General features: G+C 43.5%; 12 protein-coding genes across 20 annotated transcripts; 6 read left to right on the forward strand and 6 right to left on the reverse strand.

Moving 5' to 3' along the window:
• The first annotated feature begins 488 nt into the window (after positions 1-488).
• Positions 489-2,598, forward strand: LOC6555189 (DNA-binding protein Ets97D). The gene is made up of 5 exons (XM_001981589.3): positions 489-678; positions 756-870; positions 932-1,001; positions 1,057-1,771; positions 1,831-2,598. The coding sequence occupies exons 1-5, from the start codon at positions 615-617 to the stop codon at positions 2,259-2,261; spliced, it is 1,395 nt and encodes a 464-aa protein (XP_001981625.3). The 5' UTR covers positions 489-614; the 3' UTR covers positions 2,262-2,598.
• On the reverse strand, positions 2,386-32,646 carry LOC6555190. Its single transcript, XM_001981590.3, has 3 exons — positions 32,277-32,646; positions 30,128-30,719; positions 2,386-3,901 (listed from the first exon to the last, which is right to left on the reverse strand). Exons 2-3 carry the CDS (start codon positions 30,390-30,392, stop codon positions 2,910-2,912), a joined length of 1,257 nt encoding a protein of 418 aa, XP_001981626.1. The 5' UTR covers positions 30,393-30,719; positions 32,277-32,646; the 3' UTR covers positions 2,386-2,909.
• Positions 32,647-33,159: 513 nt separating this feature from the next.
• Positions 33,160-37,635, forward strand: LOC6555192 (homeobox protein rough). The gene is made up of 3 exons (XM_001981592.3): positions 33,160-33,766; positions 36,637-36,871; positions 37,239-37,635. The coding sequence occupies exons 1-3, from the start codon at positions 33,229-33,231 to the stop codon at positions 37,516-37,518; spliced, it is 1,053 nt and encodes a 350-aa protein (XP_001981628.1). The 5' UTR covers positions 33,160-33,228; the 3' UTR covers positions 37,519-37,635.
• LOC6555248 (oxidoreductase-like domain-containing protein 1) lies at positions 33,913-37,812 on the reverse strand. Its single transcript, XM_001981593.3, has 3 exons — positions 37,655-37,812; positions 34,579-34,930; positions 33,913-34,295 (listed from the first exon to the last, which is right to left on the reverse strand). Exons 2-3 carry the CDS (start codon positions 34,813-34,815, stop codon positions 34,038-34,040), a joined length of 495 nt encoding a protein of 164 aa, XP_001981629.1. The 5' UTR covers positions 34,816-34,930; positions 37,655-37,812; the 3' UTR covers positions 33,913-34,037.
• A 34-nt stretch (positions 37,813-37,846) lies between these two features.
• Positions 37,847-38,700, reverse strand: LOC6555249. The gene has a single exon (XM_001981594.3). It carries the CDS (start codon positions 38,465-38,467, stop codon positions 37,913-37,915), a length of 555 nt encoding a protein of 184 aa, XP_001981630.1. The 5' UTR covers positions 38,468-38,700; the 3' UTR covers positions 37,847-37,912.
• Positions 38,701-38,718: 18 nt separating this feature from the next.
• Positions 38,719-42,326, forward strand: LOC6555250 (ribonucleoprotein RB97D). Of its 4 annotated transcripts, XM_001981595.3 has the most exons (6): positions 38,719-38,911; positions 39,073-39,302; positions 39,372-39,616; positions 39,682-40,404; positions 40,459-40,615; positions 40,796-42,326. In XM_001981595.3, the coding sequence occupies exons 1-5, from the start codon at positions 38,843-38,845 to the stop codon at positions 40,608-40,610; spliced, it is 1,419 nt and encodes a 472-aa protein (XP_001981631.1). In that variant the 5' UTR covers positions 38,719-38,842; the 3' UTR covers positions 40,611-40,615; positions 40,796-42,326. The 4 variants fall into 4 exon arrangements, with proteins under 4 accessions (XP_001981631.1, XP_026831559.1, XP_026831560.1 ...); XM_026975758.1 differs by having other exon boundaries at positions 40,459-42,326; XM_026975759.1 differs by lacking the exon at positions 40,796-42,326 and having other exon boundaries at positions 40,470-40,601.
• A 69-nt stretch (positions 42,327-42,395) lies between these two features.
• Positions 42,396-45,234, forward strand: LOC6555251 (SPARC). The gene is made up of 3 exons (XM_001981596.3): positions 42,396-42,513; positions 44,116-44,295; positions 44,350-45,234. Exons 2-3 carry the CDS (start codon positions 44,128-44,130, stop codon positions 45,100-45,102), a joined length of 921 nt encoding a protein of 306 aa, XP_001981632.2. The 5' UTR covers positions 42,396-42,513; positions 44,116-44,127; the 3' UTR covers positions 45,103-45,234.
• Positions 45,235-45,490: 256 nt separating this feature from the next.
• Positions 45,491-47,609, reverse strand: LOC6555252 (histone H2A.v). Its single transcript, XM_001981597.3, has 4 exons — positions 47,389-47,609; positions 47,015-47,092; positions 46,720-46,833; positions 45,491-46,072 (listed from the first exon to the last, which is right to left on the reverse strand). Exons 1-4 carry the CDS (start codon positions 47,389-47,391, stop codon positions 45,842-45,844), a joined length of 426 nt encoding a protein of 141 aa, XP_001981633.1. The 5' UTR covers positions 47,392-47,609; the 3' UTR covers positions 45,491-45,841.
• A 34-nt stretch (positions 47,610-47,643) lies between these two features.
• LOC6555253 (nucleosomal histone kinase 1) lies at positions 47,644-49,921 on the forward strand. Its single transcript, XM_001981598.3, has 2 exons — positions 47,644-48,191; positions 48,248-49,921. The coding sequence occupies exons 1-2, from the start codon at positions 47,958-47,960 to the stop codon at positions 49,859-49,861; spliced, it is 1,848 nt and encodes a 615-aa protein (XP_001981634.1). The 5' UTR covers positions 47,644-47,957; the 3' UTR covers positions 49,862-49,921.
• Positions 49,922-49,987: 66 nt separating this feature from the next.
• LOC6555254 (integrator complex subunit 12) lies at positions 49,988-51,214 on the reverse strand. Its single transcript, XM_001981599.3, has one exon. It carries the CDS (start codon positions 51,085-51,087, stop codon positions 50,089-50,091), a length of 999 nt encoding a protein of 332 aa, XP_001981635.1. The 5' UTR covers positions 51,088-51,214; the 3' UTR covers positions 49,988-50,088.
• A 252-nt stretch (positions 51,215-51,466) lies between these two features.
• On the forward strand, positions 51,467-73,039 carry LOC6555255 (cation-independent mannose-6-phosphate receptor). 6 transcript variants are annotated; one of them, XM_026983805.1, is made up of 18 exons: positions 51,467-51,552; positions 51,937-52,012; positions 52,083-52,169; positions 52,489-52,705; positions 52,763-52,926; positions 53,002-53,285; positions 53,346-53,493; positions 53,551-53,672; positions 53,738-53,850; positions 59,111-59,565; positions 59,723-59,836; positions 65,858-66,004; positions 66,352-66,531; positions 66,592-66,718; positions 68,380-68,447; positions 71,526-71,811; positions 71,887-72,017; positions 72,242-73,039. In XM_026983805.1, the coding sequence occupies exons 2-18, from the start codon at positions 51,956-51,958 to the stop codon at positions 72,320-72,322; spliced, it is 2,781 nt and encodes a 926-aa protein (XP_026839606.1). In that variant the 5' UTR covers positions 51,467-51,552; positions 51,937-51,955; the 3' UTR covers positions 72,323-73,039. The 6 variants fall into 6 exon arrangements, with proteins under 6 accessions (XP_026839606.1, XP_026839609.1, XP_026839608.1 ...); XM_026983808.1 differs by having other exon boundaries at positions 71,526-71,718; XM_026983807.1 differs by having other exon boundaries at positions 52,086-52,169.
• A 430-nt stretch (positions 73,040-73,469) lies between these two features.
• On the reverse strand, positions 73,470-117,953 carry LOC6555256 (protein toll). Its single transcript, XM_001981601.3, has 4 exons — positions 117,503-117,953; positions 90,453-90,575; positions 78,280-79,517; positions 73,470-76,409 (listed from the first exon to the last, which is right to left on the reverse strand). The coding sequence occupies exons 3-4, from the start codon at positions 79,497-79,499 to the stop codon at positions 74,336-74,338; spliced, it is 3,294 nt and encodes a 1,097-aa protein (XP_001981637.3). The 5' UTR covers positions 79,500-79,517; positions 90,453-90,575; positions 117,503-117,953; the 3' UTR covers positions 73,470-74,335.
• Positions 117,954-118,994: the final 1,041 nt, after the last annotated feature.

Genomic DNA, 118,994 nt, shown 5'->3' on the forward strand with positions numbered 1-118,994 from the left:
ATTTATTGTTGCGAATTGAATTCCTCAATTAATTTCGATGGCTTTTCTAGGAAATCACTTGAGGGGGCGAGCACACACTTTGTCACCAGATTGCTAATTTTTATAGATCGTTAGGCTTAAAATATTAATAGCCTGTGATGAAAGAAATTTGGATGGCAAAAATAAGTTTATTACGATTTTTTAATGAATGAATTTGTACACAGGAAGAGAACTTGAGCTGTGGACAAATATTTACCAGTAGAGACTAAAGCAAAATCATGTCTTCTTTAAAAAGTAAATAAACACTTTTGGCTTTGTTAGTTTTTGTGGTTCTAGACATTAATTTCATCATAAGGTAAATATTGTATTCGATAACTTGCTAACAGAAATTTATATTTACATTATCTTGAAAATTGTATTATTTTTAAAAGAGCCGCCAAAATTTGAAATCAAATTGAACTGGTGGCAATACTGGCCAATGATTGTGCAGCCCTGGCCAAACGCCATTTAGTATTATTTGGTGTTGCCACACCAGCCGCATACGGTCACACTGAAGATGCAATAATAAATCCACGAGACAAATTTGTTAACAAATTATAGTAAATATCGGCAGTTATTTACGATTAGAAGCCACAATGGACAGCAGCAATGACTTGTCGGACGAGCTAATACGCCGCCTCAGTGCTAACGATGCCCTGGGTAAGTGGGAAAATGCCATTTCCCAATTGGGACGCACCTGTTGTTGCACCAAAATATTAATTGTAAACAATTTGCAGAGAGAGTGATTGCCAGTGAAATGTTCGAGGATAGCATCGATGTGGAGACAGAGGCGGAGCCGGACGACATAATCATCTTACACATGGACATCCGGGAACCGCTCAGCGCGCTCAAGTGAGTCTGGCGAATATAACCCCTGTCTGCCATGCAAATAACCCTCATTTTTTACACATAGATCACTTGTTGAGCAAAAAATAGGGGTGTGCCTGAATTACTATACCTTTTGGCTGCAGGATGCACAAGAGGTGAGTCTATCTGCAGGATAATAAAGTGTTTACTTAAGCGCCCAATCTCGTGTAGCTGGAATCCCACAAGAATCTCGTGGATCAGTGCGTTAAGGGAGAAGGCCTGGTGCAGATCAACGTGCAGATACAAACTATTCGCAAACGCATCAACATCGCCGATGTCCTGAAGCCCACGGAGGCAGCTCTGGCTGCCATGGCCGAGGAGGTGGCGGGTCAGCTCTCGCCCCCGGAAACGGCCAGCCAGAAGAGTTCCTCCAGCGAAAGTCCCATCAAAACTCCAATCAAACGCAAGCACAAAGAAGACTCTGAAGAAGAATCCGTTGAGTCCAAGGATGTTAAGCCAGTCTTGAACTGGGTTCTGGACAGCAAGTTTAAGCGCGAACAGATACGCCTGAAGATACCCGAGGCGGCCATCGAATGGACACAGTCTCACGTGACCCACTGGCTGGAGTGGGCCGTCAAACAGTTCGAGCTAAGTGGCATCAACATGAGCGACTGGCAGATGAATGGTCAGGAACTCTGCGCAATGACGCACGAGGAGTTCAATCAAAAGTTGCCCCGTGATCCAGGCAACATCTTCTGGACCCACCTCCAGCTGCTAAAAGAGTGCAATTTCGTATCGGTGGTGCACAAACAGGCGGAGGAGCAGAGGAAGCCCAAGCAACCGAGAATCATGTCGGCAACTGCCATATCGACTACCTCAGGGGGCACCCTTTCCCTCGAACAGCGGATTATGCGCAAATCTTACCAAGCCGTCAAGAGTTCCGATTGTAAGTAGGGAAGAAAATTACACCAAAGCTTAAACTAACATTAACTAATTCGTTCACAGCCGCTGAAAATACTCCGACATCTATGAGTCCCACAAATTACACTACCATCGGTTCCGGCAATAATGGACAAGTGCAACTGTGGCAGTTCCTACTGGAAATACTCACCGACTGCGAGCACACGAACATCATTGAATGGGTGGGCACCGAGGGAGAGTTCAAGCTTACTGATCCGGATCGGGTGGCACGCCTTTGGGGCGAGAAGAAAAACAAACCCGCCATGAACTATGAAAAGCTGTCAAGGGCTCTCCGCTACTATTACGATGGGGATATGATCTCCAAGGTGTCCGGCAAACGATTCGCATACAAATTTGACTGCGATTTGAAGTTATTGATCGGCTACGATGCAAAAGAGCTGTCCCGGCTGGTCAACGAGCGCAAGGTAGTGCCCGAGCGCGTAGTCCCAACGGAAACCATGAAAGAAGACACGTGACATGGCGAGCTCAAGCTCAAGGAAGAACCCGACATACTCTGGAAGTACGAGGAGCCTTAGCGTTGGCTGACTTGGTCGGATGACGGCGCCTGGTTAATATTACAAATTGTTACATATTTTACAATCTTAAGGCACACGATTTTATTATCCATTTCGTATTCGCTAGGGTTTATAATCTCTGTCTACATAAGGTATAGCTATAAGAATCGCTTTTATACTCTTTATCATCTTAGTTATTATTTGAATAGTATTTCTATAGTGTGTATATTGAATATTGTTCGTTACATGATTGTTGCGATTTTTGTAAAATCCATAAAACTAAATTCATTTCCACGCGATTTCCATTTGCATTTGCTCCGTCTCCTCGGCATCGTTGTGTGTTGATGGTTTTGTTTGTGATTTTACGTGACTAGTTTGCTTGCTTAACTGATCTAACTAAGCTCTAAGCATGGGCATTTAGCGCCTCCGGCTAAATGGGCTCCCAGTTAGCTTGTCGATGGAGTTGAATGATGATGATGGCCTGGCGGAATGTGCACGCAAATGCCTCTTTTCCCCAGCTGAACTGGCACTAGACTCGAACGGCTAGCGCCGCCAGCCGGGGTAATACTTATTTTTGATTAAGTTTTGAGTATGAGTTTTGTGATGCAGTTACAGCTCCGTGGTGATCTCGTCCTGCGGTCGAAAGCCCAGCTTGTAGAACTCGTCCTCCAGCCACAGCGAGCTGGCATTGAGATCAGAGATGAGATTGCCGCTCTTCAGCGTGTTGAAACTGCTGCCGAAAGGATCCGAAGCCCGTGGCTCCTCGAACTCGTGCAGGCTGATCAGCGAGCCAAACAGGTGCAGCTTCTGCTGCGCCGAGGCACTGCTGCTCCGATCGCCGGCCATCAGTTCGCCCACTCCCTGCGGCGTCGCCGTGGGCGTCACCTGTTGCCGGAAGATGCTGGGCTGCTGCAGTTGCTTCTTCTTGTTTGGCGCAGCGTAGAGCACCTCGTGGTGACCACCACTGTGACCGTGTGAGGCCTGAAAGAAGTCGATGAGCTGGCCCACCTGAGGCTTGTAGCGCTCCAGGGCCTGCTCCGACCAGGCATACAGCCTGGACCAATCTGGCGGCGGGGCGGGAATCAGTTCAATGGGTCTGTTCAGCAGAATGAGCAGCTTGGCCAGATCCCGGACTATGGGCCTGTACGAGTTGGCAGCCGCCACTTCACCGGACAAATAGAGCTTCCTGATCTGCCGTCGGGTATCGTTCAGCATGGCCAGAAAGTACTCCGCGTTCGGACGCATCTCGTTTAGCTGCCTCATAAAGTCCGCCCGATCCATGGTATTCTCGTTGATCAGCTTCTGTTTGATGGACTTTCGCCGCCTTTTCCTTCTGACCAACATCACCGCGACGGCCAGAAGGGACAGACAAACGAGGAAGCCACCGAGAAGTCCGGCCAGTGCGGCCATCAGTGGTCCAGAATAGCCGGTGGGCACACACACCCGACCCATGAACTCCGTGTGGGCGGACCACTGGTCCAAGTAGCCGGCGGGGCACTGATCCACGCACTGCCTCGTGTCCGTCACCAGGTACATCGGACATTTGATGCAGCCCGCCTTGTTGCAGCGCAGGCAGTGGGAACTCGTAGTCAGCGGGCAGCCTGGGGAGGAGAAAGATGCAAACGGAACTGGGTTAGTCACTCTGTGGGTCATTATGGCTCCCTCAATTAGCGCTGATCAGCATAATTGTCCCCTCATTTGCATAGGAGCACACAAGTCACAGCACTCCCACAGACAATTGTCCACGTTAATGCCGACGAATTAAATCATTCCCAGACTTTTCGGGAAATACACTAAAAATACACTAAACAAACACTTCTAGGATTTAAGTATAAGTCTATTCCCTGAATTCACATAATAAGTTGGTATATAAAAAACCGAGGCGTGCTTATTCTATTTATTTATTCATATATTTTGAACCACGAACAAAATATCTCAAAATTATTTCAGTGCAGTAACTATAGTAGCTATAAATCAAATATGTACATCTAATTGAATGTGAAACTAGGTACTATTTCAGGGTAATATTCCAACACTCCCCACAGCATTCACATGGACTGCAAATAAGACGACGATCCCTAGCGAAGCCAGAGCAATTGAACCCTAACTATGATGTCAAGATCTGTCCGCCCTGAACACATGACATATCTCAAACATCTTTGTTTGCCATAGATCTTGGCATGGCTCTGGGGCTTTTGTGTCGTCGCTTGTTTCTCTACGAATTCAAGGTAACGTCAACAAACAGTGTTTGACTTTTGGCTGCCCAAACCCAAACAACATTAGCATATCGCCACCCCCTGTCCGCCCTAAAAAGTGTTGGGCAAACAGAGGAGGAGATACATATACATATTCTAGGAAGACGACGAAAACTGGGAAAGTTCAACATGGTACAGGCTCTTGCCAGCGGCTTCGGCGGCTAAAACTTCGTCAAGATCAAAAGCTTGCCAAGCCGCCGCCAGTTTCTGTTGTCAACCGACCACGACGAGAACGACAGCGACGACGAAGTCGAAGACGCACCGAGACTCCCAAACAGGCCAGAAGTTGGGCCTTATCTGAAGGAGCCCCTGCCCAATATATCTTGATACTGGATACCCAATGAAAACAATAACATCGCACCACGTACGCATCCAGATCCAGATCGAGGCGGTCGGCCCCCATTGCAATGCACTTGGCGTCTGTTCAGGTGGCTCAGCATCGTCATCATCAATGGCATTAACTTGTTTATGCGCTAATCAGACACACACATCCCCCAGGCGGGAGTTGGATCTGGAGTCCCATACCCCAGATCTGGGATGGATCTTGAATCTTGAATCTGGAATCTGGAATCCTAAGAGCTGTGGCCATGATCGCGACCATGGCATTGCCCATGGCAATGGAAATGGCCAATTCCCAGGCAGAGGCGGATAATCAGATGTAATTCGTAATTGATATTGCTCAGTGGTCAGTGGTCAGTTGGCCAGTGTTTTGTCTTTCGGTCGTTCTTTTGGTATTCCAGCTCGATCCGAGCTCTGGGGACTGGGCGTGCAGTTGATCAATGATAATTGGTTATTAAATGGATGATTGCCTTTAGTCCGCCTGTCAATGCCGACTTACAATTCCAATTCAATGCATTCAATGTGTGCACCTTCCGCAGGTGATCATGTAAATGTTCTGCAATTGCAGACTGCCGTGATCTTGAAGCGATATAAATAATGATATCGATTGGTCGGTTCCGTGGATAGCGCTCAATGCTACAGACTATATATGGCAAATCAATTTGTCCATTGCTATGAACTCAAGCGCAATCCTCGAGGAGATCAGATCAAAGATAGAGAGGCAGATGGGCCAATTTGCCGCATAACGATGGAAAAACTCAATACAATCGATTTTTATTCCCCCATTCAAACTTCGGTACTAAATTATGCCATGATTAAACAATCTCATCAAATTCAACTTTTATAATTCAGGACCAGCCCATCTTCAGCCACGCCCAAGACTTAAATTTCTCCTCACCTGCTGCAAAATGATTGACTAAATAAGCGGCTGTAGGCATACAGCAACCATAAAACCCTGATGACTACAACTATATTTACGTTCATCACCATCATGATCATCAGTTTTTGGTGTTTGGGAAAGGCAAAGAATTAACAGCCCGAAAGGCATTGTTTAAACTTTCTTTGGATGACTCACAGAATCTGCGGACCAACTCTCGGATTTTAGCTTCTAGCACATGATGTGCCAAGTATCTAGGCGTGTCAGCAGATATAGACACAGGCACCAAACACAACACAACACAACACAAAAAACATATAATCGCCAAATTACTTTCACTCAAAACAAACAAGACAGAAGGCAGCAGCCAGCTAGGGCCATAAAAAGCGAAATAAAATGTTTATCGGACAATCACCATCAAATGAAACACGCATAAAGTAAATTCATTAGATCACTTTATAACGCGTACATCTAGATAATTGAGTACCCAGCGAGGGGAGTGGAGTGGAGTGGAGCGGAGTGGAGGGTGGTTCTCCGGCTCTATTGGACCGCGCAAAGGCTCAAGGTCGTTCCAAATCAGAGGGTTCCGCCGACAGAATGTGGAGCTGACAAAATGTGGAGCTGTCGCACACACAGCGCAGCTCGATTCGCTGATCGTCGATCGTAAATTGTAATTTGCTGCCAGCATAGACAATGCCTGGTCACTGTCATGGATTTTATACTCGGTACTCGGGGAACTCAAGGGTATGAGCTACTTGGAGTAATCGAGATATTCGTAGACCCAAGACCTATGAAACTTTTTAGCATCTTAAAAGAGTTTATTGATGACTATCGTTTGAGTAAGAAAACCAGTTTTGAGCTCCGAATAATAACCAAAATCGTATCAATCCCAGGTATCCGATAGTCGCAACCCCCAAATACAGGCGCTCATACACTTTTTTAGGGAAAAGGCGAGGCGAGCACTTGGCTCTTGTCTGTCAATTAGGCATTTGACATTTGCATAAATGTTTATGCAAAAAGCGACAAACAGAACGCAGCAAAAATAAACAAACAATGTCTCTATGCAATGGCCAGAGTAAATAAGTATTACGAAAAACAAATGGCATACTTTATGAGCCACTTCCTTCCACCCACTCCACCTCGCACCGCACACTTCTACATCCCCGGTTTTGGCAAAGAAAATGCTTATGCAATGCGAAATTAGCTTTTTGCCATCAGCAGTAATTCAATTTCTTTTATGTGAAGAAAGTATTTTCGGCCACACAAAAAATGTAACCCAAAAAACCGAACAAAAACCGGACCAACTGAGGCTGCGCATGCGCAAATGGCGTTTATTAAAATAACGGTACTTAAGTGCGCCCTAAGCAAACTGCACTCAACTCGAGACTCCAACATGCAACTCACAAAAAATGGGGCAAGGGGCAAGCAAAAGCCGACAAAAAATAAGGCAAAATAAATTGAGAATGGGCGGACCTGGGACGATGGGCATCAGCAAACGAAATCGACAGAACAAAGACCTTTAATCAGCATTTTTGAGGGACACCACAGAAGTGGAAATAATATGAGAGCACAACTTTGGCCAAAGAAGCGTTTGTGTTATTCTATGGAAATTGGGTGTCATATAAGCAAATTTAAGAAGAGAAATGTAAACAAATTGCCAAGAATTTGTTTGAGTTCTGTGACTTTGTTTATAACAAACGCCTTTTATTTAAATCAACTCGAATATCATCGCAAAACTTTAGCCGTAGTGTTTTTGTTGACTCAACTTGCCTTTGATTTGATTTGATTTGGTTTGGTTTGGTTTGGTTTGGTTTGGGTATCATGACCAAGCTCTACACACCCAGAGTTTGGTTCATGAACTCCCAAAATTGCTACTAGTCATAAATATACGACTCAAATGCGATTCACTGCACCAAGGAGCGCCGATCTGTCCCGCCCTTTCAACTCACTCCATGCTTCAATTGCGTTTTTAATTGCCAATACATTTCAAACACGTCAAATGACAATTTATTATGAAGTATTGTTGGTTGTTTTTATTGTCATTTCGCCTGTCTCAAAATTATAGGCTTGAAATCTTTTATTTTCTGTAGATTTTGTTCGCGGTCTTGTGATAAATTGCCAGCCAAAATACCCAAAACAAAGCAAGAAGGCTTTTTGCATTTGCTGGTTTCAAACATCCGTTCGATTTTTGTCATGATTGTCACGATTTACTTGCTGAACAAAAAAGACTTCGACTGGGATTCAGTCTGATACTCAGACTCAGACTGAGTTGAAATTGGATTTTTGTTATTTCTTTAGATTGTATTTTGACTTTGGCTGTTCGACCAGTAATTAACATTCAGCTGACCAAACAGACTTTGTCCACTATTACGTGTCGAAAATGATTTATGTAATATACTCGTATAAGAATAATATTTCATTGAAATCTTATGTGTTTTTATCTGCAAAAAGTACAGATTTAAAAGGCCAACCAAACAGCTAGCAGATCCTAATTCCAAGTTCGGTATGGACAGCACATGAAAATTCTTCATCAACATCCATAGATCTAGAATCGAAAAACCAAAGCCAAAGATTTTGGGCCGGCTAATTGCACGCGACGTGAACACGACTTGAATTTATGGCCAAAGCTTTCGGCATGTGGCCAAATTAACACCTCAAAAGTCGGCAAGGTTTCCATTTCGATGACTGGTGACAGATATCGGGAAAACAGATTTTTTTCACTTATTTTTTTTTTGTTTGTCGCAATTTTCCTCGCTCTTTTTGGACTGGCCAGGCCAGTTGGCTGCCAATTGGCAACATGTTTCAAGCCATAAAAATCAAATTTACTACCGCAGCTGTCGGACTGTGGCCGTAACCATATGGAAGTGGAAGTGCTGCTTAATTTACTGCCCAGCGATCAGTGATCATGCGTTGCAGTTGCCCACTTCGAGTTGGTTTGCTCTCTAATTGCCGGCGCAGCGCGAATAACTTGACATAAATGCATGTTGAGTTTAATTGTTTCATGTAGTCGCAAGTTCCTTGGGGTAACCAGCTCAGCTCCAGGCCCACACACAGCGGAAATTCTTGAGGGGAATGGATATGGATGGAGGACAGTCACAGACAAGTAAGTTCGAAATTCTTATGGAGAAAATTGTCTAAGCAAATGTCACAAATTAAATTGGCTTGCACGTTACAAAGGCACAATCGGCCCACTGATATTTGCATAATTTACAGATACACAGACACACACCACCTGCATTTGCATAATAAAGATACAGTACCGATAGGCAGACAAGTAAATAAATAAATTAGTAAATGCAAATGGGGTAGGGGAAAAAATCTCTATAATAATAAGCGACTTGACTTTGGCATTGGACTTGATTGAGAAAACTACATCGAAATTCAATCAGCTGAAATGGGGCGGAAATGGGGCGGGATCTCAATCTAGAACAGTTACAATCTTTGTAGGAAACAGTTTGCGTAGGTAATCCTCCACTCAATCAAATCACATTACTGTTTTAAGATCAGATAGCCATACATTTTGTAGGCTGTCGCTCCACACCAAACACTCCATACAAAATTTCTTAGAAAACAAAACCTTTAGAACCAGATTGTAATTTATTCATTAATAAGCCAAGTACTTTTCAAGGGGTTTCGAAATTCTATGGATTTATGACTAACCTGAATATATTTCTATGTCGAAAGCCGCAAGAAATTCCAATCACTCTTTGATATCTTAGATATTTCTGCATCATTAGTAAAATTGGCCCTAAGCGGCCTTAATTCAATTTATAGCTTTAGCCCTGGGGTACTTTATTATAATGGGTACTTTGCTCGTTAAAGGCAATCAATAAAGCACCTTTTGAAACCATTTAGTTCCTTCATTAAATTTTGGCCGTCTTCTAAAGTGATTACGATAAACAAGAAATGGTTGAGTAACGTGCAGAAAGTACAATGATCTTCAAGGTATTTTATTCAAATGATTTCTAGAAAGTAAAACTTGCTCTGGGATAAATCAAGTTCCATTGGATAACCGCATTATTTTCTTTGTCAGCTGCAACGAGCCCGCATCACTCTAGCGTAAGTTTCCCCATTCCGCGGCCCATCTGACCATATATAAATCTAATTTTGCAATATGTCAAGTAATCTGATAGCCACGCACACTCACAAATCGTAAGCCAGATCCAAAGCAGCCAGTTAGCCCGTCTAAGCCAATTAGCCAACGAGTGACTCCATGCTGATTAGCATGACGAAATGTCGTAGCATTTGGTAAGTAGAGAAAAAAATAAATATCAAATAAAACATGCCCCATGGTGGGTGAATGGGGCAAGCAATGCCGAAACAGAAACAGAAACCGAAATCAGACAAAAGCCAAAAGTTCAAATGGTTCAAAGTGCCGGCCAGCCAGTCGGTTTACATCAAATAGAGCCATTGATGGAGCCAGGATGCCGAAAGGGGAGTTGTGAAAACAAATACCTGCCTGCACAGCGAAATGAAAAAAAATGCGACAAAATCTGCTCAAAAGTTAAACACACGCCACGCAAAACTCTGCCAACTGGTTGCAGTCACTATGCACCACTCTGCACCACTCTGCACCACTGCACCACCGAGTGGACTTGCGCAATCTGGCGACGCATGCGCAGCCACCAACTCGCTTTTTTTTGTGTCTTTTTCCAAACGGTTGCAGTTTTTGGCCTGCAAATTGGCCAGCTAAACGCTGACTGCCTCTATGGCCGATAATTTTATTTCTCTTTTTATTCCGGTTTCTCTGTGTTTATCAATTAATTTGAATTTATTCAGAGGCGTTTAATGTTTCCATGATATTTCTTGTTGCAATCAAATCTAATGAAGTTGACAGCCCGTTGGCTGCTCGGTAGCTTCTCTGTTCACAGTTTGGCGGGGAAAGTGGCCATGATAATGTCAGCGGGCCGTTCAATTAGCCAAAAAAAAAAAGAAGAAAACAATTGCAGACCGGCGAAATGAAAGCTGGCCGAAATCAAATATTAACCCTAGGGGGCTATTTACATACCTGTGTGTGAATTATAATTAGTTATTTGTATGGAAGCACTTTTTCCGCGTCCAGCTGATGATGAAGTGGTGATAAAAGGATGATTTATTCACCAGACATTTGAGCAAACAGCCAAGGTTTGCCTTTGTTTGCGCTCTAAACCTGGCTCAATCAATTATGATGGTTATCCTTTCTTTGCTGTGGCCACAGAAATTGTTTGACAAACGGTAGCCAGAGATTTTCTTTCACCAAAAAATGAGAGTAACAACTTCGACAGCGACGGCTTCCGTAAGTTTTTTTTTTCGAAAAAATGCGAAGAAAAAACCCTGGGCCAACAAGAGATCCACAAATGAGCAGAGTCATCGAACAAGGGGACTCGAGGGAGACCTCAGAAAATACAAAATACAAAACACAAAACACAAAACACAAAATACGGAATACGGAATACAATACAAACAGCAGAAACATGTTGGCACGAAGTCCAAACTTATCCAAGGTAGCCCAGACATGTCGCCTGACTTTCTTTTTAAGGTCGGTCGGTAGTGGCTCATTAAAAAATGCTTTACGTTTCTTTCTTTTCGGGACTCTGCCGACTGACTGACAGGCGAAATAATTAAATTTCTGAGCAAATGATAAGCGCTACTTTGCAGGAGAGCGTGTTTCAAAGTGTAACAAATGCGTAGAAAGCAACATTTACCACACGGTTTCCTGTGTTTTGTGAATTCCGCTCATGCATATTCATCGAAGAGGGGGCTTTTGGATTTTCACGCCCGATAAGGTGTCAATAATGCGGCAGCCGACAGCTTCCACATGTCACACAAATCAAATCGAACAAAACCAGCCAAGAGTACTTGACCGAATTCCGCACAGACAAGCCAAGACAAGAAACAAACAGACAGACAAAAAAGCCAAAGAGCCAGACAAAATAAATAAATCTGGTAAAAAACCTCCTCTATAAGAACCTGCAGCTTGCAACAGCAGCACAATTATGCCCAGTGTAGAGCCACATGAGAACTCATAGCCCCTCCTCTTCCACAAAGAACTTGGGTTAATGGCTGTGCAAAGACTGCAATTTGAAAATCAAACAAAGTCCGATTCGGACGCGATATTCAATTAAGTTTTCTGTATTTCGAATAATGCCAGAGTTTAACCGTCAATAAGTAACTAGGCAGTACTAGTGTTCAGATTGCTTTAGTTCTCATACCCCACATTTAGCTTATTCAGATCAATATGATCCGAGGATTCAAGTTACTTTACCTAATGCATAATTCATAAACAAAATGTACTGTTTTATGATTATTTATATGACAAGTTAGTTGACTCCAACTGCTTCCTACTTAAATTCCTCGAACATTCATTGATCCCAATTCCAGCTTGTAAAAAATCTAGTTCAAAGCTGCTCCATAAAGCCTCACTTCAGAAAACCCTCTTCAATTGAGTTGATGGCTTTAAAACTATAAAGGCCATTTGAGGTCTTGCCCAAATACACTCAAGAACCGAGAAAAGCCCATCCACTGAGATTTGTTTGTTCCGATTTTGGATGCATCAAGAGCTTTAGCCCTTTTCCCACCTCCCTCCACTAAATGCATTCCCATTGCAGGCCCGCATGAGCAGATGGAAAATAAATATTTTCACACATGGCAACTCGGCACCAACAGAAATATTTCGCTGTCATGGTTACAGCAAAGACACAAGACATATACTCGTATACACATATGTACATATATGTTCGTACTTACAAACAAATATATATGTTGATCATAATCTGCCAGCGAACACGACGACGTCACAATGTCGCCACCATTTTGGGGGAGGGAGGTCCAAGATCCAAGATCCAAGATCCGAGGATCGTGCTCCAACGTGGAGAGAAATATGGCAAAAATCGTGCAAATAAAGGAAAATGAAGCAGGCGCACATTGCATATATATCGTAGTACATATGTGAAAAACTCGGAAAATGCTTCCTTGAAAGGTGTGTGCGAGTGTGTTCGAGTATGTTTGAACAATTAATACTGCTTTTTTCGACTCCCATACTCACATCTCGGGGAGTTGGGGACTCTTTTCCAGAGGAAAACTCCTGGCCACAGAATGCGGGCAGCCCAGCCGATCCGAGTCGAGCCGCATTGCCACTAAAAGATGCCAAGCAATGTCAGCTCGTATTTATGGCAGTCAGCAACAATCGGAGCATCTCATCGGCCATGTCCCAGATGATCATCGCCCTGGCCATTACGATTATGATGATGACCATTTTGGCTCTGAAGTTCTATTGGGAAAGTCGATGGCTTGACGTTCCGGCAATGCGGATTTCCACGGAAAGCCAATTTGATGACGCCAATAAAATGCGCTCACCGGCAATTGATTGTTGTCGACACGGCCACAGACATGCGCTTCTAATGGCTCGAAAGCCCGCTCGGATTCGGATTTGTACTGGACTGGCTGGGATGGCATGGCATCGGATTGGAGCGGACCAGGCCAAGACAGATCGGGCCACCGCCAAGAAACCGCAGCTGCATTTAAAGCTACACAGCGACAATGCGGCAACAACAGCTGACAACTCCAGTGCCACTTGAGCCTTCAAAACTTGCAGCTTGAAGTGCATTTTGAGAAAAAGACAAAGAAAATGAGCTAAGGAATGCAGCTCGGAAAAAGCAAGCATCGAACAGAAGATACCCAATTTATATATGGGAAATGCATATGGTAAACCAAATGCTGCTGTAGCCTTGTATTCTGTCTAGTTGTCTACGCAAAAATTTGAAATGCATACTTCATCATCATACCCTAGCACTCACTTAACTTTTTCCAGGGTATCGCATCTCACAAAAATATGGTCCACAAAGGCTTGAAAGGTCTTCAGAGCATTGAATATGAAAAATACTTGAGAGATGCATCAACATTTTCCCGTTCCCATTTGGCAGTTTGAGCTCAAGGTAATGTACGATTCGATTTTGTAATTATGAAAAATGAATCTAGGCCTGACCCGCGATGCCCGACTGAATCGAACCGAACTTCAATTCCTATCTCCACCAAAGCGAAACTTTCACCAACAAAAATATATACGAGTATATCGAAAAAGAGTGTATGAAAACTTTCCAACTTTGACTAATTAATGACTCCCTGAAAATGCGTAGCAAATTCAGGTGTCAGAATTTGTTTCAGCCGAGAAACATGTTGTACACTGCTGTGACTGCAACATGTCGCCGATCATTTGAGTGCAGTAGGTCACTCAGTCAGCCGCTTGGCTTGGGCGTGTCTTGTCTATATTGTTAATGCCATTAAACCGTGGCCCGCAGACTGGATATTTTGTTTAAATTGAAACGCCCACGCGACTCGAAAAGCCGCAAGAGCAGCAAAGCAACAGCAACACTTGTCAGCCAAGAAAGCGCAACGCAAATGTTTGAACACATGTCTATGCAAATGCAACCCACAGCAGTTGCACTTTGAACGCTGCTTTTAATTACCCGAAACAAAAAGAGACCGTAGCACTGCTGAAATAAAGAACCAAAGGCGCACCGCGTCTCTGAAGTCCACAAAGTACGGAAAGCGAGCAAATCGGGCTTATAAAGTGAACGGTGCCCAGCAACAAGTTCATGTGCCCCATGGGCGAAGGAAATGTTGCGCCACTTGGTTAAACGCCCCACGGCAGTGGAAATATTGGAATTTTTAAGATGTCTACCTGGTGCGCTTCGTCACTACGTGGACTGCCATCCACAGTAGTCAGTAGAGTCTTAAACAAGCTTCTTTAGAATCTATTCAGATTCAAAAGCACTTAAAGAAAACTTAGCTAAAATGTAATTACTTAAACATATACATTTATATATTTTGTAACATTAATATGGCCTCATGAAAAAGTATAGAGGCCACGGCATTTTCAAATTTTTCTTGGGTGTGATCATAATATCGTCACCTCAATTATAAGCAATTTAAAAAACCATAACCATTAACAAAAACAAAATTAAGCTCTTGGCCCATAAAGATTGTTTAACTAGAAGGCATTTCCGCTCCCCAAACCCCCAAACCCCCATTTTCAAACCCACAACAAGTGGCACATGCGCAGTAGCGGCAGCCAAGCGGAAATGGCCGCAAATCGTGGCAATAATTGCGATCGCACGTCGACTGCAGTTCACCCAAAAAACCAAAAATTACTTAATTCAATTTTGGTTGATTTTCTCTATTAATAATTTGCTCGTTTCTCTATCTATATAACTGCGTTGGCGCCGCGACCGAGTTGAAAATAAAATGCAAGTTGCTTGAATCAACAAAAATTAGCAGAGGGCTGTGGCAATGTTGGGAAATCAAGAGGTGGGCGAGGGGGGAGAGTGCGGGGTTTTTATTATTATTTCAGGGGGACTGGGAAATTGCTGCTGTCAAAATATTCCGTGGAGGTGGTTTTGGAGTGCAGCGGACAAGCGCAAGTGTCATTCAATGACATTTTTATGATGGACATAATAATACATTTTCATAAAATGTAACATTTTCATTTTACCATGATTATGAAATTTCCGCCGGCAAATCGTTTGCCATGGAAAAGGGGGAAAATCATCCTAAGCAACTCGAAGCCGTTGAAAAAGAAAAAAACCGCATTTGGCCAAAGAGCACAAATGCACTCGAGCTTCGACTGTGGGGTTTTTGACTTGGGCCAAACGCATTGACATGGCTGACACATGTTTCGGTTTTGGGTTTTCGCATGGGCAACTTCATTTGAATACGCTTTTGGCACTTGGCTAATGAATAATTATTCAGTTTTCAGCTTTTCCTCGTGGCCATAAGTGTGCATGTTATTATGGCTCAACACGAGCTCCACGAGTACCTCCATATGGAAAATGTTGATTTACCTGCAAGAGAAGGAAAGAAAAATATGAGTTTTTACGAAGGAAGCAGAAGCTGAAGCATATACTATAGTAGATTTCAAAGACCAAAGGTCAGCGATGAAAAATTTCAAACAATTCTCGTTCGGCGACAATTTGCCATTGCTGACACCCACATCGAGTTATCTCTGGCTAATTGATTGAGTTCAACAAGTTGAAGAAATAATAAAAATCAATTTATAAGTTTCATTTTGGGGTCAAGCGCGCGCTGACTTGCGGCTGTGATGGCAAAATCGGCTGAAATACCCAACAGTATTGCGAAAAATATTGTTGAAAAATTAAGTTTACAGTTTTGCAGTTGCTTGCTGCTGCTGCTGCTGTTGTTGTTGTTGTTGTTGTCATTAACACGCCAATTTAAAGCTATTCATTCACAAACTGTTTGTAGTTTTGATTTGGCAACTCATGCGGCGCCTGATCGGTATTGAAACGTGCCCCAAAATGTTCAATCAAAAACACATTACGTCAATTTCGGATTTTCATCGATTGTGGATAGAAATCGAAGCGTTCGCTTAAATTGCGCAATGGACCGACAAACACTCGTAAACATTGCGTGACATAATAATTTTTAATTATATTTATTTTTTCCTGTCGCCGACTGTGCCAACTGAACTTGAACTTGGGTTCAACTGGCCCATCAAATCATGAAATCATGCGTGAATAAGTTGTGTAAAAATGTTCATTATTAATCAATTAAACCTAGATCCCCAGCTACTAAAAAACTGATTCAGTATGGATCCCAATGCGTAACGGTAAAACATAATTTCATAGCTGAGATTCTGGGAATCTTGGGGGAAGTTTTATTAGTTTTCTCATTGTCATCATACATTTTAATGGCGATGATTCAACGGGTTTGCCTTGTTTTAAATGGCATTTAAATTAATGTATATCCCACTCAGAGTTACTTTTTATTATTTAATTATTTTCCAGACACCTTCCCCACTGTTTTTCTTCTCCCATACTTACAATTCCACTTGTTAAGCTGAGCATGTAAAAACTATTCAACACTCTCGAAATGGAAACTTCCAAAAGTCATAAAAATGAAGAAATACAACATAAGTTTACAGGTTCAATGCTCTTGATCACCGCGTGAGCAACTTCTACCAGGCTTCTGATATGATGTGTATCCAAAGATCTGATGACAAAATGAAAGTTCTTAAAAATGATTTCGTCATCCACATTCAAAGTATCACCTTAAGAACAATTAAAGCTAATGCCTGAAAATTAAATAGTTCATTCCATTGACCTGTAAACTTTGTTACTTAGCTGATTGATACCACCTATATGACTAAATATCAATAAAAGATAATGCTTAGAACCATATCTGTAATCAAAAGTGCACTTACACGGAAAGATCAATAAATGGTTTTGCATTCAGGTCAATGCTGATACTTGTATCAACAATAGATAAGCTGAGTGTAGTTACCGTTGTTAAGACAATGAATGTAAAGTAAAACAATCCTACTATTTCAAATTGATTCTGGGCAGTTAAGTACCCATTTTGCGGACCCCCTTTCCCAAGAGATACCGAGAAGTGAATGATAAGCCGCCATGCATATTAGCAAACGCAAAGCTGTTGCCATTAGTCACGATTCAGTTATATAACATCGTCTGAAACCCGTCCGGCCCCAAAGTCATCGCATATGCAATCGGCAATCGGGGTTCTGTGTAATAAGCAGCTTGACTACCCAGTGAATGCAAAAACACCCAGATCGGCTAATTGCCAAGCTGAAGCACTCCTCCCGCATATGATATCATCATCATTATTGCAAATCGCTGGCTTTGGCATTGCATTCTACGGTGGTTCTCCCTTCTCTCAAGTGTTTAGCCAAGCGAAATTGATTTATTATCCTCTCAATGAGACTCTTAATTACTTTATTCGAAACAGAGGAATATACATTTAAAAACCAAAGAGAAACCATTTTTCAGTACTTTTTGTTTATGGCCAAAATATTACAAAACTGGCCAAAATTTATGGAGGAAACGGAGAGAATTCCGCCGTCCGTCTGCTGTTCAATGTCATGCAGCGTTTGTTTAAACTGAATTTTCAGATACCAGATATATCTGTATCTGTATCTGTATCTGTATCTGAATCTGCCTTTGCTCATCCACATTCACATAAATTGAGCAAGCTTTTCGGCCGTGTAAATTGGTTCTGTAAGTGGCGGCCATTCACTGCGAAAATAAAAGGAGAACAAGAACGAAATCATTTTGCGCCGCCAAGTGCTTGAGTTTCTCCCCCTGCTGTTGATTCTATGGATTCCATGGCCTTTAATTAAGGGGCTTGCGAACACTTAACGGTTCTTTGCTTAGGCAAATGCGAGCAAATGCATAAATTGTGGTGTATTTATAAGATACAAGTCGCGATCCGTCGATTAGCTTTTGCCTCGTTTTGCTGTGCAGTTGCACTTGCCGAATACAGTTGGCAAAATTGAAACGTATCCCAGCGCAAAGACTTAATAGCCAAACTAGTTTGGGATTAAGCAGCTTAAATCAGCAGCTTAGAAATCTTAGGAACCAGATTTTTCAGAACTGTTCAACGGATTGGCATAATCTGGGCTAATTCTGGAATGAAATTGTCCGGTCCAAGTCATTAGCGCTATATTAATACATTCATTAATCAAAGGAGAAGAATCCCGCTCTAGAGTGACAAAACGATTATGCAAATGAGAGCTGTTCCTATTCGGCAATATTTATGGATGATTCCTTAAGAGGTTAATGATATTAAAAGGCAACTTGTTTGCTGAATAAAAGATGTGACGGCATTTTTCTAAATTGGGAATATTTAAGCACCCAATAAAATGTGCTATAATAAAACTTCTAAATATGTGTTAATAACAACTTTGAGTTTTTGTATAACAATAAAGTGCAACGTGTATTAATGGCTGTATCACTTTTTCCCTTTCAGCTGGTACACAATTTTTGGAACTTGCCTGGGAAAACGATCTGCTAGCCAAGATTGGCGTACTAGCCGGTACCAAGAAAGCACACCGCACCGTTTTTGGCCAACATTCCCAAACAATTTTCCATAGTGGCCAATTGCACGTTCTGCCGGCAGCAGGGACCTGTCTTCAAATTTATGCACATTTTTTTATTGGCATTTGTTTTAGTTGGTGGTTCATGAAAATTCCGTTTCTGATAATTAAACACATTTGGTGCGCCTTGCAGTTGCATTCTTGCCGGGGCTTTGTTTTCGTTTACAGTAGTGTTTGTTATTTTTTTCATGCAGTTCGGCCGACGTGCCACAAACATTTCAAAACTTAATTGAATTAAATTGTTGATTGAGGCGATGAAAATGAATTTCCATTGGGGGCAGCACTCAAACAGTCAGTTAGTTAGACAGACAGCCAGACAGCCAGTCAGACTTACGGTTTTCCAAGTGGATTTTCACGTTCTGATCTTGTTGGTTCAATGAGTTTGCGTTGTGTCAATCAGAGTTTTGTGGAAACAGAAGCGGAAATCGCCAAGTAAAGCCGGCGAACTGAAATACCATCGACTTGGCCAAAAGCACGTAGTTATAAAGTACCATAGACGCCAAAGCACAAATGGTGACTTCCGCTTCAGAAGATCGGGGCAGGAGGAAGCTGACTTCAGCTCGTGGACGAGGCAATTTCTGGCCGGACCGAGCCCTTAACTACCTGCTAAGCATTATCATTTAGTTAATATCTTCTCTTAGCCTCTTAACTTCGACTTGGCCTGCGCCGCCGGCCCAACGATTATTTCGCGTTTGCCCAACTTAGAAATAAATTCACGAAATATCCACAAAAAAGAATAACAACAGAAAACTTCTTCGTTGGCCAAGAGAACCAGTTTCTCTGGCCAAAACAAGTTTGGGTTCGTTATTTTCTTCTTTTTTTTTTGTTCGTATTTTGTTGCCAAAAGTTGAGGCTATTAAAGCCATGCCGCCAAGTTTGCAGCTGTCCGAAGCCATATGAAGTCATAAAGAAAATTTACCCAAAACCAAATTTCTATATAATGAAATTTTGTGGGCTTCTTTGAGGCGATTGGGGGGCATGGTTGCACTTGCAAAATTAGTCGTCAGGTCAGGTTAAATTAATTTTCGCAAAAATGTTGCAGCCACAAACTGTTGGTTGCATCTGCCACTGCGACTGCAACTGCATGTGGCAGATACAGAAGAGGTCAAGAAAGTAGCGCCAGAAGCACAGATAAATCCTTCATACAAAAAAAGGGGAAACAAACTATTTCTGAACAAAGTACATAATTAATCTTAGTTTCATTGCCATCAAGTGGTTAGTGATGATAGCAGGTGGCTGTTAAGGTGCTCCAATCACAGCTTAACCATGATTTTGAAGGCTCATGAATGTTTTAGATACAGCAGCTATCTTGAGTGATATTTTTCTGACCGCCACTGTGGCTAGTAAGTGCTGACTCTTGAACCGAGCAAGTACCGCAAGCTGCAGCCGATCAGCAAAAGGCGATAAAAACCCACGGAGACGGGAACTTGTGCCTCCTGCAGAACAATGCTCCATGCCTGTTGTGTTGCAACTGGGAAGAGATGGTCCGGGATCAATGACATCATGATGAGCATCTGGGTGGATGCTGGGCCTCCTTTGGGCTGTCATTCTGCGGCACGGAAGAAAGTTTCCACAGTTCCACAGTTCGTGAGTGACTAACAGCCAGACTGCCTAGCTGACTGACTAACTGACAATGCGACCGACTTAGAACACAAACCGTTTGTGCCTTCAAGATGCCAGGAGTTGTCTTCTGGCTGCCAGTTTGCCGAGTCGTGACACCGAACAAATGTCAGCACTTGCGGGCGTGCGGCTTTGACTTTGAGCCAAACCCAAAGCCGAAAGCCAAGTTCCAGCTACAGCTACATCTACAGCTTCGACCGACTCTACCAATCAATTATCTTGGCCTAGCCGCGAAATTTGATATGGCTATGAGGGGTTTGTGCCTTTCTGTCCCGCTAATGTGCGTTCAGCCCCTCCGGCCGGCAATGACACACGAGGCTCAAAGACAGCCGCCTTTTAAGGCATAGATACGGTTGTAACTGTGAACACTGGACTACAAAAAACAAAGCCCCTGAAAGCCGCGACACTCAATTGATCCACAATTCCGATGCACTAGCCTTGGTCGCCTTAGCATTAACCTCTGTCTTGGTCGTTCATTGATCGTCGATCGGTCCCATCCACGACACGCCCACAAACTGGTCGCAAACCGCACATGGTCAAGCGTTCGAGATACAAGATACAGTCAAGTGTCACGGCGCCCGCTATATTTAGATCGAAACATTCAGATACGCGGCAACAGTGCGCCTCGAAAATATTGAATTTCAATGCTCATTAGCCAAAGCTGTTATGAGCTTGTTAATGATAACTTTTGAAAGACCAATTAACTAATTATCTGGGATTTTAATTGCCAGGTGTTGGGTGAGAGATACGCTAAAAGTTGAATTTTTATTCAAAATGCATTTTTGTGGTCAAGAAACTCCTTATTATCTGCTGAATTTCTTATCTTATCCAACAACTTTTAAAACGCACTGTGCCACACATATGTATACGATTTCAATCGATTGCTGACCATGGTGAAGCAATCGAATGTCAACGATCGCAAAGACAACAAAGCAAGAAAGGCAGCAAACAAGCCTACCAAACATGAGTGTACTGAAGTGGTTTTCCCATCCTTACCACTTTATGATATTGGGATTGGGAGCTTCTCGTTTTGTTAGAGTGGCGCACGAACGATCAATCATCGCACTATGGCCCAAAATCTGTTGTGGCCATGTCTCACTTTGAGGCACTTGGTCAGCCAAATTGTATGTGGGCCTTGGCTATTGCAATTATTTAAAAGTAGAGAGCGGTGCGGATGAGGGTTCATTAAGCCAAGTCAGACAAGTCTTTGACCTGCGAATAATACTTTCGCGTCGTTTTTCTTCACTTTTGGCAGGAACCGAGAGTTTATTATTAAGCGTAAATTTAGATCAAATCTCACCGAGGTGTTGAGAGATTTATGATTGCCAAAGGCCCCTTCAGATCTGTGACAGATACCGCTGGAATGGGGAGATCTTGAGCGGGATCGAGAGTTCTGGCCAATGGAACATGAAATTCACATTCACTTCAACGATCGCCGGGCAAAACAATTTTAATGGTCGATCGAGCGTGTCGAGCTGTTTGTTGACATGGACGGCCGGCTGGCTATCTTATGGATACCCATGTATCTTGTATCTATAGCTTTCATATTGGTTTCTTTTCATCTGTTCTCGCACTCCTTCGCTGTCTATTTCTGTGGCTAATTAACTTGTAGCCTGAATGTGAACACATTTTTTTCGGGTCTTAACACTTTTGTTTCTTGTTAAATAAATAGTGGGCGGGGTAATGGTAAAAATGGGGCGATGGAAGAGAGCGGCACGCTTATAAATTCGTTTTCATGGAACATCAAATGTCAAATTGGCTGCGGTGAAAGTTCAGAATGATCTTATATTTCTGGAGGGTTCAGGGAACTCTTGCCATAAATTTGCCTTAATTATCCCCCATTTAACGTAGTCTCTTTCGGGAGTCTGCTTCATTAGCTAAAAGTTTTCATGCATAAATTATGTGATATGCATATTTCAAAAAATATATTTTTGTGGAATAGACGGCTGGCGAAAAAACAATGAAATCGATCATTTCGTATAGTCATTCCAGTAGTGAGGTTCGTTCACCTGTCCCCCTGAAGACAGTCGATAATCATATGCGAACAAAGAGCCAGAAAAGCCCCCGAGGGGCAGGTGGGATACCTCGGGGAGTTCTTGGAGTTGGGGAGGTACCGCAGACCGTGTACCGTTAGAAACGTGATAAGCCATTCGGCGACTAACGGTAGATGTGGAAAAATGTGCATAAATTGGTTAAAATTATGACAAAACACAGCGAGAAGTGTGTAACAATGTACACATCAAGTGGATAAGTTATTGATCCCCATCAATATCAATCGATGCCACTCGAAACCGTACTTCTTTGAATGCGATCTTGAGCCCGATAAGCCATTAGATAAAGCTGTGGAAAGTTTTCATTTGCATATCAATGAAAGAACAGATCCATGAAATATTTCGAAACCTACGAATTGAATGATGAGAAGTCATTTCATAAATGCATATCTCCAATGTTATTGCATTTAAATTGAGGTATGTCGAGAAACATTAGGTCTCATTAAATAATAAAAACTCCATTCAAAACATAAAGCTGTGCGGAAAATAGATAGATGCGCTGATAAAATAGCAATCTCGAATATTACAGTTTTTAAATTGAGCACATATAGCAAGAACCATTGGTTGTCATCAACTCTTGAGGAATGTTTATGAATATACGACCAAAACAATGAAATTCACTGCAGACATGCTTACTTATGTTAAATGTTACAGCATTTTAATGAAGCGCATTTGGTACTTTTCTGTCCACGAGTTTTCAAGCATGTAAACGCGACTATAAAATAACGATTTTATGACTCAACCATGGGACACCCCCGACCTTCTCGGTGTAAATAAAAAGTCGTTTAAATAACTAATTTTAATGCCGCCGCGAAGAGAGCGGCGAAAAGAAAATCCCAAAAATAATGCGAACCGCATTTGTCGCCATGTCGCCGATGATGAAATTTTCATTGGCGCCAAACGATTTTTTTTTTTCCTTTCAGCCATGTCCATTCAATTGAAAGAAAAGTTTTTAATAGCCCCAAATATTTGGGTTATTTTTGAATGCGAACGCTCGAAGGCATTTAAATGCTGATCAAAATATTGCCACCACTCCGCAGCGATTACCTTGTAAGCGGCTTAGAGAAGATCCCCACAACAGGCAGTGTGTTGCCACAGATCTCCGCGTCCAGTACCAACAATGGCCTTATCGGCCGATAAGATATGGCCCTCACCACTCACGGCTCGGAGTTGGGTGGGAAAGTGGGCGGGGAACCGCCCCAAGGGGTGGGGCCACATGCCATAAATTGGCATAAATTAGCCAGTCGTCGTCGAATTACTCGAAGCAAGGTAAGCGGGCCCAGAAAACAGCAAACAGCATCAATGCAAATCTTTGCTGCACCGGAAAAAATGGCATTCAAAAGTATTGTATTTTATATTATACAGAAAAGTGGATATTCCAGTAGCTCTACTTACGGAAGTAGAATCATATTAGTAAATATTAGATGAATACTGATAGATAGCGATGCACGTGTAGTTAATCAAGGGTTTTTAACTATTTATGCAATAAATTTAGGATAACATTCAAATAGGCTTTTAAAATAATTTTGAATAAATGGTATAATACTTTTTAGTGTTGGCCAATTGCTGTCGCGCCTGTTGGCGAGATTTGCGTAACTGACTGAGTTAGTAACTGACTGAGTGACTGAGTGGCTGACTAACTAACTGACTGACTGACGGATGTGCCCCCAGCCCATTCGAATTTAATTTTATGCACTCGGCTGTCTGCAATAATTGACTGTTTATTGGCAACAGGCCGTCGATGTCGGCGCTGGGCTTTTTGATCATTTATCGGATCAGTCGGTTTATAATTCGCACTGCCTGCCTATTCTGTCATATGGCACTTCGATCCGAGATCCGCACTGCAATCCCTGAGGGTGTGTTGCCGTGACAAATTGCTCAGTGCGGAAGCAATTTCTGTTAAGCATTTCAGCTGCAAAATTGGTAATTTTTCCCCCTTGTGTTTTTATAGCCCATAATTGTGGCTTTGACTTTGATTTCCGTGTGGGTGCCTGGCAGAAAAAAGCGGCAAAAAAGTGCAGAAAAGCTGAGAGATGGCTGGCGCCTCGGGTGGAGGTCAAAGCGATGTTAAACGATTGGGAAATTGCTAAAATAAATGCAGAAAATATTTGAACGTTAAACGAAGATAGTTTGGAAGGGAGGAGCGTGGTACTTTGGTATTGAAACCGCAGGAGTAGTCGAATAGCTGATCATTTAAATGATGATTATAAACCTACTAAAACATGTTATTCATTACTGCTAGTATTTCAAAGAGCATGTTGAAATTCATTTTGAATGTATGCGATTATATTATCTAGAACTGAGTGGATGTTAATCGATGACAAATTCAAAAGATATTTCCCCGTTCTCTTAATTTAGTACCTCTGCTTCAAGAACCACCATAAAGCAATGTCACTGTTTGTACATTTAACCATATCTTGAGGTTGTACCATTAATTTATGGATCTTCTTCAGCATGTGCATACAAAGGCCAAAAAAAGAAAGCCAAATTTCTAGGTCATTGTATAAGAAGCCCAAAAAGGAAAAGGCCAAAAACAAACAAACAAACAAGCCAGCGAGCAGCAGACAAAAAGCGACGTCTTCGCCGGAACAAAAGGTATTTATGCAACTTGAATGTTGCGGTTGCACGCTGAAGTTCAAATGTCAAGTGAAAGAGAGAGAGGGAGAGTGAGAGGGGCGGAGAAAGGAAGACAGAGACGGAGTGAGCCAGAACATAAGTCAAAACTTGAAATAAAACATCTGTGCAACTGCTGGAGAGCCAGAGATTTCTATTTCAATTAGACAAACTGCTGCATGTGGGACGTCAGAACCAAACCATAATGAATACACAATAATGTTGTTAATTTTCAGTTTAGTTCGTTGCTTTTTTTGTTGCTTCGTTGTGGCTGCACATGCACATGCTCTGCATCTATATGTGCATCTGTATCTGTATCTGCATCTGCATCTGCCCGCATCTGCAGCTGTATTCTCGTCAAGTTTCCAAATGAACTTCAACTGCTGCGCCGAGATTCAAATTTAATGACTTCGCTTTTCAATTTACGAGATGTTTATGGCAAACAGCCAGCCGGCTATCAGCGGCCAAATAAACCAACAGAGACACAATCAAATTACACTCGAAAGTTGAATAAGGGAACACAAAAAAAAAACATCTTGGATTTTAAGCTTTTAGATTCGACCAAAATGATTCATATCAGAATGCCTCTCGTTAGAAAAAGTGCTGGGGGGGATGTGAATTCAAATTGGTGCCTATTAAAAATATGATTTTATTTTAATTTGCTTGTCTAGTTTTCATATGGTTTGATAACTTTGTCTAATAACAGGTTATAATCAATTTATAGAATAGTAATAAAATAGAGAGATATGTAGTATCACAAACGGAAATTACTTGAAAGCACTGTGATTCATTTATGAGCATATTTCAATCCTAGCTTTTTGTCTCTGTGTTAAATCTTATTAGCATTGGGGGCGACACGATTGCAAGAGATCGGCGCCGGATCGAAACGCCTACGTCACGAGTATAACATACATATATCGCCTCCACTGCCCTTTTTGCGGGAATTCTGGAGGAAAAGAGACGGAGTGATTGCGGGCGAAAGAGACGCGACTAGATCACAATTGATTTCTGAGATTTTGTTGCGTTTATGGCATATTTTTATGGCACTTTTGGGTTTCTTTTGAACCTCCGTTGTCTTCCACTCATTGGGTAACATTCACTTTTTGTTTGGCACTTTCTTTCTAATCGAAAGTTGCTGCTTAGCTGCGTGAATGTGTGGGAGGAGATTTTTGGGTTTTTTTTTCCATTTTAATGGGGAGGGAAATGCGTTGGCCGTTGCCAAAACCAAAAACAAAAATGTTTCGGTTACTCTTCAAATTAAAAACCAGAGGGGCAGAAAAGCGCAGAAGAGGAAAACATTTCGAGACACCTGTTTACGTTGTGCTGTCTTTTGTTTGCCAATGCAATTTGAAGGGGGAGCCGGGTTAAATTCAACGTAGGTGGCTGGTTTATGGCCCCAAATTGTTGCACTTTGCTTCGGTTGTGTTGTTAGTTGGGTTGTCGGTATGTCCCGTGGCCAAAACAGCAAACAATGCTGTCTGTAGATAAAAATCTACCAAATTTGCCTATATAGAAAGTCGGTGGCTGCACTGCACCGAAAACTTTTCATCCCCCTTTGGGTAAACAATTTGAATAGAATATACTCGTACACTCCTCCAGCGCCTTGCACAATTTATCCATTAACCGTATGCGCGTGTGTTCTTTTTTTGAATGTAAAATTAAAAACAAATAAATAGCAACAACAAACGACTGCTAAAACAAACAATGGGATAATCAAAAAAAAGGAAAAAAGAATGAAAAATCACAGAGGGAGGGAGGGTTCAACGCAACAGGTTCGGGCCATAAAATGCGAGGAAACCGTTTCATTTTTCCTGACTTTTCGCAAAAGGTGTAAACACGAGGCCCCTGAGGTGGGAGGTAGTGCATGTGGAAGTGGACGTGAACGTGGACGTGAACGTGGACGTGGAAGTGGTAGTGACGGAGGACGTGGATGGAGGCTAGACACTTGCGCACACTAAACGATTCGGTTTTCAGGTGTTAAAAACTACCTGTACCTGATGCAGAGAGTCCGATTTCGGAGCATGAAATCGCCGACCGTGCTGGAAAAATGCCATGAAATGGGCTTTCGTCAAATTAGCGTGGCAGCGTTAACCGATGGAGGGATGTGTGATTCGGTCGGTATGAACGATACCGACTAGGGAGCGATGGTCGGGATGCTGAGCGCAAAATGCATCTAACAGATGCACCTTCTCTGTGGGATATTTCGCACTTTGTGCCTCACATTCTAGGTTTTTTGTTCAGCATTCTCCGTTCTGATCGCTCGTTTGGGTCGTTTGCCCTGTCTGTGCTACCTGCTGCCTTGATTTATATATTCTTACTGCAAAACTGCATTTGGTTTTTATCTGTATCTGCATTTGCATGACACAAAACCTGGCCCGGCCACTGTTATCTAACTCGAAGAATGCCCGTTCCCTCTGACTTTGGCACATGATCTACCATATATACCGCTCAGGATGAAGCCGAATGCTGAATGCAGAATACTGAGACTCCACTACGGCTGAGGCCTCATAAATTCTCTCGTCGTTTAGTTTTTACGATTGTCGGCTGGCTTTGTTTGGCCGAGGCACACACAACTGGGGGCAAGATAATAGCACTTGTTGGGCCTCGGAAAATGTATTTCAGCTCAAGTGTATTATGACACGATTTCTTATCTATTAAGCCCAAGAAGATAATCAGTTTACTATTTTTATAAACTAGTTACATATATTTATAGACAAAATTAAATAAAGATCGAAAGTGGGTCGAAAAAGACATCAAGAGATCTTAAATGTTGTGTGATTTCTTTGGTACATCCTTACTATCTACTTTAAGATAAGCAAAAAGTACTAATTCCTGTTGGATTTGTCAGATAACCAGTTGTTTTCAGCGAACTAAATAAATGAGTAAGTGACCTTAACACATCCAGTAAGTAACTATTATTCTAACCCCGTCTGTGAGCACCAGCACACACGGAGCAACACGAACTCACAGATACAGGCCGCTTGTATCTTTCGACGTTGGCCTATCTAAATACATGCTGAAGAGTTGAAGTGCCAGGGACCCCAAGCCAAAGAAACGGCAGCGACAACAGCCTCCTGCCAAGATCTCTGCGCCTGCGTACTGTACTCGGAAACTGGGGAACTTGGCAACTTGGGAACTCAGCACTCGGAGCAATACCAATACCACGACCAAGACCAAGACCAAACCAATCCAAAGCCAAGACCAAGAAAAGACCAAGTCTGAGCTGAGAGGCTACCAAAAACTGGTCCCTGGGCCAAAGTTTGCGTGCTTTGCTGAAATTTTTACGCTGGACCCGGCACCCGAAAACAAAAACTCTCTTTCAGCTCAGAGAACATTCAGGTAGTCCCCTTAGGCATTTCATATTTTTGGCCAATGTCCAGGAATTGCGATGAATGGAGAGGTTGAGGGAAAAAAGAACACGGCATTAATGATGCATTAAAATGTATTCACAAAGGCGTGCAACTATTTTAACGGTGCCCATTTAGGTGCCCATTCAGTTGTCGAGGAATTCAGGAAATGCCTGGAAATAGCGTATTATAGGAGAAATGGACTGTGAAGTTTTAATGGGTTTCTAGCTCGGGAAATTCGATACTACTCCGGGCATATTGGCCACCCACAGATCTCGACCATATCCAAATCTGATCTAAATCTAGCCAAGGGTTATGGAAAATCCCAACCCGCATATCGACCAACGAAAATGTTGCCTTTAATTATGACACATTTAAGAAAGCCACAGATTTACGTCCGTAAGTTCACCCAAGCCCCTAAATTGCTGTCGAGTCATAAGTCGAGGGCCACAAAACTCCAAAAGAAAAGGCCGACGGAGAAAGATAGGGATAGGAGAAAGGAGACAGAGGCGAAGACGGAGACGGAGACGGAGACAGTGAGTGTGACTTGACGAAAGTACTTTCATTTTCACGCTCATAAAATGGGACTACCATTAAACTTTAAAATGCAGTCGTAAAAACTTAAAAATCAGAAACGTAGCAGCCAAGAGGGGGCCAAGTTAAGCGGCTTAAATGACATTTAAATCAGTCGAAATACCGAACGGGGTGGGAGGAAACAGAATTTGGATGGCCAAAAAGACAGGCGACACAGTATGGAAAGGTAAACACTCGACACTCGAGGCTGAAGATCCCTTTCACTGGACAGGACAGGAAGTTCGCACTTTGGCAAAGATCGAAGAACCCCAAAATGAGCAATGGAAATTAAAACTATAAAGAAATCCCGGCGAGAGCCCCATTCCAGCACACGTCTTCTTCGGTTTCTCCCCGTGATTACGCTTTAATCTCGTTATAATGAGGCAGGAAAATTGCTTGGCGGATGTGCCGAGCGTGCCCGAAACGGGAACGGGAATGGGATTGGGATTGGGATTGCAATTGGGATGGGTACATTCAGAGGTATGGGGACTCAAATCTGGAACCTGGAGCTGCGGTTGACATCCTGGTTGCCAGCTGGGCAGCACTCATCTCTCTCTCTTTCTCTCTCTATCAATTTCGAGTGCAGCTGAGATTGAATTACCAGGGAAAAAACCTGGGGAGGACCATCTCAAACCGGGACAGACACAATGCAAAAGGGAGAGACAACCGGCAGACAGCAGATACACTTGTTCGAGTAATCTGTTCCCCACTTTTGTGTCCCCTCCCCATGTCGGAAATATGATGCCGCCAAGGAGCAGGTCTGTTTGCGACCGAAGCCACGGGAGAAGATCGGGAGACACAAAAGGGGTCCCAGGAAAGAGTTGTGCGATAAGGTTAGATAAGCGCCGGCACATATGACCGCTTGTATACCTGAAGCGGCGGCCAAGTGAACACTTCCTTCTTTCAGTGGAGCACACACGCTTTATTTGGGGCTCTTTTTGGGTCTGATAAGGCGAGCATGAATGAAGGTTGTTTTTTAAATTTCTGGGAAGAACTGAGATGATGGCTCCACTTAGTCCATTAGTCGAGAAGATGGAAACATATACAAACTAAGATGAAAACACCCATAAAATCCTATATCAACAGCTAATAGAACTGAAAAAGAAGCAATGTTCCTGATATTCAAATTCTGTTAAAGCGACCTATCTAAACTAAGACATTTGTGATATTTGTAATATATGATATTATATATTATATATATGATAATCATCATAATTATATGATGATAATATATAGATATTATTAGCTACCCCAATCAATGAAACGCACCTGAATTTTGCAGCATGCCGGGCAGCACCACCGACGACTCCGACTTGAAGCCACCGCTGAGCCCGCTGCTGCTGGTGGGCTTCTCCAGTCCCATGTCCAGGGTGGTGGATCCGTCCAGATCGACGAGGGTATTGCCATTGAAGAGTCCCGCGTCGCGGTACTCCTTCGCGAAGGGCGTGGCAGCCTGTGCCGCCCCCACGAATAGCACTATGGCCAGCCAGAAGATGGCAGATGGGCCGCTTTTGGCCACTTCCACCGACCGCATTTCACTCGGGCACTCACTTCACATAGACGAAAGCCAGTCGATGGGAATTATATTTATTATTGAGACGAAGCGTGACACTTTCAATTAACACCGCTCAGCGGCTGCCGCCGAATGCGAAAAAAATGTGTTACTTTTGATCATTAAATTAGTTGGAGTCGGCCGACTTGACTTTGATGGGGCACCGTAAATTCAATTTGCGCTCGGCGTTTGCTCTCGTTTCGCACTTGTTACTCTTTTTCACTGCCAATTAGGGAAATGATGTGTGTCAGCAATTAGTGAAAACGATCATCCGTCCAAGTCACTAAAGTGTGTCAGACGTTTTTGGCACTGCAAAGATAAGGGAACATAAACACTGGGATTAGTACGGTGCGAATCAGAAGTTCACATATGCGTGCCAATCTTTTATCATGTCCAAGTGGCAATGAGTAAAGCCATAAAGTTGATTCGGAATGCCTTTTCAAGTATTTTTAACTTTTACATTGTTGCCATTCCCAAGGGAGTTTTTATCAAGCTTAAGGGAAAGCCATATCAGAGTACTACAATTTCTTGGGCTTATCTTAATAAAAACAAAATACACAAGAAATGCTTATTAATGTAGAAGTTACAAATTGAACAATTGTTGTAAACATAAACAGATCATAAGATTTTTGAACCTCAAACATTTCTTATCTCAAATCAATCAGTGCCTTAACACTCATGTGCATTCGTCACTATTTTGCTTACTAACACCTTCATTAACATTCTGCACCGCATTTCTAACGGTAAGTGGCCATCACACATTGCCAACAGCTGTTATTCGTTGTTGTTGCGCTGATAATTGGTAAGTACGCGACATTTCTATTAATCAAACATAAAACTCCGCGTTCATTTCCATAACAATTTTCCCGTAATATGCTGCGCATGCGCAGGATAATAAAAACGAGCCCACGAGAAATCCCGCGGTGGGAATTAGGGAATCAAAAGAAATCCTACAACAAACCCCTCGAAAGCCTCCGCCCACGCCTTTGGGCGTGCGAGCGGGACGGCGTGAGGCAGGAAGTTGCTGCGTGCGAGCGAGAGGGCAGCGGCCACCCTTAGCGCCGCTCATAAATGTCAATGGAAATGAAAAGGCCGATGTTATTGTTTTTTTGCTCGTTGTTTTTGTATGGAAAACAGAATGAATAACATGTGGGTTTCGGTTTATTAAACATCGCTTGAAGGAGGAAATGCCAAAAGAGGCTCTACACACAACAAAAATGTATAAACTAGAGAAGCATTCTAAAGAGGTAAGCGTTTTATGCGTTTTATTAATTTTACTTCTTATTTAGCACAAATGTATGTAGAAGCTGAAAGTCACTATTTGTAAGTCTCTAAATGCGAATGTTTTGCAATAGATTAAATTTCAGATTGATCACTTTTTAAATCCAGGTTCAAATCCAGATTTTATTTTGCTGTGTAACCCAGAAGGTATTTATAAACTGAGCTCAAAAAATAAAACGCACGAAAAAATGTTCAAAAATTTGCATATGTCAGTGTAACAAAAACCGAAATTGATGGATGGAAAAAAGTCGGCAACTGAAAATCACACTCGCGGGCTTAAGCCAAATAAGCTTTAAACGAAACGAGTTTTAACCAAATATTTTTGCATTGCTCAAACGGAGAGCCGCAGTCACAGAAACAAACACAATTGCACGCCGGACCAAATAAAAGCCATTCAATTAATATCCGGACAGAAGGCAACAAACAAAAGTCGGTGCAATTTCAGTGCTGGCTTGTCTCTCCCTGTTTCTATTTGTTTTTTGCGCTGCTCCCATATTGAGGAGTGAGGGGGAGGGGGGTTAGTTCGGTAAACAAAATCGAAATTGGCTAAAATCGAAGGGATGTTTATGCTTCACTAAGGCGTACCTTCTTTTTATTTTCGTCACCACTTGTTGGCCTTTGTTTATTGTTATTATTCTTTATTGGCACTTTCGGATGCTGCAATAGCTGCGCGAACTAACGGTACAAGCGAATCGAGTGCGCAGCGCAGACGGATTGGCAACATAACTGTAATCGTTTGTTTTCGTTGTCTCGATCACTATCACTTCACCGATATTTCTTTCCCAAAACGCATGTTTACGCGTCGAAGTTTTGGGAACACATTATCCACCGTGATATTATCCACGACCCCGACTCTCAACGATACGATTTGATGTGATCTCTCGCGCGCGATATGTAAAACTAACGATAGCGGCGCGTTTCGGCTGCTTATATAGATTTTGCACTGATTAGAGTGACCGTTCGCGGGAGTTCAAAAAAATGCCAAAAATATATTGAAGTATATGAAGAAGAAATACCGATTTGCCCATCTCTAGGGATCTCGCTCTCGTGGTTGTTGTCTTCGCTAAACGATGGGGTGTGAGTCTTTGATAAGCCCAGGGCTGTATTGATACGCTGCTTGTGTAGACGAAATTGAACTGCTTGCCGAATGGAAGGCGGAGCTTATTTAGGCACACTGCTTGCCACCCTTAACTGAAACTTTAGCCGGAAGTAAATTTAGGGGTTAATTGCGCAGCACTTCAGCCAATCAAATCGGGCTTCAGGCCACACTTCAGGTGCTTGGTGGGGAGGGAAGGGGGTCTTTTTTTTATTATTATTATTAGTAAGCAGCATTTTAGGCGCCCCCGCTGCTGCTGTTAATTTTTTGATGTGCCGCGTAATTTGCTTTGTTTTTTTTCACCCAGTTCCTCTGCCGCCGTCGACGTCAGGATAAGCGTCGCTTGACCAGCGGAAGTAGCCTTATTTGTGGCACCGTCAGTCGCTCGCCGATTACCCAAGTGATTAGTTTGGACAGCTCCGCGGCAAATCCTTGAACGCAATGCAACGCCAAAAGGTTGAGATTGGCTCACCCGACGGCTCGCCGGCCATCAAAAGGAGTGACAGCATAGATCCCATCTCGAACACCGCGATTCTATCCGTACCGCAACGTCCTTCGTCGCCGCGACAGTTTTTCGAACGACTCTATGGGCACTTGGAAAGGCGCTCCTCGGAGAATGGGGAAATCGACGTCGGAACACACGCCCACAAGCCGCCTCCTTGTGACACGCCCTACCACAGCGACGGCGGAAGTGTTTCCTCGCCGGACATTTCCATCAGCGATGAGCGCACCTCGCTCGCCGGCTATCCCGCCTACGATTTCTATGGCCACTCCAAGGACTATGCTCAGCATCCCACCCAGCAGCACCAGCACCAGCAGCATCATCATCATCATTCGCAGCAGATGCACCAGAAACTCAGCTACGTGAGTCCGCCGCCAGCTATTGCCGTCGGAGGAGCACCGAATCCTGGCCTGCCACACGGATTCCCAGCCGGTTTCCCAAGCGACCCGCACTTCAGCGCCGGCTTTTCCGCATTTCGTGAGTCCTCATAGGTGTTTTAGATAATACATTACAAAAAGAAACTGGCTTTTAACAATATCCAGAATATTTGCAAAGCTTTAGAGAAATTTAAGAAGTTCGAGGTTCATTGCTTATAAACAGAACTACCGAAAATAACCGCTCAGTTAAGACTCTTATATGTTTATTGTGAGGTTTCTCAGTTCTTACACACTAAGTACAAGAGTAAATTTGAGCTACTACGAATTTGGTCCTAACTAGATATTTAGACAAGGGCGAGCAGAGATTTGTACTACGGTGAGGGCGGTGTCTTTGGCTTTCCCTGCTTCGCTGCCTTCTCCGCCGCCGCCTTCTCCTCCCGCTGCCTCGCCATCTGGCGCAGCTCCAGGCTGAGGAACATCTTCAGGTTCGGGTCGGTGATCTTGCTCAGCACAATCTCGCGCGCCTCCTCATCGTTGTCGCCCAGCAGCTTGGCCAGCGTCTGTGCGTAGTCCAGCCAAACGCAGTTGGCGCAGCCCGACATGCAGCAGGTGGTGGGTTCTGGAGGTATCTGTTAGGAAAAACACAACTTAAGTTTTGGATAATATAATGGTTGTGCTGTGAAGTTTCCTCCTTTCTAACTTTTCTCTCAAGATAGAAAGTCGTTTCCGGATCGTGAGAACATTTCATAGAGATCATGGACTCAATCCTTGAATAGCTCTGCTCAGTAGTTGGAGACGTTCTTAAAACTTCTATTTATCCTTTTATTGATCGGTTGATCGGTAGATTGACAACTGATCAATAATCTACCTATAATAGCAGTGGGTACTATACTTACTAGCTCACAACATTACCTCTATGTTTCTGAGTCGCTTCCGCCCCTTGGTGGTTCTATCTTTGGCTTTGGCTGTCTCCTTGGCCGTCGTGCCACTGTCTGCACAGCCACTTGCTGCTTCCTGGGCGGCCGCATCCTTGTCGGCGTCATCCTGGGAGCCGCTGGCCGACAGTTGGCGGGCCAGGGAGGCCCAGCGCTCGGCGCCACGTCTCAGTAGCAAGCATCGCGGACAGCTGAAGCCCAGGGGAGCCAACATTTCCGCCCGATCCCCGAAAGAGTTCGAAAGTTACGATTGAAAAGGCCCAGAGGAAGTGATAAGCATTTCACACGCTTGCGCAGGTGCAGCCCAGATGAACTTGGTTCCGCAGGAACTGCAAAAAAGTCGGATATGCAAAAAACTTATTAATCGCAAGTGCTACAATATTGAATATCCCCACACCACCGCACCGAGTGCGCTGGCCAGGATTGTGTAAAATCAGTGGGGAAAAAATAAACAAAACGGAGGTGGAGTAGCCAAGCAATGCCACACAATGAGCTGCTGCTGACCCCCAATGCAAAGAAATTAGCCAAGGAAAAAAATAACTGAATGCCAAGAAAAAATTAAAACGCATTGAGCCGTGAAAGTTTTCGTTTACTTGCGGCTTTTTCGTTTGCTCCTGATGAGGTGATGCACTGGCCACTGGCCAGGTGTGGAGGTGAGGCGAGGATACGAAAAAATTGAAATGCGACGGCTAATGAAAATGATCGCCGGTTAAGGGTGAATGGGTGACCCATTTGTAAGCAAGAAATCAGACTTAAAGCGATATTGATATTGGGTGCAACTTTGAACTCTTTTCTTAGACCAGTTAAGTATTCTCCACTTGCAAACACTTTTTAGACTCCGAATAGTTGACATTTAAAATGCTACACTCGCATATAGTTACTATAAGTACTGAATCTTTAAATTATAAGAATACACAGTCTTAGTTGAGTAACTTACAAGCAAAAGTTGGGCAAATCTAAAAAATAACAAGTGTCTGAAAAAATTAACATTGTAATTGAGCTCGGCAGGAAACCTAAAAAAGCAAACACAAGCAGCAAGCGAGGAGGGCTAAACGAGGAAACTCATTTCAGCCACAACAAACCGTCCAAAGGACACTTGGCTATCGAATTTCACACGTGATTTAAAAAACGTTCGGCCAGCGAGGGGTAAAAGGATCAGGGAAGAGCTTAAGCCCCTCCAGAGCCACGCTGACTAGGGGTAATCAAGCAAGAGCCAGAGATTACAACGCCCGCAAAGCAACCCCTTCCCGGGAAATCCCCGCCCACGAGCACCGAGCAACTTGTCAGCTTCGCCTTGTTACATCAATTAGACTCTAAACCGCACCATTGACAATGTGGTGGGTGCTTGTGGGAGGTGTGGAACGATGTGGGCAGCTGTGGGTGTGGCAGGTGCTCGGTTTTGCAGGGAGTGGGGCATAATGTGCGCTTGGTTGAGCCTCATCGTCGGCGACACTGCGAATGCAAACAATCAAGCGACAGAATGGAAAACTCGAAAGAGCGGATGATGCCGAGAATTCCGACGAGGATGATGGTGATGGTGATGATGATGACGGCCAGCCAGCTGTTGGCATTGTTAAAACTTTCCCGGATCAGCATAGATTGCCGAAATAAAGAGAGAAACATAAATAAAAAACACAGCACACAGAACACAGAAACTATGTGGTAAATGCACTTCTAATGCGCACCACAAACGCGACCCACGAATCCTGGCAGGTGGGGGCGCAAAGGCACGAGGAACCACGGATCGGAGTGGTTAATTATTTGTTTAACTGACCCAACACGCAACCGCATTCGGAAACGTTTAGTCCCGCTCATAACTTGATGGTTTGCTAATGTAAGATTAATTTCGCTCTAACATCTCCATTGTGTTGGGCATAAGTGGAGTGGGTGGGATGTGAAAAAATGATGCTATCCGAGGGATGTCGTTATTGGTACTCACTGAATGGGTAAACACTCAGGCGTTTTGATATACATAGCTAACTAGATATTTTCTACACAAATTGATAATGAGGAAACCTATGCATCTGACTTTCAGTGGCTCGCAGGCGGCGCAAGGAGGGCAGGCAACGCCGCCAAAGGACCACTTTCAGCACGGAGCAGACCCTCCGCCTGGAGGTGGAGTTCCACCGCAACGAGTACATCTCCAGGAGCCGCCGCTTCGAGCTGGCCGAAACACTGCGCCTGACCGAAACGCAAATCAAGATTTGGTTCCAGAACCGAAGGGCCAAGGACAAACGCATTGAAAAGGCTCAAATCGATCAGCACTACAGGTGGGTTTCCCTATAGCTCATGATCATGATCATATGTACGCAGATTTCACAGATTTTGATTGAGTTAGCTTAAAGATCAAACATTAAATAAACATAAAACAAAGGGACTTGTTTATCTGATTGATGTATAACTCGTGAAGAGGATTTTAGTGTGTATTTATACCTCTATTTTCGAAACGGAAGTAATTTAAGGAAATGTCACAAGTTTAATTGATGGCTAACATAAAATTAACACGAAATTAATTTTACGACATTTATGCGCACACAGACCCAATTAGACGATATCCTTTTTTTCGTATTTTTGCCTGAGGGGTGGCTTGTGTCCTGCTCGAAATTCTTTTGTACTTTGATGTAATCAATTTTTCAGAAACTTTGTCGTGGCCAATGGTTTTATGAGCTCTATAATGGGTCAAGCCACCACGACCATGCCCCCCGGAGGCGTCACTGGGGGCGTGGCCGTGGGCGTGGGCCTAAACTATTATGCCGCGGCAGCGACGCCGGCAGCGCCGCCCAAGGATAACACGCAGGATGCCAATTTTATCGACATTGATGACCAGCTCGAGCGGCAGCGGCAGCAGCAACAACAACAACAGCAACTGCATCAGCAGCGACGCCAAGAAACAACAACCCCTATTAATATTTGCTAATACTTACTAATTGATTACATTTATTTGAGCTTTAAACTGTTTAGATTAAGATTGAATAAAGGCAATTGTGAAAACATAACAGCCTTGAGGTATGCACATTTCGAAAGAAACACTTACACTTTGCAAACGAACTTACATGTGTTATGGACACAGCATTTTGCACTTGATTTGTTTATATAAGAGAGAGTTTTCAGGGAAAACCAGGAAATTTGTTAAAAACCAAACAGCGAAACTAACAAACAATAATGCAGCCCTGGTGCTCAGCCAGCTGTTTCATGCTGCTAATAACTGGACGAAACTATCGATAAGCGCGCTAGCGTAACAGCCAATACTTAGTTTTATTTCCAATCGAATTTAAACATGCCTATGAAAATATTCAAAATGCAACGAAGTATTATCCCCCAGTAGTTCCAGCCAAATAAATGTCCATGGCTTCCTTGTTTAGATGTACAAACTGGCGCCTTTTTGGAATCGGTTGGACATTCGGTAGTCGTGTGCCATTAACTGCATTCAAACTGAGATTAGAGTTGGCGTCGTAGTCATCGGAGAAAAGTGTATCTTCGGAAGAACTGGATGCCACCAAATGGCTTCTCGCTCTTTGAGCCGCCGCGGCCGCCGCCGCCGCGCTGGTGGTTGGTCTTTGGTCCTCCGAGGATTGCGTGGTGGACACGCTAGCCGCATGATTAGATGTCTGACTGCTACTGCTCGAGAGAATAGCGCTAGCTGCCTGTCTATTTGCCAGATGTCTCTTCGCATTGTTGTTCTTCAGCCTGTAGAGCCTGATCAGTTGCGTGTAGCATGTGAGGCACAGTGGCTGCGACCGGAGCTCCGAGTTTATCAGCTGGCCGAACTTCAGCAGGTGCGGATTCCTGATTATGCGGTACGGGGACCTCAGCGTGTGGTTACCCAGGCCGCACAATCGGTGCTCCTCATGTGGCGACTCCGACATCGGGACTTAAGTTAAATAGTAAGTCTGATCGGTGCTAGCTTCGCTTTTGTAGAACTTGCTGACAGCTAACGCATTCCCAAGTCATGTATGTATGTATTTATGACAGTTGACAGTTTCTTTTTCTATTACATATTTTATTTTAATGCATAGGCTAGCCTTCTACTTCAGACATACAATTTCAGTCATTCTAAAGGGCGAAGTCCTTATACCAGCCAGGCTATCGACAACCATCGGCCATCGGCAACCTAAAAATAAAATAATCGATAATTTTGATGTCATCACAATTTTCATTTTCGCTTCGACATACAAACGTGCAACTTGATTTTTCGTTTGTTAATTTCGGTTGAACTTCGAGCTAAATAAATCGCTAAAACAATGGTGAAAGAAGAGGTCCTGTCGGAGGAGTCCTCCGATGTACATGTGATCTCGGAACGCGAGGATGATGTAAGTACTGGCCGAAAAACGAACCGGAACGTGCACGTACATTTCTGTGCATGTATGCGAGTTGACGAGTGACGCACCTAAATTCGTTCCCCAGTGCACATATGTACATACCACCCACTTTGCCACCCAACCTAACCCACTTCCCACCTTTCCACCGGCAGGACATATGCGAGCTGGAGCACTTGCGTAAGCTCTTCATCGGCGGGCTGGCCCCATACACCACTGAGGAAAACTTGAAGGTGTTCTACGGCCAGTGGGGCAAGGTGGTCGATGTCGTGGTGATGCGCGATGCTGCCACCAAGAGATCTCGCGGCTTCGGCTTCATCACATACACAAAGTCCCTCATGGTGGACAAGGCCCAGGAGAACCGTCCCCACATCATCGACGGCAAGTGAGTATATAGCCTTGGGGGGTAATACCGTTCCAAGAATAGATCTATACCATTACCTTTCGCTTTCAGAACTGTGGAAGCCAAACGGGCTCTGCCCCGCCCTGAACGAGAGTCGCGCGAGACCAATATATCTGTGAAGAAACTGTTTGTAGGCGGTCTCAAGGACAACCACGATGAGGAATGCTTGCGCGAATACTTCCTGCAATTTGGTCGTGTGGTCTCCGTTAAATTGCTTACTGACAAAACCACTGGAAAGCGTCGGGGCTTCGCTTTCGTCGAGTTTGACGACTACGATGCAGTGGATAAGGCCATCCGTAAGTATAGAACCTAAAATGCAAAAGCGGTAAAATATTAATTGTGAAAACTTCCTCTTGATTAGTTAAAAAGCAACATTCGATTAAGTACGTGCACGTGGACGTCAAGAAGTCTATTTATAACCTGGAGAAGAAAGACAAACAGCAGGCAGGTGCGTTGGCCAACGGTGCAAAGCCGCCGCTCAATCAGCAACAGCAGCAACAACAACCGGGTCCGCCACAGCAACAACATAATGGCAACATGCAGGCACCTGGCTTCCGACCACCAGTGCCGCCCCCACAGGCCATGCCCCCCTACCAACAACAGCCTCCACCGCCGATAAGCGCTCCACCACCTAACTACAACTACTGGGGAGCACCTCCTCCACCTATGCAGCCCTACTACCAGCAGCCACCACCACCGCAGATGAACGGCTGGGGTCCCTATCCGCCGCCACAAAATGGTTGGAATGCACCGCCACCTCCACCACCGGGTGCCCCGCAGTGGCACCCCAGCCAGTGGGGTTGTCCTCCACCAGTACAACAGGTGCCGCCGGCTGGGGCAGTGCCACCACCAATGGGTCATAATGGACCACCGGCTCCGGCTCCAGGTAACTGGAACATGCCGCCACCAGTGCCGGGTGCAGCACCTCCAACGCACCAGCAGCAGCAGCCGCCGCAACAGCAGCCACCACCACCGAATTTCGGCACTGGCTATCAGCAGAACTACGGAGGCGGACCATCAAAACACAACACTATGAATGCCAACCGCATGAATCCTTACTCGGCAGCTCCGCCGAACAACTACCGTAAGTGAATTACAGTAAAAATTACCTGTGATCACGAACAGCTACTATTTATAGACCCTCCCCAGCAGACAACATATCCAGCCTACAACGCTGGAGCTCCGCCGCCTAATGGAAACGTTCCTCCGGCAGCTGGTGCCAAGGCGGTGGGCGTATCCAATGGGTCCGTGGCCACCGGTGGCAGTGCCAATAGCAAGTATCGGCGCTAGATCGGGTGAGTAGATCGCGACATAGTAACCGTACCCGCTATTAGTCGCTTGTTTTAAATGTGGCCTATGCATAAGAGTTACCCCAAATACGTCTTGCCACCCATATACCACCCGCCATTGATGCACTACGTCTGAAGTACGTGTTAATTTGTAATTACTAATGTGGAAAATTCTCTTTGATTTAGATGCTCTTTGGGCGGCTAAAGCTCAAGAATCAAGACACTCTTTAATAAGCTCGTTCATAAGCTAGGCCACACTCGCTTAGTTACTAAACAGGAAACTTAACGCATTGTCTCTCTATCATAGGACAACTAACTACGATTTTACTCTACACTTAAGATATACCATTGATAACTCTACGATTGACCTAAGCTATGCCAGACTATATATAAATATTTTATACAACGTATTGTGAGAAGCGAGCTCTTCTCCCATTCGAATTAATTTAGAGATAATTTTGGAACTCTGAATCGTAGAACATGCCCAAATACGATATAAAATGAACAAATCTCTCTATTTGAAGACAACTATCTCTCTATCTGTAAAAATGAAAGATCGTGCAAATGTCGAAGAACAATTGCCAGTCATAATCAATTAAGTAGACATAAATCACGGAGCTGTAGCCTGAGCTTATTGGCCCAAAACAAGTAGTTTAATCGTAGATACCTATGTATTACCTTAACCATTCAAATAAGAAGATACGTCCATCAAAAAAACTCAAAGAAAATATAAGAATTCGAAGCGAAGTCGGATCACAAATCAAATCAAATGCAGGGCTGGCGGGCGTGGCCTTAACTATTATTGTACACAAGAGATGATATCAAAACAAATGTCAATTTTTACAAGAAGCAAATCGGACACTTATATACTGTAATGATGTTGAAGGTTTCTAATCTAGCCTCCCATCTCTTAATTTGTATTTCATGACGAACTCGAAAACATATGTATATATACCGGAAAAAGCAAATTGCTAAGAAAATGTATATGCTTTCAGATTAACTATACTTACTATTTATTCTCGACTCTCTCCTATATTTAAGCTGTAGTGCACGCCAAGGGCTTTGAATTGAATTGATCATGAAATATAATGCAGTATTGAGATAAGGGAGGCCTAGTCGACAATTTGCAAGATTCATTTTGAGCTACTATGCTGCATTAACGAGATACAATTTATCACTTAACCGAACTCTATGAAAACCCATACCCAAATTTATTTTAAATAAATACAAAATAAAAACAACACTATGTATTTGTTTTAGCTGCCGATATGTAAGTCTCCTTCTCTTTAGCTATAGCATAAACTATTTACCCAAAGATTTAGTTAACGTAATGCAATTCTAGATACAAACAAATTTCTCTTTAATTTTAAACATATTTTACTCGTATTCGTATAAACCAAGCAAAACTAAGCCATAAAACGCTTCAGACAAAGTTTATTCGTAAGGTAAGTTAGGAACGGATCTCATCTAGAATATAGTAGAGTTTTTATAAGTGCGTTTAAGTTCCTGTCTTATGTGTAGCATGTCAACAACTATTTATTACGCTTTTCTAAGCAAAACCACACATTTCTTTTCCAATGTAAAAACCGGGAGCAACGCTGGAGTGGCCTGTTGCAAAAGACCAGACCTAAAGTGTCCAATAAAATGAGGTACGTAGAAGCGGTCTTGTTTTATTTTATTTTGGAAAGTAGAACCAATAAAGAGCTACCAAAATCGAGGCAATCAGTGTTTTTATTCCAAGCGAACATGTTGGGAGCCAACACGTTGGAGGCGATCCCAAAACATGGACAATGCTCCACTTTGGCGATCCGTAATCATTCCGAAGCTTTTCCACAGGCAAACAGTCGCTTGCCATCCGCCAACGCGATTAGACATTAGAAAGGAAACACTTCATCAACCGCACAGTGAGTACTCGCCCAGTGAAACAAAGGATTGAGTGTCGTAATCGGATTAAAAACAAGTGTGTGACAAATACAGATACTTAGCTTGTTCCTCAAATTTCTGCAAGCTAAGCTCTGGCTCGAGTTCTTCAAGTTCAATGTTCCTTGCTTATTGGCAAATAGTCATCAATTGGACTTGATTTTCGATAAAATTGGCCAATTAATTGGTCAGAGCTGAAGGTTTTTAAGCAGTTTACCAGAATAAAAAGTTAGTCGAGTGATTTGCAAGGTCAACTGCGAATTGCATTTCCTCAAGTTAATCAAGTAAATTGTTTCTGCGGCAGGCCCTATTTCTTTTCACCCACTGGCCCCGCCGACATAAACATTGCATCTTGGACGCAGCATCACGTCATTGTTTCTAGTTTCGTCGGTATAATTAAACAGACACATGTGTACTGCAGTATGCATGTATGTGCAGCATGTGGAATGCACTGCAACAGCATCCCACTCGGATATTCCTGGAAGCCCCATTACCCCGAGATCGCGTATACATTTCTCAATTGCCAGATACATAGCAGCGCATTTGACTTGATATTTTGCGACACAAAAGCGACGATTAAGCACATCTTGCTGCCCAAAACGGAAGCGACCCATCCTGATAAGCGGCGGTGGGGCGGTGGAGCCAAGTCAGGCCTGCGATAAGCCAACTGTCGTTGGGCAACTGATGTGCCATATTCCATAGGCCGTATAGCGCATGTGCTGAGATAGAGCGTGGAACTGTGGCGACGTCTTAAAATCATTACGAAAATTCGGCTCGACTTGAGAATGTATGTTTAGCAATAGGATTAAGGTCAGCTCTAATCAGGTATATTCACATAAATTGGAGCATTTATATAAATGATTTCACTAGCGATTTGGGCAAAAGCTTTGAACTGGTCAACATGTGTTCAACATGCCCCAAATTCTCATATATTCCCAGATTTTTCGACGTTGCGGTTGAAAAAGCAAGAAAACTATTTGCATCGGGAAAGGAAATGAAAGGCAAACATTTAAAATTCTAAGATTTTATCCTGGTTTCGCTTCCATGAACACGCTCGTTCTATTTTGGAATCTCCAGATCTGCAATAATCAACTTCTGCCAACAATGAGTTGGTTTTGTTTTCGAAGCTAAATTGCTCATAAAAGGAGAACTGCTGCATCTGTATCTGTGCGCCACATTCGCGTTGACCTTTTGAACCCTGCAGCAGAGGCGCGCAAGATTTTTGCGGCTTCTTCAATTGTTTTCAATGAGCAGAAGACGCCGCCCGGGATGTGGATGTAAAACCACCCCGTAAGGGTGGTGGTTACAAGATCTCCAGTGGAGTACAGTAACGCAGCCGGGGAATAGTCGAAAACCTTCTTGAAACGGAAGTTGGGCCAAGGCCACAGCTAAATTCGACGTAATTACAGCTTTCCCAATCGCAATGACTTTGTACTTTGTTTATATTGCCATTCTATTGTAAATATGGTATGTTTTTAAAAGATAACCACCACAAGAACGCCGTTTTATAGAGAGAAGGTCGAATATTTGGGTTAGCGTAGAAAAATAAGATTTAAAGCATTTAAGATTACTTGGTACCCTTGCAGTTGAGATCGCCAATGAAGATGCGCTCCCTTTGGCTACTGCTCGGCTTGGGCCTGCTGGCTCTGAGCCACGTCCAGGCCTCCACGGAGATCGCCGATGAGCTGCTGGATGAGGACCTCGACCTGTCCGACATCGATGAGAACGAGGAGGAGTTCCTGCGCCTGCTGGAGGAGAAGAACAAGGCATGTTGCTTCTAATCAATTACAATTATATCGCTAACTGAATGCCATTTGCAGATCAAGGATATTGAGCGGGAGAACGAGATTGCCACCAAGTTGGCCGAAGTGCAGGACAATCTACTCAATCCCGTCGTTGAGGTGGATCTGTGCGAGACAATAAGCTGCGGAGCGGGTCGCATCTGTCAGATGCACGACGAGAAGCCCAAGTGCGTGTGCATTCCGGAGTGTCCCGAGGAGGTGGACACCCGCCGCCTGGTCTGCACCAACACCAACGAGACCTGGCCGTCGGATTGCTCCGTGTACCAGCAGCGCTGCTGGTGCGACAGTAGCGAGCCCGGTTGCACCAATCCGGATAATGCCCACATGCACATCGACTACTACGGCGCCTGCCACGAGCCCAGGTCCTGCGAGGGCGAGGACCTGAAGGACTTCCCCAGGCGCATGCGCGACTGGCTGTTCAACGTGATGCGCGACCTGGCCGAGCGCGATGAGCTGACCGAGCACTACATGCAGATGGAGCTGGAGGCGGAGACGAACAACTCGCGTCGCTGGTCGAACGCTGCCGTTTGGAAGTGGTGCGACTTGGACGGCGACACCGATCGTTCCGTCTCCCGCCACGAGCTGTTCCCCATCCGTGCCCCGTTGGTCAGTCTCGAGCACTGCATTGCACCGTTCCTCGAGTCCTGCGACTCCAACAAGGACCATCGCATCACCCTGGTGGAGTGGGGCGCCTGCCTGGAGCTGGATCCCGAGGACCTAAAGGAGCGTTGCGACGATGTCCAGCGGGCTCAGCCACATCTCCTGGGTTAGGCCAAAGCTCATTTTTCACTTTTGCAGTTGCTACTTGCTTAATCCTTAATCAGAAAATGTCTACTTTTAGCAAGTCTTTGTGTAAATGCTCGCTGGTTAATTAAATATATGATAACTTCTTTAAAATAATACGCATTTTGAAGTCAGTCTATTAATTATTATCTTTCGGGTGAAAAGCTACAGTTGTGATATTTCTCTTTGGGCATTTACACTTTTATTGGGTTTACAAATATTGTGGGTTCGAGCTAAATGCAAAGTTTAAAACTGAACTTTACGCGATACTGTGCTACTCACAATTAAGAAACTTGTACTTTTTACAGCTGGAGTTATTACCATCTAGTTGCATTACTTTACATTCAGCGACACAAGCGTAATCATCTCGTCTGGGTTTTGGAAATAACAGGATTGGCGTTTTTATTATAATTTTTATTAAATTTATTCGTGTAATTACTTTGCTCTAAATTAAGTTTTGTTTTTGTTTCATACTCAACCTCGCCAAGAATGCGTGCGGGTAAATACGTTTTGTGTGTGTTTTTTTGTTGTTGTATGTTGTATGCTTGTGAGTGTTGGGAGATGCTAGAATTACATAATTATGTATTACGTTGTATATAAGAAATATGTGCTTGCGCACAGAAATGATTACAACTCGTCGGTTTGTTAGCTTGTCTCTGCTGAAATCTGAATTAAACATTAGTGTTGCATGTTCCGAAGGCGTCCGAATGCCGGGTTGCCGACCGGCTTAGTAGGCCTGCGACAGGATGACATTGCCCTTCCTCTGCGGATCCTGCACCGTATCCTCCTTCTTTCCGATCAGCGACTTGTGTATGTGCGGAATGACACCGCCGCCGGCAATGGTTGCCTTGATCAGGCTGTCCAGCTCCTCGTCTCCGCGAATGGCGAGCTGTAAGTGGCGCGGCGTGATGCGTTTCACTTTCAAATCCTTTGATGCGTTTCCTGCCAATTCCAGAACCTAAAATGGTTGGGAAAACCAAACAAGTTAATTAAATTGTTCAATTCGTAAGAGTAGAAAATGATGTGTGCCACAACTTTTACGACTAATTACCAAAACAAACATCGAAATTGCGGAGTAAACAAAACAAGAAAAAACTCTTTCTAATACAAATTACATTACCAAAATATTAAAACAAGTGTAGATGTCAACAATAAAAAAAATTCAAATGTACACGTTTTATTAGGAAAAGTGGCGGGAAAAGTGTAGCTCCCTAAATGCGTGAAAAACATATTTATAAAAATGTATACTTCGTATAAAATTAATACATTTTTACATAAAGTGAAAAGTACGAAGTTGTTTATATTTAGACAATTTATAATGCGGCTCGAATATTTCATAAATAAGATGTACATTTTCGTCATACTCGTTCCACATAAAATGTCAATAAGAAACTCGGGTTTTCAATTGGAGCGGAGAATTGTAGTTACTGTACGCAATAAGAAAAGTGGAATAAATGCAACTGTAGGAATTTCGGAATAAGGGCTGTTCCTTAAATATTTGAAGTAAATGCTGTTTACATTGAAAGTGTCAACAGGAAAATGTAGCTGGAGCGGGAAAAGTGTCGCGAGAGAAAAGCGGGAGGCGGGAAAAGTCGACGGACTCACCTCGGCGGTCAGGTATTCCAATATGGCAGCGGAGTAAACGGCTGCGGTGGCTCCGACGCGTCCGTGTGACGTAGTGCGGCTCTTGAGATGGCGGTGGATGCGACCCACAGGGAACTGTGTGCGGCAGAAGGGAATTCCTGGTTAGTTGATTGGAACGGCGACTGGCTTGTTTATGTTTTTGTCACCCCCACGTCCGCCGAGAGCGAACACCCTGTTTGTGTGGTGGAATATGCTCGCTGGCGAGGTGGGTACCGAAAAGGCGCCAAAAAACCGAGGTACAGATTGTAAAACTCACCTGGAGACCCGCGCGCGCCGATCGCGATACCGCCTTCGCCTTGGCCTTTCCTGAATCTTTGCCTGCTTTACCGCCAGCCTGCGAAGAGAACACAGCACAATGTGTAATACAAAATAATATAGCGAATGGCACAAGTTGTAGAAAACACAAAATGGTGGCACCGCTACCGAAGTGAGGTTACGGCCGATCGCCCACAGCAGCACAATAACAAATGCCCGCCGATTTCGAGGCTCCTTGTTGTTGCGGCCTACGTGGTGTCCACATTCGAGTGCACTGTGCGTCTCCCGCAGTCCGCATCAATATTTAATTCGCGGGGGGCACGCGCAGTGCGAAAAGCAAGCTGCGCTGCCGCTCAAAATTCGCCGCAAAATTACCATTTCTGTTCAATCGATTTTTCTGCTGCCTGCTAACTGCGCTTGCAAATGGCTGTGGGGCACTCTGTGTTTGTAACTGCCGCGATGGGAATGCTTATTTTGTTTGCAGCGCGGAACCGAAGCGTGTGAGTTGTTTCTGCGGAATTCGGTCTCGACTACTTGAAATTTTTTCGGGAAAAAGACGCCGTCAGTGGACGCCAGGGGTGGAACGGAACTAATCGATGTTTGGCCTATCGATATGCACTCACCCCTAGATGGAAGCTTCCACTTTTGGCCGCATGCTGCCAGTGGCGCCAGTTGCGAGGCTATCTTTATCATAAAATAGCGTGGAAACTGAATTTTTGTTATATTTTAACGTTTCAATGCCTTGGGAAAAGGGTAACAACTCTGGAAATACACTGTTTCGACAAGCAGTCGTGCTTTGAAATATTTTCAAAACTGTCATTCGCCTGACAACCCTGCATGACGCTTCTCCCCGCGCCGATTGGCAACACTGATAACCCGGCATTTCGAGCGGAATTTGCGAATCTTGTACTTAGCCGCTTTTGTACTACGATCTTGCCCAGAGGATGCCGCGTGTAGCCAAGCCCAAAGCCGCTGCGCCAGCAAAGAAGGCGGTGCCGGCTAAGAAGGCCAAGAGCAAGCTCTACGCGATGCCTGAGAAGGTGAAGGAGGGCACAGTTTTTACCGATTTGGCCAAGGGCCAGTGGCGCATTGGACCCTCAATCGGAGTTGGTGGATTCGGCGAGATCTACGCCGCTTGCAAAGTGGGGGAAAATAACTACGATGCGGTGGTCAAATGCGTGAGTTCTGCTCGCTTGGCTCTTTGGAGATTCCCCATTAAAACCCGTTTTTTCAGGAGCCACATGGCAATGGTCCTCTCTTCGTGGAGATGCACTTCTACCTGCGCAACGCCAAGCAGGAGGACATCAAACAGTTCAAGCAGAAGCACGGCCTCAAATCCCTGGGCATGCCCTACATACTGGCCAATGGTTCCGTGGAGGTCAATGGTGAAAAGCATCGATTTATAGTCATGCCGCGCTATGGCAGCGATCTCTCCAAGTTTTTGCAGCAGAACGGCAAGCGACTGCCCGAGGGCACTGTTTACCGGCTGGCCATTCAGATGCTGGACGTCTATCAGTACATGCACAGCACTGGCTACGTTCATGCCGATCTTAAGGCGGCCAACATACTGCTGGGCCTGGGAAAAGGCGGCGCTACGCAGGCGTACCTGGTGGATTTCGGTCTGGCCTCACACTTCATCACAGGCGACTTCAAGCCGGACCCTAAGAAGATGCATAATGGCACTATAGAATACACATCCAGGGATGCTCATCTGGGCGTGCCTACCAGACGAGCGGATTTGGAGATTCTCGGCTACAATCTCATCGAGTGGCTGGGCGCAGAGCTGCCATGGGTGACGCAGAAACTACTGACTGTACCTGTCAAAGTTCAGAAGGCCAAGGAAGCCTTTATGGATAACATAGGAGACAGTCTCAAGACGCTGTTTCCGAAGGGAGTTCACGCTCCAATTGGGGATTTCATGAAATATGTCTCAAAACTAACGCACAATCAGGAGCCGGACTACGATAAGTGCCGCAGCTGGTTCTCAAGTGCGCTCAAACAGTTAAAAATTCCAAACAGCGGAGATCTCGACTTCAGGCTGAAGCCACAGACCAGCAGCAACAATAACCTCAGTCCACCCGGCACGAGCAAAACAGCAGCAAAAGAGCGAGCAAAGAAAAATGTTTCGCCAGCCTTGAACTCGTCACTAGACGAGGAAATCTCCGCCAGCGAAGATGATGAGGAAGAATATAGACCACTCCCCAAGAAGACAGCTAAAAAGGTCTCCCCATCAGCCCGAAACGCCAAAGTTTCGCCCTTGAAGCGAGCCGCTGCTGCTCCTGCCCCAGAAAGCTCATCACCCATCCAAAAGCGCATTAAGGCTGAGCCCAAGTCAACTCCCAGGGAGAGAGCTACTCCCAAGGCTAGTCCCAAGCCAAAGAGCACTCCTAAGGCTAGTCCCAAGCCAAAGAGCACACCCAAGGCCAGCCCAAAGCCACAGACGCCCACTGCTGCGCGGCTCAAGACTCCCACTGCCAAGATCAATTTCAGCCCGTCTATTTCGCTGCGCGGGCGTCCCGGTGGCAAGACCGTGATCAACGATGACCTCACCCCACAGCCGCGTTCCAACAAAACCTACGAGTTTAACTTCGAGCTTGACGTTAGCATGGATGCCAACGTAATTGTGAATGTCAAACGCAAAAAGAGGGCGGATAAAGATAAGGCCGCTGCGGTTGATTCACGGACACCCTTATCCCGCAGTCTGGCGTCCAGCACAAAGGAGGATGGCTCTCCCGTGACCCGAGTAAACCTTCGCAAGGTAAACGGACATGGCGACGAAGGCGACTCCTCCACATCCGGTCGTACTCCGCGCACACCAGCCGTCACTGTGCGGAAATACCAACGATAGGAGTTGTTGTTTTTTGTATTTTTACATTTGTAACCTCTAAATAAAAAAAATTAATTATTTTCCTCATGTCCATATATCCTCAAGTCTATGCTACATTCGGAGTACATATGTACCATGTATAAAATCATTTATTTGAAATGATTTTTTGTTTAATTTGGAAATCCTTATCAAACGTTTAGAATCTTATGTAGATTTAAACTTTATACTTAATTATAAGGAATGCTAAATTACTGCTTTGATCTGCGCTTGCTGCTGCTGCTGCCGCTTTCGTGATGTTTGGAGGAGCTGCTCTTGGAGCTGGACTTGGTGCTGGAGCTGCTGCGTCGCGATGAGGTGGTGCCACTGCCACTGCTGCTGTGCTTCTCCAGGCTGCCGATGGCGCTAAGTGAAGGCGCCGTCGTGGATTTAGACGAGCGATCTTCTTTATGTGATTTGGACGACGACGAAGAGGAGGACTTGTGGCCATGCTTGCTACTGCTACTGCTGCTGGCATTGGTGGAGCTGCTGGGCTCGGGTCTGTAGAAGGGCGACGAGGAGTTGGAAGAGTTAGAAGAGCGCGACGAGGCTGCCGACGATTTGGCTTTGCTGGTCAACGGCACGGGTTCGTCGGCTATAAAGACAGTTGGCGTTACGGCCGCTGCAGAGGATGTTGTCCTTCCACTGCTCGTTGGCTTGTTACAGCACGTGTCGCACTGCCAGTTCTGCTCCTGGTCATCGGCCGCCTCCTCCTTTGTTATGGGAGGCTTGTGGCACTCCTGATGGTACATGGCACCGCACTTGGAGCACTCAATCAGCCGGTTGGTGGCCGTGAAAACCATCTCGTCGCACACGCAGCAATTGAGGTCGCCAAAGTCGCCGGTGTCTCCGGTATTTACTATTCCAACGGCGCTCAAGCCGTCATCCGAATCCGCAATGGTGTCCACCGAATCGGAGGGCTCCTTGTCCGGTGAGTTGGTCAAGTTGATGATCTCGTCCGCATTGATGGGCTGCTGTGGGGGCGTGGCAGCCCGGCCGACAAAGTTGGCCTCATCCTCCAGCATCCGTGGAGTCATGTTGTTGGTCAAACTCTTCTCCGGGCCAAAACGAGTCTTCAAAGCCTCGTCCAAAAGCAGACGCAATTCGGCCGCCGAGGTGGGATTACTTGAGTGCAGCAACTTGATGGCCTTCTTCAGCACAGGATCCACTTCTTGGGCAGCTGCAGCGGCGGCGGCTATATTTGCGGCCATGTTATCGGTTAAATATAGTAAATAATAATATAAATGCAGTTTTCCCACGCGCAACAGCTGTTTTCTTTGCCAGTGTAGCCACACTGCCGGTGCTATTCACTTGGCACCGTGGATTCGGACAAAGCGCCAAAATGCAATTTTAAATTACGTTCTATAAGACAATGAAAAGAAAACTAAAATATTGCTACGAAAGTAATTAAAAAATGTGTTTTGTTGGGTTCTCAACCATATATTTTTGCACACTAGGCACACTGAGTATTCATTTTTACTACACAATTACGGCATGTTTGCGTCTTCTTAATAGTTTCGGTTTTATGTACATATACATGTTTGTTATTTATTTTCAAAAGCGCAACAGCTGTTTTACCAGTGCTACCACACACACACAGCTCGTCTTCATCCGAACCGTTGCTATTCGCCTGTAAACGTAAAATAACAGTTTCAAGGGCCAGTGTGTTTCGCCAGGTAATTTAGCTCGTCAGTGGCAAGGTATATTTAAGTTGAAATTAGTAATTGTTTCCATTATTGGTGTTCGTTGTTATAACCTTCGTGCAACTGCGCCGCCGCCGAGTGTCTATTTGTTGTGCTGCGCAAAAAAGAAAAATACCTGCGAGCTGTCGTGGAAAAATCGAAGCAGAGAGTCAATCGGAAAAGCAGAAACAACTTGGCTCTCTCTCAAAATAAACAGTTAGCTAGCTGGTGATAAGGGAAACCAAATTGTTTTTTGTTGGCAAAAAAAAAAAAAATAAAGAACGCTAATCTTAAAGGTGGAATCACTAATAAAACAGTAAAAGAAACAAACTGCAATCGGTTTCCAGCGGTTTGACTCATTTTGTGCCAATATTTCAGCGCCTGCAGGTGACGAAAAATGCGCTGCAGTTTGCAAAAGGACTGCGCAGCTCCCACGCAGGAAAATTTTCGTCAGGTGGGATGATACATTCAAAAATTATGTAAATTGATGCAGGAACTATACATTGCATTTATTGACATTCCAGCAGATGCGTTCCCAAGTTGCGATTTACCTGCTTTTGCTGCTTTCCTGCTGCGGTGAGAGTTTCGCCGCTGACGCAGTCGATCAGCTGGTAAGTGGGCGCTTAGTGGGAAGTCCGTGGGCGACAAGTGGGCGGCGGGCGTTTATTTTGGGGCTGTTTGTTTGTTTTTACTGCGCACTTGTTGCCTTTTAGCTGAGACACAGCTTAACGCCCCCCCAATTGCATGTTTTTCAACCGCTTATCACTTCCAGTCTTTGTTGGCCGATATTTCGAACGGCTAAGAAATCAATCAGCTGAATCATGGAACGATAACAGCTAGCGGAACAGTCATAAAAAACGTCTTTTGTTCTCTTACAAAAAAAAAAAAAAAAAAAAAAAAAAAACTGTTATATGTATACATTTTCTTTAGAGATTCTCCACCACTGAATGTAAAATCAAGGAGCCCATTTATGGCAGCACCTTCGACTTCAGTGGCCTCCACTCGGATTTGGGCCATGTGGTTAAGAGCGTGGACAATGCAGGCGACCAATTCGAGTTCAATATATGCGGAGATCTTACAAAAACCTGCGATGGCAAAAGTAATGTAGCAGCATGCCTCAAAAGACTGGGAAAGGAGTATGTTTTGGGTGAGTTGAACACCACTATACCTGTATCTTACACGCTTAAATGATTTTACTGTTCAGGTGGTCAGCATGAGTTGTTCTACAACCATGGTAATATGTATCTAAAGTATAAAAGCGGCGCCAAATGCGACAATGCCACTGCCGACAATCCAAACTACCAGCTGCATGTACGGCTCACTTGCGACTATACTTTGGATGCGCAGCCAATGCACGTAACGGCTTACGTAAGGATTTGAGTTTGTTACTTTAATTCTTTAGATTCTATCATTCTTATTAACATACTGATGTGCTTCTTCTAGGCCAACGATGCCTGTTCTTTTTACATCTCCTATAGGACACCATTGGCCTGCCTTTCCATTCCCGATGGCCTTCAATCCAATAGTTGCAGAGTGGGGGACACAAAGTCGAATGGAACCTTCGACCTGATGCCGTTGAGTGATACTAACTACCACACTAGCAATCGTCAGGGAGCCTTCTTTCTGATCAATGTCTGTAAACCGGTGCTATACGGAGAGAACAGCATGTGTCCAGCCGGTAGTAGCGTTTGTCTATTTGACAGTAAAGCCACAAATCCAAAAGAACGGTGGGTAAATCTTTGATTAGTATTGGTTTCAATATATTAGTCAAATGTTTTTCCCACTAGATTTATCAATCTTGGCAATGTACAAACGCATCCGGTGGTGGAAAATGGGCAGCTTTTGCTCAGACATGAGTCGCCAACGCCCTGTGCCAAGAACTCCAGTGCAAACTACACCAGCGTGATTTACTTCAGCTGTGACAAGTTCATCAGGGTGCGTAGTTCAGAGTTTCAGGCTAATGGTTATGCTAATCTCATATCTATCCTTCAGAATGCCCATCCGGAGTTCGCGGGTCTAGGAGCCGACTCCTGCACCTATCAGTTCAACCTTGTAACGCCTTTGGCCTGTAATGATCTCAAACCGTGCACGGCCTTTACCTCCACAAATGAGCTGTGAGTTTTCCATATATTTAAGTACATCGAATCCACTTTAAGTCCTTGAGGTGCCGCCTTAACAGGTTGGATCTGAGTTCGCTTAGCTCTAAGCCAGCTCGCACTTTGCTTAAGGATGGAAAGAACTATACAATTGCAGTGTGCGCCGATGCTGGGGCGCCCTGTCAGGAAAATGGCGGTAAGTGGACCCTTTGCGGACTCAAATATTAAAAAAGATTTGAGGCAAAACTTTTTCTTCACAAAAGGGAGTTATAATTAAAAGAGGTTAGGGAAACCGTAACCTGCAAAAGCTTTAAACCCTTTTGCCTCGATGACTCTTGTTGTGCGGGATTAATGATTTTTTATTGCTCTTCTGCTCGAGTGGCTCTCATGGCCATAATCGTCTTCGTAACCGGAGAGGAATGTCGGAAAAAATGGGAAGGGCCCGGTCAAGTGTTGACCATTTCATCCGGTTTCCATTAAAGCGCACACGAGTGGCTATTTGTAGGTCCCTCTACATCTGTCCATATACACTCGCCCACTCGCACTTGTGTGTTGGCAGTTGTAAATGCCGTGGTATGATGATAATGATTTAGATCTGTGATGTGGTCCGTCATATATTTACATAATTTACGAGTCTGCATGTGTATATGCACGTGGGTTGGTCAGACCATTAGGCCAGCCAATCCCGCTGTCCCTTGGCTATCCTTCCATTCCACGTGAAAATTCAATTTCCATTTTTTTGACGTCAGTAATATGCTAAATGGTTTCGACGGCTATCTGATGCTCTGCGTTTTTTGACCAGTCTGCTGCGAGTATATATGTTATAAGAATTTATTGTGTAGTTTAAACTTGGTTTAGCTTAAACTTTAGCTTAGTTTCTCCGAATTCGTAATATAATATGTTGGCTTAGGTGGAACCCAAAATGCTTTGCTATATGTGTGAATCACTTAACACTATAACTTTATATTTTATATAGTTGATTTAAGTTGATTTATATAGCGAAATTTAAATACCAACACATGGTTTACCCCGCCAGTGCAGTGCATAATCCTATAGCACATAATGCCAGCATATCCGCAGCTTTGATATTTTTCTATTTATTTGCCTTGTATGCGCTGCATCAACATAGGGGACGTTTCGCCATGGCAAATAACAACTTTTCCTGATGCGGGCCGTTGGCAAGTGAAACGTGTCTCGTTTTTGGTAGCTCGTAGCTGGTAGCTGGTAGCTGGTATCTGGTATCCATGGCCCTTCTGCTCACGCAGAGCAAGGATGTGTATCTGGGTGTTCGCTCTGGGTGTCCTGCATTCGTAGTTGACTGCAGACGCATATCCGTTGGCGCGTCCTTTTCGGTTGGCTGCCTCACTCGCGGCTCACACAGACACACGGCATGGCCCACTGCTGGGCCTAAACAAATAAATAAGTGTGTGCTGTGCTGGGCTGTGCTGTGCTCCCCTTTGCCAAACTGATGTCCAGGCCATGAGGCAGAGACCTACATGAAAATTTCATTTGTTAGGCAAATAGCAGACGCACACACATGCGCGAAAGTGGGGCGCAGGACGTGCCCGAGCTTTTGTAAACAAGCTGGCGCTTATTTGCACTGAAAAAATCCGATGACACTCTACGGCCGTGTTGCAAATATAATTAACTAGTGTTTGAAAAAGCAGTGCTTGAGAAAGATTGAGAATAAATGATATTTTCGGGGTCTTAACTACAATTCTTCGGATGCAAAAGTCACATATATTCCATTTAAGTGTGGAAACTAACATACTTTTTCTCCGGTGCTACCCGCGTTGCACGTTCGCTGTTTGGCGCCCAGCTGACACTGGCAGACGGCAGATTGCAGGCACTCCAACTCATCCTACGAATGGGGCATTAAAATCTCCTGGTCTGCATAGCTGAATTCAATATTTGAAGGCATTTGGCAGGGGGCTTGGCCCTGGCCCACTCAGCAGCCTGGCAGTGAGTTATGGCCACGCCTCCATACGCTGCCAAATCCCAACGCCCACCAAACTGCTGCTGTTAATTGCTTATGCAGCATGCGTTTCCCTGTCATTTTGTGTAATTTTCATTTGCGATTTCGTTCTGCATTTCATATTTATTTATGGTGGGCCCGGACAAATTCCATTTTTGAAGGCTGTTGGGTGCGCTTTGGCCATACGTATTTCTCCATGCGATACGATCAGGCTTCATTTAATGCGCCTCTTCAAAATAATTGCCTAAACAAATTTAGTGTGGTTTGCAGTCTATTAAGGAATTAAAAACAGTGTAAACATATTTAAACACGTGAAAATTAACTACAAGATATTATTTCCTCTGAAACATTTTAGTAGAGGTATTTGGATATATGTATGTTAATTAAAGATTATCTGGCATGCATCATTCATGTATGTATGGCATTTAATTTCTTGCTTATTTTTATACCCGTATCTCATAGAGTAAAAGGGTATACTAAATTCGTTGAAGAGTATGTAACAGCCAGAAGGAAACGTTTCCGACCATGAAAAGTATATATATTCTTGGTCAGGATAAATAGCCGAGTCGATCTGGCCATTTCCATTTCCCAAGGCTGAAGTTCTAAATTCCATAACTCAACTTATCTTAATCAGATTTTGAAGTGGCATACCTCTAAATTTTTCTGGAGCAATTCTCTAAAAATCTGCATTCAAATTTGGAAATTTATTTTTTTTCAATTTTTTTGTAATTTTTCTGATGTTACGATATTTTAGAAATTCAGAAATGTCCAAAGACTGAAGTTAAAAAGTCCATAACTCAACTTATCTTAATTGGATTTTGAAGTGGCATACCTCTAAATGTTTCTGGTGCCATTCTCTAAAAATCTGTATTCAAATTTGTTTAATTTAATTTTTTTGTAATTATATCCGTTACTCGTAGAGTAAAAGGTAGAGTGTACCATATTCGTTTAAAAGTATGTAACAGGCATCTTGATCAGAATCAATAGCTGAGTCGATCTGGCCATGTCCTTCTGTCCGCCTACCGGCGGAAGTAACGGGTATCTGATAGTCGGGGAACTCGACTATAGCATTCTATTTTGTTTAGTCTTCAAAGTTTATATTAAGATTGCGGTTTGGTTTTTGTGGTAGTTTACATGAAATAACATGTCATATTTTGTAGAAATCTGGAGAGTATCAAATTCCAATGGCACAGCACTTTTGTGCTTGCTGTTTTTCTTGAGGTGCTGCTGCTGCTGCTGCTGCCGCTTTGTTTATAATTTCAATTTGCTGTTTTTATTGTTTTCGCATTTTACTCCTTTTTATGGGGGCTCCGGATGCCCAGGGTTCCTTGGTTATTTGTTCTGGCGCTGCTGCTGCTGGCGGGCAGATTCAATTTGGCCCCGAACTGGACAAAAACCGAACCGCTGCTCCTGCTCCTGCTCCTGCCAGCCGTAACTAACACTTGCCGGCAGCTGTTTGGCCTGGATGCGCCATCTAAAGTGGCATCAGGCAGCTACTAAATCGTTTTATATTTGTTTTTCTCGCTTCTGTCGGGTTTTTGCCGCCCGCCGCTGCTGCCGGCTGATGGTCAATGTTTTTAGGGTTACTTTGGCCCTTTGCCTCGATGTTTTCTTATTGAAATTCAATTTGCCCCGGGTTCCTCTTTTTGCCCTTTTGCAGCCCTCGCTTTTTGGGCCCTGAAATATTTTTGGGCGTACCGCTGCCACTCGCATTATCAATGCCACAAAGTCAGCTCCTTATATTTAACCCTTCTCAGTAATAGGCGGAATTTAAACAATGTTTTGTTTCATGACCGCAATGCGAACCCCAAGGCTGCTTTGTGCCGAGATTGCATTGGAATTCAATTTGGGGGACTGTATTGTGTGTATCGGTGTGTCGGTATGTTTGTGACCAGGTCAATCTCGTTGGATAATCTTGACAAGAAAATGATTTTCACCCAAGGTGTATACTTGCACGTATACATCCTGAACCGTATGTGTTACACAGTTGGGGTCGAAATAATAGCTCAAAGGAGTCTATAAATATACCCAATGATATTGTTATTTAAACCTGTTTCAATCTTGTCCTGAGCTAAGCTCCAATTGGTATATAATTGGTACATGAAGCTTATATTTATATTTCTTAACAAGCTACTTGTTTAAGCCATTTTAAAGCTGATGGGACATTTCGCTCTGCGCTTGTCTGTTCAAATAAATCCACAGAGGACGTCTTCTGTTCTTCTGAGTCTGTGGTCTGCTAAATTCAATTGCATTCTTCCGCAGGACACTAGCAGGTCCTATTTGGAATATACATACGTACATAGATACATACATATATGCTTGCACTGGGTTATACAGTAGTACATACTCGTATATTGTCACGCAGCCCCACAATGTCATTTATCAATTTAGTTGACAGTCGATTTCTTTTTCGATTTGCCAAAAGCCACCTCAATTGGTCTTTTTCTCATCGTTTTTTGTTATTTCCTCGTTGTTGGTCATGGCTCTTGATCCTGCATGAGTGTGGATACTTGTCCGATGTCTGCAATAAAGTATAAAAATGTGGAAGAAGGGTGGTTGGAGCTGTGGATGGGGCACAGAGTGTGGAGTGAAGGGGTCTGAAATTACCATACTCTAGTCAAATCACAATCACAATGCTGTCTGCTCTAGGGCGCTCAATCAAAATCTGGCAAATGTGAGTGACATTGCTCAAAATTGTTGGGTTGCAAGTGAAATGGTAGATCGAAATGGGAAGAGCCAGAAACTACAACTGCTGGGCGAGAAGGAGATTCTGTTTATTTCCATGAAATTGGGTTGGCAGGACGCTTTTAGCTATCCAAACAACTTAATGTTATTTTTAGCCAATTAAATCTGAAATTCCGCAAAAGAAGTACATGAACCGAAGCAAATGTACTGGCATTTATGCATTGTGTTGTATGGATGCGTTCCCGTTTCCATTGTATCTGGATGCCACTCTGGACAGGAGGCGGTGCTAAAAGCCTTCCGATTGCTTGGCCATTCTCGCAGTTCGGGTCCTGAAAAAATCCTCCTTGCAAGTTGACAAACAACGAGAACAATTAATTTTGGCTTTGATGTCCAGTCGCTTCTACTGCCGCTTCTTGTTATCCCTATTCCAGCCCTAAGCGGGTAACGCTTCATTTGCAGGACGTTGAAGTCCTGTGCTCAGTAATGCACTGTCAAAAATAAGTGCACTGTACAGTTAAGTCAAAGAGTGAAAGTTTCACCAAACGCGAACTCTTCAGGAAGTAATATGAGTAGAGAAAAGAGATTCTTTTAAACAAACAAAAAGTGACTTCTAGACAAAACATTTCGTTGAGTGTGTTCAATGCATTCACTAAGGTTTTTTCGGCCAGGATTTGCCGGCCATGCTCGTGTTTTGTTTGCCTTTGAGATGGTCTTTGTTTTTCTTTCTGACTTTTTGGCTCTTGGCACCCAGGCGTGGAGCACTCAATTGATCCGTGCGCTTCCCGTTCACTTGCAGGCGCTTGTTACGAGCAGAATTCCACGACCATCAGCCTGGGCAACTCCAACTCGCAGCTGCGTTTCAATCAGACCGGTTCGCTGTATTTGCTGTACGAGGATGGGGCCGAGTGCTCCACAGCATCGGGCATGAGGCGCTGGTCGACAAAAATCGAGTTTGTCTGTGCGAACAATGCCACCAAGGACAATGGAGTCAGCACTGCTGGCGGTAGCGATTCTTTGAAAATAATTGAGGACTCCAATTGTCAGTTGTTGATCCAATATCAGACGCCGCTTGCCTGCCGGGAGCCGATTAGATGCAAGGCAACCACCTACGTGGACCACACAACCGATGGACTGGGCAGCAGCGGCGACGAGCTGATCGACCTAACGCCATTGATTAGCGCCACCGACAACTACGAGGCTAGAGTGGAGCTGCCGGCTAGCATGGAGCACCTGGTGCCCAAATCGACCAAGGTGAGCCGTTGTAGTCCCTGATTTCCCACTGGTGAAAGAGTCCAAAAACCATGCCAATTCAGACCGTAATTTGCTGGCTTTTGTCTTTGCCACTCAACCCAACCCAACCCACGCCAACTCCGTTCCAATTCCGTTTCACCCTCTTATTTCTTTTCAGTTCTTTTTGAATGTGTGCCGTCCATTAGTGCCCAAATACCAATTAGGCTGTGCCGGCGGATCTGCTGCCTGCATGGCCAAAGTGACGGCCGCCGGCGCCCCCGAGGAGGAGCGTGTAAGTACCTCACGAAAATCCACGTCCTTACATACGTAACCGCACAGCTGGGGGCAAGTAATTAGTAACAGAACTGAAAGTTATATTTTCAGTAATCAAAAATGTATAAAGCTGAGAATGAGTAGAACGCAAGCAATAAGTTTATTTTATCATTACTATTTTGTATTCTTAGGTTAACATAGGAATAGGCTTCTAAGACATATTCTTTTGAGCCCAGCTGTGTGTATGCATACTTCAAAGGGCCACCAGGGGGACGTGTGTTTTGGCCACGTGAAGGAAAGCCGCTTATGTGCTTAAAACTCTTTGTATGCATATAACGTTTGAGAGGATCGCTCGTAATTTGAGTCACTCCCTCTTCGTATTTCCACCTTATAAACGCTTCAATATGCTCGTGGCCCTTTGGTCAAATGCCCAAAATTGCGGTGCCATTCATGCATTAAATATGCAGCAATCTAATTGCTAAGCTTCACCCACAACCCACTAGCCAAGAGGAAAAACCATAAAGCTCCCGCCCAGCCCAGCATACTTGGGAGCCCAGGGGACTGACTGGTGGATTTGCTTGCTTCATTAAGAGGCACCTCCCAACTCCCAACTCGCACCTCCCACCTCCAACCTCGAACTGGCGGACTGGGAATTCGTATTCGGACTCACACTGTCTGCCGTTGACAGCGGCCAAAAGTTGTTTAATGCCAAAAATCTCCTCGCTGAGCATGTGGTCCAGCAACTGTCCAACTCTGTGGGGTTTTTGGTGCCTAAATACTTAAGCCCACAAAAGTATGCAATGAAATTTGCCCGAATCCAGATTTCACCCAGGACCACAAAATGGTTAAAAAAACCCTGATTCTATTCGTAATACCTAACGCCGGGCAAAATCTTTGCAAATGAATGAGATAATTGGGGGGGATTTGCTTGGACTCAATAATTCATACATTTTTCCATTAGGACATAACACACACGCATAGAAAAAATGGGTCTGATTTAATCTGGGGTATGCTTTAGATTCGTTTAGGTCGGCAATAATACTCGTATATGATGTAAGATATTTCTTATTGCCACTGGTAATTTGAACTTGAAAATTCTGTATTCTTCTGGAGAAGTACGAAGTATTCAAATGTGAAATTATAAGAACTTAACTGCGAATTCAATTTACTTTTTGTTTGCGTGCCTCCTCGAATGTGTGTCCTTCGCGGCTTTCAGCAGCTTGAGTTTCGGCTTAGTGCCAGGTCGTCTTTGTTGTGAAAGTTGGATGAATTATGGGGCTCCCCGCCAAGTTGCCCCGCCAACCGCACTCGCCCCACTTCAATCAGCACAATAATTGCATGCGACAATGGATGCATGCCAAGGGGGAGGCAATCGCTCTTGCTACTGCATTTTCCGTATGCCAGGCCCGAAATGTCGACCTCGACCCTTCCGACCCCGCGTTCTGGCACCTTCCGGCTCTAACTTTTATCACAAGCTGCACAAATTTCCCGGGAGCAAAAACATTGTTCAAGCTGCTAAAAAATAAGCACGTACGCGTTGGAAATGGCTATGCGCTGGAGTTGGATGCGGAAAGTACGGATAGGAGGCAGTTAAGTTGCCAGGAACTGTGGGATCCAAAGCAGTGGCAGCCCCTTGGGGGGCATTCAAAGAGATCTCTCCTTAGAAACATATAGTACTCACTTTAGTTATTAAAGGCTTACAAATAACCTATAAAGCACCTAGTATGGCAACATCGATTGAAGCTTTCCTCCATTCTAATATGTAATTTCTCGCACCCCTCTGAAAAAGGGGTAGGGTACCCGCCACTGCTTCTAATGGCTGCAGGGGGTCGGAGTTTTGTGGCTGGCAGCACGCGAGTGAAATATGTGAGCATAACGTAAGGTCAGTCAACGTAACGTCGCGCGACGTAACGAAACGGAACGGAACGAAACGGAAGGAAATGGCAGCATGCGGCTTGGGGGGTAAAATATCTGTAAAAACAGCTTTTAGCGGCCAGCAGCATCCATGTGTGCATGTGTGTGTGTGGGGGCAAGAAGGGAGGATGAGGTGGCGGACGGGGGATGCCTACCGGCGACGTGCCCTGTAAAGCATTTCCGTTAGCGGGGAGGATTCAGTGGGGGGGTTGGCCTGATGGGCTGATGGGCGGATGGGCGGATGGGCTTTTCTATGTGGCTCCAAATGGGTGGCGGCTTAAAGTGCCATCGGCTTTGTTTTCATGCCATCAGCCTGGAAATAACGCAGTCATGGCAAATATATTTTTATAAAAATTCTATTGCTTTATTTTCGTAGCTGGCACTCTGTCAATAAATCACAGAAAACTATTTTAAATGTTCAGCATGTGCGGTAATCACTTATAAAAATATAAATATGTATTATAAAAGCAAAATAAGCCTCCATAACTACATATTTCATTATCAGTTCAAATGAACTACCTGAAATATGCACTATTCCGCTGCTCGTAGTATCTTGAAATATTGCAACCATAAACGTAAAAAGTATAATCATGTTCAGAAATCGCAACGAAACTACCTTACCCATCAAAGAAAAAAAAAAATGGAAATCATATTTCTCCGTGTACCTTTTGGAACCCCCATCTCTGTTTACATTTGCGCCACGTTTTGCATTTTGAAAATGCTTCGTTTCCAGAGCATTTCGTGTGCGGAAACGGAAATGTGCTGCTCGTAGCTGCTGACGCGCACTTGAACGGACCCCAACCGCCCCTGCTCCCCATTCCGATTGGTGTCCCCGCTCCTGCTGCTCCACCTCCTCTGCTGGTGGCCTCCTGCCCCAGCCCACTCATTGGCAGTTGTCGAACGTTGTCGCCTGCATTGGCATCTTGGCATCCCCCAACCGAACCAAGCTCCCCCCTTCAGCCGTTATCGCATGCACATATTTTAATGTGCTGCCATTGCATATCCCCAGGCTAACAGCTACAATGGAAAGAAGCATTGCTGAGTCCCAAGGGGATTCCATTAACCCACTGTGCACAAAAGAGCTCCGGTTACCGATAAGTAACGACACAAAATACTTTATTGGATAGTTTTGGGACTGAGTAGCAAGAATAAGATAAATTGGTATCAATTTTATGTTATAAACAAGGCAATATTGTTATAGTTAACTAACTATGAAATCTTCATCAGAATTAATTCAATATATTGTTAAAAATATTAATGCTTCGAAAAGTTTTAGCTTCATTAATGACCTTCTTCTAGAACATCATCAAAATAAGTTTTTTGCTTTCCACTGCTTTCTTCCTTTGCAAACTCAAGTTGTCTTTAGAGGGTTAAGGAACTGGCACACCAGACATTTGCCGCCTGGTGCGCTTGACTTAAAGGAAGCCCCGGATCAGCGACACGTTTGATTTTTACTGGGAATTTCGGCTTGGATTGCTGCGAGTGCGAGTCAATTCATTGGCATGCAGGGACTCCATTGTCAACTCGATGGGGGCGTTTGACTTGTGCCAGTGCAAATTTGGCAACGGGCATGTGACTGGAATGGCAATTGGCCCCCACTCCCAGGAGCTATTACCCCAGCCCATCTCCACTCATCTACTGGCCTCCCCAGCTTGCGGTGGATGCATCTCCATCTCCATTTGCATTTGCATTTGCACTTCCGACAATAACCACAAAATCGTCAAAATGGCTGCCGATGGGGGTTCTTCGCCCCATCAAATCGGATTAATAACGAAATTGATCAAATTGTTGTGCAAACAGCTGAATGCCTTGCCAGCAGCATCCCCACAATGCGGGGTTTAACTCGTCCTGCCTGTCCTTCTCGTCGCCATTGTGCTTATTGTTATCCCAGTTATTGTCCTGGCCCTCAATGTCATGCCTCTCCTCGCACTGTTGTTGTAGTTCCATGGATTCCTGTGAATTTCCGTCTCGGCCAGGCCATAATGTCAATGCGACCGCAGGCGAGATGACCCGCCCATTCGGCCCATTCCACGATCCTGAGTGGGAGTCCTTTTGCGCTGGCATGTTCCTAGCGAATCGCTGAACTTGCGGAAATCTTTATTGCTTTTCAACTCGGACATGGCCTTGTTATTTTTTCCTGCGGCAGCCTTCGATTTGAGTTGGAAAACTATATGGAAGTTCACAAGTTAACAAATGTCTTTGATTGCAGGATTCCTTTGCGTACTTAAGTTTCTATCATTTTTCCAATACGCCTAAGTCAATTCAACTTACTCTTCATTTCATCATATCATTTCACCGCTCCAACAATCAGGCAAAAAAGAAAAGAAAAGCATTCCCCTACAATAAGGAATAAAACCTAAAGGATAAGCTGCCTCCACCTCCATTGTTTTGCCACTAATTAGAAGCAGCTTCCTAAATAAATGTCGTGTCCTGAAATCCTTTTCAGAATCCGAAACAGTTCTTTTAATCTTCCGCCGTTGCTCTGCAGAGCATTAAAGTTTTCGATTTGTTTGCCTGGCTGGACCAAAGATTTTCCAACAATCAAGTCAAGATTTTCTTCTTGTTTTCCTGTTCCTTGTTGTGAGCTTGGCCTTGCCTGGCCCCGTGTCCTTTGTGTAAGTGTGTTTTTTTTCTGCAACTCATTTATTTGTATCTGCAAACAATTAAGTTACTTTCAGTCTGGCCGGCCAGTCGTCGCTGGAATTTCCTTTTTTTATTTTTTTCGCTCTTATCCCTGAGAGGAAAGTTTTGCGAAACTTAAAAAAAATAATCACAAATATCCAGGCGCACGCACACTGGCAAACGGAAACATACAGAGAAGTTACTCGCTTGTTCAAATGCGATAAGAAAGTTTTTCAATAAATTTTGCACAGCAAGCTACTGGGAAAACTTACTGCCGAGCAGCAGCAGCACCGCTGCCTGTGTTTTAAGTCAGTAAGCTGGCGCCGACACAGTCCCCTCAATCTGCCCCCTTTCCCTCTGGCTCCTCAGTTGCCCAGATCCTTAGACCCTATACCCTCCTATGCCCTCCAATGCTAATGAGATTTCTCGGCTGAAGGTCAGGCCACGGTGCTCATCCCTCTCGCAATCTCGTTGTGTATTTGCTGATGGCGCATTAGCTGCGATTTTGATTTTCAAATGGATTCTCAAAAGGGATGGACTCACACAGGGACGAACTGGCCAGTGAAACGGCCAGCAATAAATAATAGAGCAAACTGCTAAAACATCGCCTGAGCTGCATACGAAATGAGTTCGGAGCAAAAGAGCCTGGCACTGGAACTCCTGCTCCTAATACGTTTAAGATGAGACGACAACATGTGCAACGCTTGCCGCCATCGACCTTGTTGACCCGAGCATAAATCTTGTGCCACTCGAACGCCAATGCACTCTTCCCCGCGCCCCCTTTCCTCGCCCCACCAGATACTCACTTACAGGACCTGCTATCCCTGCTTTTTGCGCATTAAGCTCACGTCGTTGGCCGGCTAGTTGGATAGCTGGCAGCGTTTAAGCAGCCTGATTGCCAATAGCAGCAGTTAGCGTGCTCCATCGATGGGGCAGCAGCAACAGCTGCCAGGCGACGAACTGGTCGAGAGCCTGAGGGTCTTGAGAAACACAATCCTAAAATAAATGTTAAACTTAATTCTCATCCGTAACTATACGCTTATTAATAGAACATATTATATTCTAGGCAAAAGGGTTGGTCAGTATTATTTTTACTCAGGATATTCAATACTTTGTTCTTTTTATGTACTGCCTGTAGATGCTATTTTCATAGGAAGTAACTCGTTCGCTTTGGTCGGGTGCTCAGTGCCATTGAACTATCCATTAAATTGTCGTTTGTGCTGACTGGCACCAGCATGTCCTGCTGGCTCTTGGCCATGCCAGTTATCATCGCATCGATGTGCCGGCCACTCCACGCCGAATCCGACTGATTCGATGTTGGTTGGCCTGGAGACCGACGACAACGATAGCAACAAGCTGAAACCGCCAGGGGCTGGCGACACAGGAACGTGTGCGTGGCTCAGACGGGAATTTCGAGTTATTTGCCGCAATCTCAGACATAAAGTTAAACATTTCGCTTTTTCCGAGCTGGATTCAAGCTCCTCTTACCCCTTCTCGTCCGCAGAGCATGGGCTTTCCTCTGGTGTCACTGACGCAACGGAATCGCACCTTCGCCGAGCTGGTTTACTTAAGGGGAGACCCCTGTCCCACCGACAACACCACGGAGCTCTCCACGCACATCCTTTTCAACTGTAATATGCGTACCGGTCGGGTAAGTGCACTGCTCAAAACAACGCATGATATGCTGCAATTATGCTGCAGCTATTCATTAATATAATTTTATTTAATTTCACCTTCAAATTTGATAATATTTGCCGTTGATGATGCCAAGAAACATATAATTAGCGGCGTATTTCTCTTTCAAAATTTGATTTGTGTAGTCCGTTACGGAATTCAGGACTCTTTGCAAGACAAATCGCCATTTGGCAGGGCTTTCTGTGGACATTAACAGACTGCGTGGCAGCATATATGCGATTATTTCATGGCCAGTGGAGCCATTTCTGTAGCAAATTGCTGCATGCACCTAATGGTTCCAACCCCTTCCACCTCCATTTGCAGGGACAGCCCGTGCTGCGTTCGATTGAGGACTGCGCCTACCGATTCGAGTGGGCGACCAATGTCTTCTGTCCGCCGCACGAGTGCACCTTCAGTGCGGACACCTGCGATCTGGTGCACGACGAGCTGGGTCGGCGTTTCAACTTCAAGAGTGCGCCGTTCACCAAGGATGGCCAGATTGAGGTGAGCATAGCTGAATGGCTGTCGAACTGAGTACTCTAAACTGCACTTTCCCGTCTACAGATTGACTACAACGCCACGAAGATGTCGGTAAATATTTGCGGAGCGCATCGCAAGGCGATGACGGACTATTCGCAGGCGCTGGTCAACATATTCTTCACACACGAGTCGCCTAATTGCGGTCGGGAAGGTGAGTGTTCTGTGGTTCCTTTGAGGCAGTCCGGCTAATTCGATTTACATATTCCGGTGCTCTTCGGTCGGCTCAAGAAGCGGGAGAATCCGCGTTGTCGCTAGTCGCTTGTCGCTTCCGTTTCCGGTTCCGCTTCCCTTTCCGCTGGCGCAACACGCGCGCATTGCCGCCATTTTGTTTGCCTTTCGCTCGCCCTTTTTTCCTTGCTTTTGCTATGCTTTTGGCTGTTTTGTGTGAAAACGTAGGAATCGCATTAGATTTGGCGTACAGCCCAATGCACTTTCCGTGCTGGGCACTTCTTGCTGCACCACCAGCACCATCACACTATTTGGATCCTCGCGGCATTTTATCGCGTAATTTTTGTCGCTGGCACTCGGGAATTTTTTTTCCACAGCGGCGCCGTACTTGCAACTTCTACGTTTTCGGGTAGCCGTTTGCTTTCAAACTAAGATTCTTTTTGCTCGCCTGCAAGCCGAGTGCTTGAAATTATACAAGAACAACGAATCATACAAAAATATCAAGCAAAGGAAAAAAACTGTCTGCGAGATAATGCGGTAAAATAATCTTGCTGCACTTGGGAAAATCTCTCTTTTTCTCTGGCGCTTTTCATGTTTTTTCTATACATTTTCGTTTTTTTGTTTGGTTGATGTGATACTACTGCATGAATATTTAATGCATGCAGAGCGCAGACAGTTGGATCGCACTGGAGGTGGGTGTTTGGGTTTGGGTTTTTTTTTCTGTGGGGGCTTAAGAGGCATCCGGCTTCCAATGCCGAGATTTCCCCCGAGCCATCGGGGTTAGCTTGGTTGTATTCGCACAATGATTTTTATTCGAGCCATTGCATGGCACTTAAAACTTTGCTATTAAAACAAAAAGTTTTTATTTTGACAAATAAAGCTGACGACGATTTAATTATGACACATTTCCATTGTCTTCAGCCCTGACCGTAAAATGGTATTATTTTAAAACTCTGCGTGCCGCACACAAACTGTTTCGCCATTGTGGGACGACAATGCGCAATCTGCAAACGATCAGACAATTTTAATATGCCCAGTGACAGGCGTTGGCAGATACCAGAATTGTGGGTGGCTGCCGGAGGAGGAGGCGATGGTCCCTGGCTAGCCCAAATCCCAACGAGTTGTAGATTTTGTGTGGCTTTGCGACCGAAGCTGAAGGCTTTGATTACCCCGCTCCATCCACACTCAAATATACCCATTTGACCGACAACAGTAGCAGCCTGACCCTGCTGGAATCCAGGACAACTGGCCGGAGTAGGAGCAGGAGCAGGAGCAGTACCAGCAGCAGTAGCAGCAACAGCAGCAGCAGCAGCTGAAGCTGTGTTGTCGTCTGTGGTGATAATTATTTTTGGCTTTTATGCGATAACTTTGCGGTGTCCAGGCCCAATCCACTTTGCCTAACCCCCTTGTGCTCTATGCTATATCATTTCAAATTTTGATAAGGATACTACCACTGTGTGTGTGCGAGATTGCCTGCCTTTGTCTGGGCCATAAAAGTGGGAAGGCTGGCTTTCTGGATCCCTGCTGTGCCGCTGCTTTTGTTCGCCTTTATTAGGGTTAAGATTGTTTTGAATTGAGGGGTACATTTGAACTAATTAAAGTGCTCCCGAAACTAATGCCCTATTATGTTTACACTCCTTGCAGGCACGATGAACGTCCAGATCCGGCTGATATGCAGCAACCGGACGGAGAGCAGCAGCACCATCTCGAGCGTAAGTACAGAGTATTCTATGTATTCTCCCACCTGAATCGGTTAGCATGCCATCTGGTGGCTCTTCTTGGCTTCCCCAAGGATTTCAAAAAGTGTAGCACGCTTTTCAGCGCTGTGCCAAATGCGCATCAAAGAAACACAGCGGGAATGGCAACTTTGGGGATATTTTGCATGCTTTTTCTTTTAATGCTCTATCAGGGGGTATAATACATACATTACAGTTATGTTTCAGTTAAAAGTTTTGAAAGCTACTGTGCACTTTATAAGAATCTGAAAGTGGAATGTGTTACAAATTTTGTAGAATTATTAATATAATTTTGTTTGGCCAGTTGCACAGCAAGTGTACACGAAGTCAGACTACCTGAACTTATTTTTTTACCCTTTTTTCGGCTGCTTTGTGAATGCGAACAAGAAATCTTCGCAGTCGGTGGGTCCGTTCTCAAAGTCTCGCCACAAGGCACAGAGCTTGGGCTTCAAAGCGAAAATGTAGGAAATATGTGTGCGCAAAAGGGCAACAAGGGACTAACTGGCGCAGCAGCTATGCCACCTTAAAATGTGGGTGGTGGTAAGGTTGGGTGGCAACTAAGGCCGTGGCTGGTTGGGGTGGTTGGGCATTGGAGGTCAGGAGCTGCGGAGATGCGGAGCTTAGGGTTCGGAGTGCGGCAGGTATCCTTTGTTATGCTTACCACTTGGCAATCGGCTTTGCCTGTGCATCTTTCTCATTTCAGCCCTTCTCGGCGTGGCAGTGTCCTTTGTCTTTTGTCCTTTCATATTTTCTGTTTTTGCGGTTCGCTTTGCATTTCTTGCTTCTTGTCTAATACCTTCCACCAGCTCTTAGCTGCTGGTTGAAGCTTTTGTTTCCAGGGTTCATTCGTGTCGCCCCACTCTTTGTTGTCATCAAGGGATGCAGGTGCTCCGAAATGGGGGATCAGATGAAGAGATACGCACGCATTGTTCGCACTGTGACCCCTTCGTTTATTGACCAGATGACCCTTGGACTTTGGTAGTGGTATTAGCCAGGGATGGCCATGCCAGCAGGCAGACAAGCCGCTTGGTCGGGGTAATTAAATTACATACCACACACGCCTTTTATGCTGCACCTGCAAAGTGCACGTGTGTGTAATAATATAATTAAGTTGCATTTGCCTGCAGCACTTTGACTAATGACCAAGTATCCGACTTTGTTGTGGCTTCTCTGGAAAGCAGCATCATTAGCATGCAGGCCCGACTCTCTTTAAGCTAATTAATAATTGTTTGTTTTGCTTGGGCGACAATTAACCGCAGGTTGCAGAAATATTTCCCCATTTTGCCGAGCACAATGCATCGTAATTAGTGGCCCAACTGCAATTGCATTAGTCGTTGTCCGAAAAACGTTTTGCAATTAGTGCTTGAGGTCGCTGCCCTCCCACTTGCACATCCAATCCATCGCCTCCCACAAAAACGCCAAAAACATTTGACGGTCATCATCACACCGCATTTTAGTCCATTACCCAAAAATTACGCCCGGAGATGCAATGCTGATTGAAAATATTTGCCGGACCATTTTCTAGGTCGATAGTAGTCAGACGATTTTATGTTTCACTCGACCGGACAGCAGCACCCGATTCGGGCGTCCTGTTTTGGCTTCGCTTTTGCATTTGTGGCACCAGGCAATTGACCCAAATTTAAACCGGCTGCAAGCTGTTTGCCACCACCGACAAACGTTTCCAAATGCCGTCGCCATTGGGGGTCATGTCACAGATGCGGGTTGTCGCCTCTGACACCCCATAGTCCACCTCCCAGCTCCCACATCCCACCATCCACATCGCATTGCCCACATACCGGATTCAGAATCCCACTGGCCAAACCCCTTTAACCGACTGTCGTCTGCCAACAATCGAACGTAGTTTGGGCTGCCACTCGTGTGCATGTATTATCCGATGATGTTAATTGCTTGACACGCTCTCCGGGATCTTTAATATTTCCATTTCCATTTCCGAGTTCCACACAGCTAATACATCCGACTAATTTAGCTCACTCAACAGGTTAAGCTGAACAAGATGTTCTGGTCAGCTTGGCAGGGATGTTGAAATGGGGGAAAAGAAAAGCTAATCGCTGGAAGTACACAACACGCTTTAATCCTTGAACTGCAAAGCGGAAAAGAGTGCTTGCTGCTACACTTTGAAAATAATTCAGCCGTGGAATGCTAAAAAAAAAAACTTATAAACAATATTTTGGAATGCAGGAGACTGCTCTCTAAGTAAAACCATTTAAGTCATATTTTATTTGTTGCCCTGGAGCATTGCAACTATAATTGATAAATTAGTCTGGGTTTGCCTAAAACTTGTTGTTTAAACAGCAGACATTAGATTTCATTTGCAGTGTATGTGTGCATTTATAGCAAACGTATATATGCACAACGAAGGACAACTTTTGGGCAGCAACAAAAAGGAGCTGTATACAAGGTTCCTGGCACTGCAACTGGCAGCGGCGCTGCTGGAAAATTAGCGATTCAATGAAATGGGATTTTAAATGGCTGCAAACTTTTTAATGCGTTGCCCCCTTTCCGCCTCGTTTGTCCCTGTTCCCTGTTCCCTGGTCCCCGTACCCGGTTCCAACCACCCACCTAGTCACCCGATTCTCCTCGCGGACATGTTCGTGTCTGGTGCGGCGCCTCGCCGCGACGGGAAAGTTTTAGCCAGCTCGCCATCCAGCCAGCCAGGCAGCCAGGCAGCCAGCGAGCGTTTTTGCCTTGCCACTTGCAGTTGCCAGTTGCAGTTGCGCCGCAAAAGTTTTTAAATTATGCGCACATTTGCTGTTTCATTTTGCAGTCGCTGGTCGCGCCGGAAATGGTCTTTGGGTGAAAGTGTTACACAGCAGCAAGGGTTTTCCTTTCTATTTTTTTTTTCTTTTTTCACCAAGGCAGCAGGATGCCGGCGGAAACAAGCAGCAAGCAGTTGTTGCGCCACGAATTTGCGCCGGAGTCCAGTCGTATTTTACTTGGAATTTATGCCCCCATACCCATATCAATTTATTTATTTATTTTTACCCAGCCCTTAATGAAGAAAGTTTCTAATTACACGAATCCGCTTTCTTGCAGGACCAGCAATGCAATTTGCTTTATGTGCAGCGAACGCCGAGCATCTGTGAGTTCCTTTCCCTTGGCGCGGCCCAGCAGGATTTTGTATCCAATGGTTCTACGAGCAGTAGCACCAGCAGTACCACCTCCACCTCCACCTCCACCTCCACCACCAGCACCACCACCAGCCCCACGACCCGGGCATCGCCAGCGGGTAAGCCAACCAAGGCGGCCACGTCGACAGAGACAACAACAGCTGGTCCCGATCCGGCGGCTACTCCCATTGGGCCAACGGCGTCCGTGGGCAGTAAGTGCAGCTGGCTTGAACGGTCTCCCCCCATAATCCGTCACTTATCCGCCCCGTTGTACCCGCTCTTTTCAGCCATCCTGGGGGCCATTCTCTCGGTGACCTTCTGCGTGACGTGCCTGGGCCTGTTGGCCTTTTCGCCGGCGCGGAGGCAGCGCGTCCGCCGCCTCTTCCGGCGCAGCAACTCAGCGGTGCGATACTCCCGGGTAAGTCACCAGAAAATTGATAAATTCCTCAGAATTATGTGTGTGTTTAAGCGAAGGGTTTCATTGTTGCAGTTACATTTTACAAATACTTACAGTTTTTTTCCTAAAATATACATTGCTCGACACGCGAAAACATGTTTTCGCGTTCTTCTTGTTTTTTTGAATATTTCAACGTTTGTTTTCGTTACATAATGCGTTGTGTTCTGCTCATCATCCCATTGCAGGTGCAATCCAATGAGGAGGCCAACCTGCTGTTGGAGCCCAATGGAGAGTTCACCGAAAGCGATGACGACATGCTGCTTTAGGTGGGTCCAATCTAAGCCAAGTCGTCGTCGGACGCCTTTTTTGCCATTATGATGATGGGGTTGGGGCACATGGTGGTGGAAGAGGAGCGGGGGTAGTTAGTTAAAGTCGTGAAAGATCCCAAAGCGAGTAACATAGGACACCAAAGAGGACATAACTGAAAACTGGAACTGATTGTGAGCTAAACAAAACAATTGAAAACTAAAGAACACAAGTAGAAAAGTAGGGATAAGATATGGGGGTGAACTGCTGATATAAAATTGTACAATACGCGTAGGCTACAACGACGACTTACGAAAACCAATTACCGGAACCATATATATACACATTATATATTTTATATACCCTTCGTATGTAAAGGAAAATCCCAGACCTAACCCGTACCTATAGCTATAGTTAAATGCGGCCTGCATTCGCCAGAGAATTGCAAAGGACAATTGCTTAAATCGTATTTTCGCTGAGGGCTAAATGTATAACCAGTGTAGCGCAGCAGCTTTTTAATTCCATAAAACATGTGATTTCATTTTTAACATTTTCAAGTGCAGCTTGTATGTGGTGTTCCTTTGAAACGATTTGTATTTTACTCTAAGGCAATATGTACTTACACTTTTGTTTGCGTCTTATGTTGTTTTTAGTTCAATAAGGCGAGCCACAATTTAAACGGCTGAGTGTACAATTTTAAATGTATACATAATAAAATCTAAAACAATATATATGAATCCATTAAGCGTAATATCTTACCTTCCTGTTACCTTGGTTGGGTCGAATGAAAAGTGAGGTAAGTTTAAATTTTTAAAATATATTTTATTTGCGTTGTATGTGTTTTTCATATACAATTAGATTTAATATACGCATACAGAGTAGATGAGTGTGTCTGCATAAATCTGTAGGTACCTTAGGTATTACATATCAGAGACAATCTATAGCTTAGACGATATACACATATTTTAGCTTAATTACATTTACGTATCATAGACGATATTCTGTTTTCGTATGGATGAAGAGCTAACCTAATTGTTTGGTAGATGACATGATAATGTGTGTCCACTGAATTATGTCTTCGCGCGGTATGTACTTATTTATATAGCGTCATTTAAATGGGCGTGAGATTACAGTTGATACTAGTGATAGTTGTGTGTGGGACCTTGAATCTGCTGTGCGATACGTTTTGGAAAAGTACAGAAATCATTATCCAGCTTATGTACAGAGACGGGGTGTGTATGCAATCGATTGTGAATCCTTGGGGTCTATATATATAGCATACGTACATACATACAAAGAAGGCAATTTGTATTTCATTTCGGTTGCTTTTGTTGCGTTTGTTCACACAATTACAGAGTCTATACTACTATTTGGATACGTCGTATGTGTATTGCAAGTGGTTCACCTAGTTGTAGGTTGCGTTCTAACAAATAATAAGTAGCTAGTTCGAAATAAAGCTCGATTTGTTCAAAATTCAGATTCCCATTTCGTTTGAGATTCTGTTCAAAAGTAAAATAGTATAAATAAAATGGTCATTTCAAAAGGCATTTTAGCATTGAGCTATTCTCAGTTTTGTATGCGGCAGCTTGCAATAATCCTAGTGTACAAATAATTACTAAATAAATGAGATTTTTATGTCTACAAGAGTCTGCACAGAGTCTATGCTAAGCTTACATATAACACTTAAAACAGAGTGATGTGGTAAAACTAGCTTGTGTTTCAATCATTCCTCAAACTAATCATTTTTGTTTCATTTTTCGTCAACAAAGGCCACATGAAATATTGAAATTTAAAATTTTCACTAAGTTTTCCTAGAGCTTCCACAAGCACAAGATATTTAAACCCATCGTATAAGGGGGCGACTGTAATTTGACCAAATACGAGGAAATCGATATTATTCTTTATACTTTTTACATTCAGCTGGGTGCTTCCACCGCCTCGTCACTGGCAGTGGTCTTCTTGGAGGCTTCTCTTTAACGGAACAATAGCTCATCATCGGGATCGAACTGGAACAGATCCGCCTTCTCCCAGTCCTATACGTCGCTCTGTTTGGCATTCGTATTGATGATGAAGGCGCCATTGATGTGGCCATTAACATGCGACTTGCCATTGGGTGTGTACAGATTCGTCAGACCGTTCTTGCCGTTGGCAATCATTATGGCCGGATGCGGGGTTACGCCATTTAGCTGCGCTACCAGCGGATTCTTGGTAGCCTCCGCCGGGGGCGTGGTCAACGGCGGCGTCACCGGCGACGGTTTGATCAACTCCAACTTGTCGTCTGTGGAACCTTTCAGCGCCGTCTTGATGAGCGCTCCATTACCGGTATTGCCAGCGCGCCTGCGATGGGGCAGGGCATATCGCAGCTTATCCCAGAACCACGGGTCGCCCCACTTCAGGTAGGTGTTCGTCGTCAGGTAAGCCTTCAACTCTACGTCCAGCTTCTCCACATCTCCGATGTCCGAGTAGATGATCACAATAATGCGCGAGCGTCCTTCGTTCAGTGCCGATCTATGAGCCGCCCTGAATTCAAGGCGCGACCACTCCGATTTGATGAAGTTCTGGCTGAGCACAATAATAGTCCGCCTCGAATCCGCCACGGAGCGCATAATGTTCTCGGGAATGTGGCCGCCAACCAGCCAGTCGCGTTCGTGCACACAGAGCTGGAATTTCTGGGGACCGTGCTCCAGTTGCGGCACCAAGTAGTCCTCAATAAAGCTCTGGTCCTTGTGCGAGTACGAGATGAAGGCATCGAACTTCTTGTCCTTGTCCAGATCCTCCTCCGTGACCAAACACATGCAAAAATTGTTAGCATACGCCCATGTATTGATCTCCTTCTGGTATTTGTAGTAAAAGGCCGCAATGAGGCCGACTAAAAGACCAGTCAAGGCAATCACCACGGCCAGGGCTATGAATACGCCCCTTTCCGCCGGACAAATGTCGTTGGTCGACAATTCCACCATTCGTGTGGGCACCTCGGCGTCCACGCACATCATTTCATTACGATCTGCAATCCTTTCGAAGTTGTCTTGGGTGAAGAGGAGCAGCGGCTTGGCGGTACAATCACACATCCACGGATTTCCGGACAGCTTTACAGAGCGCCATTTCATTGTACGATTAAGGAAACCCAGCACGGTGGCGTTCAGCATCTGCAGGTGGTTCGAACTCACGTCCAAATGGGTGAGATTGGTTGGCAGTTGATCCACTTCGATGTTGGTTAGATTGTTGCCAGCCAGATAGAGACTAGTGACGTTTTCATAGCCGGGTGTATTGGCCGAAGGAAGCCTGAGCAGTGTGTTCTTCTCCAAATGCAGTTCCATCAATTGCATGTTCTGCTGCAGATTGGGCAAGCGGGGAACGTGGGTCAAATTGCCACCATGGCAGTTGATGACCAGAGCTTTGTCATAGGTACGCACATGGCAGTTGCAGCCGCGCGGACATTTTCTTTCCCGAGGATCATCGGAGAAGTCCAGCGGACAGATGAGCGTCTGGGGTTTAACCTGATACACTGGAGTACCCTCCAAGGCATTTGGCTGGGTGCAAACCAATCGGTCTGTGCGTAACTTGAACTGATCGGCATACTGCGTCTTATGGACGCCCCTAACCAGCTGTATAAACCACAGGATCGTACAGTCGCAGACCAGGGGATTGTCGTTGAGATCCACATGCACCGGAATAATTGTGTAGTTCGCGCTCAAGTGCACATCCTGGGGCAGCTTGATCATACGTATATTATTGTGCGTCATGTTGACGTGCAATCTGTTCTGCGACAGGAACGCCAGATCCTCGTAGACCAACGAGCTGATGTTGTTGTAACTCAAGTCTAGCTCCCTTAAGTGGAGCATCGTGTTCTTCCAGTCGTTGTAGACGAATATGATTGAGTTGTTGCGCAGATTAAGGGTCAAAAGGTTTTGCATGTAACCAAACGGCGAGTTCAGCTCGGTCTGGAGCATGATGTCCAGGAATGGCTCCTGCAGATCGATGTTGTTGTGGTCCAAATGCAGGTGTCGCAGTCGACAGGTGCTGATAAAAGCTCTCGAATCAATGGTGCGCAGTCGATTCCTGCTCATTACGAGGGTCACTAGGTTGCCCAGGCTGCTGAATATGTCGCTGTAATTAGAAAACAAAGAAGGGCATTAGCTTAAGAAAAATATAGTTATACACGTTACTCGTATAGTAAAATGGTATACTAGATTCGTTAAAAAGTATGTAACAGGCAGATGGAAACGTTTTCGACCATATAAGGTACATATATATATTCTTGATGATGTTGTAGAAATTAAAAACAATTAAATAACGTCCCAAGGCTGAAGTTCTAAATTCCATAAAAATTTTTCAAAATATTTTTCTAATTTTTTTGATGTTATGATGTTGCGGAAATTCAAAAAATTAAAAAATGTCTCAAAGCTGAAGTTCTGATCTCTATAACTCAACTTCTCTTAATCGGATTTTGAAGTGGCATACCTCTAAATGTTTCTGGCGCAATTCTCTAAAAATCTGCATTCAAATCTAGAAATTTATTTTTTCAAAATTTTTTTCTAATTTTTTTGATGTGATGATGTTATGGAAATCCAAAAAAATACAAAAAAGGCCCAAAGCTGAAGTTCTGATCTCCATAACTCAACTTATCTTAATCGGATTTTGAAGTGGCATACCTCAAAATGTTTGTAAAGTAATTCTCTATAAATCTGCATTCAAATTTAGAAATTTATTTTTTTTTCATTTTTTTGTAATTTTTTGGTTGTGATGATGTATAAATTCAAAAAAATTAAATAATGTCCCAAGGCTGAAGTTCTAAACTCCATAACTCAACTAATCTTAATCGGATTCTGAAGTGGCATACCTCTAAATGTTTCTGACGCAATTCTCTAAAAATCTGCATTCAAATTTAGAAATTAATTTTTTCAACATTTTTTGTAATTTTTTTGATGTTATGATGTTGTGGAAATTCAAAAAATTAAAAAATGTCCCAAAGCTGAAGTTCTGAACTCCATAAATCAACTTATCTTAATCGGATTTTGAAGTGGCATACCTCTAAATGTTTCTGACGCAATTCTCTAAAAATCTGCATTCAAATTTAGAAATTAATTTTTTCAACATTTTTTTGTAATTTTTTTGATGTTACGATGTTGTGGAAATTCAAAAAATGAAAAAATGTCCCAAAGCTGAAGTTCTGAACTCCATAACTCAACTTATCTTATTCGGATTTTGAAGTGGCATACCTCTAAATGTTTCTGGCGCAATTCTCTAAAAAACTGCATTCAAATTTAGAAATTTATTTTTTCAAAATTTTTTTCTAATTTTTTTGATGTTATGATGTTGTGGAAATTCAAAAAATTAAAAAATGTCCCAAAGCTGAAGTTCTAAACTCCATAACTCAACTTATCTTAATCGGATTTTGAAGTGGCATACCTCAAAATATTTGTAAAGTAATTCTCTATAAATCTGCATTCAAATTTAGAAATTTATTTTTTTTTCATTTTTTTGTAATTTTTTGATTGTGATGATGTATAAATTCAAAAAAAATTAAATAATGTCCCAAGGCTGAAGTTCTAAACTCCATAACTCAACTAATCTTAATCGGATTCTGAAGTGGCATACCTCTAAATGCTTCTGGCGCATTAAATTTTTAGGAAATTTGTTTAATTTAATTTTTTAGTAATTTTACATTTCGTAGAGAGTTTTGAAAAATGTTGTGGTATTTTTTCACTTTTTTATATATCTTGTAAATTTCTATAGATTTTCAAAACAGTTTTTGCCTCGCCCACACTTTTAACAAATCCTTATTTTTTTTTCGTTCCACTGATATTCCAGAAAATGTTGAAATTTCTCGTTTGCACTTCCACGAGCTGAGTAGGTATACCCGACGGGTATCTGCTAGTCGGGGAACCTAACTATAGCATTCTATATTGTTTTTTTTATAAAATAATTGTAAGTTTATTCGCCTGAAACTATATACTAAAATATAAAATGTATTTACCCGCTAATGTCGGTGAGCAGGTTATCCTCCAGATGCAGATCCGTCAGACTGGTGGTATGTTGAAAGAGTGAATCCGGTAGATGTGTCAGCCTGTTGTTGCTCAAGTCCAGGCTCAGCAGGTTCACCTGATGTTCCAGCAAAGTGGCGGGCAGAGTGCTCAGCATGTTGTCCCCCAGCGAGATGTTGGTGATCTGTGTGGAATGCTCGAAGAGGTCACCGGGCAACGATTGCAGATCAGCTCTTAGCCGGAGGATCTTCAGTTCCGGCTGGTTGGCAAACAGTCGCGAAGGCAGCGTGGCTAGGGGCACCCGATTGTTCATGAGGCGCACCTCGTTCAGGTGCTTGTTGTGGTCGAATAGGCCCTGCGGCAGGGAGCGGAAGAGATTGGCGCTCAGATTGATATCCGTGACATTCGTGAGATGGGCGAACACGTCGTGCGGCAACTGCTCGATGCCATTATCGTGAATATCGATGCCCAGCAGCGAGGTGGCACCTTCGAAGTCGTGTTTGGTGAGGTTGTGCAATTGATTGCTCCACAAATTCAGCTGCTTCAGCTTGGGCATCTTGCCGAAAATGCCACGCGGCATTTGTCGCAGCTTATTGCTACCAAATTCAATGGACTCGAGGTTCTCCAGGTCGTCGAACAAATGCGTTGGCATTTCCTCGATATTTGCCCTCAGTTCCAGATGACTCAGATTTCGCATATCCCTCAGTAAGTTGGCGGGAATGTGTGTGAGACGGCGGGTGGTGAACCGGAATCGCTTTAAACCATGCAAACGGTCCAAATGCTGCCGTGTTATGTTCATGCCCAGGTTGTCGCTCTCAAAGATCAGCGTCGTGGGCGAGACTATGCCCAGATACTCCAGGATACTGGCAATCGGCGTGTGGCCGGGCAGCATGCACCGTCGCATCTGAACCCTGTCGACCTCACCGATCCGCAATTTCTTCGGCAGCTGCTGGTAGTCCGTGGTGTCCGTCAGATTGCACATGATCTGCACGTAGTCATTGGGCTGGATGATTAGCTTAAACGTGGGATTCTCCGCGTTAGCCGGGCAGATGATTTCGTATTCCGACATAATGGGTGCACATTGACAGAGTCCGTCGATGCTCATCTCACTGCACGCATCCCGGCCAAAGGATGCCTCAGTTCCCGGCCATTGGACCAGTTGTAGGATCACTAGAAGCACTGCCAGCTCGAAAGCCGTCTTTAGTCGACTCATGATGGACAATTGGTTGCACTGCAAATAGAGCAATTCAAAGGAAATTATCAGAAATGTGTGGCAGTTGATTGGAAAGAATGTACTACCATGGAAAATATTATTCCCTTGATATTTAGCACACCCTTATGATTAATTATAGGCTACTTATTCTACGAAATTGTTTATGGCTTTTATAACGTACTCAAGGTGATTTTTCCTTTAGTGCACGCTCCGTAATTAATAAGAAGTAAACTCTAGCGCATTTGTCATTCTCATAATGACAGACAGAACAGCAAATGCGCGAAATGTAATGAAAAGGCAGCGACTCGGAGGCGGTATTAACATTTACGTAATTATATGAAGGTGAAGTAAAACTGAATACAAACATTTGCCATTGCCGAATGGAGTAAATTTGGCAAATGTGCTCATTGCACGTCGGTGCGTAAAGTCCTTTGAATGCGGCTTAATCAGGGACGGTTAATTAGGCGCGAGTCAGAATTTTTGACAACCCGTTCAAAATGCTTCATTAGCAGCACGCAACCGCCGTGTGTGAGCGGCAAAGGCCGTTAAAATGAATTTCATTTAAATGCCAACGTTTGTGGGGCTTAAAATCCGGATGACTCCTGGGCAAAAAGGACGTACACACACAAAACACCGGGCGCCACCTAGTGGCAGCAACACAACTCGTGTATAAATATGGCACGAGAACACATCCTTTTCGCTACTCGGAGTTCGCTTCCTCTGCCATGTTGCGTTTCATGGTTGGCTCACCTCGAAACCACGCCCAACTACTGTTCTCCCGTCTTTCGTCTCCAGTGTCCCGTGTCCCGTCTCCCGACTGCAATCGCCATACCCTGTAATCCCGGGATGCCCTCTACCTCTGTGTGGTGTAATTACGGTCAGGGAGTGTATAAAATTTTGTAAAACGCTCTCTTCATTTCTTCGTCCGGCGACCGACATCCTTTCGTCCTGTTGCTCCCACAGTGGACAGTGGAGCACTTTACGGTCTTTGTGCATTTAATGAATTTGTCATGCGCTCGAGTGCTGCATAATACGAGATTTTTGCCAAAGCTCTGCGAGAACTTGAGCAGCTCAGCCAACAGCTATTCCTTGACGTCCTCTCAATCTGATGGTGACAATTTAATTGTGCCCATTACGTACAATTTGAAAGGAATTCAATTAAAAGTTTTTGGCTTTCATGCTTTCGCCCCTAAAATCGGCAACTTTAGGCCATATTGCATTTACTGTCAACTGTCCCATTAGCCAAAGAAAGCTGATAAAAAAAGTCTCGTATTCAATCCCTCCACAGACGCTTTTGAATGAAATTTTGATAAGGCAATTTAATTATGCGCGCTGTAATTTGATTTTCAAATTGGTGACTTTTCCTCATTAATTAGGACGTTTTCCAAGGGTTGGCCCCTGGCTGTGCAGATTATATTGATTTTTGAGTTGGGCTTCGTTAACACGCAAAATTTGATCAATTTCTGGGCAGCTGAAAAATCTGCAACTGTTGGCCATTTTAAATTTCTGCAGCATTCTGATGAGCATTTTGATGGGAAAACAGATAGTTAGATGGATAGACAGGTTATTTGTTTGGAAAATCGAAGTATAGCTAAATGCTGATGCTAATAGTTATTGCAAATCGAAGGCATTGTGTCTGCCAAGTGTTTGTTAGCCATCAGATGGTAGATATCGACCATATTCCCCTTAAGCTATTAGATGGCAAAATAGACACGGTTTGTTGGGCCACAGGAGTTTGGAACTCGACACTTTGTTTTGCAACGGCAAAGGTTTCCTCGTCCTGGCCAACTTCAATTTGGCATTAATCTTTAAGCACTTTTCACCCAATGAGTGGATCTAAACTACCTTCGCCCACAGTGTTTTGCCTTTTAAATTTCCTCTTGGCCAAGTCAGCCAGTCAGTTTGCCGAGCGTACTGGCTATTGTGCTGCTTTTCTTGGCAAAATTTTAAACATTTATATTCACTTAGGAAAATTACTTTTCGCTTTTATGCCACGCTGGCCGTGTAAATATCCAGAAACGACCTGTAACCTGGAACCTGGAACCAGGCACCTCCTACAATCCGAATTGATATCCTGAGCGCGTTTTGTTTATGCAATCTAATCTGGGGCGGATTGTGCTCCGTTTTGTTGACATCTCGCCTGGAGCGGAACCACCTACTCCTGCTCCTTCTCCACAATACGGAGCACCAACATTTACTCTGGGCAATCGGGCTAGAAGTGTGGCCCTTGCTTGGTGAACTTTTTGGGGCCGTGCCAATTAATTGAATCCTGCTCTGGCACCCAATTTAATCCCGCCAGGCAATTAAAAATAATTGCTCATTTCACACATACACACACATGCTGGGAAATTATGAACACACATACCTGCGCAAGCGTTACGCTCGATTTAAAATTTTGTCTTGTTTAATTAGACGCTCCGTGTCGTTAATAAAGGTTAACGAAGTTTTGCCAGAGCGCAGATTTTTCACACATTTTCACACACAGCGCACACATCTCACAGGATACTGGTGAAACCTCAATACCAGCACGTAGTAACCCATACACTCACACACACACACACACACACAGACCCCATGAAGATTCACAGACATTCCAGTTGAGTGCGCATTTTTGCACTCACATGCTCACTTCCGGTATGTAACGGTACTAAATTCATTAGGCACACTAAATTACAACCGCAGGCATGGCACAATGAGGTTGTGTGTGTAGAATTTGAGTTTTGGAGCTCGAAGGAAGCTCTTCGCTTCCACCTTTGATTTTTATTGCTCACCCAAGGAGTACACAATGTAAGCCTTTCCGAGAGGAAACCCTACTTTGGCATGTGTGAGTACCCAAGACCGATGTTTAATAGTCGTACCGCCCGCAGGCTGCTCTTGGAAAATTGGCTTTCGGATGCCTTCAGTGCAAAAACCACCCAGACAGCCATTTAATGGTTAAGTTTTCTTAATGCTCGACTGTCGGGATTACGGCAAATGCCAAAGTGTTTAAATGGCGTTGACATATTGTTCGCCCTTTAAATTAATTTTTGCAATATCAAGAGGAAATACGAGTGAAACACACACACAGACACACACACTCAGCCCGTTCATCAATCAACATGACTAATTACTACAATTTCTGCCAAGCGGCAGCAGCAGCCACTCCAAGGCTCCTAGGAAGCAGTAAGGAAGGCAAAAACAAAAAAAAAAAAAAAGCAGAACAAGTTGTTTAACAATTTCTTATTAAAAACTTACAAATGCTTCAGAAAAGTTCGTACACGCATGTGAAGTACACTCGTGGAGGGAGAAAGGGCTGGGGTCCTTCGACCATTTTCCATTTTCCATTTTCCATTTCCTAACGCCTAGCCCCTAGCTGCTAGGAAACGGAAAGTCTGGCCAAGTGCGGTTTTTGTATCCCACTGCACTGGCAATGTTTCATTTTCCCCCATTTTCAATACGAATGTGTGCGTGTGTAGATATACATGTGTGTATATGCGGCTGCTCGGTTGTTTGCCAAAGGATTTCAATTCCCCCAAAAACTTTTGCAAGTCTTTTGGCCCCATGTTTCTGGTTTTACAGGCATCGCCTCCAACACTTTGGTGAACAGGCAGCCGAGACATGTTTATATAGCCAACCAGATGGGCCAATGTATTGCCAAACGGGAGCTTTAAGTAAACATCTGTGTACTCCACATCTCAAGATGTTTTTGGGGGCGGCATGTGAAGAGTCTCTAAGCGGGTCTTAATATCGCAAAATTGGAAACTGTTCGATATGTGATTGTATGATTGGCAATGTGGCAGTGCTTTTATTTCCAATACAATTGAAAGAAAGATTGCAGTTCAGTAATTGCATAACAGAAGAATATTATGCAGAAAACAAAAACGAATATAATTGTGCTAAAGCATTAAAACCACAAAAGAACTACTATATGTCCAAACAAAATTCATACATTTAATTAAAGCCATCGAGTGCACAAAACTAAGATCCAGTATTCGAGCACATCCAAGTCTCTCAACCAATGTTACAATACAATTTACAGTGTTAAATGTCAAGTCTGGCATTTTGAGAAACCTTTCATAAATATCTAGTTGCAATTAATACGTATTGCTGTATGCCTAGTGAAAGGCAGTGATAAATGTAGAACATCTACTTGGAATTGCTCCCAAGCTGCTGCTCCCGAGCTAATTATGCACAAACATAGCAAGGTTCGCAAGGTTAAGACATCCTTCGAATGAATACATTAAGTCCGCTTTCATTATTTATGGCTTACACTTTCCTACTCTTCTGCAGAATTTCAGCCGAAGCGCATCAAAATTCCAAAGGCAAAAGAAGTGGGGACTCGAAACGAAAGTGCTGGAGCCGCACTGAAGCAGTTTTGAATTGAAAATATCTTGAAGCTGCTTATGCTGTAACGCCTTTGCGTTAAGTGCAAACCGCCAAAGGGCGGGATGAGTGTAAGAAATGCTGGCATTTAAATTTAAAATTTCTATTAGTAAATGCATCAGCAGAGCTCAACTTTGCGAGGAGGCGAAACCCAAGTGAAGTGAACAAAAAACCAACTTCAAAGTCAGCGACAATGCCAAATCCATAAGATACTCGCTCACTCATTACTCTTGCCAGCTGCACAGCTCACTGAAAGTTCAAGTTACGGCAGACAGCTAAGCAGATGAAAGAAAAAGGGGTTAAGACCTGATTTGCGCATTCCAGCCCGCGACCCGACACTTCCCCATATATCCCATCGCAAAGGGCCACTGCCTCTCCAGATCTCGTTGAAAGCCAGCTCATTGTCTGAGAAATAGAAAGGCAGTAAGGCGCTGCTGCAGTTTTTTCTTCCCCTACCCCCCGGTTTTTTTTTGTTTTTTTTGTCATTTTCTTGGCAAAGTGAGGCGAAGTCGCCAAGTGAAAGGCTTTGTAATGTCATTTGTCTGTTAATCATGTTGTCGTCCCAAGTTTTGTGCAAAGTTTTAAGCATAATGCGCTCGTGCCCGAGACAAATGCAAAAACTTGTTGAGCCCATGGTAATGGCAGTGGAGCAGTGGACGTGGGCAAGGTGGTGGTGCAGGAGGAGCACCTCTTGGGGCAACAGAAGAACCAGCAAGCATGCGTGACGCATTCAAGTTTAATAGGCCCCATTCTTGTTGGCCAGGTCGATGACGATAAGGCCGTGATGATGGCGATGACGTTGATGATGATGATGTTTTTGCTGCACAGCCAGTTGTTTGCCGTGCCACAGAACGCAGAAGCGCCAGTGGCCGATTGTTTGCTCTGTGGCTCAGTCTCGCATCCAGCCCAAAGTCACTCAAATGGATACTTTGCGGCTGACTGCTCCACTGCTCCTTCGACCGTCCACCCCTCCACTTGCTCCTTGGCTCACTTAGCGTACATCCTGTCAGCCCAGGTTGATGTGGGCCGGCCGTGTTTAGATTCGGTGGATGAGCAAACATTTAACGTAAATTGATTTCCACTCGCCAGGCGATGACACACTGCAAACTCAAGCTCAAGAGCATGCACGCAAAAACTTCACACTTTTCAATGAAGCATTAATCTACAGCTTTAGGCATTCAAATTTGAATTTTGGGAAGCTGTCAACTACTACAACTTGAAATTATTATATTACATTTTAAATCCCCAGGATCACATCGTTTCTTTCTGTGTGGGAAGACAATGGCTGGAACATCTCTTCGCCTTCGCCCCGCTTCATTATTCCAGCACCATCAATCTCCCTGGCCAAGTCCACTCTTCTACTTGCAACTTGTCATTTCCTTAAGCTACAGAGTTGCTCAACTAGAGCGCTCTCCTCGGGCGGCTAAGTAAATTTATCTGCAACTTCCACACACGCACAGTCCATCACATAAATAAACAACTCGACGTCGGGTGGAATGGGGTCTGTTTCTCATTGCTTTACTGTACCGTTTGCTGGCTGCCCGCTGCCTTCTGGCTGCCAGCGGCGGAAGAGAAATAAAATAATAGACACCCAGTCCGCATTCAATTTGGCTTCACCTCCTTGAGCCGCGCTGGCATCGTAAATGAAAATGTCGTCCATTCCACGCTCGGCCAGCGTTCATTTAAACAGCGTTTTATGTGGCCATGCTATGGGTACGTATGGGGATCTAAGTGGCAGGCCCTCATATTGTAAATAATACAGCATAATGCTGGCCAGTCCAACCTATTTAAAGCCAGCTATCCAACCCACCGACAAGCCGCCCAATGTGGCCAAGTCCGATTGCCAGGGGACGCACGTGTACACTTCAATTACCAATGCGGATGGAGGCGCATCTCGTTTCTTTGGGGAGAGTGGAGGCAAGGTTCCTATCCGACTGCTATCCAACTACTTAATTTTTCGCTGCACTCAAACTTTGTCGGTCGTTCGGTCCCTGAGCATTTTTATGCTTTCCTGATTTCTATTTATTCGCCCTGTCGTCTCCATTTATTTGCTGTTGTTCCTGTCCACGGCTGTTGGCCCTCATAATTTTCGCTTTGTTTTATTGTATGCAGCTTAATTCGCCGGTCCCCAAAGTACCCAAACCCCCCAAACTCCGCACTGCCCGCTCCCCTCTTGAAATGTGAGTCACGTTTAAAGTTCTGGAGCCCTAAATGGCATGCTCGCCATGATTATGGCGGCCGAATGTACCCCACTTATAGGCCGATACCATATATAGCGCTAATTGTGCACATTTTGCGCTTGTTATAAATAATCGCACACGACCCTGCTGTTTGTTGCCCATTTAAGCTCCGGTTATTGCTTCGTTTGGTCGGGTTGTTTGTTCGCTTTAGTTCAATAGGGGCCGTCATTTTCTTTTTGGCCAGCGCACTTGGTGGAACTAAAGTTGTAGCTGCGATAATTAAGACACTTTAGTTTCGTTGGTGCCGATTGCTCTTAGCGTGTCGTTGGAATGAACAAATGAGATTTTTAAATAAATAATACGATTTTTAAATAAATAAGCATGTAAACACGTGAAGAAGGTGTTTATTTTTTAAATAAATCACGAAATGGAGTAGTCAAAACCAAAACATATTTCCGCGTGACACTTCCGAATTGGGGACACAAATGGAAAAAAGAGCGAAATCATGCCATGCGAATAGAGTTATCTGTGACGGACTTAATCCCAATGCAATATTTATTTGTAAGAGCACTGTTTTGTGTGTATATTTGCACTGATTGCTTTATGCAACGACTGCACATAGACAGACGGACAGGCAAACAGTCACCACATCCGATTAATGGCCGACTTGGTTTTGCAGTGGCCAGAAAAAAAGTATTGATTGCCCTTCATTGTCGGCCGAAACCATACGATTTTGGCACTTTTGGTCCCCATTCTGATTTGGGTTATTTATTGTTACTATATATATTGTAAGTTTGGAGTTTTTTTTTTCGCTGGACTTTTGGCCTCTAGGGCTAGGCATTAAATATGTATAAACATTGATTGATTTTGGCCTCGCTTTGATTAACATTTAAAAGGGACATTTATGTTGATAAATATATGTGTACAAGTATATGGTTCACACGCGTTTATAGAGACATTAACGTTTATCAACAAAAATGATTGAGAGTGCGGAGGCTGCTTAACATAAATTTACCAATAGCCGCGAAAACGCAGGATGCGCCCGCAGGACAATACCGACCGCAATGGCTATAAATAAAGATTAAAATCTCTGAAACGGTCACAAAAGTGCCTGGCACTTCATTTCAATTTATGTGCATAAGTATTCATATATATGCCGATGCACCACTCACTCACACACGCTCACATATGCGGTGTGTGTGGCGTTGTGGTGATAAATCAAAAATCTCTGCCTACTTTTTGGGTGTCACAAGGCTATTTTCCAGGACTTTGTCAGTATTCAGTGCTGCCTGTTTGCATTGTTGCCGCACAATAAATGCAATTTCATGTTTCAATTGCAGAGTTAAAAAAAAGGGAGATTTAAAGTCGCCAGTTATAGCAACTACAACAACGACAATCAGAAGAAGAACAACAACAGCAACAACAACAGTTATTGGTGAAATGGAAAATCAAAATGGCGACGACCGAAGTGAAATCATTACGTATACGCAGCGCTGTATTAAAATTCACAGCGTCCCTTGTGATTTTTATGCACGCGCGTTCACTTGGCTCCTTCGCCCCGCATTTTTATGGCCATTAAATCAAAGTACAAATAAAAGAAAGTAAATAAAAATTTCGTTACAGCCTTAATAGATGACGGGGGTGCGGAGTTTCGTGGCCTTTTGGTTTCAAATGAAAATGAAAATGAAAAGCTGAAATCTTGTCATAAAAATGCGCGAATTCGTAAAGTGCACTTTATGCGCAACGTTTGTGACCAACACTCGAACTTAATGAACGTTCCACGAGGATTCAGTGAAAAGTGCATGGAAAAATGAGTGAGTAAAAAGTGCTGATGGCTGCACAGATAGTGAAACAGTGAGTTGAAAATGGGTTGAAAATGGGTGCTGCATGGTATTACCTAAATCATTGTTGTATTTAAAGTTTCTGCAATTCGGCTCTATGATTTCAAAGCAATTAATTTTGAGGAGTTTCGTCTGGTAATAACCTTTTAATTATATTTTAATATTTGAAAACAGCAGCTGCCATAAGCACACACATATTTTGCATAATTGTTGGCGGGAGTGACGTGAAAACCGAACCAAAAAATAATTTGATGGTAATTCACATGAAATTTGTACATTTACATATTTTCATATATACAAAATAAGCATGATATACAAAATATTTCAGTTGCAGGACCAACATCACCAGGAGCAGCCCGTCCGCTTGGCTGCATTAATTGGTTTTTCGTTAAAATATATATTTTCTGGCTAAGAAGGGCTGAATGAAGATGGAATTTTTGGGCAGGGCGGGCATGCGAGGTGTTGAAACTATGCATTTCGTATGCAAATGCAAATTTAATGAGCTTTAACTCGATGCCATCCATGTGCGGGTGTTAATTTTGCGTCTGAGCGTGTGTGTGTGTGTGTGCGATTATGCTGGCAAAAATATTTTGTTAATTTTTAATTTTAATTGCAGTCGCTTGTTTGGAACTTTATTTTATTTATTTATTTGGGCTGGCGCTGAATTTTGCATAATTATGTACTGGCCGGACTGTCAACATGGCAACATTTTCGAAATGGAAATAAGCATTTTATTATTTATTTGTCAAATACAGGGCCGTCGAGTTTGTTTCACTCGGATTGCAGCTGAATATTTGACGCTTGTGTGTTTTTTTATGTAGACTTTTTTCCATTTTTTTTATTTTGAATTTTGGTGATGGTGGGCGTGTGACAGCGCATCAATTAAACTAATTGTGCATTTAAATTGGCAAATTATTGCTCGATCCTTAATCATAAATTATTTATGCAATCAATTTGCATAAAGTCAAATAAGCCGTGCACATTGTGTTTGTCCTTTCACCACGTGGCCGCTGCCGCATTCGGTGGGTAAAATGGCCAAAACGGACGGACTGGGAATGCAATTTAAATTTTGTATAGCCGCTTTGCTTATTCTTCAGCTGGGCCAAATACGCCATTGGCCTTCGTGTGTTTTGGCCTACGCTTTTATTTTAATTTGCGGTCAGCAGCCGTTGCCGTTGCCGTTGCCGTTGCCTAGCGAAAACCAATTAAGTGGGCTCTAAAGCTCGCGTTTTCTAGCAGCGCGTCAAATTGAAAACCATGCGCGAAAATTTAAACATTTTTCACCAATTTTTTTCGCACTCTTGGCGTTCTGGGTTGTCAGCGCTTGGCTTGAACGCAGATCGCCTGGTCAGCTGGGTTTTTTATGCCCTCTGCTAACTCTGTCAAAACTTAATTAAATTCTTCAGCTCTTTTTAAGCCGCAGGGATGCACTTTTAACGCATAATTCGTTCACCAACTCGAAGTGCTGCTGCACTACATGTGGCAGAAAAAACAGGGCTGTTGCAGCTAAGCTGCAAAATTTATTTCAGATGGCTTATATGTGTTGCTAGAGTGTTGCATACTGCTTGGGGCAAGGTGCTTCTTTACGACCATTTTTTCGGTGGCAATGCTTCTGCGGAAGGCCTTTAAAAATGTACTCGTGAGTTGTGTTAACATACAAATAAAGTGATATTTGTGATATTTACATGATTGTAAGCTTATTTTGAATAGAAAAATACCAAGTGTCGTGCGTGACAGGATTTGTTAATACTTTATGGACCTTCTCACGCTCCCACATCTAGCGGCAAGAGAAAAGAACAGAAGTACATTAATAGTGGCCGTTGCGGTATAAAGCCTTTCAGCCATTTTTTTGTTTGTTCTATTCGCCCCGTTTGTTTTTAGACGCCCATAAAAGCGGCACTGAAAATGTTTTAAAAGTGTTTTTCCTTATGCAACACAGCGGCGACAAAGTGTTTGTGGCGTATACGTATTTTTTCGCGCTCCTCCCGTTGACATTTAAAAAAAATGGCTGTCACAATGCATTTTCGCATTTTGCATTTCGCAAAAAGAGCGAAGGAGATGGTGTGGCAAGAGGTGGCAATAAAAAAGTAACAACAAGTGCAAGTGTGGGTGTGCAAGTGGGTGTGAGTTTGGTTGTGCGGCTGACAGTGAGTGTAAAGAGTTATGAACTCTTTGGGGAATGTGCTGAAAATTTAGAAGTGCCGTGCGCTCTTTTTTTTTGTTTTATACCAATGTGCTGCACATTTGTGAAAATAATTGCGGTTTTCATTTCCGTTTTTTTTCCCCCTATTTCTATTGTCTACTGCAACCCTTTATTTATTTAATGCAATTTATTTATATTTGTAGTTCGCTTTATGCTCAATTACACAGAAAACCACAACAAAACAAAAAGGTTAAATGAAAACTGTGTGCCAATTGAATAATATTTAATGATATATAAATGAGGAGAGTCCAAAGAATTTTTTTTATTCTATTTACCGCCTATGCTTGCTGGATATTAATTATACAATGTGTAATGAATATTTACAAGTAGCGCAAGGAGAGTAGTCATAATATTTATTTTCACTTACCTTGCTCAGAGAACTGTCCTTGTGGGTTGGAGAAAGGTTGAAGTGTTATCCTTGTATCCTGGCGTCCACTACAGATGCAGCTGCAGCCCGTTGAACATTTTTAATGTATTTTTAAGTAATTTACTGCAAGAAAAGCGTGAAAAATATGCAAATTAGCCGAGGGGTCGCATACAAGAGGAGGTACTGTATGGAGGTGAAAGAGTAGGGCATCTTATTAGCATTCCAAATGACTGGTGTGGTGGGGCCATTTCTTCAGAGACTTTTCAACTTTTAGTCTGCTAGACAAGTGGTACACATACATACTCGTACATGGGTGTATGTGTCATTATGACACTAATTATGTCATACATACGCAAAAGTGGCAAACAAGCCGTGTCCATGTGCCTTCAAGTGTGTGTTCGGTGTGTGCACACGACACGTGTGTGGTGTGTGTGTGTGAGCCACTTAAATTTCAACGTATACGTAATGCCTATTCATGAGCGATGTCGCCCCCTCGTTGCAGCCGCTTAAGGGCGTGGCTGGATGTGTATGCTTAATTTAATTAAGCTGGCTGTTACTTAGAATTTGCAATGCAGCCATAACCGCAAACAATTTGCAAGTCAAGAGCGTATAATGCAGACAAGAGACGACCAAAGGATTACGTTGACTGAGTGCTGCTGCAACTTGACATGAATCACTCGCAATGAGTATCTTTTGGCAACAAAAAAAAAAAAAGAAACCCTCGGAAAAGAATATTCAAACTTTTGCAATAATTTTATTCAATTTGCCTTGCATTTCGGGCCAATCGAATGAAATGGAAAAAGCAATCTTGTTTGGCAACACGAAACAGTTTCAAGAAAATAATTAAGAACTAAGCCCAGATTGCAAATAGATGACAAAGTTCACCCGGCTCGAAATGGGAAAGGTCGTGTTCTGTAATTCGGTTATTTCCTGCCTGCTGTCTGCCATGTGAAAAAAAGGGAACAAGGGGATGGGGGAATAAACTTGGCAAAATCTGCATATTTGAATATATTTCTGGGACTCAACCATAAATAAGGAAGCATCCTTTGTATTTCTTTGTTTATTTTATATGCATGGCCAGCTTCTGCTGACTAAATTCATCAGCTCATCTCCGCCTGTCTGTCGCATTCGTGTGTGTTTGTTATTTTGTTATTTTATTTTGAGGCCCAAAAATTCTCTAATTGCTCGCCGCATACAAATTGCCAGTTATCTAAACTGACAACTTCTCAGGAATTTCTAATTCAATTGCCTTATTCTGTTCCGGGGTTAGGGATTCGAGCCAAAATTGAATGAATACCAAATATGTGTGCTGTATTTTCTCAAATATTTATTTGACTTTTCATGCTCTTCGCTTCGCAGTAATCTTTCGATTTTCTTCATCATTTTACATGGCATGTTTAGCAGAGATTATCGAAGCATTTTCTTCACCACCTCAGCACCTCAGCCAATTTAAATTTCTTATGGATCGACAGCTGTTTCCATGAACTGAGAAGATGCACAGAAAAAACACTCGTATATTATAAGTGATGCACAACTACCGATTAAGCTATTACTTTCTTCAAAGGCAATTTATAAGTTTATTTGTGCTAAGAATCGTTTGTTTCTGTGTAGACAAGTCTTTAAAAGCCATTATCTCGCCGATAAGTTTCTTAAATGGCTGCGATAAATGCGAGCAGTTTGTTATCTACTATCCGCTTGCACCGCGTTTATGGCAGTTATATGTATATCTGCTAATTTGCATAGGCTGAAAACCGCAATCCCTGACTGTTGCCACATAATGCTCCTGCATTCGTATTCATCCAAGCATGCGGTAACATGCATTCATGCCACCCCAAACTCCCCCATTTTGGCCGCCTATCTGTCTGTCTGCCTGTCTGTCTGTCTGTCAGTCAGCTGTGTCTGGCTGCATTTTCATATTGAAAATCACTGAAGTGGCAGACCAGTTTCCCCTGCCTCTCTTCCGCGCTTGTGTGGCAATTTCGGTTCTCTTACTTTACGAATGAAAGATTATAAAAAAACGAGCCGAGCGCATTTTAATTTTAATAGACATGGGCTAGGGAGCTGTAAAGCTCTAGCTTTTCTGTGGATGTTTGCATAATGAGGCCTGCTTAGGGCGGCCAGCTCTCAATGGATGTTAATAGAAGTGATGCTGCAGGCAGCATTTTTATTGCCCTGCCATCTTTTTGTTAAATAATGAAATGTGCAAATGTGTTGCCACGCTGCCACATTGCCAGGCGAACTGCGGCGGACAACAAACATGTGCAGCATGTACGTATCTCATGTGGATGCATCCCCACCTACATTTTTACATAATTACATCGCAGCTGCCGCTGGAGCTCGGCTTTGTTTTTTGTTTAGTTGCTAATTTATTTGTGTATGCATTTGGGTCTTTCATTCATGCAACTCGCCGGCTCCCTTCTTTTGTATGAGTTTTTCAGCAATTTTCAGCCTTTGTTCGGCACATTTAGTATGTAGAATGTAGAATGCCGAATGGCTGTGCATTTGTAATTACTTCTATTGCAACTTGCAACTCCCTCTGTATCTTTTACAACACATGTTTCATGGGCATAATTCGCGCTCGGCTGCACTTAGCCAGTCTGCTGTGCTGAGCTTGAAAAGCCTTTTAAATGTGGCCGAAACGATTCATTGGCCTGCTTTGGTTTCCACTGCACTTTCTAAGCTTCCTCGGGTTGGCCTTTTACCAATTCCAGGCAACATGGTTAGCTAAAGTTCTTTATACCGTTGCGGCTGTTTTTCCTTCTTTTTTTCCGTTTGTTGCGGCTTCGATTTCCCATTATGCTTAAGGTATGGAAAAAGAAAACTAGTTCTTGTGCGGTGGCTCCCTCGCATTTGGTTTTTCTTTTCTAATCACGTTTGCTCACCGCAGCCGGCGCATTGAACCAGGAAAGTAGCTTTATGCTTTGTTCTAGCTGCTGACGTTCTAGGTGTTTTGAGTTGTGGTTGTTGTTGTGCAGCGTGTTAATTACCTTCTTCTACTTCTTCGACGACTAGAAAGTCGATATGGCCAAGTTGTTGCTGCCGCTTGTTGGCCAGGAAGCGAGTCGCACGCATTAACCACAACAAAGTTCTCTGGGAAATTGCACGAGAATATGTGCTTCATTTTCCACACGCATAAATCATCTTTTATTAGCATTACCACACGATGGTTTTCTGTAGTCTGGGATTCAGATTTCACAAAACCCAAAAAAAAAAAAACAAGAAAAGAAACGGAGTAAAAACGGAGAATGTTTGACTTCATGCCGCTGGAATTTTATTCTTTATGCTTTGCATGTTCAACTCTAATTGAAATATATGGCTGACCTCAAAAAACTGGAGGCCCGAATTGAATAGGCCATTTCTCACATCACGCAAAGGATCGTGCAGATATATACGTAAGTGCAGAATTTATACGAGTACATCACTCTCGACTGTATTACACTTGACCTTTGGCCAAATAAACTTATTCGTACAAAGGAAAGCAAAACAAAAGCCTTGAAAAAAGTGTGTTTTCTCTTAACCTACTTCCCGAAAACGAAGAACTCGAAATCACTCAGCCAACTGGGGGGGAAAAAAAACCTATCTGAAGGATACAAAAATCTTTTCACTTTTGTTGCTCCGTTCCTCGTGTTCCTTTCCGTTTCGCTTTTTTTGTAATCAACAAAGTTCAACGCTGGCATATAAATATTTGCATGTCAGGGACCAGAAAGGAAGTATACAGAAGAAGAAGAGCGGGCACTTATTATTATATACGAGCATCAACAACAGCTTTAAATTAAAAGTGGCGGCAGCCTGGGAATCGGATGCTCTTCAGTAAGGTCCACTACTGTGGGTTGTTGTGTCAGCTGGCGTTGTCTGGACTTCATTTTATGCGCTGACAATTTCTCATTATTAAAATTACAGCATCAGCCAACAGAAGGAAAAGAAACTGCACGATGGAAACTTGAAAACTCGATAGGATGACCTTCAAATACTCTTTCAAAAATTCTCTAAAGAAATGAAACTTAAGAACGCGGTTCTATTTTATTGTACTAACACTGCGCTGGTGCCCTTCGTCACTACGTTGATTGCCGTCCACAGTGATATATTCATATAATATCAATTAATAGAGGTGAGGTAAAATGCAGTGTAAGATAGGATGCGATAACGATACTTCAGAATTTCCTTATATTCTGAGGTAACCTGAGGTATCATATACGTTAAATACCTCTTTCAAGGAAGTTAAAAAGCCGAAAGAAAAATGCAGCTGTGTTAATGTGAAAATAATCATCCCACGCGGCGTTCTGATTTCACTTGCAGCTTTTCCAGCAATCATCCAATAGTGCGGATCGAATGGAATACATTCCCATTGCATCCGCGGAGGTGTGCTCATTAGTGCTTTTATCTGGCAGATCCTTGCCCATCAGATACCATTCAGATACCATTCGGATGTCGTTCAGACTGCGTTTGTCTGTCAGCTCCGCGTCATTTCGTTGGCATATTTGTGTTGGCTACATAAATCAGCGGTCGCATGTCATTAACTTGCGATAAATCTGTCATAAACAATGCAACACATAAATTGCCGTCGAAGCCAAGTGCGGATTGGGATGGTAATGGGTTCCATCAGAGACGGAGGCGTGGCACTCATCATCGGGCCAAACAATGTCGAAAATGCAAATCAGCGCAGTACACTCTGTGGTGTCGCAGTGAGTGAGTGGGTGGTGTTGGGCGGATTGTTTGCTGCTGTTTGCCAGCTGGGTGGTCTTGGCCAAAAGGGGCGAGCGGAACTTTTAGCCGCTGTCGCGGAAGCAGCACAGCGGGCGACATTATGATGTTGACGAAACAAAGGCCCGTTTGTTGGCTTTAGTTTATGCTTTAGCGGTCGATATGCGTTTGCGTGTTAGTTCTGTTGATATTTAAGCGGCTTTAAATTCATTTCACTGGTTCAAAAACTTATAATTCCATTAGGCAATTTTTGTTTGGCAACCCTTTTCGTGACTTTAATAACTTTATTTTTGTAGCTATAGTTACACCATGGGCCTGTACTTAAATTCTCCAAAATACACACACTGGCCATTGCACTTAACAAATTGCAACGCAGTTAAAATTACAAACTGCAAAGTATTTGGCAACAGCAAATGCAATTTCGTAACAAAAGTCTTTTGCGCCCAACCAAAAGGAGCCTGGTTTTTAATGGGGGCCATAAACATGCAAGGGTCAGCGACCAGAGACGTAGGCAAGGGGGGCTTTTTAAGCTCAGATGCTTCGATTTGAAGTAACTATCAAAATTATTTCACAAAGCGTTCTTAAATTTCTTGAACTTAGGCACAACTTATATACTAATGATGTCTAGACACCTTGGTCTCTCTTCTTTTGAACGCCGCCCTTTTGAGTAATCGACGCCCCTGTCTTCAGTTGGCCATACAAATCTGTGGAATGACGTGGGCTAAAATGCTTCAATTACAGAGAAGTTGTGCTGGGTGTAAAACTTTGCGGTTTGTGCTGTTGTTCTCGTTATTTGCCGCTGGCCGCCGGTCGCTGCATTGACATGTAAATGACCTTTAATTGATGGGCTCGAGTGGCTTGATTGAGTGCTAGCGGGGCGTCGAGGGGGGGTTAAGGGTGCAGGGGGCATAGGGTAAGGCGTCCAAAGAACTCGCACATGGTAATTTGCATTTTGAAAATGCCGCAACTTTTGTAACTTTATGTGGTGGCCTTTTCGCCATCGCCATCGCCATCGGCATCGCCATCGCCTTCGAGCATGTCCTGTCCAATGTCCTTTCCCTTGATCCTTGGACCCTTCGCCTGTTCGGCTGTTTGCCGTTTGCCTGGTTGTCTGTCAGACTGGCTGGATGGTAAAATATTTATGTTGCTTCCACCCAACTGATTGCGGCGAAAAAGCGCAGCTCGGCGAAATGAGAATTTATCGCAAACACATAAAAAACGGCTACCCAAAACGAAGTATGTGTGTGTGTGTGTCTCTGTGTGTGTATGCACTCGTATGTGTGTGTGTACGTGTGTGTTAATGGGTTTTTCGTGTCCGTGTATTTGGGAGTACGGGGGAAATGGTCTTCCGTCTCTGTCGCGCCTGCACTTCCGCCGGAAGTTTGCATGTTCCTATATCATTCGCAAGAATCTGAAGCGCGCTTAAAAAAGCTGAAAGGCAAACGCAGTCACAGCCGCGTTGTTCTCACTCACTCTTTCTCTCCCTCTGTCTTTTTTTTTGCCCCCAAAAGGTTACCTCCATTATAGCTCTTTATTTATGATCCAGGTTAACACACACATGACCATGTGTGTGTGAGCGTGTGTTGCTAACGGTAATTGCGGTGTCCGCCATCGCTTGGCCCGCTGGCCCTCAAAGTCGATAACATGTCATTTGAGCGTCGCTAATGTCTTCATTTATTTTTAGCATGCCGCGCCTCGCTTCTCCGCCAGCCAACTGCCGTCCATTTTGGCCTGGCCCAAACGAGCTGTTTGTTTAGATAAAAGTTTGCTTTTGGCTTCAGCCCCTCATCATCTCCCCTAAGCGCCTTTTTCCTCGAGCTCGCCATCCCAGCTCCTGTCCCAATCCGTGTGTGCCGGCCATAATTGGACACGAGTTCGGGGCTTGTTTACACATGCATTTTATAGACGCTTTTAACGTGCCAATTTTGTGGAGCTCTCGCTGCGTTTTAACCGATTCGGGGTTAATGTGCTAGTGGAAATCGCCCGAGTGGAGCTGGTCAATTTTCCCGAAACTCCAAGTCGCAACTTTATTAGGAAGAGTCGAGAAAGTGGATGGGTAAATACACGGAGCAAAAATGTAATGCTCGAGTTTGAAAGTTAAATCTGAATTTAAATAAGTTCCTACTATACTTGTACAATACCTGTCAAAATATCTTAGCTGCGTGATAAACTAAGGCTAATTCTTAAAAAATTAGTATTTTTCTAATGTATCTTGAGAGCATTTCATGGCATATTTGGCATGCTGATCAGCACCCAGCGCTAGATGTGAGTTCCAAGTTTTTGCCCAACTACGGACAATTGTCACGCACACAGAAATATGCTTGGGAAAGTGGCCGAAATGGAGGCTCACGCAATGACCACGTCCGCAGTCGTTGGCAGTCATCCGCTTTTGGGCAGCATAATGAAGAATGGCTTCTGAACGTTTTAATGCCACATAAGTCCTTTCGGCCACGCCGAAAACGGTCTTTTGACGGACGCAGCTCAAACTTGGCTAATTTCTCAATCAACGAATGGCGCTCTAATTACGCATTAGGGTGAAAGAGTAGCGGTGGGGCACTTGATGGAGCTGGAAGCCATTTGAGAAGTAATCAAAAATCCCCATCAAAGTTGTGCGAGTTTGCCAAGTTCTGCTGGATATATATCTATATATACATATATATGTATATATAAATGGTCGCTGTATTTTTTGTTGGTAACCCAAACGCTTATGCAGGAATCCATAAAAAGTAACTCAACTCGCATGCAAATAAAGGATTGTGGGGGCTGGGCACAAGGAGAAGCGGAAAACGGAAGGGCGAAGGGCGAAGGAACTCGTGAATGGCACACAAGATGCGCCACCCCGAAAACCCAGCAGGCAGTCACTTAACCCATTGCGACAACTCCTTCTAGCTTTTTCCACACTCAACTCCGCAAGCCGCCGTAATGACAGTTCAAAAGGGCAACAAAGTACTAAAAATAGTGGAAATTACCGCAGGATATTCAAATTTCCACATTTGCGGAGAGGTAAGAATAGCGAAAAGCACGTATACATATGTGCATATGTGTATGTCTGTTTGAGTATGTGGGAGTGCTGCACATCGCATGCCATGGAAGTTGCGCCATTATAAACCTCGACTCCAACTGAAGTAAGGAAAGTGGAGAAAAGTGCTTTCTGTATTGGCCAACAGTTCCCGGGATCTACAGACAGGACTCGGGCACTGCTCCCGCCAGCCAGTGCTTCTTTTTGGCTCTTGGCATGTGGCAGCGATAAGAATCGAATCCTTTTTGCATTGCATGTTAACACATGCAAATTGAAATGTCTAAATCATGCACTCACACACTGGCAAACGGTGAAAAACGCGCTGGCAATGAACGCGAAAAACACGGGCGAAGAATTTCAGGGCGAGGGATATGCAGAAATATCTTGAATTGCATTTTAATTGCTACCCCAAAGCTTTGCCAGCACTTGAGTGGCTAAAGGAGTGTCCGATAACAATCGAGTCTAATATATTTTGACGTGCTAGCAGCTCACATTAGAACGTAGGAGGGTACAGAAAAATTCTGAAGGGGTCTTAGAGTTCTTGTTGATTAAATTTAGATGCTTGTTCCCATTTGAAAATGTAGCTTGGTAAGTACCATTACATGCAGAAGCGTAATTTGGTAAATATTGAGGTTGAACCTCCCCCCTATGAAGCTCAACCCACGCCACTGTCCACCGAAACAATTGCTTAGGCAACATTTAGTGGCTTTTGTGGCATACCAACACCGAGCCATGTAAAACGCTGCGCGAATGAAATGAAATACTTGCGGTATCGGCCACACTAAAACCCTGTACTGAACCCACTCCACATCGCACATTCACATTTTACAGCACACCCAAACCATTCAGCGAGCGTCACTCCCCCCGATGCAGGCATATAATTAATTATTGTCGCAACATCATTAATCAGGCTATGCCAGGACATCGTTTATATCCACTCGCCCCGTCTCTGTCTTGTGACGATTGTCTGTCCTTGTCGTCCTTGTTTATTTATCTGTTGACGTCGCGCTGTGTGTAAGTGTCTGTGGCAGATTATGGCCACACTGCGAGTAAACCTCAAACAAGCACTTAAACGCATAGAGTGGGCCAAAAGCGGGCCACAGCGAGTTAACCAACTGACTGATGACTGTCGTCATGTGCGTGCGACCTTCACCCACTGCCAACTACTGCTTACCACCCACTTTTTTCGGGGGGCAATGAAAAATGATGTTTTTAATATGCAGGTCTGTATGAAAGTAGAAGTAACCGAGTGACAAGAACAGTGAGTAAAAGTGTCAAAGTGGCTTATGCCGTTTCAGGCATTTAGGATTCGGGATTGCAAGGATTACCAAGTTAAGCGGCATTACGGCATTGCCGCCTGGCACATTAATTTATTTACAGGCACATTAAGCACTGTCTATGGGTTAATTAAAATTATTGAAATTGCACGTCGCTTCTGAAGCACGGCGGCTATGTGGTCATTATGAAAATTAATTGGTTGAAACCCAATTGAAAGCATTTGATAATAAATACTGAAAATATGCAAAAAGGGATTGTCCACATTATCGTTTTTATCATTATCATTATTATCATTATCATTATTATTATTATTATTATTATGGCCATCTTTTTGGACCGGCACTCCATTAACATAACGATAATGGCGATTCTGGCACTGCTGCCTTTGTTGTTGATGATGATGTTGACAATGCCTCTGGTTTCTGGTTTCTCCGCTGCGCTGCGGCTGTTTAACTCTGCACTTTGGCATTAAGTATTTAATTGCCGGCTGCATTTACCAATAATTTTACACAAAGGACAACGCGACACGGCCGATTAATTAAGAAGAATATGCATAGTCACGGACAAAAGGATATACGCGCATGCCGGCGGCCGCAAATACAAATATATAAAAATTAATGAAATGTTGTGTTTATACAAATGATAAAATATTTATTAATTCGTTGCCGCGACACATGTCAACACCTGTTTCGCACGGAGGACGCAGGGGCGTGGTCCTTTTTGGACGCCGGGCGTAACTGTAATTGTTTCTCAACAGGCTGCGGCAGGACATGTACGTGACAGGCCAAGTGAAATGGGGGAACTACGGCCCCAAGAGGTGGTTGGGAAAATCAATTTCCCTGCTGACCAAAGCCAGACATAAATATTTCATAAAATCAAAAATAAGGCTTGGACCGCAGGGAACGAGATCAAGTGGTAGTGCAGAATGAAAGACAAACAATTTGCTGTACTGGGAAATACTGGCGATAAAAAAAAAGAAAGGGAACAAGGACCCCGACGAGAAGGTCCTGCATCCCTGGCAAAAGTTATTATTAAAATGATGAGCGAGGAAAACGGGGTGAGCGCAGAGCGGGTGCGAAAGCAATTGAAAATCAGCGCATAGTCAAACGAAATAAAAAGCCATAAAATCGGATTTCCAATATCGACAAACAGATAGATGGACAAGTCAGGCTGTGCACACACTTGATACGCAGGATGGTCTGCCGCAGACAGTCGCAGGACTCGTGGCTCCTGGTAGCCAGAAGGAGCTTCCTTTTGCATTTTCCCTTGGAATTGCATTTCATTTTGTGTTGTTTATCGATGGAAACGCAGCGGCGACGCCTTTGGCTCCTTTGCCATCCTTTTTCGCCGGCAATCGGAATATGGACCGTAAATCATTGAGAATTGCTCGGGTTGGTACGGCAGACCAACCCACAATATCCTCGAGTAATTTATGTGCGTGGGTTGGGGGCGGCGGAATCCGCCCGCCATAAGTGTAATAATAATAATGGCTTAATGATTATGTTTGTCATAAGCGGCCCTGGCAGTCGGATTACGTTTTATGAAGTGCCGCAGGTCAGGCTTGGGGCCCCAGGATTTGTCAACACCCCTTTCAATCTGGCATGCTTGGGTTTCATAAAGAATGAATTTATGTGGCCTCGGGATCATTTGCAGGAAGTCGCCCCACCCTCCTGTATTTCGATCAATAATTTCTAGCAGGGGTGTGTGTGCGGCACTTGGGTGGCTTGAATCTCTGGCCATTGCCTGATTTTATCCTGTTTATTTGCGTGCGGAAATGAACACATGAAGGCATACAAATAGCAAACATAGAAACGCAATTACGCCCACTTCCTGCGTGAGCTTGGGTGGCCATAAGTTGGTTTTTATGCCACCCTCGCATTTGGGCTTAATAAATGCTTAACGCACTGCGCCGTGCCGATTGCTCGATCGACAAATCATCGGGTAAGAGGGAAAAGCCCATAAAAGAAATGTCATAATACATATTACAAATATAATAAAGTGCCCGAGGACCCGAGCACACGCATCGCTGGCAGAGTAAACAATTGTTTGCTGATGATGGTACCATCATCCTCCACCTCCTCCTCCTAGTTCTCCTAGTCCTCCTGCTCCTAGTTTCCCCTACTCCAGCTGAAACAGCTTAGCAACGCAACTGACAATCACAACAGCTTAGAGGGCCAACTGCCACAGCCAGACGCTGCCTCGAGTGCGGCTAAAACGATGCTTAAATATAACAGGCGGGGAAAAAAATATGCGGAATGCCAGATCCCGCTGATGAGCTTTCCTGCGACAACGCGGCGTATGTGTGATGCGTATACGTAATTTGTTATCATCGCCACCGCCGGCTGCCAGATTCAGGATAATAATTTCTGCCTGCCGTCTGTTTAATATTTTTCGCGCCTAATGAAAAATACTGGGCGTCTGCTTTGGGGGTCTATGAACTGTTAAACCTTCTTTCCCGAGGGCTTCCTATCATTTGTCACACACACACACACGCGCGCGATTATGCGACATTTCCTTTTTTATTAAGGCTTCCATTTATTTTTTGTGTACGTGTGCCATGGGCTTCCTAATGTATGGTTAGGATCTGTAGCTTCTGGCAGTTGGCTGGGTGCTGATAGCAGATAAGCATTTGATGAGCTTTAATGCCAAATTGGAATAAGGCAACATACAAAAGCAGCTTAAAATAATGCCAACCAATTAGCGTGTTTATCTGCTTAAATAACAAAACCCGTAAACTTGACGTGTTGACCATTTTGTGGAGTTCAGCTTATGAAAAAAAACTCAACAAAAATATGGTTTATATGAATAAAAATTAAAGTTTCATTTGCATCAGCCATTCTAGTAACGCGCAACTTCTGCGAATTTCATTTCTGCGGTTTTACAAACTTTTGTTGTGCCACGCGTGAGGAAAAGTTATGCGTAAATAAAGGATATAAAATTCACATGTGACTCATGCGAATGAAAGCAAAAAACTTTTCCATCCACAGAGAAAAAATGTTGTATGCAAAAGAATTGAGAACGACGGCATGTACATGTACGGCATAAATACAAGCCACTGCGAAATAAATATTCACCGAAAACTTTTGACATGCAGCCATGAATAAAATGTATTTGTTTTTAATACCCATCAGGCACAAAGAACGATATGGATATAGTCGTAAGGGGGCTGCGGGGATTTCAGGCTGATAGTCAGAGCAACTGAGTTGTACATGGCAGCAGCCCCTTCTTATCTGGCTTTATTCAGTTTAAATGAATATCAAAGAGTGCTCTTACATCCATATACAGAAAGCAAGTACACAATGTTAAAAAACATTTAACAGATATTTGTAGAATCAAGCATGAATCAAGCTCCTATTGAACACAATATTGGACACAAATACACATATATTTTTGATGATCAAAGAGCCCATGTTTTTTTGTGCATCGACATTAGAATATTGAGGACAAACATAAAAATAATTGATAAGAAATAAGTAATGAAAATATGAAATGGAATCGGAATAATCGAAGGCAATAAAATTATACAGAAACGTTTAAGATACATGCAAATACTGAGAAGTAAATCTGTTATTTTTCTTGTTTACACAACATGCAATTTTAGTTTTGCTCCAAGGCTACTATGAATCTCCTTGAAAGAATAGAAAGCATGTTGAAATTAAATTATCCAGCCTAGATCCCATTTACATGAGCGAGTGGAATAGATTCGAGATATAATTCTAAATTATGTTGACATTTTAATTGAAAATTCCTTTTGAAATGCAAATAGAAAATCCAAAGAGAGCCCAAATTCAATTGCGAACCCAAAAGCAAATCCGCCCCATCCAAAAAATCTAAGTCATGTGAGCTGATGCTTGGGCATGGCGTATGTTTTTGAATAAATATGAAGTCGAGCTTGAAATTGAGCTGGCAAAATGGTAAAGGGAATTGGGGGGAGAGCAAAAATGGTTGTATGTAACGTAATAAGGCAGAATTAATAATTTAAAATATAAATTGCCACAAGAGCACATGAGATATTTTAACCACAAGCAATTTAAATATTAAATGAGAATGAGAAATGTAAAGGAGAACAGTTGGGGCAGTTGCATAGCCACCAGCAGCCGCAAAACTTGGAATCCGAATCCTTGGAACCTTGGAACGCAACTTCCGTCTGTTTCGTCCTTTGCCGATGTTTGTGTAGCCATTTCCGCATCCTCATTTCATTTTCTACTCTGCTGCTGTTCCCTTCTTCTGTGTGTGAGTGTGCGTGTGTGTGTGTATGAGCACGTCAAGTCAAATAAATTTAATAACGCATACACATACGGCATAAAAACAAACGGACGTGTATGGAGTTACGCATACGCCACGTGGGGAGGCGGCAGTGAGGACGTGGCCATGCCTCTAAGGATGCGCATCAGCGAACCGCAGTGGCGGCGTCTGATAACAATGCAAATTAACACGGCGTATGCGCAATATTTGTTTGCCACAGCCGTGCGCTCCGCATTTTACCTTAAACCTTAGCATATTATTTTGCGCGGGTCTTCGACCGAACGAACACGCTTTAAATTTCTGGAAAAAAAAACACACACACACATGCCAGCGGTATATATCTGGCCTGCATCGATTTTTACTGCCGTTTCGAGCCCAATTTTTTTGTGTACGGCCATTTTACGAGCCACTCACATGCCAGCTGGCGCACACATAGTATAAACATATTACACATCATTTCGCCTGCGACGATGCGTAAATTGTGCTCTAAAGACAAGAGAAGCAATTTGGGGAATTATCAGCGCAGCCATTAACTTCTGATAACTGCCCAAAAAATGTACGAACAAATCGCTTTCCTAATGCTTGCTCAAGTCGAACTTTTAACGGTTATGGAAATTTGACAGCTTGATATCAAGAAACATTTTCGGAATAGAGTCACTAAAAGCAAGTCAAGATTAGAACAAATATTTTTATTGCAACTTTGAATTTTTAAATATTTTAAAGAACTCACATATCACTACGATATAACTCAGCTGAATTGATCTAGCATCTTCGACTTGGATTTATGTTTCATGCTAATGAGGCATTCTTTTTTTGCAATAATCAGCAGGCAATGGATTATTAATTAAAGAAGTGCCACTCAAAGTGAACAATCTGCTGCAAAAGCTAAAACCCAAGAAGAGCCAGAAACCAGAAGAGCCACCACTCATGAGCGTTGGGGCTCGTTTATTAACTGCCATCCAGAGCCACACTCGAATTCACTTGGTTTTTGCGGCTTGCCAGATCATTAATTTTTGGGGAGTGTCAGAAGCGAGAAGCGCGCATTGTGCTCGTATTACATCAAAGGCTCGGGTGGATATCGACTTTTAAGCCATACGGCTGAGAGTCCCTGTGAATTGGAAAGCCATCAATTATGGCCCCGCAGTCAATTCAATGTAATCCAGCCAGATGGCGCATCTTAATCGTGGCTCGTCGTCATCGTTGTAGTCGTCTCAATTGCTAAATCATGGAGGCGAACTCCAGTTTGCCGACTGGATTGCTTAGTTATGCATGCACATACACATATGTGTGTGTCATCATGAATATGCGAATGTGATAGCGAGTTGCGCCAATCAACTGTGGCTCGAATACAAGCTGAATCCGAATCTGAAGCTGCGAATCCACTGAGTCTGCGGCAAATTGTCTGTGCAATTTGGTGCACAACAAGCGCAAACAATTGTGGGAAAGGTTATTCAAAAGTCATGCGACTACCGTCGCCTGGGAAAATGTAACGAAACCCCAAAGAGTCGAAACAAACAACCAAGCGGCCAAAAGCCACGCTTTCACGTACCAAAGAGCTACAAATTTATTAGCGAGTTTTTGCCCCAACTCGATGTCGCATCCTTTCACTTTGCCAGTTGACCCCTCCTGACTTCTGCACCTCCAACCAGTTGTCTGGTTTTCTGTGTCATAATCAATAATTAAAGTCGCCTGCGACTTATCAAGATAGACAAAGTGTTTGGTTTTGGGATAATGGGCTGGGCAACCATAAATATGAAGCCACGTCAAATGGGATTTTATGCGCAAGTGCAGATACGTTTTCAGATGCGGATGCAGATAGAAACAGAGATACAATCTGTGAATCGTTCGTGTGTGCGGCCATATGTGGTGCAAATATTTCATTCATGACGCTTGTAAATCTTCTTTTGATTGCACTTAATACTTGTCACACAGCACGGTGCAAAAAAAGCGATTCCTAGCAAAGGCATTCCGCACACAGAAAATACCCAGGAGCTGGGGCTTAGAAACCACCACATTGGGAGCACAAAAAAAGCCAGCCAGCAAGCAAACTAACAAGAAAAACTGCCAACGGTAGGAAGAAAATCATAATAATCCAACATGTTTGCATTCAAATTGAGAATTTCTCATATGCTCCACCTGAATGGGAACACGTATACGGCTCTGTGTGTGTGCGTTAGTCTGCCTTCGCGTTTGTGTGCGTGCTTGTGCACAGAGAGAAATATGATGAGCATTTAATAATGTTACCTAATATTCCGGCAGCACGCAATTTAAGATGCTATTACTCAAGAAAATGGTTAAGCTTGAATTCTTTAGTATGAATATTTGAGAACTATTAATCTTAAGTAAACACTTAAATATCAGAAACATCAGTAGGTAGAACAGAGTTTTTCCATCTGTAAGTGAGTAAGTATTTCTATCTCTGCTGGGAAATCTCATTTCATTTGTGCACCATGCAAACAGCCTTCTCACACACGAAGGTACAGGCAAGGCTGTCGTATTCTCCTTTCAGCTCTGCCAGTTAAAAATCATGTTTTCAATGCGAAAGATTTTGGCTATCAGCAAAACACGGCCGCAGGATACAGATCCGGATCCTTGTTGCCCGGAATGAGAGACACCTTTTACCGCAATTTATCGTTCGCTGAATCTTAAATCCCCTTTATCACACGCGCACATGCAAACAGTCGGACGAGGGAATGTGTTTGCCATCCCTATCGGTGTGCGTTGGTATGGCGATTCCAAGGCATTATCCTTGGCGGCCTCGCGTTGTAATACCAGAATTATGCTTTTTTATTGAAAGTGAAAGAAGCATAGAGGGCGCTTGGTAAAAAACAAACAAGTCAAGGTGCGCGAAATATGCACACCATATAGATTTTAATCTCGGAATTTATATTTGCCTCGTTTGAAAGGCATGGCAAAAAGGTAAGCATGGCATGGAGTATTGAAGAGGTCCCAAGTGACTGGGCACAAAAGAATGCAGGAATCCGAGAGTAAAAGTCCGTCTCCATTTTCTTGGTTATCAGGGAAAATCTTGAAAACTTATTACCAGATACTTGAAGGGTCTCTCGCAGCTAATAAAAGCGAACTTCTCGTTCTGTGTCAGCTGCCTGCCAACTTATTCGTTTCTCCTTCCCGCCGCAGAGTGTCAAAAAAGCATAAAAAAAGTGCCAAGATGTCTGGAAGGACTCTAATCCCCTCATTTTTGTAATATTCAAAGTGTCCTGTTAACGGTTTTCAGGAGAAACTTTTCAAATCTACAAATTGGTTTCGCCTCTAACCGCAAGAAAAAGATTGCCGAGCCTTTCCGACTTGCGCTGACAAATCTCTTGCCCCAAAAAACGCACATACGCACCATAGCAAATTTCACGCCAGGGCCAAAGGCAAAGTGAAGTCAAGTCAACTGTGGGAAAAGGAAAAGTACCAAGAAAGTTGGCAGAGAGGGTACACGGAATTGGGTGGCCCACCACTCCAATGGCAATGGAAGGCAAAATCAAGTATAACACAGGCAAAACGTGGGGCTAACAACGCTAATACCCCAGGAAAATCCCAGCGAACAGCGGGGTAAACTTTCACAATCTCCAGATCCTTCGGCTCTACCCATTCCTTGTTCGATCCCACTCCACTTCCCATTCACTACCATCCATTCTCGACCCTTTGCGACAAACAAATCCAGCCAACAACTTTTGCGAAAAACTTTATGCATTTCACTGCTGATGATGAAAACAAGGGCTACACGAACAAAAAAAAAAGAAAAAAAAGTGAAGTGAAGAGAAGAGCCAAGAAGGGAGAAACAAACGTAATTCCCGCATTTTCTTGATTTTAAATTTACGAACGGCACCAGCAGAAAATAAGAAAACGGTTTGCTCCAAGGAGCCAGGACACATGTCCATCCCATCCGCCCGAGGCTGATGCAGAGGGATCCGCTGAGGGATGCGGATGGCGATGGAGCGATAACTTTTTGATGTTTTATGGCTGTCAAGTTGTTCTGTCGCCATGTCAAAATTTTATTATAAATTCACCACCCCCCACCCCTCGCCCACCATTTCGGCCTCATTCTTGCCCGCATCTCCTTTGTGGCAATGCCGCTTGCTTAGCTCGAGCCAGCGTCATTGATTTGCATAAAAACGTTAACAAATATTTTCCATTTTATTATGGCAAGTGGGACCCGAAAAAAATGATAACAAAGCGCGGGCCAAGCGGCAAAGAACCGACAGACAGCGGTGAAATTCAATATGTTTTGTCTTCAGTTTTTGTTTCTCGGCGGTAAAAAGGATGCAGATGAGGCTGCTGACTGACAGGACAGCCTCGAATGCGCAGTATCCTTTAGGAAATAATCAAATTCTAAAGGAAAAGCCTTAGAACTAAATTCATTAAATGAAATTAAAATTGTATCAAGTTTTGCCTTCTGATAGTAAATTGCACACCGAAGCCAACCTACATTTTCTAGAATATTTAAAACTATCGATTGAGCGAAGTTTCAACAAAGTAACCAAAAAAAGTACACGCACAGTGCCCTTAGAGGAAATCGGAAGGAATAATAAAAAGTTATTCTTAAAAAATAAAACCTGCAGCTGTGTTACCCTTTTAAACACAAACTCCAACAGCAAGTTTTGGGACCCGAGGTCCTGCAACAAGGGTATTCATACATCAAAAACTGAAGCTGCCTTTGGGGCAACAAACAAGACAAACAAGTCGCTTTCGTTTTTATTGTTGTTGCTGGCTGCTGGCTGCTGCCGCTTGGTAAATATTAAAAATACATGTAAAATTCAATTTCTTGGCCTGGGTATGGGGTGTGTGCTTATGTTTGTTGACTCGCGGCTGCTTGTCGCAAATAAAATCTACATGAAAAGCAAAAAGGAAAGGACTCCGAGGGGGTCCTCAATCCCAGCATCCCGCGTCCTTCGTCCTTTGACACTTTTGCTCCAGCGAGCTCAATATAAATAAATAAAATTCTTTGCGGCTGTTTTGCGGTGTTGTCGGCTGGCACCAAAACCGCTGCTGGAAAATTAATTGAAAATGCTTTCGCTTTAAATAAATTTTCAAGCCAGATCGCCCTCTCCCTCCATCACGAAAAAATAAGGGAATCGAGGAAAAAAGTAAAAGCAATTTCAATTATACGAAGAAGTCATTGAAAATGAAAAAAAAATAAGCGAAAGGCGCAATAATAAGACACAAAATCAATGACTGTGTTTGATTGAATCAAATGTGTGCCGTTGTGTGCTGCAATTAAGGCGATCTAAGGATAACTAAGCCGGAGTGAAAAAGGGCCAGTCAGGGTCTCCAAATCAGTTGCCCCTGGGAAAAGTCGGCTCTCATGCATTCCTGTCACGATTTTCGATTTGCTTTGCTTTTGAAGATGTCGTCTGTGCGATGCTGTGAGTAGGTATTATATATATGTATGGATGTACTTATTTACAATCAACTGCGCTAAATTGGGCTACAACTTTTTAAAATGCCATACATCTTCGGCTCGACTCGGCGCAATTCGATTTTGGGCGAAAAATCCTGGGAAACAAACGCTTAATTTAATTTATTTTGCGCAATTTTCCAATGCTGCTGTGATGGCTCAGCACGAACGGCTGCTCATTAATTTTGTTTTATTTCATTTTATTGGCGCATCAATCGACAAAAGGGGCGCGCGCTCGAGAATCCCAATTTGAGACTCCCCTGAAAGTCAGCAAATTTTTCTTGGGGGCCCTATTTAGTGTTAAATTTTATGCAATTCACGTTTCACGTTTTCCATGTTTCCCGCTCGAATGGGCCGTCCGAAAAATCAGCCGCCCATTGCTCATTATCGTTGTCATCATCTGGGAAAATCTTTTCATTTTCCGTGCGCCCGCCTGCGCCTGGATGATAATTGAAATTGAACAATTCTAATCGATATTCTGTTGAGGCGTGAAATTTCAGTATTGCCTCTGCATCTTCATGAAAATCCCCTTAACTTGGCTTATCTGCTTATCTGCAAGCCGCAACAACGAAAAGCGCTTCCAGCTCCATGAAAGAAATGAATGTCAGAGGAAGTTTTTAGCTCGACGTTACTTAAATGCCCGGCAAACATTTGAATGTAGTGCTCGCTCGGGGCGCACTGAATGTTAATTCGTAACATACAGAGTTTGCCACCCACTCATATGCGAGCCCACGGGGCTTTAAATGGCATATTTTAAATAATACTTGAAAAGCTTTTTAAATATTCATATATATATATTTATGCACTTATCCTGCGGCCAAAGCCTGCCAACCATGCCCCCGGTTGGCAGGTCGAATTTGTGTGGGAAAGTTTTGTGTTCACACAGATTCATTGCCAGCTTATGCTTGAGTTCTCATAAATAGAGCGATTGCAGACAATTGAAATGCGATAAACAAAGCAAATGCCATTCGTTTGAACAGGCAGGAAACGACCCAACTTCAAAATAAATCCTTGGATAACTCACTCAAAGGAGGGGCGAGTAAAGAAAGGACCAAATTTTGGGATACTTAAAGCTTCACAGTGCTTCAGCTTACCTGCAAATAAAAAGAAGAATATAATGTACTGGATTAGAACGAACTCGCTTGATGGATTGTGTGAATGCATTTGCCAGGGACAGCTCAAATTGCCAAGTTTACCCACAGGACCGACATAATTGATCAATATTTAGCATGGCAGCGCGTCAGTGTCGACAGGCAAAGTGGCAGACATGCAAACAGGTCATCAGGGTGACTTGGGCGGGCTGACACGGATAAGACCGATTGGGGGATAGGCCAGAGCCCCAGGACCCCAGAACCCCAGGACCCCAGCGCCCCGGGATCCCAAAGAGCACCGAGTTTAAGGGGTCTTTGCCTGGGTAAACTATTTCGCATAATTGGTTGCCGCTTCTAATTGCTTTCTGACAAAATATCTCTCTGTGTGTATGTGTTTAGAACTCAAATAGCGAATTCATCATTATCTTTTAATTAATTTTCTCGACCAAACGATGAAAGTTTTCTCTAGAGCTTCATTTTCTTTTGCCAGCCTTCTGTTGCTTTTTTTCTTTTTGTTTTGGTTTTTTGTTTGTCGGTCTCTGGTCCTGTTTTCATGACAAACACACAGCCAAAGGACTGCAATAAGCATTGCTTTATTTATCTTGTGTCTGCTTTTAGTTTTGGCCTCTGACAGTTTTCATGAAAACAGAATTTTCCTTTTCATTTTGCTGCTTGGCAAAATAATTACAAAACGAAACGAATAGCACGCTGATGTCGACATGAAACGTCTTATTTGTCAAATGGCTCAGAGCCCAAAATTGGACTGGTCTGTTTGCCAGCGGCGATGGCGGAGAAAGAAGAAATCACATCCCACTCCTCCTCCTTCGGCTTAAGCGGCTTACGTGGAAATCTCGCCTGTAAGGCACTGATGGGCCAAATTCCCACGCTAGGTTCCCTTCTCGATTAACATAATCGAGGTAGATCCGATCCCATCAGTAATTTGGTCGGCCGCAAAATCGCATTAGGTTCAAGTGGGCCCCCAATTTCCATCTCCCACTTTATCGCGCTAACTAAATTATTGGAAAATGCATTCCTCGCGAGTTTTTCACGGCGCATGCGCAGCCGCATCAAAGGTGTTGCCACAACGCGGCAATCACGACGAGTCCAACCGAAGAAGAACCCGTTATGTGTGAGTAAGCCACAGTCATTTCCTAATGGCATTTGTATAAGCCTGGCTCAGAGTACAGTGCGTTTCGGGGCTATAGGTATTCAGAGAAGTATGTATGTTTATATGCCCTTAATTAGACCGAAACAACTTTTCTGTGCAAATAGCTTGGCTTATCCAAAGTTCAAGAACTAAAGAAATATATGTTTGTGTCTATAAGTATATTCAGGTTATTACAAGTTTCTGAAACAACAATAAACGACCTTTGCACTGATTTATATACATTTGCTTAACCCTATTGCAAATAACACTTTTACTTTCTCCGTTTTGATTACCTCACCATGAGACTACATTACTTGCGTTTTCGCTACGCTATTTTTGTATAAAGCAACTGCTGTGCGACTCCTCTCGCCTTAACAATGCGTGACGCACTGTATGGTGTCTTGTAGTACATTTTCGAGTTTCAATTTGAAGTCTTGACTTTAGCTTCGCTTATTTCTGTGGCGGCGGCGTCCCTCAGACTTACTTGTCAGTTTTAATAACTCGCCTGTTGCGAGGCAGATAGGCGTACCATCATCATCATGGGCGGGAGCCATAGAAGTTACGATTTTAAGCTGCAGGTTCGTTAAACTTTCTGTGCTGACTGCTGACTGGGCCATAAATTAGGCATACATGTGTATATACAGAGAATATCAATAATGTTCCCTGTCCCTTCAGGTTTATGAGCCATTAAAAAGTATGACTATGGTTATGCCTCTGGACAGTGGCTGTTCAGACACTTATATGATATAATCTACGCTAGCTCGTTCATAATTAATGCACAGTGTCCTAATAATAACAGTAATTAATGTGTACTGGAATGCTAGATTCGGCATCTGAAATCAATATTAAATGGGGGCCCTTGCGAAGGTCTGCCCACGCGACTCGATTAAAAATTAAGCACTCCCCAAGCTGTCCCACAAAACAGATTTTTACCATACGTAGAGAGTGGGAGAGAGTGGGAAAGACCCGAAAGATAGCGGGACAACGTAAGAATCAAAATCAATTTCATGTTTATGACACTCTGTTTTTTACGACCTCTTATGTGGATCCACACAGCGGGCCGCTTAATACATGCAAGACTCCAGCTCAGATTTGGCTTCGTGTCTGGTTCTTGGGTTTTTAGTTCTGATTGTGGTGGGTTCGGTTCGTCACTGGCCGATTATCGTTGACTTTCATCTAAGAGGTGGCCTGGATTTATACATATGTACATATGCATACATATGTATGTATAAGTGGTATTCCCATTGGTATGTGTCCAGGGCCAGGGTCCATAAAAAGAGCACAAAAACTGTCATATGTTGATTTTAATGGCGTCAATCTGTGCAAACAGTCGGACATTTCGCTTCTGTCTGGCTCATTTAGCCCCATCTGCCCCCGCCACTGTTTGCATTTATAATTTGTTTGTGTATTGATTTACATGTACCCTGGCCATCAGTCTTGCGCCGATTTTGCTGGATGAAGTGAATTGTTTATAGAGCCTGCATAAAAATTGCAGACATACCGATACCATGCCACACCATGTGCCCCTGTCTGCAACATATTGACACATTTCAGTCCGCGACTGATTGCTATATAATTCCGACTGTCCCCACCAATTGCAGTTTGGACATGGACGTGGATACGGATTGAGGATTGTGTGTGTGTGGGGGTGTGTGTGGGTGTGTGTGGCGGGCGTCTCATTAGGAATGCAAATGTTAGTCCTTGTCCGCCCTTAATGTGCTATTAAATTTTCAAGAGATATGCCATTGATGTAAATTCGAGGGGCTGGCTCCTGACATTTTCGGTTATTGGGGATCATGTCAAGGCAATGTGGAGTATGTGTGTGTGCTTAAACATTTTCCCAGGCTGAATGGCCGGATATCAATCATTAACGTTGGTAGGAGTCGCAGCAGAAGTACCTTTAATTGCAGACCATCCACGCAAAGTGTTGAGTGTTGGCCCTTGGGAGTGGTGTTATCGTGGCATCTTGGCCATCTAAGTATATTTTTGAACTATCAGCTACTTTAATCTTGAGACATTCACAAGGGTAACAAGGGCACCAAGGGTGCTCGGCGAGGCATGATGACTCGATCGCCTTTTACTGGCACCTACAACAAACGTGTCTTCCTGTTCTTATTGTTGCGTGGGCATTTGTTATCAGTGAATGCCCATCAATGGAAAAGCGTAGGTTTCCCATTTTCCCAATCCATTATCTTTCACTTTGCGTTCGTGTCCCATTCTTAAAGCCAAATCAAGCGTTGGACATTCACCATTTGAGGTATTTTTAATATCTGGCCCAAATTGTTGCTGACTTACTGCTACTTGCCGACTTTCCGTCCCTGCTTTTCTGAGCATTAAAATTAGCTTAAATTTTAATTATAGCCAAGTGCCCATTTGGGCTCGCTGGCCCACTAATGAAGTTCAAATATTCTTACCATTTTGAATTTTTTCTTTTTTTTGGGCCAAACTCCAGATCAAAACCTGAGCCAGAACATTTTATGCTAATGACAAATGCTTTTATCTCGGCCAGAACAAAGCGGGCCAAAAAGAAAAGGAGGATGAAAAACGGAAAATTATAAGCAAAAATTGTTGGCAACCTGCTGCTGATGCCGCTGCTGTTGCTGTTGCTTTTCCTTTTCCAGCTGGGTGGCAGGAGTTTTCCACCCCACGCTGACCCTAATCATTGTGCCGGACTGACCCGCCAAGTTGGTGAAAAGCTGCAGATCGGGGACCGTGAAAATTACACCGCCTTTCCCCCGCCGCCGCAATGAGGTTACAAATATTACATGCCAGGTGGGTGTTGTTTGGGTGACTAAAATTTATGCATTTTTTCTATGCGGCTTTAATTAAATTTCTCTTTTTCGGTATGTTTATTTTTTCTGGAATTTTTTCGTCCCGGTTTTTTTGTGGCCGCTAATTTCCACGTTTAGGCGCGTCTAATGTTTCCCCTGCTGTGGTCGTGTTTCTTTATTCAAATGAGAAAATATGTGGCTGTGTCACAGGTGAGGAGTAAGGCCTAATTGGCCCTGCCACGGGGTTTATTATATCAACATTGCCTCGGCTTCATTTGGTATGTCTCATTCTCATTCTGGCGCCATCTGCTTGATTATGGAAATCGATTAGCCAACTCCATCTAATGAACTAGACCAGAGCGCAGGACACGGATCAGCAAACATGTCGCGACCAAAAACTTCATGATGGAAAACTCCTGCACGCAGGTAGGGCCAAAAATATAAAAAGGTAAAGAACACAAGGACGGGAACGGGGACAAACAATAGAGAGATAACCCAAAGATAGACAGACAGTGGAAAATTAATGAGATTTTTCGTTTGTGCAGCTGATGAAGGCATTAGGGTGATAGCAAGTGCAACGACTTCATTTCACTCCACCGAGAGAATGTCGCAGTGGGGAACTTATGGTTCTTCCTCCCCTCACGATTTTATGGTCAGCTGAAGCAATAAAATTGGAATTAATTAATTGAATGCAACGCAATAAGCCCTGTGACTGGTCAGGCAGGTCTATCTCAATTCAATCTGATTGGAGAGTAAAAAACCTCACACGTTGAAAAGACACCGAGAGAAATCAGATGTTTAAATAGCTGATAACCAAAGTCTGGGTATGGTAATACTCAATTTATTTGATTATTCTACTAATATGACATAATATTATCATGTACAGCAGACATACTTCATATAAGAAAATATTATATAGTCGATTTGTATTACCAATATCATTTCAATAACAGATATTCACGTGTAGCTCTCTGTCTCCCATTTACGTCACCGATCTGGTTTGACTTTGGGTTTAACCACCCGCTGATCTGAGATCGGGAGAGTAAGACATATGGTGGATGGATCGTACCGCTCTTTTCAGCTTAGGAAGCTGACTCATCCCGCTGAGCGGACCGCAAGTCATAGAAACGCTGAAAGCCGACGTGCTAATTATCAACACAAGTCGCCAATAACGAAGAGTGAAATAGCAGAAAGCTAAAAAACACTTGGCAGATGTAAAAACCAAAGCGGCGCAGTCGGTTTTGAATATTGTTTTGCTGCCTTTTCGCTTATCAACCGAGTGGACAAACGCCCTCAAAAATGAGAGGAAAAACAAAAAAACCAACGACTAAAAAAGCGAATACAATGAATCTCAAATGAGTTTCTCATTGTCAGGCAGTGCAGAAATATTTATGTATGACAATTCATTTTGGGCAACTTTTACCGCCCGCAGTTGAACTAGTGGCGGTTTGGCCATAACAATAACGGAGCCACAATTACAGCTACTTTCTAACGTGGCCAAGACCAAAGAGCCAAGCGTAGCATCTTGAACGTTTGCAGTTAGCCGTTTTCCACTTCATCTTTTTTCGTTCCCTTCTGTTTTTTTTTTTTTTTTTTTTTGGCAGAAGTTAAGTAGACTGTTAAATGACTTCCGCAGTTTTACCTTCACAGACGAAGACTCACATTTTTTCAGTTTGCCGCCATTGTTATAGCCGCTTTGAAAGCTCTTTGCCTTTGATCTGGGCCACAGAGGAAAAATCTTAACCCAAATCCAGAATACACTTATTGGGAAAACCCGCGGGCGAAAGGAGCTTAAGCAGGGTGCTTACTATCGAGAAAAGTACAACCAATTTTTATATGTATGGTATAATTATTGTTAAAACATTGTTCTTGAATTCTAGCTGCTTCTGAGAGATAAGCGTTGAACTTTTGATAATCTTGGGGTTTTTCATATAGAACGTTATCAACTAAGAAGAGGCTTATGGACAAGGGAAAACCAAGAAAAGACGGAATCAACTAAAAGCAAGGAACAAAGTTTATCAGAAGGTCAGACAAAATTTTAAAAATTTAAACAATTTGTAATCATTTTTTTAGTATTTTTTAAAATTTATTTTTTATAGTTTTATAGATGATTAGGCTTAATAAATTATTTTGTTTTCCGGTTTCTTATCAACAACTTTTGAACTTTTGTTTTTGAAGATCAGGGTGGATAAGCCATCAGTAATGGGAGAATTTTGTGATTATTTAAAAAAGTACTTCTGGAAACACGTACCCAACTAAATATAATTATTATATGTTAGTGAATAGTCGGTCTGGGTAGTCCATGACAAATCAATGATACTTTAGGCATATATCATGGAAGTTATCCCGAATCTTGAATTTCATTTCCCTTTGTTCAGCACACTCCATCGTTGAGTTTTGTATAAATTTGCGTAATTTAATACAACAAAGGCAGTCAGTATAATTCCCCTATCAAAGCCGACTAAAAACCACCGGCCCTTCTGCCACATGGAATATCCAGATAACAGGAACTTTGATTACTCTCAATCGAAAGGTTCTATAAATAATTGGCTAAATCACGTTCGTTTAATTCCACAAAGCAGAACTGCAGTACCCAGAAATTCCCACCTTAAGTATTTACAAATAAAAGTCCCCGCAATGAAAACCTGTTGAACGAAGCTCTCTTTGGTAGTAAATAAACTTTTGTTGTGTCTGTTTGTTTCGATTCCAAACTGGTTTTTGGCCAAAATTTTGAGTGTTCATATGCTGGCTCGTGAGCTTTGAGCCAAGTGCGTGTGGCTTTGTTTTCATCTTCCTTTTTTGGGCTCATGGGTTGGCCAAAACGCAAAGCACACCCCAAGGCCGATGAGCACTTGCTGCTGTACTGCAGCATTTTGCACATTTCCCGGGAAAGTGGCGAGAAAAACCTCGGAAATTGTGGACCACAAGAGTGTGACACACACAAGCACTGGGGAAAATTGTGCAACGGTAACAATTGCTGTAACTGTTATTCATCGCTTATTTGCACAGGAAAAAAACAGTTACGCTGAGTACTAGTAGTTTAAATGTTATTGATAACATTTGTGTAGAAATCACCTGTGACTTTAAATATATTTTGAAATATTTTCCAACTTATATTAAATAAGCTACTTAAAATCGACTTTATCTTTCAGTGGTCAGCATTGACCAACACAAAATGTCAACCAATTACCGGATGAGCAATCAATTAGGTATATTTTTTTCCTGTGCAATTATAGGCGAATTGGACTGATCAGCGAGTGGGAGAGAGACAGCCGAGCTTAGCGCGCGCCAAGCGAAGCTTAGCACAAAGCAAAATCGAAAGGTAGATAACGAGACAGAGCGAGATGGCACGGTTCAAAGTGTAATAACTGAACAAGTAGACGCAAATACTTACCGTTTTAATACGTGTTGTATTAAATGTGAGGTTAGCTGCTCCGCTTCGATCTCTTGGGCAAATATTAATATTTATTTGGCTTTTCTTAAGCTGGCACGAACAATCACGCACTGTTATTTAGCTTCTCTGTTCGCGCTTGTTCGCACTTTGAAGCCGCGATTTTTCGCGTCTTTTTTTTGGTTAAATGCTTGCTACACTTTCACACATTTGCATTTAATTGCGCCTTGTGTTTCTTGTTTTTTTCTTGATTTTGTGCTGCGTTGCGTTGCTCTTAGCTTGGCTTATTCGCATCGGTTGCCAAATAGATGGCCACAAAGAGACAAACAAAAGCGGCCCACAACACACGAACGCGCGACTCTGGCTGGGAAAATCCAAAATCCAACTGCTGCAAGCGCGACAAGCGTGCGTTCACGTCGGCGATTCGGAACAAACTAAACTCGACTCGGAAAGAAAGGAGAACTGGGAGCTGAAGAGCTGACAGAGCGCGTACTGCGGAGGGAAAGACGAGAATTGGCGGAGTCGCCAGCGAGATACCCTGTACTCAGTTCGCAATTGGAATATATAATAAACTAATAAATGAAAAACATGAATTACGTTAATTTTTAAGCACACTATTTAATTTTATATTTATTATATTTTATATCATATTACTTTTGGCACAGTCTATATACATAGTATCTTCTTTTGGCACAGTTTGGTTTTAACTTGCTAAAACTCCACTTCGTTATAGCAATATATAATATATATATATAATATAATATGAGAATTCGGGCTTTCAGTTCATTTTTTGTAAGATGACTATGAATTTTATATATGAAAAATGTATAATATAAAATATGCCTTTAACTATTGTGTGGCAGGCGGCATATTAAGTCGAGTAAATCATTCTACCCTGCAAATACCGTTCGTTAGTATGAATGCGAGGGAGAAAAAGAGAGATATACACGAATTATCTTCGTGTCTGTGGTCGTTGCACTATAAGCAAATCGCATGCGATAAAGTCATGCGAGAGAGCAATACATTTGAAATACAGGTACTTTGTACACGAGTATAAGAGAATGTTTCAGAGAGAGGAAGAGAGAGAGCCTTCTACTGTTTTGTTTTCATTTTTGGGGGAAAAGCCGGCAGTTGTTGTTGGCCAGTAGTTCTCAGTTCTTGTTAGCCACGTTTAACCGGTTAGCTTCAAAGTGTAAGCATCTCAGGCAGCATACGTAATAACAGTGATTATGGATTTATTAGTTGATTAGTTCTCACTGAGTAAAATGTAAAATGTAATGGCCCGCACGTAGCAGACTGATTGTTGTTGTTGTTGCTGCCAATTAAAAGCACACTTCCACAACATCGCCCCTCTCGCTCTGGCGCTTGCGACTCAAATGAAGTGGAAGTGCGTTCTGCTAATGCGAGACAAGGATGGGACATAGCTCCCGGGGGAGTAGCGTGTGAAGTGCGACAAGGATGGGGAATGGGCGAAATGGGGAAATGCAAATGGAAA

This window comes from Drosophila erecta, unplaced genomic scaffold, assembly GCF_003286155.1.
Source record: "Drosophila erecta strain 14021-0224.00,06,07 unplaced genomic scaffold, DereRS2 tig00000000-arrow-pilon, whole genome shotgun sequence".
In the NCBI taxonomy this organism is placed as follows: domain Eukaryota; kingdom Metazoa; phylum Arthropoda; class Insecta; order Diptera; family Drosophilidae; genus Drosophila; species Drosophila erecta.

Bases quoted from the DNA above. Each gene is read 5' to 3' on its own strand.
- LOC6555189 (XM_001981589.3), top strand. From the start codon at position 615: ATGGACAGCAGCAATGACTTGTCGGACGAGCTAATACGCCGCCTCAGT. The intron at 679-755 runs GTAAGTGGGAAA...AACAATTTGCAG, and splicing joins CAGTGCTAACGATGCCCTGG to AGAGAGTGATTGCCAGTGAA. The intron at 871-931 runs GTGAGTCTGGCG...TTTTACACATAG, and splicing joins GAACCGCTCAGCGCGCTCAA to ATCACTTGTTGAGCAAAAAA.
- LOC6555190 (XM_001981590.3), bottom strand. From the start codon at position 30,392: ATGCGGTCGGTGGAAGTGGCCAAAAGCGGCCCATCTGCCATCTTCTGG. The intron at 3,902-30,127 runs GTGCGTTTCATT...TCTCCTCCCCAG, and splicing joins CGGCATGCTGCAAAATTCAG to GCTGCCCGCTGACTACGAGT.
- LOC6555192 (XM_001981592.3), top strand. From the start codon at position 33,229: ATGCAACGCCAAAAGGTTGAGATTGGCTCACCCGACGGCTCGCCGGCC. The intron at 33,767-36,636 runs GTGAGTCCTCAT...TCTGACTTTCAG, and splicing joins CGCCGGCTTTTCCGCATTTC to TGGCTCGCAGGCGGCGCAAG. The intron at 36,872-37,238 runs GTGGGTTTCCCT...TCAATTTTTCAG, and splicing joins CAAATCGATCAGCACTACAG to AAACTTTGTCGTGGCCAATG.
- LOC6555248 (XM_001981593.3), bottom strand. From the start codon at position 34,815: ATGTTGGCTCCCCTGGGCTTCAGCTGTCCGCGATGCTTGCTACTGAGA. The intron at 34,296-34,578 runs GTAATGTTGTGA...TTTTCCTAACAG, and splicing joins AGCGACTCAGAAACATAGAG to ATACCTCCAGAACCCACCAC.
- LOC6555249 (XM_001981594.3), bottom strand. From the start codon at position 38,467: ATGTCGGAGTCGCCACATGAGGAGCACCGATTGTGCGGCCTGGGTAAC.
- LOC6555250 (XM_026975758.1), top strand. From the start codon at position 38,843: ATGGTGAAAGAAGAGGTCCTGTCGGAGGAGTCCTCCGATGTACATGTG. The intron at 39,303-39,371 runs GTGAGTATATAG...TTTCGCTTTCAG, and splicing joins CCCCACATCATCGACGGCAA to AACTGTGGAAGCCAAACGGG. The intron at 40,405-40,458 runs GTAAGTGAATTA...TACTATTTATAG, and splicing joins AGCTCCGCCGAACAACTACC to ACCCTCCCCAGCAGACAACA.
- LOC6555251 (XM_001981596.3), top strand. From the start codon at position 44,128: ATGAAGATGCGCTCCCTTTGGCTACTGCTCGGCTTGGGCCTGCTGGCT. The intron at 44,296-44,349 runs GCATGTTGCTTC...TGCCATTTGCAG, and splicing joins TGCTGGAGGAGAAGAACAAG to ATCAAGGATATTGAGCGGGA.
- LOC6555252 (XM_001981597.3), bottom strand. The intron at 46,834-47,014 runs GTGAGTTTTACA...TGCCGCACACAG, and splicing joins CGGCGCGCGCGGGTCTCCAG to TTCCCTGTGGGTCGCATCCA. The intron at 46,073-46,719 runs GTGAGTCCGTCG...CAACCATTTTAG, and splicing joins TGGAATACCTGACCGCCGAG to GTTCTGGAATTGGCAGGAAA.
- LOC6555253 (XM_001981598.3), top strand. From the start codon at position 47,958: ATGCCGCGTGTAGCCAAGCCCAAAGCCGCTGCGCCAGCAAAGAAGGCG. The intron at 48,192-48,247 runs GTGAGTTCTGCT...CCGTTTTTTCAG, and splicing joins ACGATGCGGTGGTCAAATGC to GAGCCACATGGCAATGGTCC.
- LOC6555254 (XM_001981599.3), bottom strand. From the start codon at position 51,087: ATGGCCGCAAATATAGCCGCCGCCGCTGCAGCTGCCCAAGAAGTGGAT.
- LOC6555255 (XM_026983805.1), top strand. From the start codon at position 51,956: ATGCGCTGCAGTTTGCAAAAGGACTGCGCAGCTCCCACGCAGGAAAAT. The intron at 59,566-59,722 runs GTGAGCCGTTGT...ATTTCTTTTCAG, and splicing joins TGGTGCCCAAATCGACCAAG to TTCTTTTTGAATGTGTGCCG. The intron at 66,532-66,591 runs GTGAGCATAGCT...TCCCGTCTACAG, and splicing joins CCAAGGATGGCCAGATTGAG to ATTGACTACAACGCCACGAA.
- LOC6555256 (XM_001981601.3), bottom strand. From the start codon at position 79,499: ATGAGTCGACTAAAGACGGCTTTCGAGCTGGCAGTGCTTCTAGTGATC. The intron at 76,410-78,279 runs GTAAATACATTT...TTCTAATTACAG, and splicing joins CTGCTCACCGACATTAGCGG to CGACATATTCAGCAGCCTGG.